General features: G+C 41.0%; 2 protein-coding genes across 2 annotated transcripts; one reads left to right on the plus strand and one right to left on the minus strand.

Moving 5' to 3' along the window:
- Window positions 1-16945: 16945 nt before the first annotated feature.
- LOC124148470 lies at window positions 16946-76572 on the minus strand. Its single transcript, XM_046519568.2, has 44 exons — window positions 76458-76572; window positions 76014-76065; window positions 75717-75817; window positions 59132-59226; window positions 58740-58786; window positions 58528-58582; window positions 58288-58357; window positions 57926-58007; window positions 56918-57204; window positions 56301-56355; window positions 56017-56160; window positions 55157-55362; window positions 54872-55002; window positions 53808-53980; window positions 53180-53325; window positions 52748-53080; window positions 50529-50671; window positions 50221-50291; window positions 49356-49507; window positions 47717-47886; window positions 46561-46735; window positions 44510-45060; window positions 42730-43013; window positions 40026-40226; window positions 38049-38240; window positions 37351-37487; window positions 36592-36763; window positions 34332-34402; window positions 33874-34031; window positions 31395-32579; window positions 31173-31267; window positions 30388-30921; window positions 30094-30271; window positions 29004-29188; window positions 28163-28836; window positions 26173-27596; window positions 22771-26021; window positions 21964-22260; window positions 21483-21599; window positions 21155-21299; window positions 20814-20950; window positions 20445-20533; window positions 18436-19574; window positions 16946-18194 (listed from the first exon to the last, which is right to left on the minus strand). The coding sequence occupies exons 7-44, from the start codon at window positions 58288-58290 to the stop codon at window positions 17906-17908; spliced, it is 13776 nt and encodes a 4591-aa protein (XP_046375524.2). The 5' UTR covers window positions 58291-58357; window positions 58528-58582; window positions 58740-58786; window positions 59132-59226; window positions 75717-75817; window positions 76014-76065; window positions 76458-76572; the 3' UTR covers window positions 16946-17905.
- A 3756-nt stretch (window positions 76573-80328) lies between these two features.
- Window positions 80329-106429, plus strand: LOC124148471. The gene is made up of 21 exons (XM_048403539.1): window positions 80329-80624; window positions 81144-81352; window positions 90002-90349; window positions 90968-91025; window positions 91218-91473; window positions 92183-92313; window positions 93006-93079; window positions 94469-94603; window positions 95022-95198; window positions 95373-95566; window positions 96090-96212; window positions 97254-97421; window positions 97693-97837; window positions 98300-98511; window positions 98695-98758; window positions 101400-102160; window positions 102343-102439; window positions 103939-104123; window positions 104531-104728; window positions 105250-105440; window positions 105740-106429. The coding sequence occupies exons 1-21, from the start codon at window positions 80451-80453 to the stop codon at window positions 106013-106015; spliced, it is 4176 nt and encodes a 1391-aa protein (XP_048259496.1). The 5' UTR covers window positions 80329-80450; the 3' UTR covers window positions 106016-106429.
- The last annotated feature ends 37750 nt before the right edge of the window (window positions 106430-144179 follow it).

The following is a 144179-nucleotide window of genomic DNA, read 5'->3' on the forward strand; positions in this document are numbered from 1 at the left end:
AGGAGGTATCAGGTATGTGAGGTGTACATGGTTGAGGTATCAGGTATGTGAGGTATACAGGGAGGGTATCAGGTATGTGAGGTATACAAGGAGGAGGTATCAGGTATGTGAGGTATAAAGGGAGGAGGTATTAGGTATGTTAGGTGTACAGGGGTGGGGTATCAGATATGTGAGGTATACAGAGAGGGTATCAGGTATGTGAGGTATACAGGGAGGAGGTATCAGGTATGTGAGGTGTACAGGGAGGAGGTATAAGGTATGTGAAGTGTACAGGGAGGAGGTATCAGGTATGTGAGGTATACAGGGAGGAGGTATCAGGTATGTGAGGTATACAGGGAGGAGGTATCCGGTATGTGAGGTATCCAGGGAGGAGGTATCAGGTATGTGAGGTATACAGGGAGGAGGTATCAGGTATGTGAGGTATACAGGGAGGAGGTATCATGTATGTGAGGTATACAGGGAGGAGGTATCAGGTATGTGAGGTATACAGGGAGGAGGTATCAGGTATGTGAGGTATCCAGGGAGGAGGTATCATGTATGTGAGGTATACAGGGAGGAGGTATCAGGTATGTGAGGTATCCAGGGAGGAGGTATCAGGTATGTGAGGTATACAGGGAGGAGGTATCAGGTATGTGAGGTATCCAGGGAGGAGGTATCATGTATGTGAGGTATACAGGGAGGAGGTATCAAGTGTGTGAGCTATCCAGGGCTGAGGTATCAGGTATGTGAGGTGCACAGGGAGGAGGTATCATGTATGTGAGGTATACAGGGAGGAGGTATCAAGTGTGTGAGCTATCCAGGGCTGAGGTATCAGGTATGTGAGGTGCACAGGGAGGAGGTATAAGGTATGTGAGGTATACAGGGAGGAGGTATCAGGTATGTGAGATGCACAGGGAGGGGGTATCAAGTATGTGAGGTGTACTAGGAAGAGGTATCAGGTATTTGAGATGTACTGGCAGGAGGTATCAGGTATGTGAGGTGTACAGGGAGGAGGTATTAGGGATGTGAGGTGTACAGGGTTGGGGTATCAGGTATGTAAGGTATACAAGGAGGAGGTGTGAGATATGTGAGGTATACAGGGAGGAGGTATCAAGTAGGTGAGGTATAGAGGAAGGAGGTATTAGGTATGTGAGGTGTACAGGGAGGAGGTATCAGTTATGTGAGGTATACAGGGAGGAGGTATCAGGTATGTGAGGTGTACAGGGGTGGGGTATCAGGTATGTGAGGTATACAGGGAGGAGGTATCAGGTGTGTGAGGTGTACTGGCAGGAGGTATCAGGTATGTGAGGTGTACAGGATGGAAGTATCAGGTATGTGAAGTGTACAGGGAGGAGGTATCATGTATGTGAGGTATACAGGGAGGAGGTATTAGGTATGTGAGGTGTACAGGGTTGGGATATCAGGTATGTAAGGTATACAAGGAGGAGGTGTGAGATATGTGAGGTATACAGGGAGGAGGTATCAAGTATGTGACGCATACAGGAAGGAGGTATTAGGTATGTGAGGTGTACAGGGATGAGGTATCAGGTATGTGAGGTGTACAGGGGTGGGGTATCAGGTATGTGAGGTATACAGGGAGGAGGTATTAGGTATGTGAGGTATACAGGGAGGAGGTATCAGGTATGTGAGGTATACAGGGAGGAGGTATTAGGTTTGTGAGGTGTACAGGGGTTGGGTATCAGGTATGTGAGGTATACAGGGAGGAGGTATCAGGTATGTGAGGTGTACATGGTTGAGGTATCAGGTATGTGAGGTATACAGGGAGGGTATCACGTATGTGAGTTATACAAGGAGGAGGTATCAGGTATGTGAGGTATAAAGAGAGGAGGTATTAGGTATGTTAGATGTACAGGGGTGTTGTATCAGGTATGTGAGGTATACAGGGAGGGTATCAGGTATGTGAGGTATACCGGGAGGAGGTATCAGGTATGTGAGGTGTACAGGGAGGAGGTTTAAGGTATGTGAAGTGTACAGGGAGGAGGTATTAGGTATGTGAGATATAAAGGGAGGAGGTATCAGGTATGTGAGGTATACAAGGAGGAGGTATCAAGTGTGTGAGCTATCCTGGGCTGAGGTATCAGGTATGTGAGGTGCACAGGGAGGAGGTATGATGTATGTGAGGTATACAGGGAGGAGGTATCGGGTGTTGGATTCTGATCAATTGTTTGGATTAATTTTATATTTAAGCGGTCTTCTTAACTCAGTTAACAGCTAGAACGTGGCATATGAAAGATGCCTTTGATGATGACATTAAAGACACATGCCAATGTATTCCAAGAATCTTACTTATGTGCAAAAGATCAGTTATGTTAAACAGTATAATTGTTTCATTCGTACTCCACAATTAGGGGGTCGGAATGTTGGATTCTGATCAATTGTTTGGATTAATTTTATATTTAAGCGGTCTTCATTTAAGTTGTAAAGGGAAGTAACTTTTATGTTGTTGTTGGTATCGCTATGTGCAAGAGACTGTGCTGTGAGCGGAGGACCGTGGAGGTTATAAAACGGTAATTATGCAATTAAATACAAAACTTCAGTAACTGAGAAGTAAGACATTATTAAAGTGGCCGTTTATTTTCATATTTGCGTCTAAATATTAGTATATTCATAGACGTTTCTGCATTATTTTGCAGTCAATCAAGCCGACAGCGCTACCTTAGTATTTCGTGGCAACGGCACCCTTCAACTAGAACAAGAAACTGTTAGAATATGAAACTAAGAATTAGAATAAATGATGAAGTTGAAGAATGATTTGACGTCCTCAATTCTTGAAACCCACATAAATTGACGTTTTAGCCATGTGGTTATCTACAGTTCGACCTCGCCACACCAGTCATTAGTAGACAACGTGCGTCTCGCTCGAGCAGCCGAAGATACAGTCTGACCAAACTAAGTTGTTGTTTTGTCTTTGGACTTCTCAGATTTAGCACAAACAGATTTAGAATGGCATTTGAGTGCTCATACTATGGAAACTGAGGCAGAAAAACGGAAAATAACAATGACATCGAAAGGATTGATGTATTCACTAGACATTAAGAAGAAATTAATTCGTTCTCTGTGCAAAAAGTTGTTTGTAGTTGGAAACACTGTTGACAGAATCTTGAAATCAGATGAACCGGTTGCATATGAAGAGGTTCGCAAGACTTATGTGAACTGGTTAACCATTTTTGAGGATATTCTGACAGAAAGAGCTAATTATTCTGCACTTGTGCTGTCACGTGTGGATGTTCCACAGGAATATTTCGATGACTTGTCTATGCTTGACTCTGAAATAGATGGTTTTCAGAATTTTAGGGTAAATATTTCTGGATGGATGCAGAATAAAGAATTTGAACGAAGACAGCAATCAAATATGGATGACTATGCATCAGAATTGTCAAAGAGTAGTATCAGATCTCGCAGATCATCATCTTCTATTTCACACGTGTCTTCTGTACGCCTGAAAGAAGAGCAGAAGAAGGCTGAGTTATTAGTCAAAGCTGCTGCATTAAAAAAGAAGCATGAGTTAGAGGTGGAAAAAGTGAGGTTGAAAATGGAGGAAGAAGAGCTGGACATAAAGACGGAGATGGCTATTTCTGATGCAAGATGGAAGGTACTAGATGAGTACGATTTTGAAAATGAACATAGCAGCAGACAAAGTACTGGTTTTGGTAAACAAAACACTCGACAACCGATGGATTTTAGTGACAGGGATCCTTTGGTTAGTGACACTCACAGTGTTGCAGTTCCAAGGTTTACACGTGACAGGGAAAAGGAAAATGAGTCACTTCCTGAAATGAAATATTATACACCAGCAGAAACACCTGTAAATTTTCCAACTCAGCAGATGACACAAGATCCCTTGGGCATGAGCACTACATCTGATAGTGCAATTGCTACAGTAATTCGGCAGTTGAGGAAACCAGTTACAGATCTCATGGTGTTCAGTGGTAATCCGTTGGAGTATCGAAAGTTTATGCGACAATTCAAGACCAAGATACTTGTGAACACTGATGATTTTGATGAACGTCTAAACTATTTGGAACAGTTCACATCTGGAGAAGTTCGCAACATAGTGAGTAGCTATGGTTATTTAGATGCGGAACAAGGATATCCTGCCGCAATCAAAGAGCTTCAGCAGAGATATGGAAACGAAGATGTGATAGTGAATGCTTTTATTCAAAAGGCATTAGAATGGCCCTACATCAGAGCAGACAATTCAAAAGCACTGGATGAGTACGCCGTATTCTTGTCTGAATGTGAAAACGCTGTTAAAAGCAACATTCTTGACAATACAGACAACATCCGGAGATTGATTACGAAGCTACCCTATCATTACCAAGAAGGATTCAGAAATAGGATCCAAAGCATCCGTGCTTCAGGAAAAAGTGTAACATTTTCAGATCTGGTAGAGTTTGTTCGGAAGGAATCATGGAAAGCGAATGACCCAATGTTTGGCAAAGATGCATTGCAGAACAAAGACAAACATGGAAACCCTAGCAGGGCTACTTTGAAAACAAGGAACCAATTTTCACGAACAAAATTGACTTTGGCAACAGAAGTGAATACCCCTCAAACTTCACAGGTTCCAAGATCACCAGCATCACCTCAACCTCAGACAAGTAAGAAACAAACAGGTCAGCCACCGCCTGCAGATAGGAAGTGTTTATGTTGTGAATCAAACCAGCATTTTGTGAGTGAATGTGAAAAATTCACTGCTCTGTCGTAAGACGAAATAGTGAACTTTATCAGAAGTAAAAGACTTTGTTTTCGATGCCTCAGAAAAGGACATCTTAGCAAGGATTGCAGAAGTAATATCACATGTACAAAATGCCAGCGTCGACATAATGCACTGCTTCATCGTGAAGAAGCTCAAGTGATTCAACATGATACGATACAGACAAGTTCTTGCCTGAGTTCTGATATGGGGGTCGGACTAGAAACAGATGGCACGTGCACTATGGTGATTATGCCTGTGAAGGTTCTGATGAAAGGTGGCTTAAGAGCCATAGAGACTTATGCTTTTTTTAGACCCAGGCAGCAGTGCGTCTTTCTGTACTGAATCATTGATGAGACAGTTAGGAGCAAGTGGCAAGCCAATGAAGCTGAACATTGACAGTATGGGAAAACCTAGAACTATCAACACCTATGCTGTATCCGGAATGCAAGTTTGCAATCTCGCCATGGAAAACCATGTTGCACTTCCCAAGATGTTTACTGTTGAGAAGTTGCCAGTGTCAAAGATTCATATTCCAACTTCAGATGACATAAAAGATTGGACTCATCTCAGAGACGTAGAGATACCAATCATAGATGCTGAAATAGGTATCATGATAGGCAACAATATCGCAGATGCCTACACACCTATAGAGGTACGTACTGGACCCGATCATGCTCCACATGCAACTAGAACCCGACTTGGTTGGGCGTTGTGGAATGTGACAAGACCTGCGAGTGCAACCAGATGTTTGGAATCCATAAGATGCACAGTGAACAGAACAGATGTTGCAGTTCATGAATGCGAGGAGTTCAAACAGCTAGATAGGATGGTGCGACACTCATTCAACATAGATTTCCCCGAGAGGAACATCGATGATGAGAAGCAGCACTCTCAGGAAGATAAAGTATTCCTAAAGGGAGTCGATGAATCCATTAAACTCTGTGATGGACATTATGAAATATCTCTTCCTTTTAGGGAACAGAAAGTTAGTTTCCCGAACAACTACTCCTTAGCATTCAAGCGTTTGATGGGATTGAAAAGGCAGATGGAACAGGATAACAAATTTCGTTTGGAATATACCGACTTCATGAATAAAATGTTGGAGAAGGGCTATGCTGAACACATTCCAGATGATGAACCAGAACCAGATGATGGACTTGTGTGGTACATCCCCCACCATGGGGTGTACCACCCAAAGAAGATGAAGTTGCGGGTTGTGTTTAACTGTGCAGCCACTTACAATGGTACTTCACTCAATCAACAGTTACTATCCGGACCTGATCTGACAAATAACCTCATAGGTGTTTTGGTGAGATTTCGACAAGAGAATGTAGCTGCCAAGGGAGACATAGAGAGTATGTTTTACCAAGTTTGGGTAACAAAGGCTCATTGGAACTATCAGCGGTTTCTCTGGTGGCAAGACGGGGACTACGGAAATCCACCATTGAAGTACAGGATGAAAGTCCACATGTTTGGTACTACATCGTCACCTAGTTGTGCAAATGCAGCCCTCTTGAAGACCGCTAATGACAATGAAGAAAAGTATGAACCAGAGATTGCAGAAATTGTAAGGAACAATTTCTATGTGGACGATTGCTTGTTTTCTGAGCAGGATGTAACCAAGACTGTTAGTTGTGTGACCCAGGTAAGTTCTCTGTGTCAGCAGGGTGGATTTAGACTTACTAAATGGGTAAGCAACAGTGCAGAAGTTCTCGACAAAATTCTGCCTGAAGACCGAGCTGAAGGAGTGAAAGATCTCAATCTAGATCAACTAGAAACTGGATCAGAGGAAAGAGCCCTTGGAGTTGTTTGGACAGTGCACACTGACTCCTTAGGCTTCAAAGTTAATGTGAAATATGCCGATTGTACAAGAAGACATGTCTTATCAGTCGTCAGTTCAATCTATGACCCATTAGGCATGGTTTCACCTTTTGTACTCAAGGCAAAGATTCTACTGCAAGACATGTGCCGTCAAGGACTTGGATGGGATGAAGAGGTGTCAGGTACTAAGCTCACTGTGTGGCAGCAGTGGATTGCTGATCTTCCCCTCTTAGAAAAGGTTTCCATACCAAGATGCTACAAACCTTCAGACTTTGGAACGGTAAGGGCATGTCAACTGCACATCTTCTCAGATGCTAGTAACGAAGGGTATGGTCTCACAGCTTACCTCCGGTTGAAGAATGAGATGGGCAAAGTTCATTGCTCACTGGTAATGGCCAAGGCAAGAGTAACGCCCATAAAGAAAGTAACTACACCAAGGCTTGAATTGACAGCAGCTTGTGTAGCAGTTCGGTTAAGTCGCATTCTCCAGAAGGAACTTCAAACTCACTCACTGATATCTATTACTGGACAGACAGCATGTCTGTTATCAGGTATGTCAACAATGAAACATCACGTTTCAAGACTTTTGTGGCTAACAGAATCACTATTATCCGAGATGGTTCGGATCCCCGGCAATGGAAACACATTCCAACTGCACTGAATCCAGCTGATGCTGCTTCAAGAGGCATGAGGATGGCCACATTCTTAAAGATGGATCAGTGGTTCAAGGGACCAACCTTTCTTTGGGAATCCGAAGAGGAATGGCCCTCTGTAATCAAGGCTCGTGACAATTTTCCAGAAGATGACCCTGAAATGAAGCCTGTAGTGGCTGCTACGGTGACAGATGAATCTGTGGACATTATGAACAGACTGCTGAACTACAGTTCATCCTGGCTGAAACTGAAAAAGATTGTAGGTTGGTTCCTCCTTTTCATAGATTATCTGAAAAGGAAATTGAAAGAGAAACAAGAATCAGCAAAACGAACTCAAGAGTGTGCTGAACACTTAGCTAAGAGTAAGAAAACCAAAGTGACAGTACAAGATGAGAAATCTAGAGGTCACCTGACAGTCAAAATCATGGAGAAAGCTGAGGTCACCATATTATGTTACATCCAACAGCAGTATTTCCATGACATCATCAGTGCTCTTAAAAACCCAAGCAAAGAATCAAGACTGAACAAGTCAATTCGTAAATTGGATCCGTTCCTCGAGGATGGACTGCTTCGAGTTGGTGGACGGTTGAGTCAGGCTTCATTACCTTATGAAGTAAAGCACCCCATTATATTGCCCAAAAAGTGCTTTGTGTCTCAACTGATAGTACAAGATTCTCATGAATCCATGGGGCACATGGGCAAAGCTGCTATGATGACGTACCTGCGCCAACGATATTGGATACAAGGAGTGGGACATCTTATTAAAAAGATTACTTCTACATGTGTTATTTGTAGAAGGTGCAGTGCTCAGAGAAAAGAACAGAAAATGGCAGACTTACCTGTAGATAGGCTGACAGCGGGCGAAACACCCTTCTCACGTGTAGGCGTTGACTTCTTTGGTCCCTTTGTGGTGAAAAGGGGTCGTTCAAATGTGAAGCGCTATGGGGTAGTCTTCACTTGTTTGGCTTTGAGAGCAGTGCATCTTGAGCTGGCCGCTTCCCTCGATACAAGCTCTTGTGTCAATGCTTTCAGACGATTCTTTGCAAGAAGAGGACATCCCAAGAAAGTTTGGACTGATAATGGAACGAATCTAGTAGGCTGTGAGAGGGAAATGAGAGAAGACATACACTTATGGAATATCGAACAACTGCATCAGACTTTCCTCCAGAGGAACATTTCGTGGGAGTTCAATCCTCCAACCGCCTCTCATCACGGTGGGGTATGGGAGCGCATGATACGTACCATAAGGAGGATCTTGTACTCTCTTCTGCACAGTCAAGTCATACATTTAGATGACGATGGTCTACAGACTCTCTTCTGCGAGGTCGAGGTTATCGTTAACAGTCGCCCGATTACCACTGTGACAAATGATGTCAAGGACCTGAAACCATTGACACCCAATGATCTACTAATGCTTCGAAGTGGTGGAGCACTACCTCCAGGACTATTTAGAGCAGACGACTGTTACGCCAAAAGACAATGGAGGCGGATACAGTATCTGTCTGATTCATTCTGGAAGCGATGGTCAAAGGAATATCTCACCATGTTACAGGAAAGAGTAAAATGGACTCGTGTCAGAAAGAACATCAGTGTAAATGATATTGTCTTGGTCATGGACAATTTGCCTCGAAATTCATGGAGCCTTGGGCGAGTAGTCGAAGTGTATGCCGACAAAAAAGGATTTGTTCGCATCGTGAGGATCAAAACACCCACATCAACTGTGCTGCGTCCCATAAGCAAACTCTGTGTACTTCTGGAAGTGAACAGTGACTCAGTTAACAGCTAGAACGTGGCATATGAAAGATGCCTTTGATGATGACATTAAAGACACATGCCAATGTATTCCAAGAATCTTACTTATGTGCAAAAGATCAGTTATGTTAAACAGTATAATTGTTTCATTCGTACTCCACAATTAGGGGGTCGGAATGTTGGATTCTGATCAATTGTTTGGATTAATTTTATATTTAAGCGGTCTTCATTTAAGTTGTAAAGGGAAGTAACTTTTATGTTGTTGTTGGTATCGCTATGTGCAAGAGACTGTGCTGTGAGCGGAGGACCGTGGAGGTTATAAAACGGTAATTATGCAATTAAATACAAAACTTCAGTAACTGAGAAGTAAGACATTATTAAAGTGGCCGTTTATTTTCATATTTGCGTCTAAATATTAGTATATTCATAGACGTTTCTGCATTATTTTGCAGTCAATCAAGCCGACAGCGCTACCTTAGTATTTCGTGGCAACGGCACCCTTCAACTAGAACAAGAAACTGTTAGAATATGAAACTAAGAATTAGAATAAATGATGAAGTTGAAGAATGATTTGACGTCCTCAATTCTTGAAACCCACATCGGGTATGTGAGGTATACAGGGAGGAGGTATCAAGTATGTGAGGTATACAGGGAGGAGGTATCAAGTGTGTGAGCTATCCTGGACTGAGGTATCAGGTATGTGAGGTGCACAGGGAGGAGGTATCAGGTATGTGAGGTATACTGGGAGGAGGTATCAGGTATGTGAGGTACACAGGGAGGAGGTATCAGGTATGTGAGGTATACAGGGAGGAGGTATCAGGTATGTGAGGTATACAGGGAGGAGGTATTAGGTTTGTGAGGTATACAGGGAGGAGGTATCAGGTATGTGAGGTATACAGGGAGGAGGTATCAGGTATGTGAGGTGTACAGGGATGGGGTATCAGGTATGTGAGGTATACAGGGAGGAGGTATCGGGTATGTGAGGTGCACAGGGAGGGGGTATCAAGTATGTGAGGTGTACTAGGAAGAGGTATCAGGTATTTGAGATGTACTGGCAGGAGGTATCAGGTATGTGAGGTGTACAGGGAGGAGGTATTAGTGATGTGAGGTGTACAGGGTTGGGTTATCAGGTATGTAAGGTATACAAGGAGGAGGTGTGAGATATGTGAGGTATAGAGGGAGGAGGTATCAAGTAGGTGAGGTATACAGGAAGGAGGTATTAGGTATTGGAGGTGTACAGGGAGGAGGTATTAGGTATGTGAGGTGTACAGGCAGGGGTGGGGTATGAGGTATGTGAGGTGTACAGGGAGGAGGTATCAGGTATGTGAGGTGTACAGGGGTGGGGTATCAGGTATGTGAGGTATACAGGGAGGAGGTATCAGGTATGTGAGGTGTACATGGTTGAGGTATCAGGTATGTGAGGTATACAGGGAGGGTATCAGGTATGTGAGGTATTCAGGGAGGAGGTATCAGGTATGTGAGGTGTATAGGGAGGAGGTATAAGGTATGTGAGGTGTACAGGGGTGGGGTATCAGGTATGTAAGGTATACAAGGAGGAGGTGTGAGATATGTGAGGTATACAGGGAGGAGGTATCAAGTATGTGAGGTATACAAGAAGGAGGTATTAGGTATTGGAAGTGTACAGGGAGGAGGTATTAGGTATGTGAGGTGTACAGGGGTGGGGTATCAGGTATGTGAGGTATACAGGGAGGAGGTATCAGGTATGTGAGGTGTAAAGGGGTGGGGTATCAGGTATGTGAGGTATACAGGGAGGAGGTATCAGGTATGTGAGGTGTACATGGTTGAGGTATCAGGTATGTGAGGTATACAGGGAGGGTATCAGGTATGTGAGGTATACAGGGAGGAGGTATCAGGTATGTGAGGTGTACAGGGAGGAGGTAAAAGGTATTTGAGGTGTACAGGGTTGGGGTATCAGGTATGTGAGGTACACAGGGAGGAGGTATAAGGTATGTAAAGTGTACAGGGGTGGGGTATCAGATATGTGAGGTATCCAGGGAGGAGGTATCACGTATGTGAGGAAATCTGGGAAGAGGTATCAGGTATGTGAGGTGTACAGGGAGGAGGTATCAGCTATGTGAGGTGTACAGGCAAGAGGTTTCAATTATGTGAGGTTTGTAGGGAGCAGGTATCAGGTATGTGAGGTTTATAGGGAGGAGGTATCAGGTATGTGAGGTATAAAGGGAGGAGGTATTAGGTATGTGAGGTGTACAGGGGTGGGGTATCAGGTATGCGAGGTATACAGGGAGGAGGTATCAGGTATGTGAGGTATACAGGGAGGAGGTATCAGGTATGTGAGGTATACAGGGAGGAGGTATCAGGTATGTGAGGTGTACAGGGAGGAGGAATCAGGTATGTGAGGTATAAAGGGAGGAGGTATTAGGTATGTGAGGTGTACAGGGGTGGTGTATCAGGTATGCGAGGTATACAGGGAGGAGGTATCAGGTATGTGAGGTATACAGGGAGGAGGTATCAGGTATGTGAGGTATACAGGGAGGAGGTATCAATTGTGTGAGGTATCCAGGGAGGAGGTATCATGTATGTGAGGTATACAGGGATGGGGTATCAGGTATGTGAGGTGTACAGGGAGGAGGTATCAGGTATGTGAGGTATACAGGGAGGAGGTATCAGGTATGTGAGGTATACAGGGAGGAGGTATCAGGTATGTGAGGTGTAAAGGGGTGGGGTATCAGGTATGTGAGGTATACAGGGATGAGGTATCAGATATCTGAGGTGTAGATGGTTGAGGTATCAGGTATGTGAGGTGCACAGGGAGGAGGTATAAGGTATGTGAGGTATACAGGGAGGAGGTGTCGGGTATGTGAGGTGCACAGGGAGGAGGTATCAAGTATGTGAGGTGTACTAGGAAGAGGTATCAGGTATTTGAGGTGTACTGGGAGGAGGTATCAGGTATGTGAGGTGTACAGGGAGTGTATCAGGTATGAGATGTGTACAGGGAGGAGGTATCAGGTATGTGAGGTGTACAGGGAGGAGGTATCGGGTATGTGAGGAAATCTGGGAAGAGGTATCAGGAATGTGAGACGTACAGGGAGGAGGTATCAGGTATGTGAGGTGTACAGGGTGGAGGTATCAGGTATGTGAGGTGTATAGGGAGGAAGTATCAGGTTTGTGAGGAGAACTGGCAGGAGTTATCAGGTATGTGAGGTGTACAGGGTGGAGGTATCAGGTATGTGAGGTGAACAGGGTGGAGGTATCAGGTATGTGAAGTGTACAGGAAGGAGGTATCAGGTATGTGAGGTATACAGGGAGGAGGTATGAGGTATGTGAGGTGTACTATGAGGAGGTATCAGGTATGTGAGGTGTACAGGGGTGGGGTATCAGGTATGTGAGGTATGCAGGGAGGAGGTATCAGGTATGTGAGGTATAAAGGGAGGAGGTATTAGGTATGTTAGATGTACAGGGGTGGGGTATCAGGTATGTGAGGTATACAGGGAGGAGGTGTCAGGAATGTGAGGTATACAGGGAGGAGGTATCAGGTATGTGAGGTATACAGGGAGGAGGTATCAAGTGTGTGAGGTATCCAGGGAGGAGGTATCAGGTATGTGAGGTGCACAGGGAGGAGGTATAAGGTATGTGAGGTATACAGGGAGGAGGTGTCGGGTATGTGAGGTATACAGGGAGGAGGTATCAGGTATGTGAGGTATCCAGGGCTGAGGTATCAGGTATGTGAGGTGCACAGGGAGGAGGTATAAGGTATGTGAGGTATACAGGGAGGAGGTGTCGGGTATGTGAGGTGCACAGGGAGGAGGTATCAAGTATGTGAGGTGTACTAGGAAGAGGTATCAGGTATTTGAGGTGTACTGGGAGGAGGTATCAGGTATGTGAGGTGTACAGGGAGTGTATCAGGTATGAGATGTGTACAGGGAGGAGGTATCAGGTATGTGAGGTGTACAGGGAGGAGGTATCGGGTATGTGAGGAAATCTGGGAAGAGGTATCAGGAATGTGAGACGTACAGGGAGGAGGTATCAGGTATGTGAGGTGTACAGGGTGGAGGTATCAGGTATGTGAGGTGTATAGGGAGGAAGTATCAGGTTTGTGAGGAGAACTGGCAGGAGTTATCAGGTATGTGAGGTGTACAGGGTGGAGGTATCAGGTATGTGAGGTGAACAGGGAGGAGGTATCAGGTATGTGATGTGCATTGGGAGGAGGTATCAGGTACGTGAGGTGTACAGGGAGGAGGAATCAAGTATGTGAGGTGTACAGGGAGGAGGAATCAAGTATGTGAGGTGTACTGGGAGGTGGTATCAGGTATGTGAGGTGTACAGGGTGGAGGTATCAGGTATGTGAGGTGTATAGGGAGGAAGTATCAGGTTTGTGAGGAGAACTGGCGGGAGTTATCAGGTATGTGAGGTGTACAGGGTGGAGGTATCAGGTATGTGAGGTGAACAGGGTGGAGGTATCAGGTATGTGAAGTGTACAGGAAGGAGGTATCAGGTATGTGAGGTATACAGGGAGGAGGTATGAGGTATGTGAGGTGTACTATGAGGAGGTATCAGTTATGTGAGGTGTACAGGGGTGGGGTATCAGGTATGTGAGGTATACAGGGAGGAGGTATCAGGTATGTGAGGTATAAAGGGAGGAGGTATTAGGTATGTTAGATGTACAGGGGTGGGGTATCAGGTATGTGAGGTATACAGGGAGGAGGTGTCAGGAATGTGAGGTATACAGGGAGGAGGTATCAGGTATGTGAGGTATACAGGGAGGAGGTATCAAGTGTGTGAGTATCCAGGGAGGAGGTATCATGTATGTGAGGTATACAGGGAGGAGGTATCAGGTATGTGAGGTATCCAGGGCTGAGGTATCAGGTATGTGAGGTGCACAGGGAGGAGGTATAAGGTATGTGAGGTATACAGGGAGGAGGTGTCGGGTATGTGAGGTGCACAGGGAGGAGGTATCAAGTATGTGAGGTGTACTAGGAAGAGGTATCAGGTATTTGAGGTGTACTGGGAGGAGGTATCAGGTATGTGAGGTGTACAGGGTGGAGGTATCAGGTATGTGAGGTGTATAGGGAGGAAGTATGAGGTTTGTGAGGAGAACTGGCAGGAGTTATCAGGTATGTGAGGTGTACAGGGTGGAGGTATCAGGTATGTGAGGTGAACAGGGTGGAGGTATCAGGTATGTGAAGTGTACAGGAAGGAGGTATCAGGTATGTGAGGTATACAGGGAGGAGGTATGAGGTATGTGAGGTGTACTATGAGGAGGTATCAGGTATGTGATGTGTGCTAGGAGGAGGTATCAGGTATGTGAGGTGTACTAGGAGGAGGTATCAGGTATGTGAGGAAAACTGGGAGGAGGTATCAAGTATGTGAGGTGTACTAGGAAGAGGTATCAGGTATATGAGGTATGAGGTGAGGTGAAAGGGGGTTTAACGTCGCGTCCAACATTTTTGCGCTTATATAGCGACGTGCATGCACGTGTTTGTGTGTGTGGCTGTTTGTACTAGTCCGGACTGATACCGATTTATTGCGCTAGCACACTGAACTACCATGCCGCAGTTAACATGAATACCCCATTCAGACACAGTATACTGACTCCGAGCCGACGAGTCCTTCTTTTATCCCCTCAATGCCGAGAGCTAGACAGGGTAACAACAAGTACCATTTTTTAACGTCTTTTGGTATGACGCGGCTGGGGATCGAACCCCGGAACTTCCGCTCTCCGGGCGGACGCTCTACCATTAGACCATGGAGGAGGTCTGTATGTGAGGTGTACAGGGAGGAGGTATCAGGTATGTGAGGTGTACAGGGAGGAGGTATCAGGTATGTGAGGTGTACAGGGAGGAGGTATCAGGTATGTCAGGTGTACAGGAAGGAGGAATTAAGTATGTGAGGTGTACAGGGAGGAGGTATCAGGTATGTGAGGTGTACAGGGAGGAGGTATCAGGTATGTCAGGGGTACAGGGAGGAGGTATCAGGTATGTGAGGTGTACAGGAAGGAGGAATCAAGTATGTGAGGTGTACAGGGAGGAGGTATCAGGTATGTGAGGTGCACTGGGAGGAGGTATCAGGTATGTGAGGTGTACAGGGAGGAGGAATCAAGTGTGTGAGGTGTACAGGGAGGAGGAATCAAGTATGTGAGGTGTACTGGGAGGTGGTATCAGGTATGTGAGGTGTACAGGGAGGAGGTATCAGGTATGTGAGTTGTAATGGGAGGTGGTATCAGGTATGTGAGGTGTACAGGGAGGAGGTATCAGGTATGTGAGGTGTACAGGGAGAAGGTATCAGGTATGTGAGGTGTACAGGGAGGAGGAATCAAGTATGTGAGGTGTACTGGGAGGTGGTATCAGGTATGTGAGGTGTACAGGGAGGAGGAATCAAGTATGTGAGGTGTAGTGGCAGGTGGTATCAGGTATGTGAGGTATAGAGGAAATAGGTATCAGGTATTTGAGGTATAGAGGGAGAAGGTATCAGGTATTTGAGGTATGCAGGGAGGAGGTATGAGATATGTGAGGTGTACAGGGATGAGGTATTATGTATGTTAGGTGTACAGGGTGGGGGTATTACGTATGTGGGGAGTACAGGGAGGAGGTATTAGGTATGTGAGGTGTACAGGGAGGGGGTATCAGGTATGTGAGGTGTACTAGGAGGAGGTATCAGGTATGTGAGGTGTACTAGGAGGAGGTATCAGGTATGTGAGGTGTACTAGGAGGAGGTATCAGGTATGTGAGTTGTAGAGGAAAGAGGTATCAAGTATGTGAGTTGTACAGGGTGGAGGTATTAGGCATGTGAGGTGTACTATGAAGGAGGTATCAGGTATGCGAGTTGTAGAGGGTGGAGGTATCAGGTATGTGAGTTGTACAGGGTGGAGGTATCAGCTATGTGAGGTGTACAGGGAGGAGGTATCAGGTATGTGAGGTGTACAAGGAGGAGGTATCAGGTATGTGAGGTATACAGGGAGGAGGTATCAGGTATGTGAGGTGTACAGGGAGGAGGTATCAGGTATGTGAGTTGTACAGGGAGGAGGTATCAGGTATGTGAGTTGTACAGGGTGGAGGTATCGGGTATGTGAGGTGTACAGGGAGGAGGTATCAGGTATGTTAGGTGTACAGGGAGGAGGTATCAGGTATGTGAGTTGTACAGGGTGGAGGTATCGGGTATGTGAGGTGTACATGGAGGAGGTATCAGGTATGTGAGGTGTACAGGGAGGAGGTATCAGGTATGTGAGGTGTACTGGGAGGAGGTATCAGGTATGTGAGGTGTACTGGGAGGAGGTATCAGGTATGTGAGGTGTACAGGGAGGAGGTATCAGGTATGTGAGGTGTACTAGGAGGAGGTATCAAGTATGTGAGGTGTACAGGGAGGAGGTATCAGGTATGTGAGGTGTACAGGGTGGAGGTTTTAGGTATATGAGGTGTACAGGGAGGAGGTATCAGGTATGTGAGGTGTACAGGGAGGAGGTATCAGATATGTGAGGTATACAGGGAGGAGGTATCAGGTATGTTAGGTGCACCTAAGAGGTCACTTTGCTTGTCGTTGGACGGGATCGGGTGGTCAGGATTGCTGACTTTGTTGATGCATGTCATCGTATTCCAATTGTGTGGATCGATGCTAATGATGTCAATTACTGGATTGTCTGGTCCAGACTCGATTACTTACAGACCGCCGTCATACAGCTGAAATATTGCTGAGTTTGGCGTTAACAACAAACAAACAAAACTGAAGCATCGCAAATTGCGGAAACTATAGTAATAACCAATCGTGCAAGATAAAGCTCCTTTTCATTTGCTGATTTCTTCTTTCTGAAGAACACATTTTCTGTATTTGACCTTGAACTATGAAGGTCATTGACCTTTTGTGCCACTATCCACCAACAGTGACACTTAAGATGCAAGGTTTTCAGAAATCCCATGGAACACATTATCAAAAAATACCAACCAAAGATTTGGAAATTATATATGGAAACACTCTTGGACTACAATGGCATGTTGTGGAGAAAACTACGGTTTTGGTTGTTTCTGACAAAAGAAAGTATATGCAATTGTGATATGGAAGCATATGTTTATAGCAGTTCAATACATCATTGGCACAGGGTAATGTTACATGGTCACTTTAACGTCTAGCTGGTTAAATAAAAGTGATGAAGACGTAAAGTCTATTGTAACAGTTGCAATAGTTAAAACTGTTTTGCGATTCTGTTGCAACAGTATTGTGATATTTTGATGAGTAGCTTTACATTTCTGAAACGCACTACGATTCCTTATCTGGCCAACCATTTCTATTGATTGTGTTTAGTGAGCTCTGATAATAACCATTTCTGGAAACAAAATTCTGATTTCGAAGTACTGGTAAGGTACTCACAAGAACTTGCGCTTATCGGTTACACACCACGATGACAACAAATACGGAAAACGATAATAACGTTTATTGCGTTAAACTAAACTAAGATAGATACTCCTGTTTTAGTATGATCACATGGACACGACACTCGGTTCAAAGAAAGTAATGTTTACGTGATATAGATTACTTTCATAATTAATATCAGTAGCATGTTGTCAAACACATGATCAATTAACAAAATGACAATACGTGTCATCAACATTTCTTTTAAGGATGGGAATATCTATTTATATCTTTACACTCATTTCATATAAATTTAATACATACACTCAATGCAATCTGCAAGTTAGAAACTTAATTTGAATGCTAAAGACGTTAATTTGCATATACATGTTTTAATTGCTTCCTGAAATAAATTTCTTGGCTGATGTCATTTGCATTCCACATACATATTTAACATAACTCATAATATGGATAATATTAAATTAACACTCAGATTGTGAATCAGATTATTGTATAATAAAACTGAAGATTTTAGAGTTCACACAAACAGCTAATAGGCTCCACTCAAATGAGTTACAAAAGCAGCACAGCATAAACTAAAAACGACAAAACTGCAAGAATTGCAAAATACATATAAAGTCTTTCTTTGGATGCGGTTACTTCAATCAACAACTTTGGTAAGGGCTGTGTCTGAGCTCCTTATGTTTGAATAATTTGTTTTCCTGTGAGGCATCTTGGCTCGCCCTGGGCCCATGAATAAGTCAGACGTGCTGCTGTCATTCACCTGAAGACTGTCAGGCGTCTCGTCCTCAACTTGTTCCGTGGTAGAGGTCGACCCGGAAGTCGTCTGATCCGTGTCTACTTTACCATCACAGTGTGGATCTTCTGATGTGTGCCTTGGTAAGTATACAGGATTTGTCTCTGTGTCTGGAGGACTGTCTGGCAAATCCCTTTAAACAAAAAATATAGATGTCTTAAACGTTGATCCCACAAAAACACACCAATACATATGCATTAAGATTCGCCAATCAATGTGACGGACACACCATGTAAATCAAGCTGTAAACCATTGATGACTGTCAGATCCACATAATCAGACTCAGAATATAATTAAATATTACCATGTCTGCTGTGATGCTATAATTTGATAAAAAAGGGGCATGATAACACGAATTTAATAATATTACTTACCAAATCTTTGCTTGACTCCGAATCTTTTTGTACTTGCGACTTATGTAAAAGGCAACACCAAGACAGGGCAGACAAATGCACACAAGTATAGCAAGAATCTTCGGAATGTTCAGGACACAGTCGTAGGCCGCCAGTCTGTCTTCACAATCATACAGAAGGGAACAGGTTGCCTTTAGACATTCATTGATTTCCTTCTCACAGAACTCTCCCTCGTAGCCATCCATGCACACACAGTGATATGGTTGAAAGCTGGTTGCTCTGCCTGGATGTTCACAAGATAAGGACGTTTTTCTTGGAGCACAGGTACCATGATAACATGGGCTGATTAGGACAAACACATGGATGGACAGGGCGTGGCTGTAGCTGTTATTCTTATCAACAGCCCGGAGTGAGAATTCGATGCCCCCATGGAACTGCTTCAGCGTCTTCATCTTCAGGTTACGTTTGGTAATAGTTTTGCCCGAGTAGCTCACGGACATGTTTCGGTATGTCTCTTCATCTTCCCCTGACACACTGACGGGTGTAAGTGTAAAGTTGGCTGCCAGTCCACTTACATCCTTTTGAAGGATGTTCAACTCCTCAGGGTCATCAACATCTGCTATCCAAAACGAACCCAGAGAGTGATCCGTAAGGTTACCTTCAACATACACCTTGTGAATACTTTCAACAAACGATGGTATTGGTGACTTGGTGTCCCTCTGGTAGAAAGTGACGGGTGGATCATTAACATTTGAGACATTGAAGTGTATTCTCTTCGTAAATGTACTTGGTACTATTCCCAAATCATGTACGAAAACTTCCGTTGCATTTACAAGAATGCTATCATAGCCATTAAAATCCTTTACTGGTCGGTAGGATAATATTCCCTCTGCGGAAAGGTTGCTTTGGCCATGATCAGGATATTCTACTATTGTAAATGTTAAATTGTCATTTTGTAGATCGTGATACTTGATGGCTTGATTTACAAAGCTGTCTTCAATACATTGTACAACAATGGTGTCAATGATGGGGGGTGTATTGTTCACAAGTTTGGACACAATGGCTCCGGAAAGCATCCTTGGACTCGAGTAAGCAGTCGCTGTCCTCTTCTCACGTGTATTTGATTTTGTCAAGCTTCTCTTGAAGACTAAATTGCAGATCTGAAAACAAGGTTCGCGGTCATGAATTGATTTGGATTAGTGACTTACATCTATGCCTAGGTAATAATATAATAATGATATCAGGGAGACATGGGCAGTAATCACACAGTTACACCAATTATCAATAGCATGTATCCAATACATTGAGGTCCCTTAATAAATTAGGCCGGTCACAGATTCACAGAGGTTGTCACACAAGCAAATGTCAAACAATAAGTGAAATGCTGGGCTCAGATAGATACAAATTGTGCTGCACTTTTTGTATTATGAAATGACCCATACAGACTGAAATTGAAGCAAATTCATGAAAATACAGATTTGCGTTAACAGGGGTTGCTAATTGCAATCTCTATGTTGTCTACACTTGTAAACTACCCCGTTCACGCCCCCGTTTGAGACCCTAAATTGTTAATAATACTGGTGACAATTATCCCAGGAATTTGTCCAGATCTCCGAATGCCACTTCTGACTTGATAGCCGATAGACAAGGGAAAAGCCGATAGACAAGGACAAAGGTCATCACATACAGTTATATCTAATCAGGTCAAGAACCATTAATAGATATCATGTTTATTAACTCGTGTTTCAATAATGAATACTCATAAATATTGTTTACAGTAGTTTTTAATGAACCTCTTAAAATGAGGTTAATGAGTGAATATCCTTAAAATGACCTTGAACTATGACACAACCTTGACACTTGACAGGTTTTAATAAGTTAATTTAGGTAAAGTATATATGTTCGTAAAAGTGACATTTAATCTTTCCTTTAGTTTTGAATCGGTAAATCGTATGTCTTATTCAGAGTAGATCATTAGCAAATATAGTGTAGAATACTTGCACCGGTGTATACCGAAATCAATTAATCACCTGAAATGTATGAAGATCACTCCTCGTGGCGTCATTCCTCAAAGATGAAGTACCACAGATTTCACTGACATGGCGCCAGACTTTGTCACCTGTGTGCAAAAATAAACTCACGATGAATATAATAATGAACAGTGTTTCCCTTCAAAGTGGAGCAGAGGGATAGCCTAGGTGTTAAAGCTTTTGCATTTCATGCTGATGTTGCAGGTTCGATTCCTGACACGGGTACCATGTGTAAAGCCCATTTCTAGTGTCCTTTGCCATGCTATTGATGTGCTATTGCTAAAAGCGGCATAAAACCATACTAATTCACTAGTTGTAATTATGATACAACACAGTCATGCTAACGAGGTGGGATAGTCGTATTTGTACCTGAGTCCCATAGAATGATCGCTGATTCCAGGTGTTCGTCAGTTGGGGATATTGGCAAATCAACGTTGATGGCTTCTTTAAGTTGTACATTGCTGATTGGAGACAGGTAGAACGTGGGACTAACAACATTGTAGAGTCTGCACAGAAGCATAATGAACATGTTTAGAATCTAAATATTGTGATTATTCGGTATTGCTGCACCACGTCATAGTGTGGAACACAAAATAATTATTAGTATTTATTGGAAGTGAGGTTGGTATCCTTAGATTCATGTAAATAGCAGTACAGGGCAACATCGATACTAATATGTACATGCACTTGCTTTAGAGAAAAAGCTTCACCTTCCAATGAGGAACCGGGACAGCTGTGTCGATGTGATGTCAGGGCTGACGATGTAAGGGGAATAATCCACGGCGGCTGGAGCACCGTAGGCCTTATGTTGGTCTGCCTCGCTCAGTACACCAACCGATAAGGCGCCACTGGAAACTACACAACTGCAGCCATTTAGTACGTAGTAGAGTTGAATATGTTTACATAGAAAACAACTCCATTATAATTGTCTGGAAATTTAAGTAAGTTGACACATATTACAACATTAGCAACAACTGCACAGTTCTTCTGTTCGACAATGACATAATAAATGCTGCGTGTTCTGTCTGATCAACTTACCTGCCACTGATAATTTGCAAACAGAACGGTTGTTCTTTGCAGATGACTCGGAGATGGTATCGCCATCAATCACAAGTGTTTTGTTGGTGCCCTGCTTTACGATCATGTCTTTCTTGCCTGGACAACATACAATATCACTAGATTGTATTAAAATAACAAAATAATTACACTTGTAATATGAACGATAATATGTTGTTTGTTTATTGTTTAACACATCAGCAATATTTCAGCATCATTAGGGCGGTCAGTGTATGATCGAACCTGGCCCAGGCAAACCAGTGAAAGATAATATTGGCGACTTCTTACGCAGTCTGTGTTAGGTGAGATGCAATCAACCAAATCACCGAGCCTGGCCACCCAATACATAGAGCCAGTTCTTATAAGGTAATCAGGGACTTATCTTAACCTGGAATCCCCACAGGGGAATAATATGTTGACACATTTACACGACACATAAACAAATACGTAATTAAAAAAGTACGTTTAATGCAGGTCTTCTTTGACGTCAAATCTGTTTTCTTGTGAGCTCTACTGACAGATGTCACTGTCTGGATGACACATTTGCCTGGTTCCAGAAAGAGAGGACTATTCTTGAAGTCCGCACTCTTGAGGCCATCAGAGAAGTTTCTATTGAGAAATTCAGACACTGACGCATTGACTGCACCATGAGAAAGACTAATATCCCCCTTCAGGACCTCGACACGTCGTGTTGAGTTTGAACCCACCCGCATTGTTGGATATATTTCTTCTACAGAATCTTCACTAGCCAGTTGCCAGTCTGAAACATAAATTTAATCTCATAAACATAGTTTTAGGAATGTTGTTCAAACACTTATGAAATGGAGAGAAATGGTACGGCTGAACTATGCAAGATTCACGTTTACCCACGGGCACGGGTAGGGTATTGAAAAATTAAGGATAAAAAACAGTAATAAAGTTTGGGTAAGACACCTCAGACCACCTTTCCAAACAGCACCAATCACATACTGTTCCATCTGTACACAGTTATGGAACTCTTTGCCTTTGAATCTGAGAAACTCTGCTTCTAAGGAAACGTTGAAGTCTCTCCTCAAAACCCACTTCTTCACTTCAACTTTTCAATAGATCTCCTGATTGTTGGCATATGTACATAGACATTACTTTTTAACTTTGTCACAGCGCCAGTGAGCAACTGTCGATGGATATTAGGCGCTTTACAAAATTAATTATTATAATTATAATAATAATGTACCTATGAATACTATACATACATGTAGGTAAAAAGGAAGAAAATCAAGATGGGTCTCACCAAAATAGTCCACATCACTATGTGGATCATCCCACTTGATTCCAACCCGGTCATTGTACTCAGTAAGTGAAACATTCAGTCCAGGCACATGTTCTGCTGAGACAAACAGTGGCACTGGTTCACTAGAGGAAATGTTTGGGGACTTGATGTCAATGATAAATGGACAACATGCAGTGTGGTTCAGACCAGCAGAATTTACCACAGTAACACCAACAAAATACGTTTGATCCTGTTGAAGATTTTCTTTTGTTGAATTCAAAGTGACATTCTTCAGTCTATTATGAAGGGGAAGTTGAAGAATATCATCTAGTCCACATTTAGTTCCAATTCCAACAACAACGGCGATGATGTCACTGAAATCCTCTGATATCTCCCAACTAGCACTGACAGCATGGTCATTTCCAATGAACATAGCAGGTTCATACATGGAGTACTCAGGATCAAAGCAGGTCACATCAGTTACCACTGGAGGTGTTGTGTCGATGATGATGGCGTCAGACTTGATTTCTGTTTCATAACCAGCATGATCAGTTACTTTCACATCCAGATAGTAGGCACTTAGGTCTGAATCATTGTAGTTAATGCGATCAGACATCTGAGATGGCGCCAGTGTCAAGTTGCTGAGCTCGAAGTGCTTGATTGACAATCCCTGTAGTTCTGTACTCTGAGAACAGGAACCTTCAAAGCCACAATTTTCTTTGCAAAGATCCTTGCAGGGAACACAAAATGACATTTGTTTTTCATAAGGCGCAATATTGGCAGTTGTATTCTGAGAATCTGACAGACCAATGAAGATATCCTTCAGCCCACTCTGTGAATCATAAAAAGCTCTTCCATACCTACATGGATTTATTTGCTGGAGCGGTAGTCTCACTGATGAGAGGAGAAGGTTAGTTGTGAATGGGTCAAACGGATCATCAACGTGTGGAATATTTCCATCATTGTTCCAGGTGAACACTGTAGCTGCCATATGTCCTAGAATGTTCAGTCCAGCATGTTGTCCCTTCAACTCACCATTGACGAAAAGATTTATATTCCATGAATCTGCTGATGGTGTTGAATCATTTATTGCTTGAAAGGAAAAGTCGTTCAGCGATACTCTCGGATCAAAGTCTACATGGACACTATGAACTTTGATTCTTGATTGATCTTTGGCCCAGAAAAGAATCAGCGGCTTTGACGTGTTGTCATTTATAGTTAACAGGACTCCAAGGTTCCAACTGTCATCATCACTTGCTGCAGTTTTTTCCCCATCAGGACATGCACTCCCATTGCAGTTATCTATAAATATCTTCACGTAAGCCTTTAGAATATCATCAGGATTTGGAAGATTTCCTTGAACAAGACCAATGACAGATGAAACATGGCGTCCTGCGGTAGCTTGAAGTGAAAATGAATAGTTCCCTTCCGTTAGTACCATCGGGTTCGTTTTCACTGCTCCCTTTTCAAACAGTTGCAAAGAGGGGTCAAGTCTTGCATATATCTTGACCTGGATATTGTCTAAAACATCAACAGCGTGAGATTGGAAGACACCATCTAAGATAAGTATTTCCTGTTTATAGTCATTCTTCAGTACTTCTCTCTCAGTTTGACATGTAGAATCATGAATGTTGGTGTTGATGAGTATTGTGCCTTGTAACAGGTTCGTATCACCCCAAGACCTTGCACTGTACCTCCAGTCTGACCCAAACTTTATGTTTCCAGTCACTGGAGGGTAATAATCAGCTAAAATAGGTTGACTTGTTACAACTTTCTTCAACCCTGCCTTATTAGCTGCGGTAACCTGTATATAGTATGGCCTGGTTGTGTCCAGCATGATATCGTTGAAATGGGCATTGGAAGTTGAGACAGTAACAGAGCGTAAAATATTTGTTTCTTTGGTGAAAACTGACGTTGAATCAGTGCAGAACGATCCTCCTAATAAAGTCACTGTGTAGTCATCAATGAAACTTTCTTCATCTGTAAATCCTGTCATGTTTATATGAATGGAGTGCAGTTGCGTGGCATACAGAATACCAGATGACTGTCGACCATCAATACTCACTTGTCCTGGTTGAGGTGGTGTTGTATCAATTGTAATTGGTTTACTTGATGCAATCCTGCACATTCCTGCCTCATCTTCAGCTTTGACAAGGACATAGTAAACATGTGAATGATTTAAATGTAGACCTTTTATAGTTTTTATCGTGTCTTTGTTGACATGTTCAAATGGCACAAGCGGCTGAAACACAATATTCTGACATTCCAAGCTGGTATTTGACTCTGGATATTCTTCAGTATCAACAGCAACCTCATATTTCCGAATGTTGAAGTCAGATATAAAATCAGACCATGATACTTCTATTTCACTTGTACTGGATTGGTACTCAGCAACTTCTATATCTCCTGACACGATGTCTGTTCCAAATCCAACTCTGATTCCATTTGAAAATGACTCTTCATAACTTCCGGCAGAACTGTATGCCCTCACTGTGATGTAATATGTTACTGTTTTCGCTGTTAGATTTAAATGCTCAAAAACATAACTTCTGTTCAGACCAACATTTTCAAAGTAGTGAACATTGGATCTCCTATCTGCATATCTCCGGTCATTCCCTATAGCCACTTCATAGTATTCTATTTTCTGTGATGGGTCCATATCATCAATTTCTCCAAACGGATCCCAATTTGCTGCAAGGTAATTTGTAGGGAGCTGGTAGTTGATGTCAGCAGCAATGCCATCTCGAACATTCCCAGGAACTGGAGGCTTAATCTTGACCATCACACCATCAGATCTACCTTCCATGGTGCGGTTCAGTGCATCGGTGGTTCTCACAATGACTCTATATGTCTTCATATACCCCAGTGTAAGTTCATCATTGTAGAAGTTATGCCCATTTCCAGGGGTGTGTTCAAATTCTTTGATAAGCTCCCCTGTGATGTCCTCTACTGCCCACTCAGCTGAAAGAACTGGACAAGGATCAGAGTAGACCCAGCTACCCTGAATGGTCGACAGATCATGTTGACTGTCAACGTCATCAGATCCTGCTCCATCCAAAACAACTAAGTAGGGTTTAGGGCTGACAGCCACTGGGTTACTTTCTTTTACCGTGAACAGCCCGGCTTTGTTGAATATACGGACACTGACGAAGACAAGGGCTCCAGTTTCTACGTGTAAATTTGAAAGTACAAACAGTCCATCAGACAAACTGACTTTTGTGAATGGAACAATATCCGTCAGTCCTCTCTTACTCCCAAGTCCTGCTTCATACCTGAAACATACAACAATTCTTCTAGTATAATGATTATAAGGAAGGTAGTTCAAAAGGAAACAACTTTGTATGAATAGATGTTTCAATAAACTTAGGAACACTATTGTTACATTTTTATCAATGTTAAGTAAAATGTGTACTTGTCATTCACCTGTCGATCTGTGATTCGGGGTCACTGAATCCATTCACAAAGGCAGATATGTATGATGTTTGATGCTGACAGCCAACTTCCTGTTTCGATGATAGGTTAGATGATGTGACTATTGTGAGTTCCCCAATGGTTGGAGGTGTCTGATCAAATATGATTTCTTTGAAGAATTTACTGTGCAGATGAGCACCATTGTCAATTTCTAGAGTAACAGACAGAGATGAAACGCCATCTTGCAAAACTCCATTTGTGTCAAAGCTCCAAAGTCTCTCAGTCGCAGATAGTCTTGAAACCACTAATATATGCGAATTGCCTGGTCCTGTTCGTGCAGTGATTGAAACGTTGGTGATGGTACTTTCTGCTTCTTTAAAAAACCGCCAAGAACATGTTACAATTGTTAACCTCATTGATATGAAGGGTGTACAATCATAGTCTATGACAGAAGCTGGGGACTTATCGACTGTGATTGGAGGCGAACTTATGAAAGCCACGTTGCCTGCCATATCAGTGCTATATGTTGTCACGAAATATGTGTTGTTTGCTGAAAGACTTATCTCCAATGGATCAAGACCTGACTTTGAAATATTGGCTTCATGTTTTTCGCCAGAGAGTGGGAGGTTCCCTATTGACCAGGATATCACAGACTTCATATTTGCATCCTCTACAGACCATGTCAATGGTAGACTTGTAGTTTGGTTTTCAAACACAACGGATGACGTCATCATTTTATCTCTGTACTGTTGTTTTATCACTGGAATTTCATGGTCGACCATTACACCATTTGACGAGGATACAATGTATGATTCCTGACATTCCACACCAGTTACAGCCCGGACTGTAACAAAATACTTCACATTGTTGAAGTTTGTATTTGTTATTTCCGCATATCCTGCACCGTCACCGACCATCGTAAGTCCATAGTTCGTGAAATGCATTATATCACTAAGGTATGGTTGTGTTCCGATCGCCCAGTCGTAGCTGGTTATTCCACATGCATCGCTACCAAAGCCATCGAATGACATAGCTAGACTCGAAAGATCCCGTTGGAAATCTGTATCTTCACTGACACTTCGACCATCGTAGACTGTTCCAGGAGAATTCCCCTTCTCTACGTGTATTGGTCTTGACATAGCTTCTGCGGTCAAGCCTGCTCTATTTATAACTCTGATAACTACAAAGTATTTGGCAATGTCATCTGATATAAGATTGAGAGCATCCACTGTTACAGATGACGTGCTTCCATAGCTGGTAAACTGTTCACTTTGGGTGCACTGTATGACATTGTCCTTCACACAAAGCAGGCTTTCAGCTATGCCACTTTCCGGATCACGAGCTGTCCAAGACACATGCATTGGCTGATCCTCCATGTGGATTACATTTCCCAAATCATCAAGCTCCTCCTCTTGTCCAGGTAGACCTATCATTACCTAGAACATGTAAAGCAATTGTTGACATATATAATTATAGATGTATTTGCTTGAATATTTGTAGCATTGTATAAAGTTTTCTTGACAAGAATCGTGGTAGCGTTTGCATATAAACTTCTTTGGTTCGTTGGTTTGTTGTTTAACGCCGCACTCAGCAATATTCCAGCTATATGATGGCGGTCTGTAAATAATCGAGACTGGACCAGACAATCCAGTGATTAATATCATGAGCACGATCCATGTAATTGGGATTGATGACATGCATCAACCAAGTCAGCAAGCCTGACCACCCGATACCGTTAGTCGCCTTTTACGACAAGCATAGTCACCCTTTATGGCAAGGATGGGTTGCTGAAGACCAATTCCTCCCCGGAATCTTCACGAGTCCTTATAAACTAATTTGAATTCAAATACATAAGATTTGAGTACTATTTCAAAAAGTAGAAATACATCATTGTGTCCTCATTGTCATCTTGAAAATAAAATAAAATTATCTTTTGGTTAATTCAAATGTCCTTTTGAACTACTACTGAATCCCTATTATTTTGTAGGATGGTGATACTCACTTTCTTTACAGTTGGTGCTGTAGTGTCAATAAGAACTCCACTTGATTCTACTGATGTTGCAAGAAGAGCATTGTTGAGAGCTGTGACGGATGTTGTATATAAAGCCCCATTTGTAAGAGGAAGGAAATCCAACTGTATGTCTGCCTTTTCAACTTCAATGACTGCAAATGTCTCATCTTTTGGCCAAAACCTTTTTTTCTGACCCCCGATCTTTTCAAATATAGTGTATCTGTATTCCAGGATGCCTGACTCTTCATCTGTAAAATACCACTTGACACCAATGTGTGTAGAATCGCTCTGGTATTTGCCTGTTTGAGAATCTTGTATATAAATCATGTTGGGTGGTGTTTCGTCGACCAGATACCCATCACTGTCTGCCGGTGTTTCAAGTCTTGCTCCATTTATTGCTGTGACTTGAACTCGGACATGGTCCTTGTGTTTTGTGCTCATTGTATGATCAGTATAACTGGTCACGGATCCAACATGGAATTTCTTTTTTAGTTCATCATTTACAAATACCATCATTGTATATTCTGGTACATGGCTTTCTGGGTCAGTGAAGTTGGCCCAGGAACTTGCAATAGTGGCCGTCTCAGAGCTGAACTCCACATCACGCAGAAGATCAGCACCATCAAAGACATAACCAAGCAGTGGAGGTGTTGTATCTACCAGCACTGAAACAAAAAGTGGAAAGGTTTAATTGTCAACACTATCCGAATGAAATCATAATGGTCAGGAACGTGGAAAGACCGAGTCCTCGTTTCACAGATTTCTATATACCATTTTCTTCTTCCTCTTGCCATTCTAATCTGTATCTATATCTATATGTCTATAAATGTACCTCCATTAGAAGTTGCCTGAATTTCCTTCTGATTGATTGCCCCGTTGAAAGCAACAACTGTTGAATAGTATGTTGTGTTGTGGTGCAGAGTTGTGACATTGCAGGCAGCTTTAACATGATGCGTAAAATTTGTAAAAGGAAGAAGGTCGTCAGCTCCAGCTGTTGTTCCAACACCCCAGAGATAACTGAAAGTATTAATGATTGTCACATTAATTCATTCAATAACTAGGATATAACAAAAAGTATATGATGTATGAGAATGAGGTACTGCAGAAATGTGGTGCAGAGATGTCAACCACGTGACACGCACATGACATGCACTTGTTGGGCTATGGGATTTCATTTGCATGCCATTACGATGTTACAGCAAGTGAACTTAGATGCAGCGACTGACGGAAGCCCAACGCAACAACGCCAGGAGAACAGGAGAAACATATTCAGCTGTAGTCAGATTTTAGCATGCAGCACCAAACACCTTTACAAGACTTTGGAATCGTAATCAGACACACGGGAAAAACACGTGACCTTCCCAGTTCCGGTAGACCACGAGAGCACAGGACAGATCCATACAGCTACACCACTAACGTGCAGGAACCACCACGGATACCTCTATAACTATGGCAATACCAGGATATTGCATAGGATATCAGCCCAGACAGTGAGGAACCATTTCTGCGTTGAAAGTAATCGTGTTGGACGAGCAGTTCGAGGTGTCATTTTGACGGATCTGCCTCGTCAGCTGTGACGTCAATGGTGTCAAAGTCAAAGGGTATGGCGACAATTGCGATGGAGACAAGTTTGGTTTAGTGACGAGTTTACAGGCATCGCAAGTTACGTTTTGCAGTAAACTTCGTACAAGAAGTGGACAGATGTGGTGGTGGTGGTGAAAGTGTGATGATGTGGGCAGCAATCTCCTACTCTGGTCCATCCATCTGTTTGACTACCAGTTATATGATGTATGAAATATACATCTAAAATCACTTTTGCATTCTTTTTTGAAGACTATATATTAATGTTACTGGAAACCGATTTCATAAAAACCTATAATATTGATATATAGTGCATTTAAGAAGTAACTGGTGTCACTTACCTGTCAATACCAGATTCTGGATCATAGAAATCTACCCACTGTGAACAAATCATGTCAGTATCATGTTGATATTCAATATCCTGCAGCAGCTTGTTCCCATCAAGTACTCTACCAATGACTGGAGGTGTAAAGTCAATCAGTATTGGGACATCACCATGGCTTGCAGTAGAGAGATCCACTGTAACCAAATACCACAGCAGTGTCAGGTGATAGAAAAGATTCATACACAATTAATAATTGTCCAATATGCAGTTTTAGTTTGCAGTTAACAATGTTAGTGAAGCTTCTCCTTACCTGAATTTACGGCTCTGATTCGCACCCAAGCCTGCACACCTGGTGCTAAGCCAAGATCTTCTATCACAAGGTATGGGTCGGCTCTGTTTAGGAAGGGATGACGACTGTAGGATCTCACAAATACGTCATACTTTGTTTTGCCAAGACCAAAGTCCACCCTAGCAATACCTGATCCATCGTCTGATACATTGAAGTAGACGCCCAAGATATCAAAATCCTCATCAAACAACAGATCCCCTACCTCATGTACAACTGGCTGTGTTGTATCAACTGTTACAGGTGTAGAGTGACACACCGTTGTAACCAAGGCTCCTCCATGAACAACATTGTTGATAGCTTGGAAGGTTATATAGTACTGACCATCAGCCAGATGGAGGTTCTTGCCCAGTCCGGTATATGTCCAGTCTTGCCTGGTTTGCAGCTGAGCATGTGGATCGGTGAAGTTCACAACATCAGATCCGCACACAGATGTCCCAGCAGCCCACGTGTAGCCCCAAATACCACTCTCGTCATCATGGAATCCATCACAGTTTCCTTTATAAAAGTAAACAAGACAACAATGGCAAAAAACACATTGAACATATTAGTCACTGTTATACTAAGAAATATATTTTGCATATCACCACAATGTGTCTTTGATAGGCATTAGAAGTTGGAGGGACACAGAGACACAGGGTATATGTATTTCATGATGCAACTATCTAGTGTCCCAGTACAATTCGATATATTTCCAAATGTGTAATCACGTAGACCATGGAATGGTATACCTTGGAAAAACAGATTACCTGAAATATAGTTGTTAGCGAGCGTATACTTTGAATCTTCAAGAGGTTTGTTGCCCCCAAAAACCGTTCTTCCAGCATTCCCATCAATTATGTTTCTGTAAAAGACATTTATTCCATGTTATTTGTTCTTTGGTATATAATATGTGTGTATACCATTTTGTGAAATCATATTACACATAAAAAATAACACAAAGAAGAAGTACGTTAGTTTGTGAGGTTTACCTGTGGTTGAGCTCCTTGGTAACATCAATGCATCTCTGAGTAACAGCTGCCTTACATCCATCTGCCCGTAACACATCAGAGACAGCTTCTCCCACAGGACCAGGTTCTGGCGGAGTGAAGTCAGCTAGAGTCCCTGTTGATGGCAGGTAGGCAATGTATCCTAGAGTGTTGGTGATCTTTGCATTAACAAAATACTGGGCGCCATGTTCAAGTGATGAGTGGGAGAATTCGAGAAATGCACTGTAACCAACACCAAGCCTTTCGTGGTGAAAATATGATGCAGCAAGATGAAGTTTTGCATTTGCTCCTACTACAGTTTCCTGCAGATCACATGCCTGAGTATGCATTTCATAGTCAAAGGAAATACATTTTGATCCTGTCTGCATACATAGTCTTGCACATTCAATATCATTAACTGCATACGATGTGGAAAATGGAGCAGACGACAACTTTCCAGCCTTAGATGGGGCAAAATATTTTAATGTGGACAAGACGCCTTGTCTCTCATTCGTGTTTTTCAAGTAAAGAATTTTCCAATCCAAAATTTCTTTTCCGAATTCTCCAGGACTGTATCCCACAGCAACCGAATGATTAGGTGTAAGTGGAGAATCTTCAAATACGACAACATTGGCTTGGATCACTGTCCTATGACTTGTAAACTGATAGCCAGCATCCACTCTTCCATCTGGAACTGTATTGTCAAAGGTGTCGAGCATGCACATAGCTGTTGCCTCAATGCCTTGTTGGTTTCTAGCCCTGATAGTCCAATACAAAGGAACTCCATGAGGCAATGAGATTGTGGGTAATGTTAAGGAGGGCCCTCTCATCTCAACCAATGATCTCACATCTCTGCCACCACGAGAATTACCAATACTATAGTGTAGAGTAAGGGGGCTATTTTCATCTTCACTGTCAACTTCCAAGATGAATGCTGTGTCACTGGGATGTCTTCCATCAAGTTGCCGAACTGAGCAACTCCCTGACAAGGACCTCTTCCTGTGGTCACAGTTAGGGAATCGTGGTGGAGTTTTATCGTTCAGATCAACTCGGTGTTCCCAGATGGTACCAGTGTATGTGGGGCTTCTCCAATGCCATATGTCAAAATGCATGTTGATAATGAAAAGTATTTTAACCCATGCTCTTAATCGTAGTTCAAGTGGAGTCAACTCTACATTAAGTTTTTTTCTGAAATATAAGATGAATTCTGTCTTAAGTTACATACTGATATATATCATAATTTTATGATAATATATAAACCCCCTTAAAAGAAAAATAAACTTACTTATCAATGGAAGTTGCAACTCTAAAGTGATGCAATGAAATAATATAATGGGTCAGTGTACAAGAAAAGAATGAGGAGTGCCCAAACACAGCTACCCTTAAAAACACAATACAACAGACACCGATGTCACAATGATCAGCCATTGTGCAATGGTCACACGAGATTTAGCAATGCAGGCTACCCTAAAACCTGCTCAAGGTGATCAAGTCTGAGGGCAAACCTAAATGCATTCCCTGTGATCTCTCGATCATATTCAATTGTCAGCATGAATGAAATCATAGTGCTCAATGTGGATGGGTATTATCATCCATAAAGATGATAATCTCTTCCTCATAACACACCAAGCAGACCACCCAGTCTGATGACAAGACCAGTAAGACACCCGGGTTGTATGCCAACATACACCAGAAGGATTCCCACTCCTTTTGTGAAGTGATATGGTCAGTAAATCATTCCTTCAGACACGTGCCTGCCATTTTTGAAATTTAGAAAGCATCTGGATTAATCCGTGAAATGCAAAGGTTGCTCGTGGTTGACACTGTTAAGATAGTGATTCACTGAAAGCGTCATATCCTTCAGCACCACGACCCTTCTGTGCATAAAATCTATTCCAAAATGTCTGTTTGCTAATGCAGGTCCCTGCCACCCTTAAAAGTTCATTTTAAAGAGGTCGCGGCTTGATGAATCTCTTTCCTGGGTAAATGTGGCCAAGAAATGGCACGCTCTCAGAAGTTTCAACCTTTGAAGAACTGTGTTTGGTCTATCTTTGAGATGACCAGTTTAGCACTCATACTCCATGCAGTTATGTTAAGCGCTGACCAACCTCTGTGGTAACAATGAGGCACCTAACCTTGATGCAGGTGTATGCATGCTGCTTGGCAGAATCATTTTCAAAGTGCTTGGTGCTTTCAAAGGTGTTTTCAAGAAAGTTAGGGTATTTGAGTGCATACATTTAAGTTTCACTTGTTGCATCATTTGAGGGTTGAATCCTGCACTGATAAATAAGTTATGCACCATACATTGTGTATTGCTTAAATATTGTGCATGAATTTACATAGCAGGGGAGTAAAACACTATTCTCAATTTATCAGTTTGTTCTTTCTCCAGTTTTTTTTATACCGCTGATCTTATGCCAAAAACATGATCCAAAGCATATTCGCATTTGTTATTAAACAATGACTACTTATATGTACTCACATGGCAACAGCTGGTACTTTTGCGTAGTTCATCTCCAGTATAAAAGGAAAACTTGTTCTCATCAGCCATCCAGTAAGAGATATTCCAGCAGATGCAATTACGATAGATATGCCAAAAGATACTTTGACTTTTCCCGCAACAAATGGTCCTATTCTTGTCTAATACACAATAGAACAATGATACATATATCATACAAATTCTGTAACATCATAATATTCGTTCACAATACTACCACATGATTGACTACACTTTACCCGATGGGGCAGTGAGGTAGCCTAGTTGCCTGGGTTCATGTGAATCCCATTTCTGGTGTCCCCTACTGTGATACTTCTGGAATTTTGATAAAAATTGGATATAACCCAACTCACTCATACAACCTCACAGTTCCATAACAAAGTCTTCTGCATTGTATATTCAATGTGCACTTAAGTTCAAACATGATGTGGTATTAGACTCACCGACATAGTTGATTTGACTGCCTGTACATCCACAGAAACTTCTTGACCAAGCTCTGCGCCAGCATCTATAGCTGCAATGAAAGATGTGAAACATCATATAAAACATCCCAACAAGCACCATGTTTACTTCAATAAAGGGCAGAATAACTAGCTTAAACAGTAAAACAATTACAAAATGTTGTACTGGATAGAATAGATAGCACAGAATGGCATGGGTAAAGCCAGATATCATATTTAAAGGAATAAGAAATGCCTCTGTAAGGGCTACTAACAAGGAAAAATCTGAAAGAACCAAAATACAAGTAATTACATTTGACAATTGATCAAAGAAGACGGCAACTGTGTAAGTAACTCTCGGTATTACAGTTTTGACCTAAACGAAGTACAAAATCAGGTGTTTGGCAATCATTCTAGTGAGTATATTGGTTCAATTATTAATCTATATTGTAACACATCAGGGTACAGACGCATAGATACAAAATGTTTTTGCATTATATTCAAACACAGAAGCATTTACACTTTTTCTGGACTGTGAATCCCATTCTGGTGTTCCCTGCCATGAATTTGCCAGAATTTCTACCATGACATTGAAGAATGCTTGATTCTGTGTGGTTCAAAAGAGAATTCCTATTTGCTACGGAAGCCCTTTTTTAATATATTAAGCATTTTCACACAAAACAACGTGCGTATGAATACATTTATAGCCTACATATGGATTCATATTAAATGGCCGCTGATCGATCACCGATAGGAACTGTAAAACGTATCGATATTTCCTCTATTACACGCTGAGTTAACGAAATTAACTGACGGCCTAGCCTCTTATAGAAGAAATACTTTAGTTTAATATCGGATGTATTTGGCGACGATATGATGTTCTTGGCCACATCACTGACAGTACCAGTCTGAAACAAACTATGCCTCAATGCTACCGTTATGAGAACGTTGACCTTGACCTAAGCCATGAGCTGCCAAGAAATTGAGAGGACATGTGTTATTACAAATGTTACTATTTTAATATGTGACTAATCTTGACATTTAACATGACCTTGACAGAAGAAAGTGCTTTGGTAATGTTAATTAAAAAAATGCTTGGTATTGTATATAAATAATTAAGGAATACATGTTTCTTGACGCAAGAGTGACCTTGACATTATTTGGAGGGCATCGAGATGCTTCTCAATTTAAGATCAATCCTTGAGATCATATACATAAAATGTTAAACATAGGAACATTACTTGCCAACTTAAGTGGTGTTACTAATATATGATCTCCATACCATACTATAAATACTTCCTGGATAAAACAGTTATGAGTGAATGGCCTTCAAATTAACCTAGATATTTGACAAAATGTTTATGGATGTTGAGTTGGGTATTTAGGGTTTATTCTAACTGATTGGAAAAATCGTTCTATTTTGGTAAACTGTGAGCCAATTTCGCAAAATGACATTGTGTCACCTCATGCACACACACACACACACACACACACACACACACACACACACACACACATAAACACACATACATAGACACGCACACGCACACAGACACACACACACATAAACACACAAACATAGACACGCACACGCACACAGACACACACACACATAAACACACATACATAGACACGCACACGCACACCTAATTCACACAGTATCATCGTGAACTTCAATGTTATCCAGTCGTACGCCGTTATCAGTCTTCCGCGTGACGAGCGAACGCTTTAACCTCTAGGCTACCCGACCGCCATAAAGGGTATTATGAGAGATATGAGGACCTGCTGTGATGTCTCTAACATAGATGTCATTGTTGTTTGTTTGAGAAAATCAGTTCCACGCATGGGCAGAAGAGCTCACATTTGAGCAAAGACACAGTAGTTGTGCCTTACTACAATGCCAACTATCAATCCCGTTGTTGGAGACCAGATCAAACATAAGATCCAAATAGAAAAAGGTTCTCTTTGGAATTTGGTAAGACTATTATTTAGCATAACGTTTATGTTAATAAAGCTTAAACCAAGTATTCCACAGTTACAGATTGGCCCATTTTCGATGCCAAGTGTCTAGATTGTTTGCTTTATATTCGAAACCAGGTGCAGCCCCATTGTTAACTTTTCGTGAAGTCTCCATAACGTGAAAATTTAGATAATGTGAAATTAATGGGCATTACAAGTCAAATTCTTTCAAAACCTGAAATCTGCCTCATATCAAGAAGTTGCTTTACCTGTCATACCGTAATCTTCAAAAGAGGTTACTTACATATAACAAACACAACAGGTCCTGCTGGATATCGGAAAGTCATGAGACCAGGTGGGAAGAAAGGAAAGTAGAGGGGTTTTCCATTTGGATAGTCCTGTTTGTCTTCATAATCATCTTCAGCTTTCATTTCGTCTGTTAAAGCCCCAGCTGGGTCAGCTGCATGCTCTATTATCTGGCAAGAAAATATGATCATTAGAACAATTTTAAGAACAGCTGAAATTGCCAAACACTTGGTATTCCAAAGAAACATAGTTCACACTGCCTGGTGGTGCAGTGGGAAATAAATGGTTTATAAAACGTAACAATAGGAACATTGCTAAAACGAATTGGCAGGTTAAAGTAGTGCGTTATTAATTAAATTGGAATAATAAAATACAAAAGACATTTATCTGTTCTTCATACAGCAAAACAAAAGAGGTCTTCACATTTTTTTTGTTATTACATGACCAATTGTGACACCAATATTACATTGATCCCAATATACTACAATGACATACATCATAAAGGTGTGGTCAAATCATGATCATGTGCCGTCGTTTGAAATTTAATGAAACTGTATCCAATTTATTGATCGCACCATCAACGCTCCTTTTAGTTTACTACACGTAGTTAAACAAAGAAAGAAAAGCTAAAGGTCCCTTTCGTTTAACTTCGTTTTTGAAGTGCTCTTAGTTCTCCTGCGTAAAATAATTCTTGAATATCCAAACATCTTCTACATAACGTCAATTAATATAGTTTTCATGAAAAGCGTTTCCGCACCTTTGATCGTATTCCATCCAACATTTCATTCATCTGTCCTATGAACTCTTTACCAGGTACATTGAGGTTAGTCAGCTGATCCGTGATTGAGGTTAAATCCATGCTTTCCAGCTTTGAAATGCCTCTCTGTACCGTAGCTGTTTACAGATAGACAAGGACGGAATGAAAGGAGTGGTTTCGATTGATTCAGTGAACACATAAATATGCACACTAACACAATATCACATAAGAAATTACTTTTTGGATTTTTGTTAAAGCTACGGTATTTTTTGTCACTGCTTCAAGACATGCAATACAATTCATAAAGGGGCAACAGCATGTTCAGTGAAACCTTTATTTACGGTTATGGAAAAAAATAAAGAAAATAAACCCCTCGATTATTAAATAGAAAACAGAAATATGGGTTGTTCTGTGAGTAAGATAAATGACGTAACCTGTTCTTTCCACCATTGGGGCGGTGGGGTTGCCTTGTGACAAGGTCTCAAGGACTGGGGTGTTCGCTCATCACGCTGAAGACCCGGGTTCGATTCCAAATATGGACACAATGTGTGAAGCCCTTTTCTGCTGTCCCCAACCGCGATATTGCCGAATATTGCTAAAAGCGGCGTAAAACAGTACTCACTCACTCACTTACATCCATAGACAAAATCTGTGACAATACATAAAACATTACCTACAAAGTACTCTGTTCTATTTACCAGAAATATCTCGTGTGTGCCTCCTGTGAAAAGCTAGGTTCCTGATGATCTTGATGTCCCTGTGACACATGGATCTGTAGCATGGTTTAACAGACAGTGAGATGACCAATCCACCTCCCTGTATTTCCACTGAACTCTTGAGACTAAAGGAGATTGGTCCAAGTTTAACCCCAGTCCTTGAGACCTTGTTACCTTAAAAAAAAAGATACTGTACGATTGTATGTGTTGCATCAATATGAAAAGGACAATATTAATCATTATGCCAGCCTTGTTTCTTGAAGACATTCACTTCTAAAATACCAGTATCAATATCTATTACTTATGCTTTAATTTCGTTTAGTGATGCAGAAGAATGGTAATACTAGTTAACAAAACGTATTTTAAGGGCATGGATGTTTTGGATTTTGGCAATATCTTCAGACAATAAGCAATAAAACACTTCCAATAATCATAAGAAATCCCCAATGTGCGATAATAAAGCAGAGTCGATTGTACAATTCGAACTACATCATGAACATGTGTTTATGAATCACTCTCAAATAGTGATTATACTAGTATACCATGTGTTCGCGAACGGTGGACGTATCTTGCCCCTCCGGTGGCCCCCTTTGCAGGACATGCAAAGGCAGGTTAATTGTTCACTGAAAGGCATGTCTGCCATAAAATATTTTGAAAACTTTACTGATGTACCCATCATGAAACATGTTTTGAGCAAAAAAGACTATACCGATTGTTCCTCAAAAGATTTGAAATGCTGGCACCAAAGGCTATTGGACAGTTGAACTTGTCTTGCGGGGAGGTTTTGGTCACTCTGAATCTTTTTGCACATATCGTTATGAAACAGATGAAGCAGTTTCATTTGTCTCTTTCATTTCTAGTTCAGGTTGGTAAATCAGTTGCAGGGAAATAACTATTTCACCATTACTGAAGATCATCGACATTACTGAAGCTTAATACTGAAGCTTACTTATTGAAGCTAATTAAAACTTCTTGGCCACATTCGTACGCACAAAGAAACAGATCAGCAAGCACCATAATTCCACATATTCAAATGAAACGCCTTTACTATCACCATTGCATCCAAGTTAATAGAATACAAGCAATTCCTGAAAAGCTGAATACATTAGAGAGCACATCCTGCAAATGCAATGCTGCACATATCATCCATCACCAGTGATATTTCGACAATTGACAATAATGTCACTTTACAAAAATATTTCAGAAAGGCCCCACACAACATAACCAATGCAAAATCAATTTAGACAATAACTTGCTCTTTTGAAGTGTTTGCAAAACGAGAGTAAGAACCAGTTGAATGTCACTCTGAGTGGATGAAATTCATTTTCATAGCATGTGATATTAATCCATTTAAGCTTTTGTACCATCGTGTACAACAAGAGCGGTGATTTAAATTTCCCAATCCTCAATCTCAAGAGCACCTCTAGCTTCAGACAAGTACTTTTCTCAATTGCTTAGATACTTTGCAGTATGTACAAGATTTTTTTTCAAATTTCTTTGAAAGACACATTTTGCTTACATCATGGTCTATTTGATGAAGGTTTCACCCTCGTAGGCCTTGGCAAGTCATTGCGAAAAAATAATAAAATAACAGTAGACCCTCAGAAGAATCGACAAAATATGACATATTGCTTATCAACATGATGAGAGTAAGCCACATTTTTCTAAGAGTTGTGCCAGTGGTTGGTGCAACCGGTAGAGCAGGCTATGTTTAAATGTTTCGCGAACACATGGTGTCATTTCTGATTTATTCATAATTTTCATCTCAATCTATTTCGCAAGATTTTCAAGACTGTTTATTCGCTGACGTTGAATTAGTTAAATTTATTGTTTGATGCAGATGGTTTAATATTTTGGCTGTGTCGGCCTGTGATACTACAATGAACCTCATGAGTGACTGACATAAATTACGTATTACTTGACCATTGACATTCGTAAATTAAGGATCCATGTCATTACCTCTGGGGGCAATCTTTCCTTCACCATTTAGTTCAACATCAACTTTTGCCTCAAGAGGATGAACCCTGACTTTCAATGAGATCCCACCCTGAATACGGCTGAGCGGTATATCGATATGACAGGCGAATCCAAGACAATCCTCATCAGCAGTACACATCTGATCATGTCCAAAAAGGAAGCCCGTCTTGAAATGAGCACACTCTGAAAACAAAATGCGACCAAATGGATAAAAGGTAAATTACATTGTAATATTAACTTACCACCACTGCCTGATCATCGATCCCAATTGCGTGGATCGATGCTCATGATATCAATCACTGCATTGTCTGGTCCAGACTCGATTATTTACTGACCGACATCATATATACTGAACAACAAAAGTTCCCGTGACATTGAATAAGATTTAATGCAAAGTTATGTTTTTTACTTAATCTGAAACAATTTCGGTTTGCACCACTGTAAGTGTTCACATTGTTTAATTTGCCATATTGACTTTAGAAAATGCGTGATTTCATAAAAAATCATGAACATGCCAAAATGTCAATTTACAAATCAATAGCGTGTGTGTCCACCTCTGGTTGCGATTCAAGCAACACATCTTCGTCTCATGTAATTGATCTGTCCATATCTGCTGGAGCATGTTTCGAAGTTCCTGGAGTGTGGAACACGTGGATGACGTCGAAGGCGCCGATCCATCTCATCCAACATGTGCTCGTTTGGTGAGAGATCAGGGGAGCGAGCCGGACAGGGGTTGACATTCACGTTGTTTTGTTGAAGGGAATCCTGAACAAGTCGAGCAATAAGAGGCCGGGCGTTGTCATATTGAAAGGTAATGCCTGGGCCATGACGACGCAGTAAAACAACAGGGCCGATGATCTCGGTGCGGTAGTGCTGTCCATTGAGATTTCCCTCTACCACTATCAAACGGGTCCTCTGTCTTGCTGTAATCCCACCCCATACCATAACGCTGCCGCCCCTGAACCTCGACGTCGGTACACTCGAATCCGTCGATCGCTGTGGCTGAGGTGAAAACGAGACTCGTCAGTAAATAAAGCTGGTCCGCACTGCATGGCCGTCCAGCGTAGACGCTGTCTGCACCACTGTTGACGTGCTTGACGGTGGTTTCCTGTCAAAATGGGAGGTCTGGGGAGTCTTCTGGCGACAATCCCTGCACATCTGAGGCGGCGACTTTACGGTTTGTGAAGATTTTCGTCGAAGGCCAGGGATGCTTCTTCCAGTCACTGTTGCTGGCTGGAATCGATTTGGTAGGTGTGTTGTTCGAATCTAATTGTCTTGTTGATTATTGGTTACGCGTGGCCTGCCACTCCGAGGATGGTCTCTGACTGCATTCGTCTGTTGCCAACGTTGCCATAAACACCAATTGGTGTTTCTGTGGACGTTAAATTGACTCGATCCGATCAAGCATACCAATGGCTCGCAGACGCTCATTTTCGAACAGGCGTGGCATTTCGTAATGTTGAATAATTGCGTAATTTTGTTGTTTTTCTGAGTGGTTGTTGTCAGCACGATGCTAAACAATGCATATGTAATCCCGATAACGCACATGTTTTTTATACCCATTCTTTGGTAGTAAAATGCATAGGGCATTCATAAAAGTCAACTTTTGCATGGAATGCATGCTTTTCTGTAGCAGTTGCGTTTTTGTGACTTGATTCCATACATGTACTACAATATTGAAAACCAAACTTTACTTGTTTGAAACATACACTAAATTATTGGTGTCACAGGAACTTTTGTTGTTGAGTATAGCTGTAATATTGTTAAGTTCGGCGTTCAACAATCAACCAACCAACCAACCTGATTTTTAGTATGCCAATGTAGACAAGTGTGTAGTTGCTCACGAACGAGATGCCACTTTTGACAATGTCTCATTTATACTAGAGTATCTTAGCATAGTGAGTTTAGTTTAACACGACTTTGAACAATATGTTAGATATAGGAGGACCTGTCAGCTTGATGCTTGATGTGGGAGTGAAGCATGAAGTAATGCATGTCTCAAACGTTTACTACTTCAGTGAAACCCACAAGCACAGGTATAGTACTAACAAACCAACGTGCATAATTAGGGTATCTCTGTTCTGCGAAATTTAGCACCTTGCTCTACCCTTCAGTCACATGCAGCTACATAATACAAACCATAGTTTCTGATATTAAGAGTACGTACAGGTCAGTGAGCGAAGTTTGACCATGTAATTTCATATTATCACATATCAATAATAACAATGCTTTCCTTCATAAAGTAGTTAAACATTCCTTATGCAGCCCATCTTCCCGAGGAAAGAGAGTTAACTGACTATAAAAGTCCAGTTTCCACCCTTTACCGAACTAGGCTGGTATCATGGAGTTACATCAAGGTGCTCACGTGATTTGATGCATTTCGCGATGTAAGATCACAATATAGATCTTGATTATCGATAAAATTGCCCTAACTCGACGCCACCATTTTGTGTGAAGCAAACGCAAGTGATGAGAGAGGTGGAATCTGATTGGTCCATAGGAGAGGATTAAAAGGGACATAACTGGCAATAGCCACTGGTGGCGCTACGATCGTGCCGAGTAATTCCAGCCTAGTTTTGCAAGGGTGGAAACTAAACTTTCATTGCTCTCTCTCAAACATATATATGGTTGCTGAACAGTTTCATGTGAACACAAATTGATGATTTACTGGATATGTGGCTCTTACTTTTAAACATGGAAGTCTTGAGGAGAGATGTGCTTGCTAGTCTCCCTCCTTTGGGTAGGATTCCAAATCTTCCAAGATGTTTACCAAGACCACCAGTTGCAAATGTTTTCAATTTTCCGAATGGCACTTTCTTTAGTAATGACGTTGCATTTCCAAGCAAACGAGACAGTTTTGGAAGACGAGTTTTCAAGTGGACATTTGATCGTAACATCTCAGAAAATGCTCCAAAAGCCTTCTTCTTGACATTGGCGTTTATTGATGAGAGGAAACTATTCATGTGTCCCCTGAAATTCAGCATTGGTTGATTAAAATATTTCAATAAAATAAATATTTTTAAAACACATTATTAAACTTCATAACATGATATATTTAAAGGCAATAAGGTGACATTATGACAAACAAATAAAGAAAATGACTATTAATATCATGCATGGAATTCAGACAGTTGGTAAGACAAGGAGCATGCTCATATGCAAATGAAGTCACACAAGAGTTAGGTCCATACAGTCATTAGCAAGTGTCTCCACATAATCTATTGATGCAGGTCAAACACCTTCGCCTCGGTGAGGCCACTAAACTTTGAAGAAAGGTTTTCCATATCTAAGGAAGGATAAGCGGGTGCCCCTGCAACGTTGCTGGGGGATTTGGAAGATGTCGTAATTCCATTTCATCCCAACAGATAAGAGGTCCAGGGTAACACATTCACGATATTCTGAGGCAGACGTTGCTGTACAATTATAGCAACATGTGGTCTGGCGTTATTATCCTTGTATGTCACTCCAGGGCCTTTCTGTTGCACACACGGTGAAATCTCATCCTGGACTCTCGCAAGCATTCAAATGCCCACCAAACACAATCATTTGAGTCCTCAAAAACGATCGCCTTTAAGTACACATGGCATAACACAATGTTCACCTCAACATCTGCATGTGTCATGCTTTATTATCGTTGAAGAAGGAAAGATGTCTCATTATTGAAGAGCAGTTTGTCCTCTGACAAAAGTTGTCTGCTCCAGTGGAGACATAGACGTTGATGTTCTGCCGTCGCAGAAGCTCCTATATTGCCCATTATAATACTGGCTGAGAGTTGCTATCAGAAATAAGTGTCGAAGTTGAGTGGTTCGAATCCGTATCTCTTGAAGAGGGTTATCATGGATTGGAAGTCACTACAGGGGTCTCTGACGTATTTTTTCTGTTGATATTGTTGCCATAAGTACCACGATACTTCCTGCTGACATTATTCATCGTGACATCTTTTTATGGTTCCATACTAGTCTTAAAATATAAATCTGTGATAATCTAGTTATTTTACTTCCTTTGGCGACAGGTTTTATCAAATTGTATGTACTATTACTGTCTAACTTGATTTAGTCACGATATGGCTGAAATATTGCCGATGTGACGATCAATATTCACTCATTCACTTCCTGCGGTCATAGAAATAAAGTGCGATGTCATTTTCACTGAGGCGTGGCATGCTGTCATCTCATAAGAAAAGTGGTTTTCTAAACTCTTCCAAAGACTGCTTAAAGTGGCAAAGTCATGTTCTTAGCTATCTTAGAACATTTGAAGCAATTTATCCCGAATATTCGTTATTTATTAAACCTATGGAATATGTGCAACATTTGTTTGGTAGCATTTCTTCGACCTTTTTCATAAACCATTTTCAAATCCAAATATTCATAAAAGGGCCTGTGTGTGAAAAAGATCCTTGTCACAAAACTTTTGCCTTTCAATAGGCATTTCATCTCGATCATAAAACAAATAATACGGATAATTACCCTAATCCTGTGAACAGCTGGGTGACATCAGACAGAGATCCAAGCTTACTGCTAATAAAGCTCATAGCCTTCCCCAACGCCGAATCGGGAGGGATAATTTTGTTGAGCAGATTAGCAGCATATCCTTTCAGCCAATCTAATGCTTCTCGTTTCAGCTTCCCAAGGACTTCTGACAAGGCATTAGGCATTGATATTAGATCAGCAACTTGTCCAATGTGTTTAAAAGTGAAATCTTTGCATTCCTGGTGCCAAACAGGTTTCAGTTTCACAGTATCGACAAAGGGTGACGGGTCCATGTAGAAGCACATGTCATTACCGGTACCTTGAGATTTCTTCTTGACAGCAAGATGAATGTGAGGCCAGTCACACCCGTTCTTACCGCCCGATGTTCCTATTTCCTGTGCCTGTTCAAAATGTTTGTCCTCATTCCCGACAGAGGAATTGATGTTGGCTATAATAATCTCATATTGCTTGAAGTCTCCATCGGTTGGTTTGATCGTGACCTCTGAAGCTCCTGTTTGGCGAACTATACCAGCTACAGGGTTTATGACCTGGTGGAGGAATAGTGTATATATAATGCCATTCGATGTGCTTAAAGAAATAGTTCAACAGACACCAATCTTAAAAGGTACTTGTATATCTTTTGACTATTACTACTGTTTTGTGTGTGTGAAAGTATCGTTGGAATGGAATTCACACTATTAAAAACAATGTGTCCTTCGAAATGACTTGATATTTCCCTGCCAATTGTTGTATAAATATATTAGAACAAAAACTTAATGTTGACTTGAAGTGGGAGGACTCCTTTGACGCCAGTTACTGATGTTCGGTGGGGTTTGGTAGTTTCCCACATGATGGTATGGTCTTAGTGATTGATGAAGGTGCGGATTTCTGGTCAAGTTTCTTGACAGGTCCCTCAAAAGACCCCTCAACATCCGCAATTTCTGAAAACATCATCAAGAACCAACCACACCATCACGTGGGAAGCTTCCAAGGCCATGTCCACCTACAACAATTGGCGTCAAAGGGAACTACAAGATGCCTTGACATCAAGAGATACCAGCCAGCCATGAACCATAACCAGAGATCATATCTGCCTATTGCCTTGACTTATTGATTGATTGAATCTGTACCCCCTATCAAGGCTGATCACCCAGCTGACTTCTATTTGTCCAGTGCTAATTATCCCCCTGCCGTGTATTAGTCAAAAACTTATTCCAATTAGTGTTAATTTAACTCTGCGCTAATTAACCCTTGGCTTCCTTTGTTAAATTTCCACCTTTGTCATCTTATTACTTTTGTTGTTTTAACATTGGCACATTTCGAACAAAGTCACTTCCCCAAGGATATACCACATGTGTTGCATGTGTCTCAGTGTGGGGCAGGACCGAATCCCCTGAAACCTGAGCCAAGTTGCCGAAACGCGAAGGACTTTCCGTGACCGACGTTGCTTAACTTCACATGATTTATGATCTATGCACAGGACACCGTGCCATCACGTTGACCGCTGTTTGTAAATGATCAATCTGCAAAGGGTTCGAATAAATAATCGAGTCTGGTCCAAGCAATCCATTGATTGATATCATGCGCATCGGTCAACGCAATTGGCATTGACATGCATCAACAAAGTCAGTGAGACTGACAACCCAATCCCGTTAGTCGCCTCTTCCGACAAGCATAGTCGCCTCTCATGACAAGCATAAGTTAGTGAAGCCCTATTCTACCCCGGATCTTAAATGTTATAGGTTAGTTTTTACATCAGTAGATGCCATGCGCATATATAGCTTTTGTTGTGTTGGATGTATTAAGAATTTTTTTTTTGCAATTTTATATCACGCAGGTATTTGTCTTGCACACAGATCATCCACAGAAGACTTTCATCTTCAACATACCCCTCTTCACATTTGACATACTTATGATTTCTAGGAAGATTAAAATGTCTACCCGTTGCTATCTTAAGATCATGATAATTATAACGAAATTGTGATAATGCAATACAAAATTTAAAGGTGTAACATACATCTTTCAACAAAAATATATAAAATCCATACCTTCCACCCTTTATTCAACACGAGATCGATTCCCGCAGTTCCATACTTGCTCCTAGTGCCAGAGGGATATGTCCCTTCACCGCAGTTAGAATCTGAAGGACGTCTTTGACCAGGGAATGAGGGATGAAACTTTGATCCAAACAGGGACTGTATCGTAGACTTCATTTTCTCTATCCTGAGGATTTTAAAAAGGAAGTTGTAAAAATTAGTGCATATATGATATGTCTTTTTTATCGGGTATACATTCAAACTGTTAGAATTAGAAGCACGGGACAGATAATAAGTATGACATCAGTTTTTTTGTTTTGTTTGTTGTTTAACGCCGCACTCAGCAATATTCCAGCTATATGACGGCGGTCTGTAAATAATCGAGTCTTGACCAGACAATCCAGTGATTGACATCATGAGCATCGATCCACGCAATTGGGACCGATCACATACATCAACCCAGTAAGCGAGCCTGACCACCCGATCCCGTTAGTCGCCTTTTACGACAAGCATAGTCGCCTTTTACGGCAAGCAATATCAAAATGTCAAAAGTAAAAAAGAACGCCGATGCAGGTGCCAAGCAGAAAATAATAATTCTACACGAATTCCAACTCGTAACATGTGGCATTATAAAAGTATATTGTTGTCTGTAATTTTACAGAACATACATAAGCTTAATTATTATTCTGAAGATATTTTAATTTGAATTCAATTGCAGAGCTACATATCCTCCAAAATATCCATCTTTAGGATTTTAGTTTAGAATTTCCCAGTATGTCATGCATGAGGTAAGAGCTGATTAAATTTGGATTGTTTGTTCAGGCTCTGCAACTGTGATCTCAGTTTGCCCATTGCCTATCATTATAACCCAATGTCATGGTTCGTTACTCATGTTTTCAGGCTCTAGTTGACATGGTTGATATTATTTAAAGACCACATAAATATCAGCACCCTGAGTCTTTTGTTTTTGAGCAGGTGATGGTTAATCGTTGTCCACATGTTTCACTTAAAAACCCAAAGAAGCATCCTTTAAACGTTTTAGGCTCATCATTTAACTCGGTTGGAAGGGTAACAGATAGACAGATTATGAACAACTTGCGATACCATCAACTCATATAGACTTCGGCATTTTGTCTATCAATGCAGAAACAGTCCCAACGCTACTTACGTCTCTTGAAACACTTTGAAGTTGTATTGTATTTTGTCAGTTGTGAGCTTTTGATGGTCAAGTCCTTGTTGGAACGCTTGCGGCTCTTTGTCCCTCAGAGATTCCAGTTTTGATATGATTTGGCTGGCCTTTGTCTCAACTTTTCTGAATATTTCATCTGCTGAATCCCCCTGTATATATTCTTTCAATTTAGAGCGATGTTACCTGTGTGTGTCACATAATGTTGTAATCTATCTGTAGTATCTAACAATCTAACAATTCTACTGCAGATTGCAGGCCATTGTGTGAGGCCAAAATGCTCCGTGTCACATGTTGAGCAACAGTTATAACCTCGCAGACCACAATAGGAACTATTGTGACGCATGTATTATCGCATCACAGGACAAAAGAGGAGAGTGAAATGTAAAGCAGTCTGAGGAACCCCAAAGGAGATAAACATATTGCGTTTACAATGCAGAGCTAGGTTGGCTGGTTGGTTGGTTTGTTGTTTAACGCCGCACTCAGCAATATTCCAGCTATATGACGGAGGTCTGTAAAAAATCGAGTCTGGACCACACATTCCAGTGATTGACATCATGAGCATCGATCCACGCAATTGGGATCGATGACATTTATCAACTAAGTCAGCGAGTCTGATCCCCCGATCCCGTTAGTCGCTTCTTAAGACAAGCATAGTCCCCTGTAGCGGCAAGGATGGGTTGCTGAAGATCTTTTCTACACCCGGATCTTCACGGGTCGCAAAGCTAGGTTACCTTCAGACTAAAATTGAATTTGGAGCCGAACGTCAAGCATATGTTTCAAATATTATTTTAGCACAGTTAAACCGACCAGGTAACGTAGCTGTACCATCACGAAAATATACGCACGCTCTTTGGTGTTGACGAAAATATTCAGTTCAGTATTTTCAATGTATGTCGATTAGAATTAGGAAACCGCAACAAGACTTTGAAATAAAGAATGGATGGCGCTGTAGATACATGTACGTGCGCATCAAATTACTTTTCTCGCATGTATCACATGAAAGCCTTCTCTTCACTCAGAGGTGGTGTTTATGATTTAAAACTTCTGATTAACCAGTCATATTATTATATATATTTGTAGAGTGTGTCAGTGACTGCAAATGGTTGAAGCGTTCGTGAAATATCTAAGGCTGCCTCGGCCACCTTATAACAGGCTTAATTGTTTCGGGGTGACACAGTTTTCTAGAAAGCTGGCTGCATGTAACAGCAACAAGAGGACGATTCCAGGCATTCTTATGACCTAATTTTCATCGTGTCTACCTGTCCAATGCACCTGGGATACCTACATTCGTGTATCTGAAAACATCCAATTTCTGCCAGTTTCAAACACAAAAGCAGAGACTATTTCACGATATTCGGCAGTGAACTGCTACCACCCATCTGACCCATTAGATTGCCTATTGTGATTGTAAATCTACAATTGTGTGCTTACGTATAATTTGTGTATTACTCATTGGTCTTACGTGTTCAGGGTTAACCTTGGGGTTTCAATTGGTAAAACACCTCATAACAATATATACATGAGATGCCGTTTGATCATTGAGCTCCGAGTATTATATTACTTACCACTTTTGAATAATTCAGTTAAAGAGACAGATCTTGCTTTGAGCTGTACGTACCACTTTGTCGAGAAGATCATTAACCTGATGAAACGGCGAAGGTGTCCTCTTCTTCCTCCTGTGTCTTTTGAACCCAGATGACAAAACGCTCTTTACTGAAGACATGACGTGGGTAATGTCGCTTCCCGCTGACATCCACGATGAACTTTGCCCTTCAATAATGATGTATCTTCAGTGACTAAACATATGACAAGTAAATTGGCGTCTGCACGCTGCCGTTTAGACACTACCCCACATCTTCCACCTATGTGCAATATCGTTAAAAGTTCAGGATATAATTAATATTTTGAAATGTTCTAACGAGCATGCCATGGACTTTAGAAAGAAAATACTCCTTTTAGAACAACCCTACTTGTAGACACAATAATTCCAGAAATGGTGAAATCATAACATACCGTGAATGTTCTTGCATTGCATTTAAAACATCCTTTGAATAAATTGAAGATATACTTTGGAATATTAGGAACATGCAATGAAATGCGTTTGTTTTTTTGTTTTGTAAATTGATAATAAACTGACATGTACAATCTCATGTGAATGATTTAATAAATAAAAACAACAATAATACTAATTATAATTGTCTTTAATATAGATGGAAAAAACTTCAGTCGGGAAAGTTTCGTCCCCATTTTGCACAGTTAACCCGAATGCATAAACAATTTATCCTATTTTTGGTGGAAACATTGCAAACAGATACAGGTTTCCTTGATTTCGTAGACAAAATTCTTGCAAGATACATACGTTATATCTTATTAATGGTCAAAACTAACCGAGGCTAATTATTGTTTTGACTACCTTTATGCAAACCATACTATATTGATTCATGTTTGAACATTTTAAAGAATAAATGATAAAATGAAGTCACCTTTCAGCAAAGAAGTTGCTTTTCTGATGATAGAATTTCCTGAAAAAATTCTACCCATTCCAAGCTGGAATCTGAAATTAATATTTTGTCAATTAGTAAGTAATTCATTAAACTATAGATTACGTGATGAGGAAAATAAAAGGAAATGAAACTTAAAAACTATGCCTGTGTGTATAAAATTTAAAAACCATTAGGCATGTTAATGGATGTTTACTTTTGTTGACACCAGTGAGGTTGATGAATTGGGATCCTATAAACACATTTCGTTTTCATTATTATAAGTAATCGCTCAGAAAAAATAAGATTACCCAAGTTTGGCCTTTTCCAAGTGTGAGAAGGCTTGCTTTGGATATTTGGATATTTTGCCCATCAGTTTGGTTGCTGAATTGACACTATCCATTATTTCCTTCTCTCCAACCGGCAAGGCCACGATACTTGCGTCAGATATTTTCTGTAATTTCGAAACTATACCTGAAAGGTGTTTGGATTACATGCAAAAACAGGTGCAGCCCCCATCCCATCTTTTCCCGAAGGCCCCGACATTTCCACATAAGAAACATGTATTATGAACCATTTTGACATCGTGAGGTAATAGTTCGCCTCGCTATGCCCAATGCAACAGAAAGTCAAAAGCCGTAATAACAAAGTTGGGTGCACTTCCATTCAATAAAATCACTTCTGGCTAATGAAACCACGTGACCAATGCAGTACGGCCTCTGGCTACCTCAGTACCAAAGTTATATGCACTTCCGGTTTAATAACCCTGGCTTTTAATTTCAGGATTGAACTACCATGTATACAAGTTTTGTCAAATTCCAATTATATATGCTCAAGATATCATGTTTACACAAGAGTTCGGGGATGCTAAGATCCCAGAGAGTGACACTCAACAACAAGCAATCATATGCGATGCGAAACTTCTTCAAAACGCATGTGGTGTTAGAAATATTAAGTTCCCACACTTTTTCCATATTCATACTGAAAACAAAATAAAAGCGACAAAGCCCTTTCAATATCATAAGAAATCTCTACTAATAGCAGAGTCGATTTTACGATTCCGTCTATATCATGAGCATGTGTTTAAGAATCACTATCACAAACACACACAAAGGCAAGTCAATTGTTCACCATTGTGCCAGTCAAAATAAGGAATTGCATTGGACACAATTTTTGTCACTGATGCTTCAAATTTGGAAATGTCCTCCACATGTCTACCATAAACGTTTTGAGAGCTTGATGCCTTGAATGTTGTCATCATGAGGCTATAGTGAAAGAGTATGCACGATTCTACATAAAATATTGTGAAATGTAGACAGTGAAGTCAAGTAATTTCTTGAGTGAAAGAACCTCAAACCTATTTTGACATTTGACAAAAACATGACATGTGACAGGCTCTGTGTCAGTTACTTTGATTGTAAAAAGCATTGAGTAGATTAATCTGAAAAGTCAGGAAATTGAACCATGTTCCATAAGTTAATGTCTTGTTACTTGACCTCATAAAGATGTCACCCGAAAGTTGATGTGAGTGAGACTTCCTCCTCAGGGATCATATATAATAAGTTTCAAGTGTTTGACGCCCTAATATTGAGTTACCTTGCCCTTCCACGTCATCCAATCACATGTAAGAACATCACTTTTTGACCTTCAAACTGATCTTGACATTGACACAACCATGACATATGACAGGTCATGAGTTAATTATTAAAAATAATTCCTAGGTGGCAGGACAATGCTCAGAATTAATCGAAAATTTCGTGAAATTTGACCATGTTTCATCGTTTGAATTCAAGTGACCTCTAGCATTAGAGTTCATGTATAAAAAGATTAAACAGATTCCATTAATAAAAATACAATAGTTATATATATATATATATATATATATATATATATATGATATACGTTTGTATATTTTACAACGTACATTATTGTAAAAGTACATTTTAAAATGGTGTAATTTCCGTAACACCTTAATTGTTAATGTTGGGACTTATTTGATTGACAGAATGATCGTTATTTAGATTGTTAATAAGGCAGCACTCATCAATATTCATTTATAAGACGACGGTCTGTAAATACTCAGTTATAAACCGGACAAAGCGGTGATTGATCTTAGAAGCAACATCACATGCCGCCGTGAGTGAGTGAGTGAGTGTGTGTGTGCGCGTGCGTGCGTGCGTGCGTGCGTGTGTTTCTTGCCACTTTAATGAACATATTCTAGCAAATTAACGACGGCTTTTACATACTTAAGTCTGGATCCGTCCTTACAGTGACTGATCTGACTGTCACAACGACTGAGCAACGATCTGAGCCGTTGGAGTGCGTTACAATTGACACGCTATCGGCCAAGGCTCCGAACATGACCCACACGATCCATTAAGTCGCCTCTTTCGACCATCATATGTTGCTGAGAACCAATTCTAACCTGGAATCCACACAGATTTTAGATATTTAAACAGACAACGCATACTGTTTTAAAAGCCCATGTCAAAAACACATGCATGTTATAGAAATGTAGTATCATTATTACCTTGTAGAAGTTGAGGGCATCAGTATTTATTCCTTCTACCAACGCTTGTGCATGATCCACGGCTTGTTGCAGTCGGGTCACCCATGGCATACTTTGGTACTGCTGAGTGAGAGTATTTAGTTCCAACACCGAAGACAGGGCTTCATCTGTTTTGGCTGGTATATCTTTTACCGCACTTGCAAGTGGATCAAAGTTGCTCTTCGTGGTTTTGCCATCAGGTTCCAAAAACTGAGAGGTCATTCTAGTGGCTTCATCGGTCATCGGCTTCATGATCTCTTTAGCTATGTCATCGTAGGCCCCTGCAAGGTTCTGTGCTAACCCGACGCTCATGTCCTGGAATATAATTTAGTATATGATTCTAGGGGTGTTCATATATTATCCTTGAATTTGCTAGGTTTAACGAAAAGAATAAAGACACATTTTAATACTTACCTTAAATTTGTTTGCATTGTATTCCAATCTGCCCTTGTAACACAGTTCAATTAGGAGGATGTCGATATGCTTGTCAATGATGCCGAAGTGTGCCTCAGCCCATAATTTGTCATGGATATCAATATCAATAAAACCGCTAAGAGGCCCTGAAAGAAGATCACTCTGTCTTGTGAAAAAAAGAAGTTTTATCGTTGAATATCAAAGCAGTGTGCACCTCATGGACGCACAGCAGTTGTTTCTAATGTATATACAAAATACACATAATTCATTTAAGCAAATGACCCATGATATTTCAAGAAAACAAATTAATTGAAAAATAACGTTCTTCATACAGGACACATGATTTGGCTTCAGTCAAACGCAAGTTGTTTCAAACAAGGTAAACAAATATTCAAAGAACGACTGATTAGTTTTTAAGCAAAGAGAAGCGTAATCGATCTGTAAAATACACGTGCGTGTATTGGCAAAGGTGGATCCCACTGATAATTAAAACTCAGACACTGTAAATAGAAAATAGGAATCTTTGGACAACATCAGTCAACTTATATTAGTGTTCCACATCTGATATACTACTAAGTGGCTGGAATCCGGAATCAGCACAATGTTAGTCGTTTTGTATACAACTTACGGAACACTGCAGACATTTCATTCTCAAAAAGGACACCGAAACTGGCTCCAATTGCACTGCTTCCTATCTCTTTTTTCCAGTCCACGCGTGGCAAGCCTATTCTAAACTGGAAGAGAATAGCATCTAACACACTTCTCCTTAGTCTTGCAATGACTGGCCATGCGTATGTGTGACTGAAACATAATCAAACGCATTTCAAGTATAACCCTTGCCACATCACCAAGATGGAAATGTTCTTTGGTTTCAAAAAAGTTCAATAAAGTTGTGAGAAGGAACATGGTTCAGAACTTATGAAGGAATTTTGTAATAGTTATACAGAAGTCAAAGTGTCTCTCATATGCAATCACGTTCATATTCCCCGCCCGTTGAAGATAACACTGTTTAATAACAATTAGCTGGTATTACACAATATCAAATTAATCACATTCATATCAAAGCGCGTGCTTATGTACTTCGGGAACCAGTTTCACAAACAAATATTGAAAACTCTCAACATCCCTGGGATTTTACAATGACATTGCGTGTAGAGATGATATATCATTGAGAGGAGCTTATGCACACTCGTTGGACCTGTCAACCTTGTTACTAGGTTGACGTCACATGACATTGTCTCGCTGGTATATCTTGCAACAATAATTCACAAATTACGTCACACGGTATTGTGACGTGTTTGTAAACCTTGTTGTGTGGGGCAAGATCCACAAAGCGATCGTAGCGCAACGACAGTCGTAAGTCTATGTTACGTATGTATGTTACGCTCACCTGCGATAGCTTTGTCGAGCGGACCCCTGAATACTAAAGGTGTGAAGTTGTATGGTATGAAATTAACAGGTGTTAACATTTAATGTGTTTGAAGTAATGTTCTGTTAAATTGGATTTACTCACGATAGTCAAACTTAACAATACACGGCAAGTAATAAATATAATACTAAACTCGATCCTGTGTAATACCAATTTTATGAATCTCGTGAATAGTTCTGGTATAACACGCGACCTCGTTTAGCATGCTTTATTTCTTCTATGAGAGTCTATTTCGAAGAACGTTTCGGGGACAATCCCAATACCTGAGAATGATGTTTTCTTGTTCACGTGTCAGGTTGTTTGCCCTTGGGTGCCTGATGTACAGATATTTGGCCGCTCTTCTCACACTCTGCTTGTCGTCTCGAAGAACACTCTCAAGCAATGCTCCCGCACTCTGTTAAAAAAGTTCAGAATTATATGTACGTATATGAATGTTACATGTTTAAATTTGTTACATGTATAGTGACTGGTGTCTGTCCTTGCAAAATATTTTTATGAACTTTAAGTTGAACACCATATGCTTTTTGTTGTTCAGTTGTTGTTTTTACCTGGTTACACCGATAGTGTCTGAGTGCCTCAACTGCCGCACGTCTCCAGTCGTGGTGACCCTGCCCCGGGGAAGTATGGGAGATGATCCTGTTAAGTGATTTTGGGTGCCCAGCATTTCCTAGGCTGTGGAGCAGTATTTTCTTGGAAATAATGTAGTGACTATCTTTTCCAATACGGACTGACCTTTTGTGTCTGTAGTGCGGATCTGGGAACATAGAGCATACACTTTAAAATAACTCTGTATATCATTAAGTATGTCTGAGCTGGTGTTTGCTGGGTTTAAACAGTATTTTTGTTACAACACATTATGCTAGCATGTGGATGGAAAGCGGAAAGTAATGCACAACCTAGACACATGACGCCCTTTTGGTGGAACCCATGTCTTCAGGTGGCGTACGTAACCCTAGCAGGTTGGTACATCACGTTTAAAGCAGCACAGGTAGATATCTGTCTGTTAAATGCGTGAGTGAGTATTTTGTACGCCGCTTTTAGCACTATTCAAGCAAAATCACGACGGGGGACACAATAAATGGTCTTCACACATTGTACCCATGTGGGAAATCGAACCCGTGTCTTCAGAATGACGAGGGTATGCTTAACCATTAGGCTACCCGACCGCCCCCTCTCCGCTTAAACGCTTTCCTGTGCTATGATTGATTCAACAAAGAACTTAGTTTTGAAGGTGACAGATGTACTAACCACTAAACACAAAAATAACAGATGTATTTAAAATATCCTGAAGTATGAACATTATGTAACATATCACCTAATATAAACCCTACGATTTCGAGAATTCTTTTAACTTCTACACGTCTGCACGTTAATATTGTAGCACATTAATGAGCGTTAGTCTATTTACGCATTTCATGTTTAGTAATCCATGACTCGATCTTCCCAACCAGTCTGACAGCATCCGAGGAATTCGAGTACAGATGGAGATTCCTGGCAAGAGATCCTATGGCTAAACACGCCCGTGTCTGTACCACTGTCAGATTTATTGATCCTGTCAAATAGTAATAAAAACATTTCAAACAAATAAGACGAAGAAGGACAAAAAATGATACACTGTAAAATATCAGCGACTAGCCTTTTTTTATTATGAGTTATATTCGGCTTGTATTTATCCATGTTCTAATGACATACCATGATGCTGATCTTCAATACCAAAGCAGTAATCCTCTACAGCTTGGACCACTTGCTAAAATCAGAATGAATATTTCTTGATTACTGCACTTAAATAGCGACGTGCATGTAGGTGTGTGTGTGTGTGTGTTAGTGTTAGTGTGTGTGTGTGTGTGTGTGTGTGTGTGTGTGTGTGTGTGTGTGTGTGTGTGTGTGTGTTAGTGTGTGTGTGTGTGTGTGTGAGTGTGTGTGTATGTGCATGCGTGTGTGTGTGTATGTGTGCTTGCGTTTTATAGTGCTAGCTCATTGAGATACCATGCCGCAGACTAACATGAATAGCCAACTCTCCTGACCGCTGCCGAACATTCCTTGTTATAGCCCCTTACTGCCGAGTGCGAGGCTGGTAACAGCAAGTACCATCTTTCAACGTATTTTGGTATGACGCTGCCGCTCTCCGTGGAGACCCTGTATCCTATAGACCACGGACGCAGTCTCATACATAATTAATTCAATTGTTACAAATAAGAAAATATCATGATTCTGTGTTTTAAGAACATTAGTATTATTATTGAACCAACATAACTTTATAAGGTCAATTACAATCCATATCAAAGGTGTCCTGGTAAATATATACCAACCACGATCGGCTTCTGAATTGCAATGCAGTGTATGAACACATGCCGTAGCTCCTCTTCATCAGGGTCTGTCCTGTTGAGAACACGTTTGACGATCACTTCTTGGGATATTTCATCAGCAATTCGTGCGACGATATCTATGAAGACGAGTCTTTCTACCGAACAGTTTGTCTCGACCACTCCACAAGACACGTTGAGAACTGAGTGAACAAACTCCTTGTAGTCATCTGTGTGTAGTGCTTGCAATATCTCCCGGAGCTCCTGCACACACTGTGTCCGGTTAGCGTCACCTTTACAGAATATCAATAGGACATACACATGATACAGTGGGCGTCGGTGATAGAACTTTCAAGTAATAGTGAACTTGAGACATTAGATTGCAGATATTGAACATGTTGGTACAAGAAAAATAACATGGTAATAACAATGATAAGTGAACTAGTAGTAATATTGGATAGAAACAAGGACACATAAATTGTGATGATAATGTGGATTTTTTTTTGTGTTTTGCAAATACCTTCTGGCTGTATTCATTAATGTTCACTTAATAGCTTTGGGATGTTGCTGAAAAATTTGGTTCCTATTATTCCATTAGAAATGAGAGAAATTTTAATTTCGTTTCTTTCAAATGGCTGTGTGGATACAGCTTTAATCCGTCTGAAATATTTTTATTTTAACGAATTTTACAGAACCATAAGATCTATTTTTTGCCATAATGATTTGACGATTTGAGGAAAACTATATATATATATATATATATATATATATATATATATATATATATATATATATATATATATATAGTTTTTCTCATTTTTTTCTGTGACTGGTATTTTCTATTTTCCTTCTATTTTCCTATTTTTGTTCTTTATCTGCACATGGACGACGGATTCTCGCCGCAAATACCTGTAGTATCGTTGATGCGGCGTAAAGCAATATTCAATCATTCATTCTATCAAATGGAATTTACCACTGTATATGAGTAGGATTCCATATACGGATGGTATTTACCTTTCTCGGGATACATATGAACACACTGCAGGTAGTGAGAAATGTTCTGTCGCACTTCGTGGATCCGTTTATGCACCTTTCTCTGCAATGATAAGAGTCATCACAATGCTATCAGCAGTGTTTAACAGCAATATTCCAGCCATATCAAATCAGTCTATAAATAAATGAGTCTAACCTAGATAAACCAGTGGTTGATATTACGAGCAACGCTAACCTTGTCAGGGTACGATGACACACAATCACTTGTCACAAATCACAGGCAGGCATAGGTTATGGGAGACCAAATCTACCCCGGAATACATTATTATTAACATCCAACACAAATATGTGTTTGTTCCAAAGGCTATGAAGTCTCCACTCACCATTTTAATTGCAAGTGTATCCTGAGCCAGACCCTGCACATCATCATCCTTCAGTGGACTGTTGACATAGCTATAATGAAACATATCATAAATGATACACATTGTTGCCAAAGAATGAACATTATCATTTAATATCCTGTACAGAACAAACGGCTGTTCACACAACACCCTAATTCTATTGAATACTCTTTCACGTCTGCCCGTAGTTTTGATACAATGCACAACATTTCAAAAACGAACCTTTTCCCGTCCAATTGAATGGTAGTTGTTGAAGCAGTCCATATTTCAGGAAAATCTGTTCAAATGAAGAATTTTAAACATAACTTGTCTGTGTATATATGTTTTATAATTACTTATATGCTTATTATAATTACTTACCTCTTTAACGATAAACGTACAATATATGTTTCCACATCTCAATTGCATTTAATGATCTCAGCTTTAGCACGTACCCCCGGAGGTCGATATCTCGTGAACCTTCTCTCCCGGTTGTAACGCTCTTAAAAAATAAATACGTAAAAAACATCAGCTGCACTCCAAATTCTCGTGGAATGATTTTACTGATACGTTATATTTAGTACTGAGAAGAGCAACATTTGTGTTCATGCACATTCGTTTTATCGTTGTATACAACTTGTATTTTATCCTTTTCTTATTACCCGAAGACACTTAAAGAAAAAAGCCACTGAGGAAGGCAAGGACCATATCTATGATAAAACTAAATGTATTTTATTATCTGACCTCACCTTTTCAACAATACTATTCCGGAAAATGTACTACGAATACATGCATTGAAGAACGTTAAGATGACATTAATAGAAAGACTAGAGACGTATTTTCTGACCTTGCTTTTTCCTTCACAATATGCTTTTCTTTCAAGAGGATTTTGTCATAGGCGTGACCTCTGTGTAACGTTCCGTCATCCTGGTAGTGTAGAGTCTGCGCAAATGTAATATGTTATTTAGCACATGTGTTTTCAGAACTTGTGCAAATGGAAGTTTTAGAAAAATGGTGCATTCAACTTTAATATGATTGCTGTAATGAAACAATGCCAAAATTAATCAGTTGTTGATGTTTGATCAATGTTTTGATGACTTATTTATTTCTGGAGGAACATCTGTTTACGTATCACTTAGATATTGAGTCTTGGTATTATGGTAGCATATATTAAATTATTATTTTTTAGACTAACCTTGTTAACAAATACTAAGCATAATTATTGCCAGGAAAACGAACCTGCATAAACCCTTTCATGAAAGTAGGTATAAAGGTAAAGACCTTGCACTGACTTGTTGAAACATTGACGCACACGTGTCAGTAAATGACAAGCGAATTGTTTAAGAGTGAGTGAATAAGTTAAAATGTTACATCGCATCGGCAATATTGCAGTCATACAGTAATGATAAAATAATCGACTATCACAGTGTTCTATTAAAACTAGTGAAAACTAATCTGATGATATCCTTTCTGGTACTGTAAATCAATTTGTCTCTGATTTCTTTTGTTTGGTAAAAGTCGGGTCTACCGGCTTTATAGTCGGAATTGTACAATCAAATCCGTTTTCGGCAGAGATTTCTTATGAATATGGAAAGGGCTCTTTCTGTATTTATTTTAATACCAATTGACAAGGAGGAGGATACAGCTGGCAGAAAGGAGATGTATTAAAATCTATTTGAAGCAAAATTACCAATTCTAACGATTTTTTGCATGTATAAAAAGGCTGACCCAAAACGCAGTATGGGTGCAATGTTTCTATTAAATACAGCTAGGGCGGTCTTTAATAATATACGTCACCATGGATAGATATATGAGAAACCTTATTTGTCCAAACACTGTAAACATACTTTGAGACATATTAAAAGGATGAAACTTGGCCAAACTGATCATCGGGGTTGAAATTAAAGTGTCAAATGTTCTTAAAGTGAAAGACAATACTAGTCTCTGAGAAAATGGCATCAAGAGTCTGTATCTCGTGTGTCCGCCATGTGCATTGGTGACTGCCGTGCACCGTTGATACATGGAATGGATGAGGTGGTTGATGAAGGCCATAGGCACTTGAGCCCACACTCTGAGGAACGCCTGAGGCAGTTTAGCTGCAATTATCGGCCTTGATCGGACGTCATTCAGCCGTCTTTGAATCTCGTCCCACAGGTGCTCAATGGGATGTAAATCGGGACTGAGGGCAGGTTTCTGTCGCAGTGTGGGCACGGGCGTTATCAAGCATCCGAATAACGTTCCCCACGGCGGCGGCAGACTGTTCCTTTGCCATCTGCTGTTGAGAAACAGTAACGGCTCTCTTCTGAGAAGAGAACTCTTCTCCACTGCTGGTGGCGCCAATGATGGTGCTGTGTTGTCTACTCAAGACGGTCCCGGCAATGACGTGGTGTGTCCCCATGGTCTGTCGTGACGTTTCCGCAGCAGTAACAAAGCGATCTTGAAGATGCTGTCGCACAATCTGACGATCCTGACGTCGGGTGGTGACCCTTGGTCTTCCACTACGTGGTTGGTCATCTGTAGTGTTGGTGGTCTGGTACCGTTGCCGGAGCCTGTATATGGTCCTTACGTGGACTTGAAATACATTGGCTACATGTTGGGCAGTTTGTCCAGCTTGCATTCGTCCAAGGGCTTAGTGTCGCTGATTTCTTGTCAATCTTGGCATGTGGTAGCAATTCAATAACGAATGAATGTTATCTGATCTGGGTGGATTTTTATAGGGCAAGAAATGGAGGAACGCATGTGCATTTTAAATTGCACGGAACTCACGTGCATCGCGTTACCATGGCCGTTGCCGTGATGCGTTTGGGCGATCGGTTTTATTGACGTCTGCTTTGATTTTTTATCATCAAATTTCATTTTTTCCGGTCAAGGTTATGTTAAGTTTTAGAAACTTTGACCAAACTAAAACTTACCAAGATATTTAAATGACAACTTTTCATGGAATGTTACTTGGGATGACGTTTCTTTTGCGGCTCAGTATATTTGTTTCGCCTCAAAAGAGATCACATGGGAATTACGGCATAAAAAAGCTTGACTGGCAAACGTTTCACATGATGCTGACTGATTTAACCTTGATGAAAACCTTATCCCAGGATATTTATAATAAGTACTGGTTCAAAAATTAGAATTCTTAGAAGTTATTTTTCACATTTCTTTTCAATACAACCATTTGTTTGATCCATATTTACTTCTGAACCCAATTTATCACAGAATACTTCCAAAATATTTAGTTGTATTTGTCAGAATGAAACTGTGTATGAGAACTTTACCACTTCATCAAAAAATAAGAGTAACATTATATCTTTTATACACTGTGTAACAAATATACCGTGATCAAAATTGTCAAAAATGACATTAGCTAATTTATTAATAACGTGCAATGTTTCTATTAAATACAGCTAGGGCGGTCTTAAATGCAATACGTCACCATGGATAGATATATGAGAAACCTTATATGTCCAAACACTGTAAACATGCTTTGAGACATATTAAAAGGTGAAACTTGGCCAAACTGATCATCAGGGTTGAAATTAGAGTGTCAAATGTTCTTAAAGTGAAAGACAATACTAGTCTCTGAGAAAAATGGCATCACGAGTCTGTGTCTCGTGTGTCCGCCATGTGCATTGATGACTGCCGTGCAACGTCGATACATGGAATGTATGAGGTGGTTGATGAAGGCCATAGGCACTTGATCCCACACTCTGAGGAATGCCTGAGGCAGTTTAGCTGCAATTATCGGCCTTGATCGGACGTCATTCAGCTGTCTTTGAATATCGTCCCACAGGTGCTCAATGGGACTTAAATCGGGACTGAAGGCAGGTCACTGCATGGTTCTGATGCCATTTTGCTGGAGGAAGTCTCTTGTTGCTGTCGCAGTGTGGGCACGGGCGTTATCATGCTGAAACTCGTGGTTGCGGCGACGTGCCAAATGAGGTTTAGCGTGTTGTCTTAAGACTTGATCAATGTACCGAGCTGCTGTGACATTATTGCCTCTCCCTGGACCGATGTTCTGGAAGACCACAGGGCCGACCCTCTGTGCAAGACCATTCCACCCCACACCATGATGCTCAGACCACCTCACGAGTCTCTCTCAACAACACAAGCATCCGAATAACGTTCCCTACGGCGCCGCCAGACTCTACCTCTGCCATCTGCTGTTGAGATGCAGTAACGGCTCTCTTCTGAGAAGATAACTCTTCTCCACTGCTGGTGGCGCCAATGATGGTGCTGGGTTGCCTACTGAAGACGGTCCCGGCGATGACGTGGTGTCAGAGTGGGTCCTCGGTGTGGCCTGTGACAGTGGAGGTGTCTGCACGTCTATCGGCGAAGCACGGTATCCGCACTAATGTGTCGTTTGTGTGTCCCCATGGTCTGTCGTGCAGTTTCTGCAGCAGTAACAAAGCGATCTTGAAGATGCTGTCGCACAATCTGACGATCCTGACGTCGGGTGGTGACCCTTGGTCTTCCACTACGTGGTTGGTCATCTGTAGTGTTGGTGGTCTGGTACCGTTGCCGGAGCCTGTATATGGTCCTTACGTGGACTTGAAATGCATTGGCTACATGTTGGGCAGTTTGTCCAGCTTGCAATCGTCCAAGGGCTTGGTGTCGCTGATTGCTTGTCAATCTTGGCATGTGGTAGCAATTCAATAACGAATGAATGTTATCTGATCTGGGTGGATTTTTATAGAGCAAGAAATGGAGGAACGCATGTGCATTTTAAATTGAACGGAACTCACGTGCATCGCGTTACCATGGCCGTTGCCGTGATGCGTTTGGGCGATCGGTTTTATTGACGTCTGCTTTGATTTTTTATCATCAAATTTCATTTTTTTCCGGACAAGGTAATGTTAAGTTTTAGCAACTTTGACAAAACTTACCCAAATATTTAAATGACAACTTTTCATGCAATGATACTTGGGGTGACGTTTCTTTTGCGGCTCAGTATATTTGTTTCGCCTCAAAAGAGATCACACGGGAATTACGGCATTAAAAGCTTGACTGGCAAACGTTTCACATGATGCTGACTGATTAAACCTTGATGAAAACCTTATCCCAGGATATTTATAATAAGTACTGGTTCAATAATTAGAATTCTTAGAAGACATCTTTCACATTTCTTTTCATTACAACCATTTGTTTTATCCATATTTACTTCTGAACCCAATTTATCACAGAATACTTCCAAAATATTTAGTTGTATTTGTCAGAATGAAACTGTGTATGAGAACTTTACCACTTCATCAAAAAATAAGAATAACATTATATCTTTTATACACTGTGTAACAAATATACCGTGATCAAAATTGTCAAAAATGACATTAGCTAAATTATTTATAACGTGCAATGTTTCTATTAAATACAGCTAGGGCGGTCTTAAATGCTATACGTCACCATGGATAGATATATGAGAAACCTTATATGTCCAAACACTGTAAACATGCTTTGAGACATATTAAAAGGTGAAACTTGGCCAAACTGATCATCAGGGTTGAAATTAAAGTGTCAAATGTTCTTAAAGTGAAAGACAATACTTGTCTCTGAGAAAAATGGCATCACGAGTCTGTATCTCGTGTGTCCGCCATGTGCATTGATGACTGCCGTGCAACGTCGATACATGGAATGTATGAGGTGGTTGATGAAGGCCATAGGCACTTGATCCCACACTCTGAGGAATGCCTGAGGCAGTTTAGCTGCAATTATCGGCCTTGATCGGACGTCATTCAGCCGTCTTTGAATCTCGTCCCACAGGTGCTCCGTGGGATTTAAATCGGGACTGAGGGCAGGCCACTGCATGGTTCTGATGCCATTCTACTGGAGGAAGTCTCTTGTTGCTGTCGCAGTGTGGGCACGGGCGTTATCATGCTGAGACTCGTGGTTGCGGCGACGTGCCAAATGAGGTTTGGAGTGTGGTCTCAAGACTTGATCAATGTACCGAGCTGCTGTGACATTATTGCCTCTCCCTGGACCGATGTTCTGGAAGACCACAGGGCCGACCCTCTGTGCAAGACCAATTCCACCCCACACCATGATGCTCAGACCACCTCACGAGTTTCTCTCAACAACACAAGCATCCGAATAACGTTCCCCACGGCGCCGCCAGACTCTACCTCTGCCATCTGCTGTTGAGATGCAGTAACGGCTCTCTTCTGAGAAGATAACTCTTCTCCACTGCTGGTGGCGCCAATGATGGTGCTGAGTTGTCTACTGAAGACGGTCTCGGCGATGACGTGGTGTCAGAATGGGTCCTCGGTGTGGCCTGTGACAGTAGAGATGTCTGCTCGTCTATCGGCGACGCACGGTGTCCGCACTAATGTGTCGTTGGTGTGTCCCCATGGTCTGTCGTGACGATTCCGCAGCAGTAACAAAGCGATCTTGAAGATGCTGTCGCACAATCTGACGATCCTGACGTCGGGTGGTGACCCTTGGTCTTCCACTACGTGGTTGGTCATCTGTAGTGTTGGTGGTCTGGTACCGTTGCCGGAGCCTGTATATGGTCCTTACGTGGACTTGAAATGCATTGGCTACATGTTGGGCAGTTTGTCCAGCTTGCAATCGTCCAAGGGCTTGGTGTCGCTGATTGCTTGTCAATCTTGGCATGTGGTAGCAATTCAATAACGAATGAATGTTATCTGATCTGGGTGGATTTTTATAGAGCAAGAAATGGAGGAACGCATGTGCATTTTAAATTGAACGGAACTCACGTGCATCGCGTTACCATGGCCGTTGCCGTGATGCGTTTGGGCGATCGGTTTTATTGACGTCTGCTTTGATTTTTTATCATCAAATTTCATTTTTTTCCGGACAAGGTAATGTTAAGTTTTAGCAACTTTGACAAAACTTACCCAAATATTTAAATGACAACTTTTCATGCAATGATACTTGGGGTGACGTTTCTTTTGCGGCTCAGTATATTTGTTTCGCCTCAAAAGAGATCACACGGGAATTACGGCATTAAAAGCTTGACTGGCAAACGTTTCACATGATGCTGACTGATTTAACCTTGATGAAAACCTTATCCCAGGATATTTATAATAAGTACTGGTTCAATAATTAGAATTCTTAGAAGACATCTTTCACATTTCTTTTCATTACAACCATTTGTTTTATCCATATTTACTTCTGAACCCAATTTATCACAGAATACTTCCAAAATATTTAGTTGTATTTGTCAGAATGAAACTGTGTATGAGAACTTTACCACTTCATCAAAAAATAAGAATAACATTATATCTTTTATACACTGTGTAACAAATATACCGTGATCAAAATTGTCAAAAATGACATTAGCTAAATTATTTATAACGTGCAATGTTTCTATTAAATACAGCTAGGGCGGTCTTAAATGCTATACGTCACCATGGATAGATATATGAGAAACCTTATATGTCCAAACACTGTAAACATGCTTTGAGACATATTAAAAGGTGAAACTTGGCCAAACTGATCATCAGGGTTGAAATTAAAGTGTCAAATGTTCTTAAAGTGAAAGATAATACTTGTCTCTGAGAAAAATGGCATCACGAGTCTGTATCTCGTGTGTCCGCCATGTGCATTGATGACTGCCGTGCAACGTCGATACATGGAATGTATGAGGTGGTTGATGAAGGCCATAGGCACTTGATCCCACACTCTGAGGAATGCCTGAGGCAGTTTAGCTGCAATTATCGGCCTTGATCGGACGTCATTCAGCCGTCTTTGAATCTCGTCCCACAGGTGCTCCGTGGGATTTAAATCGGGACTGAGGGCAGGCCACTGCATGGTTCTGATGCCATTCTACTGGAGGAAGTCTCTTGTTGCTGTCGCAGTGTGGGCACGGGCGTTATCATGCTGAGACTCGTGGTTGCGGCGACGTGCCAAATGAGGTTTGGAGTGTGGTCTCAAGACTTGATCAATGTACCGAGCTGCTGTGACATTATTGCCTCTCCCTGGACCGATGTTCTGGAAGACCACAGGGCCGACCCTCTGTGCAAGACCAATTCCACCCCACACCATGATGCTCAGACCACCTCACGAGTTTCTCTCAACAACACAAGCATCCGAATAACGTTCCCCACGGCGCCGCCAGACTCTACCTCTGCCATCTGCTGTTGAGATGCAGTAACGGCTCTCTTCTGAGAAGATAACTCTTCTCCACTGCTGGTGGCGCCAATGATGGTGCTGAGTTGCCTACTGAAGACGGTCTCGGCGATGACGTGGTGTCAGAATGGGTCCTCGGTGTGGCCTGTGACAGTAGAGATGTCTGCTCGTCTATCGGCGACGCACGGTGTCCGCACTAATGTGTCGTTGGTGTGTCCCCATGGTCTGTCGTGACGATTCCGCAGCAGTAACAAAGCGATCTTGAAGATGCTGTCGCACAATCTGACGATCCTGACGTCGGGTGGTGACCCTTGGTCTTCCACTACGTGGTTGGTCATCTGTAGTGTTGGTGGTCTGGTATCGAAACCGGAGCCTGTATATTGCCCTTACGTGGGCTTGAAATGCATTGGCTACATGTTGGGCAGTTTGTCCAGCTTGCAATCGTCCAAGGGCTTGGTGTCGCTGATTGCTTGTCAATCTTGGCATGTGGTAGCAATTCAATAACGAATGAATGTTATCTGATCTGGGTGGATTTTTATAGAGCAAGAAATGGAGGAACGCATGTGCATTTTAAATTGAACGGAACTCACGTGCATCGCGTTACCATGGCCGTTGCCGTGATGCGTTTGGGCGATCGGTTTTATTGACGTCTGCTTTGATTTTTTATCATCAAATTTCATTTTTTTCCGGACAAGGTAATGTTAAGTTTTAGCAACTTTGACAAAACTTACCCAAATATTTAAATGACAACTTTTCATGCAATGATACTTGGGGTGACGTTTCTTTTGCGGCTCAGTATATTTGTTTCGCCTCAAAAGAGATCACACGGGAATTACGGCATTAAAAGCTTGACTGGCAAACGTTTCACATGATGCTGACTGATTTAACCTTGATGAAAACCTTATCCCAGGATATTTATAATAAGTACTGGTTCAATAATTAGAATTCTTAGAAGACATCTTTCACATTTCTTTTCATTACAACCATTTGTTTTATCCATATTTACTTCTGAACCCAATTTATCACAGAATACTTCCAAAATATTTAGTTGTATTTGTCAGAATGAAACTGTGTATGAGAACTTTACCACTTCATCAAAAAATAAGAATAACATTATATCTTTTATACACTGTGTAACAAATATACCGTGATCAAAATTGTCAAAAATGACATTAGCTAAATTATTTATAACGTGCAATGTTTCTATTAAATACAGCTAGGGCGGTCTTAAATGCTATACGTCACCATGGATAGATATATGAGAAACCTTATATGTCCAAACACTGTAAACATGCTTTGAGACATATTAAAAGGTGAAACTTGGCCAAACTGATCATCAGGGTTGAAATTAAAGTGTCAAATGTTCTTAAAGTGAAAGACAATACTTGTCTCTGAGAAAAATGGCATCACGAGTCTGTATCTCGTGTGTCCGCCATGTGCATTGATGACTGCCGTGCAACGTCGATACATGGAATGTATGAGGTGGTTGATGAAGGCCATAGGCACTTGATCCCACACTCTGAGAAATGCCTGAGGCAGTTTAGCTGCAATTATCGGCCTTGATCGGACGTCATTCAGCCGTCTTTGAATCTCGTCCCACAGGTGCTCCGTGGGATTTAAATCGGGACTGAGGGCAGGCCACTGCATGGTTCTGATGCCATTCTACTGGAGGAAGTCTCTTGTTGCTGTCGCAGTGTGGGCACGGGCGTTATCATGCTGAGACTCGTGGTTGCGGCGACGTGCCAAATGAGGTTTGGAGTGTGGTCTCAAGACTTGATCAATGTACCGAGCTGCTGTGACATTATTGCCTCTCCCTGGACCGATGTTCTGGAAGACCACAGGGCCGACCCTCTGTGCAAGACCAATTCCACCCCACACCATGATGCTCAGACCACCTCACGAGTTTCTCTCAACAACACAAGCATCCGAATAACGTTCCCCACGGCGCCGCCAGACTCTACCTCTGCCATCTGCTGTTGAGATGCAGTAACGGCTCTCTTCTGAGAAGAAAACTCTTCTCCACTGCTGGTGGCGCCAATGATGGTGCTGGGTTGCCTACTGAAGACGGTCTCGGCGATGACGTGGTGTCAGAATGGGTCCTCGGTGTGGCCTGTGACAGTGGAGGTGTCTGCTCGTCTATCGGCGACGCACGGTGTCCGCACTAATGTGTCGTTGGTGTGTCCCCATGGTCTGTCGTGACGTTCCCGCAGCAGTAACAAAGCGATCTTGAAGATGCTGTCGCACAATCTGACGATCTTGACAACGGGTGGTGACCCTTGGTCTTCCACTACGTGGTTGGTCATCTGTAGTGTTGGTGGTCTGGTATCGTAGCCGGAGCCTGTATATGGTCCTTACGTGGACTTGAAATGCATTGGCTACATATGCATGTTGGGCATTTTGTCCAGCTTGCAATCGTCCAAGGGCTTGGTGTCGCTGATTGCTTGTCAATCTTGGCATGTGGTAGCAATTCAATAACGAATGAATGTTATCTGATCTGGGTGGATTTTTATAGAGCAAGAAATGGAGGAACGCATGTGCATTTCAAAGTGCACGGAACTCACGTGCATCGGGTTACCGTGGTCGTTGCCGTGATGCATTTGGGCGATCGGTTTTATTGACGTCTGCTTTGATTTTTTATCATCAAATTTCATTTTTTCCGGACAAGGTAATGTTAAGTTTTAGAAACTTTGACAAAACTTACCCAAATATTTAAATGACAACTTTTCATGGAATGTTACTTGGGATGACGTTTCTTTTGCGGCTCAGTATATTTGTTTCGCCTCAAAAGAGATCACATGGGAATTACGGCATAAAAAAGCTTGACTGGCAAACGTTTCACATGATGCTGACTGATTTAACCTTGATGAGACCTTATCCCAGGATATTTATAATGAGTACTGGTTCAATAATTAGAATTCTTAGAAGTTATTTTTCACATTTCTTTTCAATACAACCATTTGTTTTATCCATGTTTACTTCTAAACCCAATTTATCACAGAATTCTTCCAAAATATTTAGTTGTATTTGTCAGAATGAAACTGTGTATGAGAACTTTACCACTTCATCAAAAAATAAGAATAACATTATATCTTTTATACACTGTGTAACAAATATACCGTGATCAAAATTGTCAAAAATGACATTAGCTAATTTATTAGTAACGTGCAATGTTTCTATTAAATACAGCTAGGGCGGTCTTAAATGCAATACGTCACCATGGATAGATATATGAGAAACCTTATATTACCAAACACTGTAAACATGCTTTGAGACTTATTAAAAGTTGAAACTTGGCCAAACTGATCATCAGGGTTGAAATAAGAGTGTCAAATGTTCTTAAAGGGAAAGACAATACTAGTCTCTGAGAAAAATGGCATCACAAGTCTGTATCTCGTGTGCCCGTCAATTGCATTGATGAGTGCCGTGCAACGTCGATACATGGAATGGATGAGGTGGTTGATGAAGGCCATAGGCACTTGATCCCACACTCTGAGGAATGCCTGAGGCAGTTTAGCTGCAATTATCGGCCTTGATCGGACGTCATTCAGCCGTCTTTGAATCTCGTCCCACAGGTGCTCCGTGGGATTTAAATCGGGACTGAGGGCAGGCCACTGCATGGTTCTGATGCCATTCTGCTGGAGGAAGTCTCTTGTTGCTCTCGCAGTGTGGGCACGGGCGTTATCATGCTGAAACTCTTGATTGCGGCGACGTGCCAAATGAGGTTTGGAGTGTGGTCTCAAGACTTGATCAATGTACCGAGCTGCTGTGACATTATTGCCTCTCCCTGGACCGATGTTCTGGAAGACCACAGGGCCGACCCTCTGTGCAAGACCAATTCCACCCCACACCATGATGCTCAGACCACCTCACGAGTCTCTCTCAACAACACAAGCTTCCGATTAACGTTCCCCACGGCGCCGCCATCTGCTGTTGAGATGCAGTAACGGCTCTCTTCTGAGAAGATAACTCTTCTCCACTGCTGGTGGCGCCAATGATGGTGCTGAGTTGCCTACTGAAGACGGTCTCGGCGATGACGTGGTGTCAGAATGGGTCCTCGGTGTGGCCTGTGACAGTGGAGGTGTCTGCTCGTCTATCGGCGACGCACGGTATCCGCACTAATGTGTCGTTGGTGTGTCCCCATGGTCTGTCGTGCAGTTTCTGCAGCAGTAACAAAGCGATCCTGAAGATGCTGTCGCACATTCTGACGATCCTGACGTCGGGTGGTGACCCTTGGTCTTCCACTACGTGGTTGGTCATCTGTAGTGTTGGTGGTCTGGTACCGTTGCCGGAGCCTGTATATGGTCCTTACGTGGACTTGAAATGCATTGGCTACATGTTGGGCAGTTTGTCCAGCTTGCAATCGTCCAAGGGCTTGGTGTCGCTGATTGCTTGTCAATCTTGGCATGTGGTAGCAATTCAATAACGAATGAATGTTATCTGATCTGGGTGGATTTTTATAGAGCAAGAAATGGAGGAACGCATGTGCATTTCAAAGTGCACGGAACTCACGTGCATCGGGTTACCGTGGTCGTTGCCGTGATGCATTTGGGCGATCGGTTTTATTGACGTCTGCTTTGATTTTTTATCATCAAATTTCATTTTTTCCGGACAAGGTAATGTTAAGTTTTAGAAACTTTGACAAAACTTACCCAAATATTTAAATGACAACTTTTCATGCAATGATACTTGGGGTGACGTTTCTTTTGCGGCTCAGTATATTTGTTTCGCCTCAAAAGAGATCACACGGGAATTACGGGATTAAAAGCTTGACTGGCAAACGTTTCACATGATGCTGACTGATTTAACCTTGATGAAAACCTTATCCCAGGATATTTATAATAAGTACTGGTTCAATAATTAGAATTCTTAGAAGTTATTTTTCACATTTCTTTTCAATACAACCATTTGTTTTATCCATATTTACTTCTGAACCCAATTTATCACAGAATACTTCCAAAATATTTAGTTGTATTTGTCAGAATGAAACTGTTTATAAGAACTTTACCACTTCATCAAAAAATAAGAATAACATTATATCTTTTATACACTGTGTAACAAATATACCGTGATCAACACTGTCAAAAATGACATTAGGTAATTTATTTATAACGTGCCATGTTTCTATTAAATACAGCTAGGGCGGTCTTAAATGCAATACGTCACCATGGATAGATATATGAGAAACCTTATATGTCCAAACACTGTAAACATGCTTTGAGACTTATTAAAAGGTGAAACTTGGCCAAACTGATCATCAGGGTTGAAATTAGAGTGTCAAATGTTCTTAAAGTGAAAGACAATACTAGTCTCTGAGAAAAATGGCATCACGAGTCTGTGTCTCGTGTGTCCGCCATGTGCATTGACGAGTGCCGTGCAACGTCGATACATGGAATGTATGAGGTGGTTGATGAAGGCCATAGGCACTTGATCCCACACTCTGAGGAATGCCTGAGGCAGTTTAGCTGCAATTATCGGCCTTGATCGGACGTCATTCAGCTGTCTTTGAATATCGTCCCACAGGTGCTCAATGGTACTTAAATCGGGACTGAGGGCAGGTCACTGCATGGTTCTAATGCCATTTTGCTGGAGGAAGTCTCTTGTTGCTGTCGCAGTGTGGGCATGGGCGTTATCATGCTGAATCTCGTGGTTGCGGCGACGTGCCAAATGAGGTTTGGCGTGTTGTCTCAAGACTTGATCAATGTACCGAGCTGCTGTGACATTATTGCCTCTCCCTGGACCGATGTTCTGGAAGACCACAGGGCCGACCCTCCTTGCAAGACCAATTCCACCCCACACCATGATGCTCAGACCACCTCACGTGTCTCTCTCAACAACACAAGCATCCGAATAACGTTCCCCACGGCGGCGCCAGACTCTACCTCTGCCATCTGCTGTTGAGATGCAGTAACGGCTCTCTTCTGAGAAGATAACTCTTCTCCACTGCTGGTGGCGCCAATGATGGTGCTGGGTTGCCTACTGAAGACGGTCTCGGCGATGACGTGGTGTCAGAATGGGTCCTCGGTGTGGCCTGTGACAGTGGAGGTGTCTGCTCGTCTATCGGCGACGCACGGTATCCGCACTAATGTGTCGTTGGTGTGTCCCCATGGTCTGTCGTGCAGTTTCTGCAGCAGTAACAAAGCGATCTTGAAGATGCTGTCGCACATTCTGACGATCCTGACATCGGGTGGTGACCCTTGGTCTTCCACTACGTGGTTGGTCATCTGTAGTGTTGGTGGTCTGGTACCGTGGCCGGAGCCTGTATATGGTCCTTACGTGGACTTGAAATGCATTGTCTACATGTTGGGCAGTTTGTCCAGCTTGCAATCGTCCAAGGGCTTGGTGTCGCTGATTGCTCGTCAATCTTGGCATGTGGTAGCAATTCAATAACGAATGAATGTTATCTGATCTGGGTGGATTTTTATAGGGAAGCAATGGAGGAACGCATGTGCATTTTAAATTGCACGGAACTCACGTGCATCGCGTTACCATGGCCGTTGCTGTGATGCGTTTGGGCGATCGGTTTTATTGACGTCTGCTTTGATTTTTTATCGTCAAATTTCATTTTTTTCCGGACAAGGTAATGTTAAGTTTTAGAAACTTTGACAAAACTAAAACTTACCCACATATTTAAATGACAACTTTTCATGGAATGTTACTTGGGATAACGTTTCTTTTGCGGCTCAGTATATTTGTTTCGCCTCAAAAGAGATCACATGGGAATTACGGCATAAAAAAGCTTGACTGGCAAACCTTTTACATGATGCTGACTGATTTAACCTTGATGAAAACCTTAAACCTTAAGCGGTCCAAACACTGTAAACATACTTTGAGACATATTAAAAGGTGAGACTTGGCCAAACTGATCATCAGGGTTGAAATTAATGTCAATTGTTCTTAAAGTGAAAGACAATACTAGTCTCTGAGAAAAATGGTATCACGAGTCTGTGTCTCGTGTGTCCGCCATGTGCATTGATGACTGCCGTACAACGTCGATACATGGAATGTATGAGGTGGTTGATGAAGGCCATAGGCACTTGATCCCACACTCTGAAGAATGCCTGAGGCAGTTTATCTGCAATTTTCGGCCTTGATCGGACGTCATTCAGCTGTCTTTGAATCACGTCCAACAGGTGCTCAATGGGACTTTTGCTAAAGTAAGTCTCTTGTTGCTGTCGCAGTGTGGGCATGGGCGTTATCATGCTGGAACTCGTGGTTGCGATCAGAAAGCGATCTTGAAGATGCTGTCGCATAATCTGACGATCCTGACGTCGGATGGTGACCCTTGGTCTTCCAATTCAATAATTAGAATTCTTAGAAGTAACTTTTCACATTTCATTTCAATACAACCATTTTTTTTATCGATATTTACTTTTGAACCCAATTTATCACAGAATACTTCCAAAATATTGATTTGTATTTGTTTGAATGAAAAAATATACCATGATCAAAATTGTCACACATGACATCAGCTAATTCATTATTAAAGAGTCAACAGTACACGTACACCACATGATAAATGGAACAACTCTGTGTTACAGTTTCCAACCTTTATACGCCCCTTAACAGCATAAAATAAAATATTTTATCCTGGCAATCCGTACCATGTAGCAAATACAATCGTTTGTTTCTGTCCAAAATCATATTTTTTTTCTAACATTAATGAACGTACAGTCAAATCTCACTTTTGGTTCACATAGATATATTGTGCAAGAAGATCATGTTGGAAAAGTCGACGAAAAGCAGTTTGATACTCTACATCTAAAAGTGTGATGCATCTGTAAGTATTTGGCTCATTTTTACTATAAGGCTTGAAAAGAGAGATGCCAATATTCCAAGCATCTGCCATTATCTTGTGTTTTAGTGAACTATATATTTAAATAAAGAAGCGCAAATTTATCAAAGACTTAAACAAATCAGAAAGTATGCCATTTTCCAATGTTTTATTTCCTGATTCAATAAAATAATAGCTTTAGTAATTTCACATTCAATTATTACGCCAGACAGAAGATGTTCGGTAAATGATAAATGTGTACAATGAATACATGAGTGTTTTCAAACAAAACCGTAAAAATTCAATTCAAAATCAGAACAGTTAGCCCTCACAGCAGGGTTAAGTAAATCACTGTAACACTTCAACCAAACATCATCAGTAGAAAAAATATATCTAGACATTTTTGATCTGAGAACATTTTCACCTGATCCCTAAACATTTAACAGTCACTACAACATGATAATTGTTATGTTTCTTTTGCGATCTTTATTTCGTAGATTTCTTTCGTTTTGTGTACGGCATCACTTGATACGCCTTATATACAACTCACACTTCGAATATGTGAAAAGACTTAAACAGAGTAATTTCAAAATTGAGATAAACTATTAGTTTTTATACCAAATAACTTTACCGATAATATTATGCTACCATGTTTCTAAGTACCATATTAATCTGTTATTGACCATTCTTTCTATGGCCTTACAAACACAGCTAGTAAGCGATCTTGGAGGGTGAAGGGACATATTCCATTGTCCAGATATGATCAAATATAGTTAACAGTGTTTTTAAACAGGAATCAAGAAAATGGAAAAGCAACCGATAATGAATATTTAAACACCTGCAGCAGTATCACGAGCCGCCCTGAGGTGGTATGCACCTTGTTTTAAAAGTCATCAAAAGACCTGAATAGGATCAACAATATCACTCGTTTTATTATTTGCGCATAGAGTTTGAAAAAGGACCAGATTGCCTACCTACAATTCTTCTTGAAGGTGGAGTATCCGATGGATTTATTCTTGAAAGGATAATTGGAAAATGATCACTCCCACAATGGTCATTGTGGACTGACCATTAAAATTAGTTAGTAGATTAGAATTGGTTAGCGACAAATCTAGAGAAGAGTTAGTAGGTACCAGGCTGCAGATAAGTGTTGGAGTCATCGTTAACTATGCATACGTTGTTAACCAAGATATCACCCTCCAGTATTTGTCTTTAGTGTTAGTGTTTGAAACACTCCAAAGTGGACTGTAGCCTTTGAAATCCTCCATGATTAAACATGGTTCAAGGAGTTGATTCAGAGAGCTTGAAGACCAGCTGAAGAGCTGAAGAAGCCGGAATAAAAAGAGAACAGAGAGTAAATGCAATGTACAGAGCAAGTTGCACTGCAACGGACAGGAGAGTAGAAGAGTAGAAGAGGGCTGTAAATTTAGACCCTGCCCCAATATGATTGAAGATCGAATTGTTTACAAAAAACCCTCGAGCTCATTGTATTCAATGTCATGCAGTTTGTCTTGAGAAGCATGCGACATCATGTTACCAGTGCATTATCTAGAGTTAAAACTATAAAATTCCAGAGTGGTCTTACTTTGTGGTGTGTTCTCTCTGCCCTGTTATGACTGAAGTGGGAACGAGTCAGAGTTCTTCCTGACGGCGTCGTATCCACTTTGTACTTGTGCGTCAGATCGCCTGGAGAAGTATACAAAACGTAAGACATTTAGCAAACACAAGGAGTGGTTCTTTTAGTTAAGCCATGTGTGATGTATGTGTGCTGATTGTAGTATTATGCATGTTGTAAGATCATATGGACTTTCTCTCTATGATGGCTGTGATTAACTCGTGATGTTGGACTACATTTTAATGTTTGCTACGAGGGATAACTTACCAAGGTGATCTCGGTCTGTGGTCTCATAGGAGTCCGTGCGTTCTCCAGTTTCCTTTACAACAATAATACATAATTTACACAATGTATTTAAGATATCCGTTACAATACATCAATGTGGGTTTGAATTAACTATAAGCTCAGCAACTGGATATACTTATATCGAAACAAGGTCATGGCATTGCTGTAGAGAGGAAACGTTGATGATTTACATAATTATGCTTACTCACAAGAGTAGGCAGTGTATAAATATTCTAAATCTAAACAATTTGCTGATGTACAATGTATTTGCTAATCTTATGCATTCTTATTTAATATTATATAATTATGCATCGCCATTCATATATTTTTTGGCTTTTACACCCAGTGCAATATGTTTTTTTGCAGATACTCGAGAATGATAAATCTCAGGCCTTGACGTTATATATTTAGTATCGCAACGTATACCCTGACAGTAACAGAGAAGAGACTGGTGACCGCCTTCTTGATGACCACCAGCTCGTCCTCATCCTCAGGGTGGACATGGACCAGGTCAATAGATCCATTTGTGCTGGTCCGAAACAAGAATCTGCAGAGAGATTAATACAACATTATAAGGACATCTCTAGAATTAGAGGTAGTCTCAAACAACTGACATCCAGTGGCAACGTGTGAAAAATACCCCTATATCCCCTATTTTGACTTTGCCTTATGTTCCCGTGTTTTTTTCAGGTGAATAATTGCTTTTGCAAGTGTTTATGATGCGTGCCACCGGTGGGGCAGGATGCGCTCACCTTTTCGCGAACACACTATTTGATAGCTTACAAGCAGTAGGGTATTTGCACCTGCGCGGTTGAAGCTTGACATATCGTTGTTTGCATTCCGCAGGGTCAGTGCATGTGCTGTCTCTCGATTTTCTGGTCCATTGAATAATTGATTGTCTGGTTTCTTTACGCCCCCTCAGCGACAGAGACGTCTTCGACAGAGGCCCCCTCAGTGACAAAGGAGAATTAGGCAGATGCACAGGCATGCTTGAAACTTGATCAAAGCAACGTTACGTTGCAAACGTCTTTGGTGTGAGCCAAAGTGTCCTCAGCAGGGAATGGAATCGACATGTTGTCGACAGCTTTCCATCACAGAGTGTGTACAAAGGTCATCACTTCGTGACTGCCACCACTCTCAGAAATGACCCGTCGAATGCCAGTGGCGTTAATGTTTCTACGCAGACAGTGCGTATTGTCTCTGTGGCTGGTCTCCTGTCACGGAGGGCAGGCATGACCCTGTCGCTGAATGTCTAGGGAATGTCAGATTGTCTATTGACAGCAACAATGTTTGCATATACAAAATATGCAGGCATAAAAGCAATGAACAAAATAAATAAGCAATTAAATGCTGACAATGAACTCATCCCAGAAAAGCAGACATTAACATAAGTTCACTTGAAATTTGTAGTCAGCTAAGATAAAATAGGTAAGTTAAATAAGCACTAACATAAGTCAATATGAACCTGGTCTCAGTTGATCATTCGTTTAAAAGGAATAACTTTCCAAAACGATATGTTCGATTCTCTGAAATACTGCCGATGGAACCTGATAGTTCCCATTCACCCACGCGCTAAATTGGGTGCTTAGAGTAATTAATTTCGACCAAGGTTAGTTCATATACAGTCAGACCGCCTCCGTGGCCTAGTGGTAGAGCGTCCGCCCGGAGAGCCTGAAGGTCCGGGGTTCGATCCCCGGCTGCGTCATACCAAAAGACGTTAAAAGATGGTACTTGTTGCTGTCTGGCGCTCGGTATTAAGGGGCTAAAACAAGGTCTGGTCGGTGAGTCAGTATACTGTGTCTGAGTGGGGTATTCATGTTAAACTGCGGCATGGTATCTCAGTGAGCTAACATTATAAATCGGCATCAGTCCGGACTAGTACAAGCAGCCACACAAACACATACACGTACATGCACGTAGCTATATAAGTGCAAAATTCTTGGACGCGACGTTAAACCCAATTTCACCTCACCTCACCTCATATACAGTCAAAATTTCAAAGACAAACGATCAGTGAAATAACCTGACAATACGATGTCACATGATTGAAACCAACCACCAGATAAGCACAAATCAATAACAGTATTTGGTGTCATAATTTGTGCAAGGAAACTCACAGTGTTTTCAGATTCCAACCTTTCGGATTACTGAAGTCTGCAAAATAAGGAAAATATTACTTATAAATGCTGAATACACATTTTCAATGACACACTATCAGCCTGGTGACACACTGTGACTACCAATGTGACTGACTCGACCTCAAGGACAAGCAGCGTCTCGGTATCTATTCTGACCCGGATTCATTACGGGATTGTATTTGATGTCTTAAGGTAATAATTATTAGCGAAGGAAAAACAAAACACTCACATCTGCCATCTGCAAACTGGACAATACTGATCACACGCAAGGAATGCAGTCTCTCCCCATCCTCTGTCGTGTTTAGGGCTCTGATCTCGAACTAAACATATGAAAAAACGTGTTCTTATCAACTCTGTCACATTGTCGGTGGTACTCGTGCAAGATCCGGTGTAGAATAGGTCTTCAGCAATCCATGCTTGCCGTGAATGGCGACTATGCCTGTCGAAAAATGCGACTAACGGGATCCGGTGGTCAGGCTCGCTGACTTGGTTGATGCATGTCATCGATCTCAATTACGTGGATCGATGCTCATGATATCAATCACTGGATTATCTGGTCCGGTCCACCGTCATATAGCTGGAATATTGCTGAGTGCGGCGTTAAACAACAAATATGACTGACTGAGTGTCATGCCATTTGAAATAATTTGTTCTTAACCCATTTAGCACCCTTAAATAACACAGTAAAATGTCAGAGGCATGCAGATTCCTACAATAACAGCACTGCAAGGTTTCAAACAGAATTTTACTGAATAACCATGATACATCCAGTAAACCATAAAGACCCGCCCCTGCACACTGTCATTAAAATATATGTAGCTTCATCTCCAGTCAACAGAGGATCGGGACACTGGAAAGAAGCGTCAATAAAATATGTGACACATGAAAAGTGTGGATGCGTTTCTACGGGTGGCTTCAGAGGAGAAGATTGCGGAAAGTATGCATCTTCAACAACGACAAATTCACTGAAAACCTTCAATCCAATATGGCTGCCGAAACAGTTGATCTTGTCAAAGGACAAAAAATGCCGAAAGCATGACGGAAGCTGCAGAAGCATGCAAAAGCTGATAGTTATTTGGACGAGCGGAAGGCGGCATAAAATATGTTTGACAATTTATTATTTTTTATTTATCGGCCCTTAGTCCCTGGGCCTTCTACCCCTGGGATTTTTATGGTATCTAAATAAAAAGGATGTTTTAAAGAGGCTGTCTACTGCATGTTGAATAACAGTTGGTTTAATTTCATGCTTGTGGTTTTGTCACAGAGGTCCATCCATGGTACGATCCAGAATATGTAGAGGGTTTCATGGAAAAGGATATATATTAAATTATTTGGAATAGGCCCGTGTACAACCTCTGACATATCCAGACCAACAAACCTGATCTTGTCCCTTTTGATAGAAAAACATGGCTTTGCTTACGCATGCCACATTTGCATCCCAAGTATCCCTTATTGTTCTCGGTGCCTAAGGATTAGTACTTCAAAATCTGTTGACTGACACTGGGAGAGTACCCGGGTTTGCTGCCAGGAATACAGCCCTTCTGACCATCTGGGAAATCTATTCTCCGACAAAGAAGTAGTCCCTGGGAGCCATTCGGGACTGCGTGTAGAGTGGGAAAGGGCACAGCGCTGATGAGCCTAACCAGCCTAACTGTGCCAGGATCACCCAAACCCTCTCTGTTGTTTTGTTTTTTAATCTGTTCATTGTAATAATATACAGCAGGGCTCTTAGCCTTTCTGACTTATATCCATTATAAGTCAGAGAGGTGTATACCAACATGGACATTTCGAATAATAAGTTAAGAATGTCTAGAGCGAAACACCTAAAACAAATAAAAGTTCACATTACAGTACAGTAATGTCAACTTACCTTGAGAACAGTGGTGATATTTTTATGGCCGAACAGTTCAGACACAGAGGAGTAGGTATACTGATGATCGAAGCCGTCTTGAAAGAAATACCCTTGACTGTATGAGCACAGCAACAGGAGGGCTGCTCCCACCCAGCCAACGCTCTTCATGATATCGTTGTTCGCGCAGCTCTGTGAAAACCTTAGCTTATAACTCAGTGTATATACTGACAGGTTATTTTTATTACCCAATGCTCTTACAGTAGTTAAGCGGGCGTGACTGGCAGGGTGAGTGACACGCAGATAACAAATTAAGTTTGGCTGGGTTGTATTTCACTCCTGCAAGGAATGAATTGGTGGTCGAACGGATATATTCTTATCGAGCGTATAAATCGCGCCATGCTTTTGAGCTGAACAAACCGCACGCTTGTCATGTTGAATCTGGTTCTCTTTTTCGTTCTGGTGGGACTTCACAGTCTCTCTGCTGACAATTCCTTCCACCACAACGTGGACTTCACAACTGACGACAACGGGGAACGTTTTAAACTACATAGTTCTGGTGTCCTCAGTGATGTTATAGATCTTGATGCCGTTGACGGACTAAAGGTGAGTGGGTGAGATAGGCTGCAAGTAGGTTTGTGTGTACATGTATATTTACGGCGACTGAGGTTCGATGTTATTTTAGGTATTTTCTGATTTTGCACATGCAGGTACGGATGGCCCTGACATAACTAAGGCGACGTAGTTAGAGTTTTGTCCCTTGGTCTTGCCAGGATCCGATTGTACATATAGATAAAACACCATTTAAAGCATTATTTTAAAACAAAAATGCACTCGTATGTACAATCACATTAAAAGCAGATCTTAGTTCTCGCTACCGCTGAACAAACGACCTTTCATCCAACTAAACAGAGCGTCGCTAACAAGATCAGGAAAGTGAGGTATCACGGTGTTCATACAATCTCGAAAAGGTTAACATGAAGTGTTCCAAATGACAGTTACGAGCTGTACGACTGATTTCGTCAAAATCATCGCCTATCTCTCGCTTCAATGGAGAATCGAGAGCATTGTCAAAATATTTTTGAAAGCATTTCCTGTGATCACAAGTGTACATTTATTTTCCAGAGACTCGTGTGTGTGGATGACAGGATCCTTCTGGTAACCACTCAAAACGATGTTGGCAGGGACTGGAGAGTTGGTCAGCTTATTCTTGGGAGCACAGCATGGAGATGCAACGCTTCACAGGGATCTGGCGGGGATGGGATATATGCTAAGATCTCCAGCATCTACTTCCCAACTGAAAATCGTATTTCAATACATATTGTCCAAGCTGGGTGAGTGTGCACTTATTGTAATTGATCAGTATTGTCAATGGCGAAGGAGGTGAGGTGAAATGGGGTTTAACGTCGCGTCCTCATATAGCGACGTGCATGTACGTGTGTGTGTTTGTGTGGCTGCTTGTACTAGTCCGGACTGATGCCGATTTATAGTGCTAGCCCACTGAGATAACATGCCGTAGTTTAACATGAATACCCCACTCAGACACAGTATACTGACTCCGAACCGACCAGTCCTTGTTTAAGCCCCTTAATGCCGAGCGCCAGACAGGGTAACAACAAGTACCATCTTTTAACGTCTTTTGGTATGACGCGGCCGGGGATCGAACCCCGGACCTTCCCCTCTCCGGGCGGACGCTCTACCACTAGACCACGGAGGCGGTCCCATGGCGAAGGATGTTCAGAAACTTTTATGACTTGTAAGTTCAGTGTCTATGAATCCATAAAGATGTTCTCTGTCATAGGGGGCCACGGGTAGCCCAGTCGTCTAAGGCGCCGCGATTCGCTCTGCAGAGTTGCGTCCCTGGGCGCGCTAGAAACCTACGATTGTGGGTTCGAATCCCGGTTCACCCCGATTATGTTTCTAGGTTTGTCAGGACCATACCCGTGTTCGTGGGTTTCGTGGAAAACGTGTATCTCGCGGTTTCGTGGTAAACGTCTGAGACCTGCATCACTTCGGGCTTTCCTCCTCTATTAAGCTGACACGCCGTGATATAACTTGTATACTGTTAAAAGCGGCGTTGAACCCAACTCTCTCACTCACTCTGTCATAGAGAGACAGATATGTGATTATGATTCAGTGATTTAAGTATTTTTATATCTGTTTCCGAATTATGGAAAAATGTTATGGACTTGCTCGCGATCTCGATCTTTGGAAACCAGCTAAATGGCTAAAAGACAGATCACCAGCAGGCGAAATTTGGCAAAAATCACGAGATCTGGTATTCTCGTGTTATAGTTCAAAGGCGTTTTTCCTAAAAAATGCGACATTTAGACAAGACATAAAACCTCGCAATCTTTCAATATCGACGTCTTCTTCCTACATGGTACCCAGCAGGATTTGAATGATCCCTTCAGCTGCTGACGATTGTTGACAAATTTAGCCAGATATTGAACAAACACATATTCTTCGATTAAAAACGTGGCACTAATTAATACAATTACTTTGAATGGCGTGGTTTTACACTCCCCACAGTGGTGGTAGCAAAAGTCAGTGATACATATTCACCAAGCGGCGACAGAGGTGAAGCTTCCGAGGTAGGCAAAGGCTGGGAATCCAGGGTGATCTTAACATGAAAGCTGTTTCCGAAGCGATGAAAAAGAGATCAAATGTGTGAGAGATACGTTTACTCGCTCCTGTCCAAATATGTACAGCCTAGCAAGCTACTGGAAGTTTCTATACCGTGTCCTTACCAGTCAAGCAGCACCAGAACATCACAGGACTTTCCGTATGTTTCTATGACATACTATCACCGTCCGCGGTATACCGAAACGGAAGTTTACACACCCAAACACCTAGTATCTAAATATAGTAACTTCGTGACGACTATCACTGTCCAAACTCAATGCAGTGAGCGTCTACCGAATCTCAGCCAACACAGTTACAATCATTGTAAAACAAGAAAATACACTGCCATACAATAGTCAAGTGAACCGTTTCCTGAATGTAAACAAACACAACAGTTTGTATTTAATCAATCATCGCACATGGTCCTTCAACTTACTACTTCAGGTTACGCAATACTTTACGCTATCAGTTGCAGTTCGGAACAATGTATATTTCCCCTTGTTTGAACATGATTCGAAATTAATTTGAGTAACCGGGATCATATTCCAACAATCCTTACACATATTCTGTTTGCTTGCACCGTTTCGACTCATGGCAGCCTTCAATAGGTGAAAGAGCTCGCAGATTCGAGTGGTGACGGTTATATCCAAATATTAATGAAAACGCGAGATCACGATAGTCGCGATCTCGCGACTATTTTTTCCAATGGACTGTACATATATATATATATTTTAATTAAGACGAGAATGCGCAAAATCACTTAAGTGAATGCTCATGGAGCTCAGTATTATCACCCGGATGCGTAGATCAGTGCGCACTCATTTTTAATTATCACCGACCTGTGGAGTATACGAACCAATCTGCTTTTAAGCCGCAAAAGGTCAACATTTACATTACAGTCTCATCCTTTAGCGTACCTATTCACTGACAGCATATTTCGAACAAAACAACTTGCCAGGGAGCCTCTGTAAGAGGTGACTAACGGGATCAGGTGGTCAGGCTCACTGACTTTGTTGATGCATGGCATCGTATCCCAATTGCGTAGATTGATGCTCATGGCGTCAATCAATGGATTGTCTGAAGTTACCGGATGGTTCTGGTCCTGTCGTAGGCTTCGCTCCTTCTCATCCAAAACGTGTTCTGGAAGTCTGGAGAAACATGCGGCCATAACAGTACAGCAAGGCTATACACCTGTATCGTATGCCATTATGTTGCTCTAACGTTACTTTACGTCCCTGTATTTGTCCAAAGGGTAGAACATGATCTCGAATGATGTCGTTCTGGTGGCGTACGTCATTCAAATTGCAATCAACAATGATGAGCTGTGTTTTCCTATGAGTTGGCATGCCACCCAATACCCATACACTTCCACCAGAAACTGACGAAGCACAAAAGTATCACAAGCGTCGCTAAAACGTTCTCCTGGACACCTGCAGACGCTTGCACGACCAGCAAAGCTGTCCAGATGACACCTGGATTCATCTGTGAACAGTACACCGTCGAAGTATTGTTTTCTGAACCTCGGATGTTGTCTACACCAAGCTTGGCGTGCCTGACGTTGACGTGAAAGCAAAATTGGTCGTATCAATTGACGTGGCGCCTGATTTTGTGCTACATCAGCCGATAGCGTACGGTTCTGCCAATGTGGCAGTTTGGTATCGATTCCGTAGATTCCGTAGATGTTTGTCTTATTGTTGTAACGTTACACGTGAACGATCGGAACTGGTAATTCATCAGCGTTGCCCTGTTTTAGATAATGTCTCCAAAGAGATGACACTGTGTTTTGATGAACATTAAAATGTCTGGCAATGTTTTGCGCCTAACCTGTTTCCAACAGACACCCCTGCGCGTAGTCGCTTTTTTTAGAAAGTATAAACGGTTGCACTAAATTGTTTTTATGAGCCCTTGTTACCTAAACAACTATTGCGTGCTGTTCATATTGAAAAAGAACGCGGGTATCATTATTTGACATGTCCCGATCAAGCGTTTTTCTGCCAGTTGTGTATACAAAAAGTCATAAATGTACTCTTAAAAAAAGAAACGCAATACGGATATATTTAGCCATAAAAGCAACATTAGCGTACCAAGAGGTGCAAAATGAAGAGGTTTAATGTGTTATAGTGTCAGTGACACATTTCCCGGATCAAAACGATCACACCAAGGACGTACAAACCATTGGTCGGGAAACACGTACGATTCGGACAAAAACAAAAAGGCCATGGAGCTGCACGCACTGCAAGTGCAACAGCACTATGAACGGCATTAATGTGCAGGGTTAATGATTGCCTGACATCTGGGTCAATCGAACAGTGACAGTTCAACAGCATGCCAAGATTAACAGAAGTGCAAAGAAACAACGTCATAGGCCGCTTACAGGCAAGGGAATCCCGATCAACTGTAGTCAGGGTTTTCAATGTAGCGCCCAGCAACATCTCAAGGCTATGGGATCGGTTCAACAGCATGGGTCAACAAGGTCGGGACGACCAAGGGTAACCACCCTAAATCGCTAGATCCGACCGCGCCAACTACGTGAAATGACGATCAAAGCCACCTCAACAGCATCCCAAATACCCGGATTGCGTAGAATCTGCGACCAGACCGTACGAAACCGTTTAAGAGCAGCAAGTCTACGAGCAAGACGTCATATTGAGTCGACATTGACAACAACAACTGCTTTGGTGTCGTCAACACAGGGTATGGCCTCAACTGCAACGGAGAGATGTCAGGTTGAGCGACGAATAATGATTTCTTCTCCGACGAGGGGATGGAAGAGCACGGGTCTACATACGTCGTCCCCTACCACACGTCCTCCCAACTGCAGCCAACGACAACGGTGTATTGCAGCATACAGCACGGATGTCAAACCTGATTTTCATCCGACGACCAATCATAACACTTATATCTCATATCCCCTACTTTTTGTAGAGTATTTATAAATATATATAAAGGGCTAAAGAAAGTAATTCGAGTTTGTTTTTTAAAGAAATAACTGAGATTATGTCTTTTCTAACCATCACACACTCCTGCAAAGTTCAGCGGTGAAGTAGTGGTGAACGATGAGCGAACGTATTGGTTTGTCTTTTATTTCGTGGAGATAATAGAAACTCCTTCAGGCCTCAGCAGAAGTTCAGTGACAGATAACACTTCTATGGGAGGAAATGACTCTACAGATAAAATGATAACATAATCATGACCACAAGCTGGTGCTCAGGTCGGAGATAGTAAGACGGATGACAGCAATTGAGGCGGTTACCAGTGATAACGGTTGACAGAAGCCACTCAATTCTGTAGAGCCATAGGATACTTGAAGTGGAGGGAAGGAAGTGTTGTGATTAAACCGCTTTCGTAAAATGTAGAAAAATACAACCGATGACAAAGATGCTTTGCCTTGGGAACTATATTTGCAAACAGGGGCTATTTAACAAAAGTAATGGATAATATTTTATATTCAGACCAGAGAATAACCAGTCTCGATTATCTGCCGAAGCAGATTCCATTGGGCGTAAAAGATAAAAAAGACGGTGAAAATATTGACATGAATGGATCACTGAAGATGACACCAGGTGTTCGCGAAAAGGGTAAGCATGTCAGGCCCTACCGGTAGCACCAGCTACTCACACAGTTTGCGAAAAGGAAATATACTCCAAGTAGGGAGATTTGTTTAGTGATTTCCAGCAAATGTGTTCAGGGCAAATGTGAAAGTATGTAACGATAATTTCCGACAATTAACTGCCCTGCTTACTTTTTCGAACGCCGAAAAAAAAGTAGCACGCAAATAAAGTTTTGAGACGATCTAAAAACGCCGACTTGAAATAATGGACTTAATCAAGGAATACAATGAGGGCGGATAATAGGGGAGTGTGTTCGGGTGATCTCCAAACCATCTTGCTGTTTGCAAAACGTTTCTGTCATTTTGATGGATAGTATCTAGCCTTAACATCATTTAATATTTGCGACATCTTCTGGAAGGTGTCCTTGAAAAGAGATTGAATTTTATCATTGTTTACAGAGAGAAAATTCAGATGACACTAAAGCAGGATATAATGTTGAACATAATCTCTGTTTATCACATTTGGTGTCAAAGCACAGTGACGGGGAATTTTACACATACACATCCTAACAAGCGGAACGCCTATGAAAGCGACACTCACAAGTTAATTTAAGTTTTTAGTTTCAATAGGATCAGTAAATGCGCTGTCGTGTGACAGAATTTCTTGCCCATCACTTGATCATGATTGTCTCTGTTGTCCCCATCCCGCTGTCGCCTGGCGGGGGTACTGCTGTGGCGTCAGACAACAAACATACACTTTCCTTTGTATGCAAATAGTGGCAGGTGCTACTTGTATGGCAGCATATGCTTATCCGTTTCGCGAACACCCTGTGTCATCACTGATTTTCAGTGATTCGTTCATATAAAATTTCTGGAGTACATGGAGCCACTTACTATTTGCCGTCCTTGTATAAATGTAAGGCCCCAAATCTTAATTCTGTGAGAACTTGTTTGGATTCTAACACGTGAGTTGGTGAGTGAGTGAGTGAGTGGGTGGGTGAGTAGGATTTTGTAGGATTACTATCATCATGAAAACCTAAAAACAATGTAAGGGATTCGAACCAACCATCATGAGCAAGACCCATTTAGCAGACTACTGGATTCTTTAATTCAAAGAAATTAATATATAAATGTTTAGTGAGATAAATGTTTAGTATGAACTTTCTGCAACAATTGGGAAACCCTGTAACTGTCTGAAGTAGGAAATATGATTTTGAAGCTATGAAAATATTGTTATCGACTGTCACAAGTAGCTGCTAAGTTGAATGTGTTTCAAGTGTAAGATAACAATTATAAATATAATAAAACCCGCAGGCAACGCAAACCTGAAGCTCTTCAACATGTGAGAAGAATCAGTCTAAAGTAGCGGATCAATATGAATAACCGTAACGTTTCTTGTCACCAGCAATAAGTGTGTCATGGTAGAGTATCACCATAGGACATTCCGTGTTCATCAATCATCCTTTTGGCATATTATATAACCTTGCAACTCACTGTTGCTATGTTTTGTATATGGCATTTCATTTCTTTTATTCACACAAATTTTAAACATAGTGTCGCGTTCTGCCAGATGACTGGAGCTGTAAACGGGCAGTGCATTAGGGAATATTCTAGTGTGAACACGCGAGTAAAATGGATGGTTGAGGCCACAATAAACTATGTTTTTTCTGTGTGAAAGGTTTCAAAATGTGAGGAGGAAGGCATTTTACATCATAAATTTGATGTTTCTTGAAGTACGTAATGCATTCACAAGTATGCGAGTCACATGCAGCATGAATGTTTGGCAGGACTACGTATGTGGTGGATTGCATCAAGTAAAGAAAGTAGTGAATATATATGGCGACATTTCTTTTCTGTACTAGGGAACACGAAGCTGCAATGAATTAATAAACTAATTTATTTATGCTGGCTTTGGATATATTGTATCTTAAAAAGTCTGAACTCATGTGAAGTCATCACAATATAATATACACAGTCTCTTACTGACTAGGCCAACTTGTTGATAATAATAATATTGAATAGTAATTCCACAAGCAGGTGAATAACACTTGTCAGTTTCTTTCATGCTGTTGTCTAGTGTCTGTGCGAACTTTAAGTAAGGGTCATTGTTGATTCTGAACTTCCAGAGCTAGAGTATTTTTAATCTATTTAGTTACCCGATATATACTAGCCACATTAAGAAACTGTGCACGGAGAAAATATAGATATAAGGGCACACCGTCCATATATGAAATATAGGTTTGAACACAGCAATTATTGGAGACATTCAAACGCCATGCACGTGCCATGCGATATGACGTCATTGACGGGGGCCTATGGACGTGCAATGTGTTACTGCACGTGCATCATGTGCAGCTGTACACAGCATGTGCAACTCAAAATTCGCTGTCACTTTGGAAAGCATGATCTGTGGTCATTCAAAAATTCAAAACTTCTCAGGCGCAGACACAAGCATATCACAAGCAAATCATGCCAAGATTGACAGCTGCACAGCGTCATGAAGCCATTGGAATGATCCGAGCGGGAATGAGGCAACAACAGGTGGCAACACATTTCCAATGCCATCGTAACACGATATCGGCATTGGTGAGGCGTTATCAGAACACAAATGACATTACCGACCATCCACGTTCAGGACGTCCCCGAGTATCGACAACAAGACAGGACAGATGGATTCGAGTGACACATCTCCGACACAGGTTCCAAACGGCAGTAACGACGTCCCAGACAATTCTTGGACTGCGCCGTATCTATCCCAACACTTTCAGGAATCGTTTACGTCAGTACGGGATTCGTCAACGACGTCCTGCCATACGTCCCATCCTGACACACCGTCATCGAGTCAACCGTCTAAGATGGTGTCGAAATCATGTTCGCCAACCTCAAATATGGTGGAGAAATGTTGTCTTTACAGATGAATCGAGGTTCAACATTTCCCACAGTGACGGGCGCGAACGTGTCTACCGGCGTTTGGGAGAACGTTATGCACGCAACTGGATTGTGGAGAGGAATCGTTTTGGAGGTGGCTCTGTGATGATTTGGGGTGGGATAACAGCACGGCACCGAAACACCTTTGGTGGTTGTTCAGGGCAATCTCACCGGTGTTGGCTACAGAGATCAGGTTCTGAGGCCTGTGGTCATTCCTTTCCTGCAACGTCATGGCCCGGGATTGACATTTCAACAGGACAACGCTCGTCCTCACACGGCTAGGGTCGCAATGGATTTCCTTCACCATAACAATGTCATGTTACTGCCATGGCCTGCAGTTTCTCCAGATCTCTCCCCAACAGAGCATGTGTGGGATGAAATGGAACGCCGTCTGCGTCGTCTTCCACATCCTCCAGATAACGTCCGTGACTTGGCACAGGATTTGAGGAGGATATGGCAGGCCATTCCCCAGGCCTTCCATGCCCATTTGGTGGACTCCATGCGTCGCCGATGCACTGCTGTTATTCACGCACAGGGTGTTCATACCCTTTATTGACTTTGTGACTTTGTCGTATGAACCCCTACTCCATTTTGATCTTCTGACGTCATCGTAACAGATGTTGTTCAGGTCCCGTTGACATTTTCTTATGGTCCGATCATTCAGCTGCTACAGCGTCTGCATCATTTTGTTCTTGCTGTGTTGTATTTCAATCTAGAATATATTTTCTCCGTGCACAGTTTCTTTATGTGGCTAGTATATTTCCTTTGTAACATTTTCGTGTCTTAAAGAGTGTATGTCATTAACAGTACACGTAATGTGAAAATGTCGCGAAAATATAACATAGTATGCTGACCAAATGGATGTTCTTTCATTTCAAAGGCCATATGACATGATAGAAGAAGCCAACATTCACTTCCGCTACAGCCCTGGACGACCTGATCTACCGCTTGAGACTAAACTACGTCATCGCCGTTACTTGTCGAACATCCTCACCAAAATACTCGGCAATCTCAACTGGCACGCAAATTTCTCAACCAGAATTCCATTCAATGAACATAATAATCAAACCAAAGCTGCTGACAAATACTTTGCAGTCCACAAAACCTTTGGATCGAGACAGGTAGATGTGTCCTTTTCCCCGTCGCAAGAGGACCTTCTTATGCTGAAGGATGACTTTACCCTGAGGTGCATAGATTGTCACGGAGGAACAGATATGTCATATGTGTTGTAAGTATATTGTAATAGTGCATTTCCGTGTGTTCATACCACAACAGCTAGCGTTATGTTTCGTATTTTTGTTTCCAGCGCCGCATTCAACAATATTTTAGGTACAAAATGGCGGCTTGTAAATAATCGAGAAGGCATCTGACAATCCAGTGACTGATATTGTGAACAAAGATCACTTGTGGTATGGTTTGATGGCACGCAATCAACCATGTTACCGAGCCTGACCACACGATCCTTGTGGTCGCCTCTGACGACCAAGATAGGTTGTTGGAGACCAATTCTGACCCGGAATCCCCACGTAAAGACAAATACATATATGCAAATCGACTGTTGTCTCCCTGACTATAATATTTGAATTAGTGGTTTCAGTATTTCAATAACGTCAGGCAGTCTTAAAGTAATTTGGAAGGAACATCCAAAGCTAAGCATGTTGTAGACGTTTTAATATGGGTGAAACCCGTGAACACAGGCGATCATAGTTGTTGGGAATTAGGTCTTCACACCCATGACCAATGATTTTGTGACTCAACGCGCGATTACTTTGCTTTGGCTGCGTGTTGTGGTGTATGGACTACCTTGAATTTGTGAGACCAAAGACTTCCTATTTAATAATTACAGTGAACTACTCATAAAGAAGGTCAACAACAAGCCGAAACTGCTGAAATACATATCACAGGTGAGAAGCATCAAAGTAATTTCATTATGAACACATGAAAATGCCAGCTATTTTCACCAAACCCTTCTATATAACTATCAATTAATTACTTAATGATAACTGCTGATTTATTGTGACTGAAATAAACTTAACGAGTTGATTCCCAACAGATGTTCGACACACATTCACATATGTTTAATTCTTGTCTTACAGCTTGAAGGTGTATCCCAACTACGGGCTGACATTGAAGTGGAATTTAGCCAGGAAATGGGTGTGAACTACACAACACCCCTTTGGGAGACTGGGCCGATACAGCTCATACGCATACCTGTGGCAGTGGTCAGGCGACTACCTCCTGTGGAACTATCTCTTGCTTACAATACACAAGCCCTGGCTAGCGTCTTTGGTTACTCCAGAGACTCTGCTAGAGGCAGGACAGGGTTCAGAGCAAGTGGCAGATATACAATATGTGTGTATATTTACAGTTTTTTTCGATTATATGTAGATGGACGTCTTCACCAAAACATGGAACAATTTGATAGTATAAGAATGTCAGTGTGATGAAAGGGTAATACATGTACATATGTGTCCTTTCTGGTGATATGTGGAGTCATTAATGTAATGCTAACAAGCTTCCTGTTTCTTGAATTTCGTATGGTCTTATATGTGTTACATGACATGTTGTAAACGACACTGACGATTCATAACACGTGTCTGTCATAAGTGGATGTCGTGTCACTATATCGATGACTTTGGGTAGTTTCTACATTCTACTTCAGTTCAGAAATGATACCCAATGTGTCTTTGGATGAATAACCCAAATGACATTGTTAGATTGCTCGTTTATTCCTCAAAAGGGTGTATAGACGTTGTTGTGAAAAACGCGATATTTTACTGATGTTCGTGATATTACTTTGCAATGAATTTATCAAAGCAAAACGTAAATATACATCTAATCACTATGCACATGGCGAGAGATTTATTTTCCTTCTATTATATTATTTGTGCCTTTATCTTATAAATGGCATATATTAGTCATATAGGTGCTTACAATGAACTTCAACGTCTCTGCGTTTATGGTAAAAGTATTATCAGTGTTATTAGGCATGACGTTTCAGATTAGACTTGATGTATAAACTTTCGGTTTATTTATTATAGTATATGTTACCCCTTTCCAGCTCAACAGTTTGAAGCATCATCATCACTACACGGAGACATCACATCTCACGCCTGGACCTCAGATGGACAGGACATGGTGGAAATGAATGTTCCAGATACACTCAACGTTACAGTAGATATTTTCCAGAAGGTATTAGTTGAAAGCATTAGTTGAGTTGTTTTAGCTTATCATACCTCAGATGGTCAGAGTGACTATATATGTGTGTGTGTGTGAGTGTGTGTAAATATTTGTGTGTGTGTGTGTGTTAGCTTGTACATCTGCAAATATAAGGTTAACATGTTGTAATATCACTTAACAATTCAGGATCGCAATCGCATGTCCATTGATGTCTTAACAGAGCATGACAATCACAGAAACATGTTCAAATTTGTCGTTTTATTAATGTCCGCATTGTTGACTCAAGTTTCAAGATTCGAATCAGAGGGCTGATAGAATTGTTTGACTGCATGATTCCACATAATCATAATATTTCCGGTGTTTGATTGCTTGGTCTGGAAGGTCATTGTCAAAAATACCTTCAATAACGTGTAGTTTCGCACCCTAAATGTCAAGATCAACCTTCATTAATCTAGTGATATCAAATAACAGATATTATCTTTGACGGCTCAGTGTTTCAAGGTGGCACGGCCGGCGCCACAATTCACTATGCTGAGGTTTGCCGTTAGCCCTGTTTAGGTTTATATATTCAATATACAAAAAGTGAAGAATTTTAATAACAAATGTATCCTAGCCAAATGTCTAAGAATATATACATATTTTGAAGAACAGTAACAATGACCGCAAATAGTCTTTTGTCTAAACAGCATGCTGTAACTTTTCAGATTTTCTTCAACGCATCTGTTTCCTGGAAAGTAAAGGACATAACGATCAACCTGTACCCACCAATGGAAATAATGTAGATACACATTGCTTGTTTACATGTGTCTGTTTGTTCATTGTATATAACTTGACATAACACATAATGTAATTTCATTGGTTTAACATGTAAATGAGACAAATAGTGATGAAATAATCAAGCAATTTGGTTTGGCAGATTGTAAACATGAGCGTGGACTAAACTGACGTCTAAAAGAAAGTACGCCAAAACGTTTTTTTGTTTAATTACATGTACTCACATAGAAATGAAATCGTGGTAAAATATGTGAAACAAATACAACCAAGTGTATTCGATGAAATATAGCTTAAATATAAATATAATGAAAAACGTGCATTTTGCGAAATCTTTGTCGACGACGACAGACAGTTCAGACACCTAGGAGTGGGAGACCTCGCGTGACCGCGCCCACTGAAGACCATTACATCCGTGGACTTCATCTCCGACACCGCTTTATCCCCGCGACAGCAACATCGTGTCAGTCGACACACAGAGTCGCGGCAATTGAGGGAACATGGCATCCGAACACATCGACCCAGCTGTGGAATGACGTGACGCCACAACACCGATATAACCGGTTGATATGTCCATGGAGGGTTCGGCGTTGGCAGGTTCGAGACTGGGGTCGAGTCCTTTTCTCCGATGAGAGCAGGTTTTGCCTGTTTTGAGATGACTGTAGACAGACGTCAAGGTGAACACAGAGCGCCGAAACGTGTCCAGGAAGTTCAGCCATTAAGAGGCGGTGGTGTCATGGCCTGTGGAGACGAGGCAACAGAGGTATCTGGATGAAGTTTTGCGACCCGTTGTGATGCCTCTTATCCAACAACAGCCACGCGTTAATAGTATTCCAGCATGATAACCCTAGACCCCATACTACAAGGCTGACACGGGACTTCCTCAACAGCATGAACACGCAAGTCAGAAGGCGACCGCTGCCACCAATCAACCGTTTGAACCTTGAGCGATGTTTCATCGAGACATAGCAACGCCTATCCCGTTCATAAGGCGTTTGATGCCATCGGTGCGGTGATGCGGTGCGGTTGTGGCCCGCATTGATGCACGAGGTATTACTCAACATTAAAACGGTGATTTATGACTTTACAGTGACTTACAAGTCTTTTGTTACACACTGTGAATGATCTTATTTTGACCCCCTATATCTTTGTGTCATTGTTACTGCTTTTATGGAGTGAAATTTTGTTCATATGATGCTTATTCGCCACTCTCATTCAATACATATGTTCTACGTTCAACATGACTTCGCGATGCTTCAAACGTCTCTGAAAGCCTTGGTGCACTTTCTTTAGGACATCAGTTTAGATACCAGGTTACCAATAATTGTAAAATGTGACAAAGTCGCCTGATGATATAAATACATACAGCTCAAATATAGACTTTGTATTGACACAGAGTAAAACCAAGTATGAAAATGGAATCTGTCATTAATGGACTAGAAGTATGCACAGAAGCGACACTTGCAGTAGATGGATTATTTTCTGTTGAAAAGTCAGTTCTCTCTGTTGAAGCATTTGGATTAAACATATGGTAAGTACGAGACAACGCTGATATACGAAAGTTATATGAAAACGTTAAATCTGCGTAGTTTTAGAGAAATAAGAAAGGTTGTTGGATTAACACTGGGGATCACCCCATGGCATAAAAACCGTTTGTTTTAAAAACACCCATGGAGAACAAGGGCAGGAAATTCAAAACCCGACAAATATGATAAGGGCGGTTACAATATGTGACCTAATTGATTGTGTCATCATATATCATTTATGCTCGACCACTGATTTGTCGTGCCCTGTCGATTATGAACAGGCCGTCGTCATGAAGCTATAGAAGTTTACTGACTGGAGCACGCAACGACAGTTGCCGTTTGTCATAACTCTTGACATTATATTTTGTTATATCATCAACTTGCATTACTAATAAGTCAAAGTAACAATATTTGTTATTTCAGGGATGTTATGTTAAATCCGCAAATATCGAAAAGAGAGACTCTCACAGAGTCCAGTTTGTCCATTACCTGTCTGGCCCATTGTGATGGCCCCGCAGAGCTCGGCCCTCCTCTCACACAGGACCAGGTTTGTGGCGCAATGAGCGACAGGGTGTCGAGGACCAGCAGTCAGTTCAATGGGTAAGTTGACATGTTTGAATTATTTTATTATTCAATGTATTCGAGAGCAACTTGGAGAGGACCAGGTTCCAAGGTTTTTGGGTGTGAACTTTACACCTTTTCTTGATGAAATCTGGATCATGACATATCCAACTTTGAAGAACCCTCTTTTGTGAGTTTCTGTTTCTTTTGTAGGTTCGAGGTTCTGGAAGGAACGGACATTGTGTTTGCCGCTGAGGAAAGTGAACTTTGTGAATTGACCCCATTGTCATGTTCACTATGCAACAGCACCGATTCAACAACCATTTGCGCCAGTCGATATGTGACAGCTCGTCTCGCACGTGCAATCACTAAACTAAGTCAAATGGTCAAAATAGAGTGGTCAAATGGTATGTACGTGTCTTTCCCCATAACAATTTATTGAGGCACATTTCTTGCCAGGGTTTAAGGGGTAATTTCATGAAATGAAAGTAATGTGCAAACACATTAAATATGTGTGATATATGATACATTTGCAAAATGTTTGGTAATATTGATTATATCAGAACTGTTTTCCTAATTCGCCTTTGATTTTTGTTTGTTTGTTGTCTAACGTCGCGCTCAGCAATATTCCAGCTATTTGACAACGGTCTGTAAATATTGGAGTCTGGACCAGACATTCCAGTGCTTGACATCATGAGCATCGCCCCACGATGACATACTTCAACCAAGTCGGCGAGTCTGACCACCCGATCCCGTTAGTCTATTATTCGCCTTTGAAATACACTGGAAATCCGACTGTTTCAGTAGAAAACGTAAGATTGAAAATTTGTAATGACTTGAGAAAAACTATACGCCAATGACTATGTTGGGTTAGAACAAGGGTCACTATGATGCCATGCCTGTGATAAAACTAGAATTTATGTCCCATAGCTACGCTCATAGTACTAGCTGCCTGGGATGAACCAAGCCCAGCCTTTCCTGATGGACACCATGGAAACAGTTCACTACACTATGAAGGCAGAGCTGCTGTAGTGACGGTGACAGGAATGCCAGGTATACGTTCATACAAACACATTATTACGGACAATACTATGTTGTCATTTCAGCAAAAAACCTCACCATTATATTTTTGTGTGTGTTCTCTCAGGTCAAGTATTTCAACGGAAAAAACAATAACAATGTCATGATATGCAAATGTAATCAATAAATATTAAATAGAAATTAGTTATTATCCAACGACTATGAAAGGCTCTTATCACGTTTGCAACTTATACGTTTACAACTTTGGTGGAACCAACAAACACGGATTAGGCGACTACCATAGATACATAATTATGGCTCGTCTTTATTCAAAATACGGCCATTTATTAAATTGGAGTGACCTACACTTAGTGAGATAAGGTGCCGTCGTCTTATGATAGTGATGTCCATTTGAGCTATACGATGCAATAACCAACTGCATTATAACTGTTATTTCACTGCACATCTTCCAGTCTACATCGATGACGTCAATGCTTTCAGAATAAGATAATGAAGATCAGAAAGAAATTGCATAATAAATAAAATCATCATTTGTCTTGTACAGTAACTTATCCCATCGGGAGACCTGAATAGTCTCAGACAATTAAAACCTTTTTGGCTATAACAATGGTGATTAAGTTTAACTTAATACATAGTCAAGAAACGTGATCACAAATATTTCCAAACCTAGCATTGCAGATATAGATATAACTGTTTTTGTATTCAAAAATAGTGGTGATTTTAACACTCACAAATACATTATGCATCGAATGTTTAATCATATTTGCATTGTACAAATCTGTATTCAAAGGATGAACATGTCAACAGTAATGTTAAACACATCTCATATATAAGTTAGAATTTCAAATTCAAATCATACGTGCAACGATGTCTTTGGCATGTGTTTCATAACAGACATTGTATGAAAATGATACCGTATATATGTTTTGCTTTAACATTATGTTTGTATATATTTTTGTTTACGCATAGTAATACAATGTCATTTGTTTAATGTACCTGACTGAACACGAAACAAATCTAAAGTCTGATTAACATTGCTGTATCCTCTTTTAGCCGCCAATACGACCATTGATAGACTTGGCTCTCTGTGTGTCTGTTCCGGATTTGACTATGTCAGCATTAACAGAGACCTCGCTGTTGCCCATGTTGCGATGAAGAGGGATGGTGTGACAAACACTAACACTGAAAAAGCAATGTTTGAAGATCTTATTGCTGACGATGGTAAAGATTGATTTGTGTCACTGATTTTCTGTGATCCATTTATATTATTCCCATCACACCTTTACCTTTATGCCCTATACAAGCTGTTTCGTTTGCTTTTGAACACTGATTTTGATCCAGTATATTCAATTGTATTCCATTACATATATCTCCTATACGGTATAAACAGTGTTGTTACAAAGTAGTGGTATCTCATGTAAAATATAATGAGGAGTTCGTTCGAGGTGAAACGCAAATTGGCAATTGACTTTGTTTTTTGTGTGTTTCGCAGTTAATGACAGTCGATTTCAAAACTGTGTGAGAGAGGCCCCCACCTTGAATGTAGGCGATACCGTTCCTTCTGGAGAAGGTGTAGATGAAGTGTGTGGTCCACCTCAAGGTGTTCTGAGCAGGGTGAACTATGAAGACATGGAAAGGTATGAAAATACGACATGCCACACTGCAAAGCTGCTGACTACAGCAGTCTGTTCCATGCTATTCCATGCTTAAATGTTTACCGTATTCGACGTAATAAGCGCCTAGGGCGCTCTCAAAATTAGAAATAGGGGGCACTTATTAGAATGTTATTTTGAGTTGAAAGATAAATTTCGTTGTTTATGTTGACAGCCTAAAATATTTATGTACGACAGATATATTTTTTCCAGAATTAAAGGCCCATAATTAAGGGTGCATATAACACACAAGTGCGTATTATACGCGAATAAATAAGTCTTGTGTACATTGATCAATCGGAAGGGGTGATAATTGGGATTGTTCACTAGCCAATATCTTAGCAAATGTCGCCGTGGGCGCTTATTAGAGCGGGACGCTTATTACGTCGAATACGGTACTCGGGTAAATTGTTTATTCTTTACTTTAATTAAGATACTCTGTTCCAGGCTGTATCACTACGACAGGAGTGATGTTGTGTTCAGGCCTGAGGGGAACTCCACCAATGTGTGTGGATTCTCTACACGAAGATGTAGAACACCTTGTCTTCCCTCCAGAAACCAAACAGAGCCTTGGTCATATTGCAGTAATCGGCTTATGACACCCAGGATGGCACTAAAGCTAAAACAACTCGCTAAACTTGCGCAGACAGAAGCCATAGGTACGGTTATATAACAAATGTTGGTTTTACATATTTTACTTTGTTAGCCTGACTCACACAAAACTAAACGTCATAGAAGAACACTTAATGTCATATTGATAACAGAAAATGGAGGTGTATAAGATAAATGAACTAATACTATGGAAATAGCTGCTGCATTTTTTGTTTTTAATTGTTTTGCAGGCGTGAACGTTGAAAGAGCATTTACTGAACAACCAGACGTGCCACTGCATTACAGGGAAGGAAGGTACATGACCTGTGTTTCTGCAACCGCTGAACTCTATAATCATTAAAGGGGCACTGATCTAACGCAATTCCCCGGGACTGGTTGTTGCCTTTGTTATTGTTTTTTCCCAGTGAGTACCCGGATGTATAGCAGAAATCTGGACTAGTTCGCGACCCCTGCTGCGCCATTCGTAAGCGCATTAGTCACTTTTATGGGTAGTAATAAGGGCGTATGGTCACATTGATCAACAAATTGAAATACAGTTTTCGAGATAATAAGGAAATGTAGGTATCTTTGTGAGTAGTATCGGTAATGGTGATGAAGTTTTGATAAGTCACTTGCTTGGTAATTTTGCGATTTTCGTTTACACTATTTTCACTTGCATCACAAAGTAAATATTTCACCTGAGCATTGCTCTTTTTTAAAGTGTGTATATTTTTTTTACTGTCAAATGTGTAACAAATTTATTAAACGTCTAAATATTCAGTTATTTTACAAAGTGACTGAAAAACATTTCCATCTGTATTATTATGATAACGAATTCCAAACATTTTGATTTTTAAAGTCATCACCAAAAGACTGAAAATGTTACGTTGAAAAGTACATTTCTATGTTGTTTGGCTTCTAATCCTACATAATAATCTGTTGTGATGTCTGTAGGCCCTTTTGATCGTCTTAATCAATCTGGACAGATTTTTTAGTCAAAATGACTGAAATATTTACACATTTTATAAATTGCCTGAGAGAATCACATTTTACAAATTGACGGTAATATATACACGCTTACAAAGGAAAAGGACCTGTGAAAACAACGTCTATCGCGCATTGAAGAATTTCCCAACCAAGACGTAGAGAAACAAGAACGAATCGGTTCTAATGAAGGAAAACAAAATGCAAATATCATAATTACAACCTACCAAATTTATGTGTATAAATTTTAGGCAGCTTCCTTGTTCGAGGAATGTATCCGTAAATATCCACACAAAGGAACAATAACCCACTCGTCTGCAGCTGTACAAAGAAACTTATTCGATGTCACGTGTCTCTGTAACAATCAAATATTTTAAAATATATATATCGTTTTGGGATATAATAACCCGTGTTCGTTTCTCAACTGATCACTTAGATTGTTTCAGGTGTTTCACATAGGTGTCAAGTCTCAATGGTCAGCTGAGAAAGCCCACGTGACAACTATTTTCATAACGTCCACGGTTCCTAAAAAAATCCATTGAGTGATAGATAACAATGATCAATCAATCAACGTATTATCAGTTAACCCTTTGACCAAAGTATGTTGTTTTTACATCGGCACTTCACGCCATGATATGAGTGTATTCCCTTTGTTTTAGTAAACTTAGACATGTAAACACTCACTCTTGACATATCCACTGTGCAAGATAACAGTGATTAATCAATCAACGTATTTTCTGTTAATACTTTGATGACTAGGAACGATCCGTTGATTTACAAAAAAAGTAAATCAACTGATCATTCATCTCTTGCTGGGCTGCCACGTGCATATTACATAACACACATTTCACCTCACTTCAAACCTGGATTTAGATTGAATAATTACCCAAGACACAATAAATGCCAAATGGAAACCTTTGTCAAGTAATCTAAGTGGTGCTACCACTAATTGTACCTGTAATAAATTCATTAACTGAGCATCAAGTAAATGACGACAAATACACAAGTGTAGGGTTATACGAGAAAACGTGGATGACAACAAGGGAGTAGTAATCGTATTATCGACGTAGGCCGAAATCCGAAAATGCTTTCACTGCATGGATACTTTTTTTAGTATTAAACTATAACCATCTGGGGTATTTCTAAATGACGACATCCGATGAGCTCCGCCGTTCTTTTTGTCTGTTTGTTAAGGCTGAAGAAATTAATTAACATGCGCCCTTAGTTAACCAATCAGTGTTTATGTAAAAACGCGTAAAACAAATATTGCCTCCAGCCTCCAAGTTTATTTAGCTGTCTTTGCAGACGGTAGCCCAGTCTCTGGTCACGCTCAGTTGCGTTGCGTATCATCCGGGTACTCACTGGGGAAAAAACAATAACAAAAGGCAACAACCAGTCCTGGGGATTGCGTTAGATCAGTGCCCCTTTAACATATAATTTGCAGGACCTAAGATTCACGTCTAAGATCCAATGTGTTAATTAGGAACCGTCATCATTCAACACCGCACCCTTGATAAAATCACTCTTTTCATTTCGTCATCTTATTCAACAGATAAGTCGACAATAGAGATAGTTAGCCATTTTATTTGAAAACTATACTAGGCTTGTATGATTGGTAGTTCACTGGGTTTGTTAATTAAGAAAACATTGGTTTCTCTCTACTTGCTAAATAGGAACATGCAAATCACACATTAGTTCAGATATCAATCATTTGAGATAACTATTTTCCGATTTAACCAGGCTGTAAAAAAAGTGTGGAAAAAAAGTGTTGAAAGGCATGTTGTAAGGATGTTCCAGGTTTTGCGAGGAGACTGACCATCAGCATATAGTACCAATGCTAGTTAGAGCAAACTTACCCAAACAATTAATAAGTGCTACGTTAATCAATTTCAATAATGTTTTCCACAAATGTTATATGAATGATTTTGTCATGAATATTGTCATAAACCAATGATATTTAATATATTTTCAGAGGAATGCAGCTCACAAGTTCGCCAATTTCAAGTTTAGATAGATTGGCAGTTTTGGCTGCATGCTCTGGTTTTGATTTCATGAATTTTTCAAGCCCCCAATTTATCGAGGTGTTTGTCAAGAGTCAGGAAGATTTCATTGGGATACGGGTAGAGTTTTCTCATGAGGACATTGCTAGGCTTGCTGTTGCCCCTCCTCCACATCAGCAAATAGAATACCTCTACCCAGAATCACTAGAAAATGAAGCTATAATTCCAAACCTGTTCACCGGTTTTGACAAAGAAACCCATCTATCTGAATTTTACACAATCGAAGATATGAGTTGTCCAAATAGACCTTATTTGCGGGTAGATTCGTCGCTGCTTATGTGTCTAGATCTTATTTCCGAGGAATATGACGATAAAGTAGAAATAATTAAGGGTTCCGGATACCGGACACAGTCCGTAAATATGATAAATTTTGATATTAGGCATGTGGAGGAAATGTATAGATTCCAAACAGGACAGGCCGTTGAGTTGAGGCCCCCCGGGTATCGGCATGATTCTGAACTAGTTCATTTGGCTAAAATGTTGTTCAGATCCTGTACGCCCTTTCTAAGACAGCAGATGAGGGGTTTAGGAGTAGGGTGTCACAAGGATCGACTGTATGTGGATATCAGACCACTTCAAGTTGGCAATGAAATGAACTACATCACACTTTGGAACGCTCGGAACACGACCTACTTCAGGCAGGTACTGGAATTACAAGAGGAGTTGCTTGACGGTGAGATACAGATATCACTACCCTATGCGTAACAGCACATATACATGAGTCGAAACGATGATTCTGTCATAACTCCACGTTACAATGTCATATCAAGTAAAGATCCGAACGTGAACCTGTGTTTTCGAACATAATGATAACATGTTTGCATAATTAACATTTTCAAACCATTGTTTTCTCAGGTGGTCCTGTTATTCATCCTTTTGACAAAGGGATCTGTGACATGCATCCTCTAGGAGGTGCGAAACAGTACCTTACCTTCCAGTTTCATCAAAAGGGGTATGTAATAAGGCTGCAGTGTGGTGATTCGTTTAGTGTGGCACTGAGTGAAGCTCTTTGACAGCAGCATATTAGAAATGTTGTTTTAGTGTTACAAAATCGCCTCTGGTTTCATCCTTCCAACAACAACCGGGAATAAAGCTGTTCTTTTTTTATTGCAAATGTACTCAACAACAAAAGTTTCTGTAAAGTAAAGTTTGGTTTTCAATACTGCAGTACATGTATGGAATCAAGTCACAAAATCGCAACTGCTACAGAAAAGCATGCATTCCAGACAAAAGTTGTCTTTTATGCAAGCCCCATGTATTTCACTTCCCAAGAATGGGTATAAAAAACATGTGCGTTATCGGGATTACATATGCATTGTTTAGCATCGTGCTGACAACAACCACTCAGATAAACAACAAAATTACGCAATTATTCAACATTACGAAATGCCACGCGTGTCCGAAAATGAGCGTTTGCGAGCCATTGGTATGCTTGAAGCAGGATCGAGTCAAAGTGATGTTCCAAGACAATTTAACGTCCACAGAAACACCATTTGGTGTTTATGGCAACGTTGGCAACAGACGAATGCAGTCAGAGACCATCCTCGGAGTGGCAGACCACGCGTAACCAATAATGGACAAGACAACTGGATTCGAACAACACACCTATGAAATCGATTCCAGCCAGCAACAGTGACTGCAATAAGCATCCCTGGCCTTCGACGAATATCTTCACAAACTGTTCGTCGTCACCTCAGATGTGCAGGGATTGTCGCCAGAAGACCCGCCAGACGTCCCATTTTGACAGGAAACCACCGCCAAGCAAGTCTATAGTGGTGCAGACACTGTCTACGCTGGACGGCCATGCAGTGGGGACAAGTTCTATTCACTGACGAGTCTCGTTTTCACCTCAGCCACAGCGATGGACGGATTCGAGTGTACCGACATCGAGGTGAACGTTACGTCAATCATTGTGTCATCACGCATTTTCTGAAGTCAGTATGGCAAATTAAAGCATTTGAACACTTACCGGAGTCTTTTATCTGTTGCACACCGAAATTGTTTCAGATTTGGTAAAAAGCATAACTTTGCATTAAATCTTATTCAATGTCACAGGAACGTTTGTTATTCAGTATATATATGTTAGTTGGGTCTTTGTGCACTATCTTAGTCATATCACAGCGTGTCAGCTCACAGTGAAGGAAATCCCAAACTAATGAAGGTCTTATACGTTTACAACGTTGATATAACCCTCGAGCACAGGTAAGAAGCTCACTGGTGGAAATATCAAAATCTTGGAAAATCTAGGACTCGAACTCACGAACGAAAGATTGTGACACATCTGAGACTGTGGCGCCTTAAACGACTTTGATTAATGAGTAGATATATTGAGATGAGATGCAATATTAATTCACTTGACAACATCTCTGGTATTTGCTTCAAACTGTATATTAAACAACCATATCTATATACCGCTGTGGAGTGGTAAACGCCCTTTGTATTTTACTTTAGATTATGTTCCACGACCGAGCAGCCAGTTTTCTGCAGTGAAACGTTACCATTCCGCAAGGAGGAAGTTAGAAAGTTGCAGGAGCGAATGACCTCAGCTGCTGGGTTCGGCCGTCTTCCTAGAGCAGACATCAATCCGGACATACAGAAATGTCTGGTTAATTTATGTGGGGGATGTCCGGCGACAGGTAGTACATTTTGTGCCAGATACCATGGTTTAATTACATATGAATGGTTACATATACACCATAGTTCAGTTACAAGGTTTGAGAGAATGTTCTCAGATTTTAATATGGTGGCTGGTGTCTACTGATAATTGATTTCACTGTTACCAGAATTCACTGCAGAACGCTATTGTGAACTGATGTCTAAGACATGTCCACGTGTTTTCGTTGTTAGCTGATATATATTACACCTTAGTATCGAATGTGTTTCTTGTCATCCTGCAATTCATCTACTGGTTCAATTTTTGTGGTGGCTTGACATTTTAATGTTTCAACTAACTGTATATTATATGTAGGCTGGCAGTACGAAATGGGTAGTTGGTCCTGATAAAAGAAGCTGTTTGTGTATTTGCCTCATGTTTCCATTGAAGGTCACATGTGGGATGAGAAAGTGAAGGCTTGTTCAGTGGTTGTGGACAAGTTCATAAACCGAGCTACCCGAGCATTCCCTGATTTGACAGACCGGGCAACGTTCTTTGACACCGAGAACGCAGAGTCAAGCGTCCATTCCCTCGCCTGCCATGATGGCAACATCTGTGTTGAAAACATTCAGCTGTACTCTTTGTTAAGTAAGATATGTTTTTACCCAAAGGCGGGTATATCTTTCATAATTAAAGCGACCAAACCCTGTCCATGGTAATAATATTCTCGATTGTACGATTCCGACTATTTCATGACAATGTGATTCTGAATCACTATCAAGTAGTGATGATACAAGGTGGTCGGGATCAGATCAGTGTATCCTGCCTCAACGGTGGCACCGGTCACAAATACATGTAAAGTTCATTGTTATCCTGAAAAAAAACACGGAAACATGTCTTCCACATGTGTATTGTGAAACGTTTTGAAAACCTCAATAAGGAATTGAAGTTGTAGTTATCGCTCTTGTGATACAGTCTTGTGGATAACAAATAATATCATCATACATGATCGTACATTGTTTAGTGGTTTCATTTGAAAACCTAGTCGAGATTTATGAAAACCAGATTTGATTTACATGGGATAGTGTAAACAAATTTTTTCTACAGCAACAAAATTGCAGCACAGACTTATATGCCTCTAGCTAACTTGTGATAACGCCTCGTTACAGTGCCGTTGATGACGTCACGTTATCGACCAGAGCCTTCAGGTAGCATTGAGATGTTGATGTTCAGTTCCGAAAAGAATCCGATGCCACTGATGGAACTTGTGGAGCAGGAGATGGCCTACAGGGCCGCAGGCAGGGTTCAGATCTTCATAGATCACCAGGAAGATGTGAAGAGCTTGAAAGGAATTCTGAAGGTAATCACTGCTATGCAGTATTATGAATAATATATATGATTTATCAAATGTAGTTGCATATAGATTATTATGAGATGATTTTTTTATTGTTTAATATTACGCAATCTCGGATCTTTGTGCATAGGTTGCCATGCTGTATTATGCGCCATAAGGCAGTGATCGGAGTAGTGTCCCGTAGTTGTGTTCAAGGATATGGCAGTCAGTGGCTTCGAACAATACTCTCTATGACCTTGAATATTGATGTTTCATACATACGACACAATCAATGTGACGATTGCTTACGGGTATTTCTTCCAAAGGTTCTCATGGTCTATAACAAGAACGTAACTGAAGTCGAGTTCCATGTCTATGATGACCTCGACGTTGATTTGATAAGAGCTGACGTGCAGCGCAACCTGGACGTGTGGGCAGGACACACCTGTTCCGATCACAGCAGATTCGCCATATCCCCCTTCACATTTCACCAACTGAGCCGTTCTAGGAGGAAGAGAAGTCTTGCAAGAAGTCAACACAGAAATGAGGCTCGACAGAAAATATTTGACTGGGAGATGGAGTGGATGATGAAACTTCTGTAGTTAATGAAAGCTTCTGCGTTTTAATGATAATTGTGTACGGTGTATGTTTAATGAAAGGGCACAATTACGTTTTACCTGTGTGTGTGCATTATATCACTAAAATGTTTCCTATGCTTTGGAATTGCTCGGATTGACCTTTACTATTACTGTTTGGATTGGAAACAAGATCGTGTACAAAGAAGAGTGAAGTGCAGAGAATTCAATGAAAATTTGATTTTTAAGTTAATTTTGAGAGGTATAGCCAACCAAGTTTCATTTTTATTCAATCATAGGTCAAACATAGTCGACCTGTTATCAATCCTAACTTCAGTTAGATTTTATCACATCATATCGGTTTATCACAATGTACTTGCTTCAAAGAGAATATTTGCTACTGTAGAATGAGTTTGAAAAATAAATGCGTTTCCAGCTAAATACTAGTAATTTGTGCTCTTGCTGCTTTTGCAAGAAAAGAGAGAAGTGACATGGGGTGACATTGGTTGAAACAAATAAATCAGTTGATACTGGATTCGGGATTCAAAATGAACAACAAAAATATATTGCTGAATATTTAAAGGGGCTTAAAACCCCACTAGTACACTTATTCCATCTATAGGATGCTTTTGAAGTCAACAACTTGATTCAAGTTCACGATTGTAAACTTGTACCCCTCTCATACAATAGATCACATAGGGGCAATGGGGTAGCCTTGAAGTTGAAACGTTTGCTCACCACAAGGAAGGCCCGGGGTTCAAATGCCCATATGATTACAATGTGCGAAGCCCATTTCTGGTGTTACTTCGACGTGATATGACTGGAACATTGCTAAGGGGTTATAAAACTCAATTCAACATGTTTAAATCACTATTTTCGAGAGAATTTATAAATGTCCATACATCATTTACATTTAAACAGTACATTCATAGATGTTTTACCTGACTGTTTAGTATCCAATTGGCCTGATACATTGAATAAGCAATGAACTAAATTTTATAAGCATTTATATACACAAGATAAATGCACGTAATAACAGGGTTAAGGATATAGCAGTTAACGAGTTACATACAGTTACGGAGTGCGTACAAGAGACAAGATGAATGAATGGAAGCTGTTTTGTTGTGCAATCTGCAACATTCTAGCTATATCATAGTCGCTTATTAAAACCACACTGCGTAACCGAAACCCTTTTATTGTTCGCCCCAATGGCATATTGAATCTATAAATCAAAATGACACATTGTTAATACCTGTTCGATTGACTGGCTTAATTAGGAAATAAACGTACTGTGTTCGCAATGTAGAGCTTGGTTACCTGTATATTTAACATTACACACGGTGAATAGCTTTTGAATCAAAGATGGGGAGCTTGATTTGAAACCTCTGATTGACCAATCAAAATCGAGTATTTTCAATGGGGCTGATACATTTGTTAAAGGTTTCACTCATTTCGTAATTGTGCACATCCCATGGACTAAAAATGCCTTTATCATACCTTGTCCTTTGCTTATCCCAACTCCGTTCAATATTTTAAATCTTCTTCCAATAGGCATGTAGAAGTGAATATGAGATCTTCGTCTCATTGTGGAGTTTATAATTCCGTTAGCATTGATAGGAATGTGAGTAAAGTAAGCAGAAAATATCAAACACCGGCATTATAGATCTTGGGTTTTCATTCGTGTACAACAGCAACACGGATGAGATCTTTCATGTTCGCAAGGTTGGAATAATGCAATAGTATCCTGATCGGTATATCACATTAGATTATTGCGCGCCGGTACATATCAACAAATCAACCAGTTCATCGAGCCTGACAAACTGATCCAATTCAGTCACCTCTCGCAGGGTACATTGTACAGACAAGACTTTCTCTATGTCGGGATGCTCTCCGTAAACCTGTGTTAGAAAGGACATTTGCCCCTGAGACATCACACCGGATTCGAAAAGGTTTCGGTAGGCCCGACAACCACAGTCACTGCCTTGCAATGAGTCTACATTAGCGTGTGAAATACGCGCCTGTGTTCCAATGCCTAGACGCTGCACAGTTGCACTCGTAGCGTCGCATCGCCGGAATAGAGGCCAAGTTTTAGCAACCCTTAAGGGAACATATAATCACTACCATTCACTTCATGCAATCCCATATGTTCTCCATGAGTATATTAAATACACCTGTCTCTGTGGCTCGGTAATGCTATGGGAGCCGTTCTCTGACATTTGAATTTGCATAACAACATACTCTTCACACATGAAACAAAAGATTGAATTTTGTCCACCATATCCACATCAATGCAGTTTGTTTGTTGTTTAACGCCGTACTCAACAATATTCCAGCTGTATGACAGTGGTCTGTAAATAATCGAGTCTAGACCATACACTCCAGTGATTGGCATCATGAGCATCGTTATGCGTAACTGGGATATGATGGCATGCATAAACCACGTCAGCGAGCCTGACCACCCGATAACGCACAACACAGACCGTCAATCTTGATAATAACAAATCATAGTAAGACCAGCATTGTCCTGCCGCAAATTGCGCAACAATACCCATGCATGGACACATTTACATCTGCATGCACATGTACTTGTTGCCAGTGTTAGAGTAAAACATTTCACAATCATAACGTATGTCACTGTCAGCTTTTGAACATGCAAAAGGAAAAGGACCTATGGTAGATAATTACAAATACATTAACATGAATTTAGTGCTTACTTTACGACGCAAAACCCATGTTGTTCCGTGAATAATCAATTGTAAAATATGTAAAAATATAAGAGACTACATTGTCAGCTTTGGGTGCAATTCTATACATGAACCCGTTAGATGCCATGTCTGTAACCCCACCTTTTGTTACTGGAGTGAGTACTTTAAGTCGGCCATATGAATCGAATAGATAACAAATTTCATTATCTGGTGACTTTTCTTTGTTTTGTATTCAATAAAAGCTAACGATTATCTGTAGTAGCTGGTGCCTGTCATCCACTTTGAGATATATGAGTTTGTTTTGAAACACGAGGCAATGGGGATCAACGTACCCCTTTGGATTTTAAGACAGTTTGACAGATATATTGTAAATGAAACATTATCGATGTGTTTACCACTTCACACTAAGATTACAGCGTTATGTGGACTGTTTGCATTTTGAGGGACAGTTCCAGCAGTCTGTTTAGTCGATATTATTGATTCACTTGAATATCAGCGTCTTGACCGAAGTGTGTAAATATGTTACTTGTAATCTTGTACGAGTGTCTACTCTTAACGTGACTACAAAAACACGCAGGTATGTAGCTGGATAGAAGCTGAAATGTGAGGCAGAGTGTGCTTCATAACGACGACCTCCTGTGAGACCCGGGACGTTTCCCTAAACTTTGTTTTTTTGTATTTTGACATATGTAATCGTTTAGGAGTCTACTAAATGGAGTAGAGTGTGTGTAAATAATCTCCCACGTAGGTGTGAGAAGGCTTTTATTTCAAGCAATACCACAACTGTTTGGTTATGAAAGTATTTTGTGTGAGGATTTTAATCTTAGTGTAGATTATTTAAGCAACTTGATGATTTGAGTTCGATCTTTGTGATTTGAAAATTAATCTTGGAGGATACGGATATTTAATGCCATTTCATCTAACTGTACAGTTGTTTAGCAGATAATAATAATAATAATAATAATAATTATAATAATAATATACATTAATAAATCATTTTGAATTATAGAATGCTCTTTTCAAAGCTGCAAGAGACATTTGACACGTTATGGTATGTTACACAGATATGCTTTTAATTGTTCATGCATATATCATAAACATCTCCAAGAAATGTTATTCAAGTTTGGAGCGCCTCCGTGGTCTAATGCCTACGCCCGGAGGTCGGATGGTCCGGGGTTCCATTCCTGGCCGCGTCATACCAAAATACCTTACAAATATGGTACTTGTTGTTACCCTGCCTGGCGCTCAGGGTTAAGTGGCTAAACAAGGACTGTGTCTGAGTTGGATATTCATGTTAAACTGTGCCACACACACACACACACACACGCACACGCACACACACACACACGTACACACACACACACACACACACACACGTGCACGTCGCTATATAAGTGCAATAATCTTGGTCGCGACGTTAAACTCCATTTTACCTCACCTATATTCTTGTTAATGTAGTTTCAATGACATGCCTTATTAGGGCAATATCATATAACCATGGGGGCCCAGTTAGGCGTGCCAGAAACCTACCAAATTGGTAAACATCAAAGACTTCATCAGTTCGGGCTTTCCTCTCACACCCAGTTGACATGTCATGATATAACTGAAATAGTGTTCACACATATTTGTGTTCCCTATGGTCGAGGGATGTGTGGGATGCCTTTATGAAACAATGGATAGGACCGAGGAAGGTTGGTGGTTCGATAATCTGGCAGCGTCACACCTAAAGACATTCACAGAGCTTGGCATTGCCTGGAGCTCGGCATTGAAGGGATAAAACCAGACCTGGTCTGCTTAAGTAAGTATTATGTTTTTTAGGGGGGTATCCATGTTAAACATTGTCATAGCACCTCAGTGGACTACCACCTTAAACCGTCATTAGTCCGGACGAGTACAAGCAGCCGCACATACATGCACACCGCAATATAAGTGAGATTTTGAACACGACATGAAGCCACACTTTACTTCACCTCGTGATATCAGTCACATGTTGTTCTAGTCCAGACTTGATGATTCACAAGGGAAAGCTGGGATATTGCTCCTATACGACAATTATCTAAGAACACATTCATTAGAACTAACTCAACAACCTTACTGATGTCACTATATACTCGTAGGTGCAAAACATAATAATCATGCTGACATGATTAACATACGAATGAAGGATCCATATGTCTATGAAACGTAGAGTGTCTGTGTCATTTTTCCCTGTTATTGTTAATTGCCATCAATAATTTTTCAAAAGGATAGGAACAATGATAACACTATAATAATGATTTTACTCATGAATATTGCCAGAAGCCAAAGTAGATTTCAAAATGACACAATCTACATTTAAAAGAAATCCTTCTCAGATGAATAAGAAAGTGATAAATCTGAATGAATGATGCCACGGCACTGTGACTATGACTAACTGGTTTACACCGACGCCAAATATATGAATGACTTTGGTTGGACTACTTTAAAGTCACTACACATTTATAATTGACTTTGGATATTCTTCTTCTTTGGACATTATCAAAATGGCCCAGGGGATTCTCGGGACATAAGAAGATCAAAGGTCAAGAGATATAAAAAGAAAACCTCAGGCATGGTTGCCTCTATAGACATGGAACTCTAACAACTACATCATGTTTAACACCCTACCTCATCAACGGTCAACTGCATTCATGTAATAGATCGAGCCAACCTGAATCAAGACGCTGAATCATACTTCCTCTTGAATATGGTACAAAGATTACTGACATTAGAGGACATCCAACTATAGGCTTAAAGGGAATTCTTTGGGGCACATGCTACACAGGTCTAGGTCACAAGACAGAAAACTCACAGTAAGCAGTTTGTGGTTTTGCTTTCTCAAAAACTATCAATGCATTTTATATTTGACTTTATCTTTACCTCTTCAGGAACAAATGGATAACCGCTCTTTATGTTTTTTTTAAACTTACGATGACAATCTCTTTCGATGATAATGCTTCGAATATTAAATACTGAATTGTAACGCTCTTATACAAATGTGGTTCAACTGACCTAACCCGAATAAGCCAATGACATCGATTTTGTTATAAGTTTAAATTTGTTTTAACAGAGTAATATATTTCGATGGCCCTCGTATCGACTTGCGTGTACAAATTTTGATCCCAGGATATAATATGATCACACGTAGACACTATGCGCCTTATATCTCACTTTACTCAGGTGCACTGTTATTTACGGCCCTTATCTTATTTAAACATGCTCGGTTCAGCTAGGTAGCAAAATAATCTATTGATCTGTTATAAGAGGTGACCGAATTCAGCAATCTGTTTGTCATGATTTGTGTCCCCGTGTCGTCAGAGAGGGGGAGTCTATTGGTTGCCGGTTAAAGTTCTCCTTTGTCGAACATACCACTTTGAATCTAACTTTGTCTAGACGACTGGTAAAATTGACCCGGTACACCTCTACCAGTCGGCCAGCCATGCAATGTCTTGTGCATATATTGTATTGCACAACAGTTTGGTTAAAAAAAGCCTTTGAAATTGGTCTTGGCCAGATAGGACGTTTCATTCTAAATATCAATCTTCAAGTATCAATATATCAGTCCTATACCCAGTAGGTAGAAAGAAATGTGACATAATCCATAGCCCTAACACTTACCTTCAAACCTCTGAACAAAGTTTTTCATTACGCTCACTGTATCGTCCTTTTTCTTCACCTATCCACTAATCCAATCTTAAGACTTTGCATGATCAGCTCCCTAAGCCCTGCATAATTATTGGCGATTTATACGAGCCTAATCCTCTATGGGGGAACACTGATCAAAATATCTCAAATAATAATTTATGCATCTTTAATGATGGGTCTAACACTTGAATTTCGTGAATGTTCCTGATCCTGTACTGCTATTTTCAGATCAGTTAAATCACATCTACGTAAACTATGGTTTGATAAAGATTGTAAACAAACCAGAAAAAGTAGGGGGAAAGCTGGTAAATATCCTGCCGTGCACAACCTAAATAATGTCAAAATTACTATCGCCAAGGCGAGATGTACTTTCAAATAAAAAAATCAATCCTGGAGAAACTGCGTTTCTTAAATAAATTCACGCTCGTAAAAGGTCCAAGGTGATGAACAGATTCAAAGAATAAGGGCAAATCAGAAGTTCACAATCTCCAAGATGATAATACACCATTAACAACTAAATCTGATATTGCCTATAAATTGCATGACATTCCAACACACCATTCCTCATCTTTAAACAATAACCCTCAGTTTCAGGGCTTCCAGGAAGTACAGGAAAAGAAAAAAAGTAAATCTTGATACAGGCGAGGATAACTATAAAACGTTTTCACTTCACTTCAGGCTCAATGACCAGCAAATAAATAATAGTGACTGGAAGTGGATAGATAACTCGCCTGCAACTCACAATTTAACTTAATTGTTTACACCACCATAAACCAAAGGAACAATTTCATCACTTGATCTATGTGGCATTTGTTTGAAAAAGCTTAATGGTAGACGTGTGGAGGACATTTCCAAATTTGTCATTCATTCATTTTACTCTCTCACTATTTGGTGGTGATTCATAATCACATGCTCATGATAAAGTCAGAATCATGCAATCGACTCTGCATTTAGCAGAGAGTTCTTATGAATATGAAAATGGTCTTTTCGCATTTAATTATTTAGAGATTTCCGTAAGCATATTTCTTTCTATATATATTTATTTGAAGTTGTTTTCCTTTGCAGGCACCCCCATAGCTTAGTAGCAGGTCTTGTGTATATGATCTCTTCAGCAATATGCAGTTCAATACTTCATTTAGACTATCGCCATTTATCGCCTTCAAATGCTTCATTGTTTCATTTAGATACTGTGTAGAAATTTAGCTCATGTATTGTGAAACAATTTACGAGTCATCTTTGTCATTTGAAGCAATCTTGCAAGCCAGGATACAGTTAAATCGAGTCGCCAGGTTCTTTTGAACAGTTAAGTAACAGTGAACAACGGGATGTTTAGTTCATAGGCCTAACGACCAACCCGAAGGGAGGTCCAAAGTCTTACATCATGTTCTCGAAATGTGATTGATAACACTGCCTATTTTGCTATTCGCCGTATGAGCTCTACGATAAGCCCCTTACACAACGATAACATTGCCCAAGACAGACACGTGTATGGCAGTACTGAGGAAGCACGTATACATTGACACATGAGCGTAAGGTAAAAACCGTTAACTGTGACATGTCACACACTGTATGAGTAACAATTCAGACATTATTTTGAAAATGCCGACATTGTTGTTCGTATTCGTACTTGCAACACTTGGGGCCAACTCTGCCTGTGGAACATGTGTGGCAGACTGTGACTGGAGTGTGGGAGAGTGGGGAGAATGCAGTACATCATGTGGTGGAGGGCATCAAACCAGAAACAGGACCCTGTGTTGTCATGACAACGCGTCTACAGAAACATGCCTGGAGCGATGCCACAACAGGTCCATTGCCGATGCCCCAGACACCTACAGAGTGTGCAACAACCTTTGCTTCAATGGCGGGAAGTTTGACGACAACACTGGTCTGTGTAGGTGCAGCCAGGGATGGATAGGTACATGCTGCCAAGTGGGTAAGATAATACTTTAAATTGTTTGAGGAATGTGAAAAACTTATCATCATTTGTTGCTGGAAAAAATCCCTTTATATACTCTTCAAAAAAGAAACTACACATGCACACAAATTTGATGACACCGGACCCGATCGTTTATGTGTGGTAGAATTATATATCTTAATAATCATTAAATAATCATAAAATTTCATGAAATTTTCGAGGGAGCATTGCCCGAAACGCAATATTATGACGTAGCGACAGAGCAATTCACCCCAACGCAGCTACACCGCCATAAACGTGCAGCATGCAATTTTCTGAACTGTCGTGACAAATCCTCTGTCAGTAAGGTTTAAAAGACCAGGACAATGACTGCTGACACACACATCCGAAAATCAGAAAACGAGCCACGGCCATCAGAAGCACAACGCAACAACGCCGACTGCAAGCGGGTGAAGCAAAACAACATGTGGCGCAGGTGATGGGTGTGACCAGATTGCCCATCTCTTACCTTTTGGAGACGTTACATGACCACCGGCAACGTTCGTGACAGGCCAAGGTCAGGACGACCTCGCGTTACAACGCCTGGCCAAGATCGCCACATCCAGGTACGACACCTGCGTGACCGTCTCATCACGGCGTCGTCAACAGCTTCACAAGTACCAGGACTGCGTCGAATATCGGATCGGGACTGTTCGAAATCGTCTGAGAGTAGCCGGTATTCTAGCCAGGAGACCCGTGCGGCGTAACATCCTGACGCCGCATCACCTCCGTGAACGTCTGCATGGCCTCAAGCAAGATGGAGACGTGTTCTGTTCAAAGACAAGTCCCGTTTTCTGCTGAGACGTGCTGATGGACGTGCCACTAACGAACGTTACGCAGAAAATTGGTGCTCTGAATGGTCTACGCTACCGAGGCGAGATCTTGCAGTGCAACGTTGTACCCTTCATCATTCGTCACCACTCGCCCCTTTCCGTAACCTGCAAGAAGACTCGTCCCCCTATCGATAAATGTTATGTGCGAAAATACGACAAACCAATCAGAATACGCGTATGATTTCAAGTTCTTCGTCAAAGAATCCCTCAGAAATAATTTCTGTTTTTACATATGTCTTGCATCTAAAAATATACCCCAGACACAGTTAAATGTGTTCAATCATACTGTATAATTTCGCATGTCCTGATGTGCTTTAAATTGCATCTGATATATAAATAATATATGGGGAAATATATGTGAACCATTGCGCAACGAATTGACAATTGTTTTAGGTATGCCCGTTTGCGCTAAGACGGAACCCGGTTGCAAAAATGGCCACGAGAGGGGCACGAGTCGCTATTCGGCTTGTCCCGGAAAAACACGAGTTGGTCAAGAATGACCCTTCATCAACGTCAATGGCGGCTTCGTTCAGCAGGACAGCGCCAGACCCAACGTTGCACGTGTTTGCACAGAGTTTCTGCGTCTGAACAACGGGCCTACGCTACCCCGGCCTGCTCTCGCCAGACTTGTCTCTAATTGGATAGTCGTGTCCGTCAACGTCAACCACCGCCACAGACACACGAAATGTTTGTGGCGCTAGTGCAGGATTGGCAGAACATTCCCCGGGCTGTTATTCGGACTTTGATCGCGTCTCAGGTGAGGCGATAGCAGCTTGAGGAGGCCATACTCGTTACTGGCTTTCCGCCTACCCCGGACGTCTTTGCACCTGTTTTTGTTAAGGGCATATTGGACAGCAATAATTTACCCATACATTCATCATTTTATAATATTTATGAAAACTAAACTCGAAATATAAACCCAGTTGCAATCCTGATGTATAGTTTCTTTTTTTGAAGAGTATAGATAAAGTAAATAAAATATAAATGTCTGTAGTTTCGAGCAACTTCCACTCACAAGGTTTTCAGCATAACAGAAGTTCAAGAAACATTTGAATATGTTTTTTTCAAATTTTAATTGTCACAATACCATTTATCGGGGCAGTTAGATGAACATATCAGTCAATAAGAGCACCCCGGAGTGTATTTGTACATCAATGTGAGCTCTCGTACGCAATAATGTAGCTTACAAGAGTGTACTGATAAAAGTGGTCATCAACTCTAGGTTTTGTATCACACATACATGCCAGATTTTATTTCTTCGAAGCATTGGAACTAGATATATGATTTAACATTTTTCTCCCCTCATGGTTTTGGGACATGAACTAAATCAGTAGTTATTTTAAATTGCAAAACTGCTCGTAATTGAAAAAGGCGCCAGAGAGACACATTTATGAGTTTATTATCCAGTGTATTGTATGTTTGTATATTATATACAGTGCAAAAAAGTAGGGGTATTTTGTTTGAGGTGAAACGAAAGGGAAATACACAAATGTCTGGCAATGAAAGTGAGTGATTTATGTGACAAGAGCATTGCTGAAGAAATTAAGCTCACAAACACAACAGTGTGAGAGTCATGAAGCACGTGCAAGGGGTGGTATGCCAGATTGACCATTGTCACTCAGATTCGGTTGCGAGTCAGACGCATATTGTCTTCTTGGAAGCAAACATGCAAAGATGCTTTTTTAAACACATTTAAGCATAAAGGAAGCAACATCATGCGATTTTCTGTGCTCACAACTCGAGCTCAGGACAGATTAGTCAGAACAATGGCATTAAGAAATCGGTTGTAAACTGCCATTCAGATAAGGGACCGGCTGCAACAGTACATGACCAGACAGTGCGAAATCGTCTGCACAGATGGCTCAACCCTTTGATGTAAGCATTTGTCTGATGAAGCTCTTGAAACCACAAAGGACTCAAATCAGCCGGTTTGAGGTTAATGTGGTTAAGAAGGTGATGAAGCATCCTGGTCAAGGTCCTACAAAGCTGTTGGTCGTCAGCACGGTTACCACAATTCTATTCTGAGCAGATTGGCATAGATAGGTCGACAAACAAACGTCGGCAAACTAATAAGACAACAGGCCGTCCACATTCTGGAGGGTCACGTGCAACGTCTGCACGCGAATATAGCGAACCGCTCTGCTTATTTACGTGACAACCCTTTGCCACAAGCATCTGTCTGATGGAGCACTTGATACCACAAAGAACTTTGGACATTGATACATCGACTCAAATCAGCGGGGTTTAGGTTGAGGCAGGTGACTACGCATCCTGTACTTCTCTGTGTCGTCGCTGGAAACGTTTAGCATGGAATACGATCCACTTGTTCTAGCTACGTGTCCCAGACGGGGATTTTCGGGTATGGCCACAACGAAACATGGAACACGGATGATCAGTCGTAAATATGGGGTTCCCTGTCCCATGACTGCAAGCTGATGATCGCTGTGCGGGTGAATCTGACAGTAGACGAATACGGGCGTCAAATCGTGGATCCAATCGTTACAAGAACTATCTGCATGGTCGATGAAGTGAGACCACATCATTATGGACAGGTTCCGCCAGTCGAACGCCATCACGACCATCATGTGAGTCCAGATAACAACCCATTAGAACATCTGGCACATCCTTGTGCGTAAGATACAGAAGATGGACCCACTCGTAACCAATCTACAGGATCTTGCACAAGCAATGGACAGAGGATGTCAAAACCTACTCCTCGAACGAATCTGACGTCTCACTGGAGGCATGAGGAATCGGGTACCTCACGACTATACCTACTATTGACAACCAGGAAGTCATATTGGGGTCATTACCATCATTCGCAGCATCCACCACTGTCATGTGTACCCTGCACCCTCCCTACTTAAGTCATGTACCTGTTCTATCAATACAACATATGCAATTAAGGCATGTACCGATTCTACCATTACAACTTATACAATTTAATTATTGTAGTACTTATTTATCAACAAAGAACTACTCTCATAAAATTAAACATGTGCTATGTGTAAAAAAACAGGTTCGAAAGTGTTTCATCTTTTCGTTATAGTCATAAAATAATACCTGACAGTTGCTCAAATGACAAGCATTAGGCGTGATTTGGTCTTGAAACCTTTTCCATAAGGTTGCCAATGATCTAAAAAAAAACCAGTAAGTGTGGTTTCAAGGTTATGTCATTTGCATAGGCACGGCATTGATATGGTAGAGTGAGTGAGTGAGTGAGTGAGTTATGCTTTAAGTCACATCGGCAATATTGCAGCCATACCGTGACTATCAAGAATAAAGATTATAATTACTGTGAAACGTATAAAAACCTGCCAACGACGGGCAGTAAAATAACTAGACATATCACAGAGAAATATTTAAAACTAGTATTGAATCATAAAATGGATACTACGATACATAACAATACATTGTAAAATCAGGCTATTGATCTCCAACAACTGAAGGTAGATCACCATACTGGGGTCCATGGGGACTTACAGTACTTTAGCTACCTGCATTGACCCCAGCCGGATTTACATCAGCCCTTCAGCTGTTGGCGATTATTGGGAAATTTAGCCAAATTAAAAAGAACACATATGCTACGATTAAAACTATAGTAAGAATAACATACTTTGAATATTTTGGACTTATGATACCCTCTCAGGGGGACAATAATTTTACACTACTTTAACCCCCTTCGAGGATACAGCCACAAACATTCACAGATATCAAGTCATTCTACTAATGTTAAAATATCATTTATTTTTATACAAAACAAATTAACAAAATTTACTGAACAACTCTATTTCCTTTAAAAACCCAATAATTAAATGAGAACTAATAGTGTTAAAAAGATCCTTCATAGATGTAACCTTGAAATAGTTATCCCTTGTGATGGAAAAATCAACACAGTCAAGCAGGACATGCTTGACTGTGATTCTCTCATCACAAGGGATACAAAATGGAGGATCCTCGCCTTTCAATAAATATTCATTTGTATACCTGCAATGGCTAATACGACATCGTCGTATTATGACCTCCTCAAATCTGGACTGACAACCCAAGTAGGTGTAGCCGATAGTTGGTTTTATTTCATGTAATTTATTGATACCTACTTGGGTGTCCCACTTCTTCTGCATCAGCTCTCGGATATATGATCCAATTACTGGCTTATAGTCTGTGTATGGAATAAGAAGTGGTGTCACAGATTTGTTGAGTGCTGCTTTCGCAGCAGCATCAGCTATTGTGTTCCCAGTAATTCCAACATGGCTGGGTAACCAACAGAAAACGATGTCGTATTGGCCAGTTGCAAGTTCATTATACAATTCAAGTATTTCAATTAAAAGTGGATGTTTTTTGGACTGATTTGTAATTGCCTGAAGACAGGAAAGAGAATCGGAAAATATAATAAATTGTTTATGTTTTGATTGTTTACTGATGTATTCTAGTGCTGTTAAGATGGCATTTGATTCGGCTGTAAAAATGGAACAGTTATCAGGAATTCTAGATGATATAGTCCTGGATCCAACGATGGTGGCACTAGCAACTGCGGCACCATCCTTGGATCCATCTGTAAATATAGATTTGTACGTATCATATTTGTTCTGTAGTTGATTATATTCCTGTTGATAAATAAGTTGATTGGTTTCAGATTTCATTAGTTTAGTTAATGTCAGATCCACCACTGGCTTCACTAACTGCCATGGTGGAGAAGACAAAAGCTGAGTGGGGGCTATACTATCAAGATTTATGTTAGCAGCAGAAATATCAGAACGTAGTCTTATTCCAAGAGGAGGGAGAACAGATGATTTATTATTGTAGAGATTTCCATAAAGAGGATTAAAAATGCAGTCATATGCTGGATTCGAGTTATTAGAACGTAATTTAGAAATATACTGTAAAGATAATTTAATGCGGCGGTGTTTAAGGGACGTCTCGTCAGCTTCTACATACAAACTATCAATTGGCGAGGTTCTAAAGGCGCCAAGGCAAAGTCTCAGGCCTTGATGATGTATAGTATCTAATAATTTGAGATTACTTTTACAAGCCCCACCATAAATGATGGAGACGTAATCAAGTTTAGAATGGATAAGTGCTCTGTATAGTTGGAGGAGGGTTTTCTGATCCCCTCCCCACTTTGAGTTGGAAACAACTTTCAATAGGTCCAAAGCCTTCAGACATTTAGTCTTTAAGTACTTTATGTGGGGTAAAAAGGTTAAATGATGATCAAAAATTATACCTAAAAATTTGGCTTCTTTGACAACTTTAATAGGCGTGTCATCTAAAATTAATTTCGGGTCTGGGTGAGGTTTGTATTTTCTGCAAAAATGAATACAGTTTGTTTTAGATTTGGAGAATTTAAAGCCATTTTCTAAACACCATTTATGAATATTATTTAAACACAGCTGTAATTGCCTTTCAATAGTATGCATGTTTTTGCCACGACAGGAAATATTAAAATCATCCACAAAAAGCGAACCATGAATAGAATCATTTAAACTTTTGATAAACTGTTAATCTTAATACTAAACAATGTGACAGACAAGATACTGCTTTGTGGGACTCCCTGATCTTGATTGTAATGATCAGACAGGGTAGAACCCACGCGGACCTGAAATTGTCTGTCAGTTAAAAACCTGGATATAAATTGAGGCAAACGGCCTCGCAATCCAAAGTCATGTAAATCTTTTAAAATGCCATGCTTCCATGTAGTGTCATATGCTTTTTCCAGATCAAAAAAGATAGACACTGCATGCTGATTGTTAACAATGGCATTCTTAACGAATGACTCCAATCTAACTAAATGGTCAATGGTACTGCGATTTTTACGGAATCCACATTGAATATTTGTAATTAAATTATTGGATTCTAAGTACCATGTTAATCTATTATTGACGATGCGTTCCATGGTTTTGCAAACGCAACTAGTCAATGAAATTGGTCTATAATTTGATGGATCGGTATGATCCCGTCAAGGTTTCGGTATAGGAACAACAATGGCATCACGCCACGAAGAAGGAAATTTTCCAGATGTCCATATATCATCAAATATGAAAAGTAAAGTTTCCAAACATGATTCTGGTAAATGTTTCAGGAGTTGATAATGTATGTTATCAGCCCCTGAAGCAGTATCATGAGCTTGCCCAAGGGCAGTATGGAGCTCATGAATGGAAAAGACTTCATTATAATCTTCCCCGTTATCTGAATAAAAATTAATAGGTTTCTTTTCCTGCTGCTTTTTATATTTTTGAAATTTAGGTACATAGTTAGACGAGGAAGAATGCTCAGCTAGAGTTTCACCCAGTGTGTTTGCAATATCTCATTTATCAGTTAACAACTGATCGCCATTTTGAAGATGATGTATGCTGGATTTATTACCCTTACCTTTAATTTTCTGAATCATGTTCCACACCTTGGACATCGGCGTACGTGAATTAATTTTGGACACATAATTTTGCCAAGATTGGCGTTTGTTTTGTTTAAAAGTACGCCTGGTTTTAGCATTTACAATTTTAAATTGATTTAGATTATGGACCATAGGATGGCGTCGGAAGTACTTTTCAGCCTTCTTCCTTGCCTTCCTAGCTTGTTTGCAGTCGTTGGTAAACCATGGTTTTCGAATGTGAGGATTTGCGGAGGACTTCGGGATAGATTCTTCAGCTATTTTAATCAGTTCATCAGAGAAAAGTTGTATAGGGTCAGGAACATTGAGAAACTTTTCAGGTTTTAGTGTGTTAGTACAAAGTATTTCATATGAAGCCCAGTTGGCCTTAGTAAAATTCCATCTCGATGACGGAGGTACATCAGATGGTGTCACAGATTTTAAGATGGTAGGAAAATGATCACTTCCACAAAGGTCATCGTGGACTGACCATTCAAATTCACTTAGTAAATCAGAATCAACAACTGACAAGTCCAGACAAGAATACTTTCCAGTTGCAGGATGGAGATACGTTTCAGAACCATCATTGAAAATACATAAGTCGTTATTAACGAAATAATCCTCCAATAATTTACCTTTTGAATTGCTGTCATTACTACCCCAAAGTGGGTTATGGCCATTCAAATCTCCCATGATAACACAGGGCTTAGGGAGTTGGTCATACAGTGCCTGAAGATCAGACTGTCGGAGAGAGTATGATGGTGGTACATACAAAGAACACAAAGTAAAAACAATATTCAATGTCACACAGACTGCAACAGCCTGAAGAGGGGTATTGAGAGGAACAGGGCTGTGAATGACGCCCTGCCTCACCATAACAGAAGATCCTCCAGTTGCTTTATCCCCTGGGGGTGAAAAGCAATGGTAGGAACTGTACTGTCTTAAATCAAAAATATCTGTGGTCTTGAGGAAGGTTTCTTGGAGACAAAATGCTGATGGCCTGAAATCTTGAATTAAAAGCTGAAGATCATTAAAATTATTCCGCAGTCCTCTGCAATTCCATTGTATTAAATTGGTTGAGCAACTCATGGAGGCACAATTGGAGATCGTGAGCGGGGGGAAGGTCCTCTAGGCTGTAAGGGTAGAGAAGGAGTGACCTCCATATCTAGAGGTTCAAAGGTGTTATGAACCTCTACAGGAGCAGTCAATGACAAAGGGTCCTCAACAGGTTTAAGGGCCTTTGCTTCTTTTCGTCGTTGTTTTTTTTCTTTGTTCGACAGATGTCTATTTGTTTTGAGATCAGGTACAGATTGAATGGCAGGTTCTAGCAAAGGTACAGGTTCTGGCAAAGGTGCAGGGTCTGGTAGTGGTTCAGTTTGCGAAGCTGAAGAAGGTGAAGGACAGACGTCAGGATCTATTTGAAACAAAATCTTTTGATCAGTAGAGACCCAGGTAATAGCTGTTTGACAGCTATTATCAACCTTGATAGGCGAAGAGGAGATTACTGCAGAATAGGTCCGTGAAGAAGTGGAAGTGGTTGATTCACTTGTAACCAACTTCTTCGCGTCTGTAAATGAGATATCATTTGTGTATTTCAGTTTCAGAATTTTAGTTTGTGTCACAAAAGAGGGACATGATTTAGAAGTAGACATGTGATCACCGCTGCAGTTTGCACATTTGACAGTATCTGTGCAGTCAGTGTTATCATGGGTCTTACTGCAGCGGGAGCAAACTTGGGTATTGCGACAGGATTTGGCTCCATGTCCAAACTGTTGACATTTGAAACAATGGAGTGGATTCGGAATATAGACATCCACTCCGATGTGGAAATAACCGGCTTTAATGGAGGAAGGAAGCTTAGTGAGGTTAAACGTGTAAAGGTACGTAGTTGTTTTTATGATGGTGTCACCATCTTTCCTTGTGAAGCGTTTCACAGAAGATACACCTTGAGACTTCAATTCTGCAACAATCTCGTCTTCAGACATATCTGAGAGGCACTTTGCACGGTCACGTACAATGCCTCTACTCGAATTCAGTGTTTTGCGCACAGAGACCGCAATCTCTGTATTTGCAAAATGATCAGCTTTGAGTAGATTCAGAGATTGCTGTCTCCTTGCACACTCCACAAGCAGTGAACCGAGCGGAGACGAGTAACATTCTTCACGGTACCACAAATGCCTTCAATTGATTTTGAAACAACAAAGGGGTTGAGTTTGAGAGGCTCACCATCAATCCCTTCAACTACCAGAAATCGTGGCCAAGAATCAATATTATGTACAGAATCCTCATCAGAAGATGGGGCAGGATCTGTATCAATATGCCGTCTTTTAGTTGTTTGTCTAGAACCAGTGATCTGTGGGGAAGCCATAATGAAAGAGGGATTTTCGACATACCTGCTCCCCACCCACCATGGAGTGTCTACAAGGACAGTGCTGCAGTGGAAGCCGACTACAAACACCAGGGTTACAGGCATGCTATACTCGAGCAATACAGACACGGGTAGCTAAGAGAGTCAAACAGAAATAAAGTCAGGCTGGTTCCGCCCTTGGCAATTTTCTGAAGACAAATAGAACCCGGAGGTCAATAATGCCAGATTGGCCCATGAGCCACCGCCTTCAGGCATGGGACTCTAGGCAGAGTAATAACACATACAAAATTTGATCTGTTCCATAATTATCTTGTGGAATATAAGTATATATTGTTCAAAATGAAAGTGGACCAGCCGATTGATAGAACCGGGCCCATTCTACCACCCGTCTAGGTGAAGTTAGGGTCAAAGTGGTGTGTTGGGCAAAAGGAGCACTGTTCCTGGCACCAGTGCCCTCAACCACCAGACTCCCTTCCTCCACCGACACAGGGGCGCAACCCACGGCAAACAGGATGCCCAATTCGGTCGCCTTGTACGACCAGCAATGGGGTGCTGTGGACAAATTCTACCCCGAGTCCACACGGGGGAAGAGCTATTAGCGCTACCCAGCACTCACCACGAGGAGGTTGCTCTTCACGAGTGCCTTGATATTGTAGAAAACGGATAGTGTAACGGGGTAGAATCAATTCAACATTAAGCATCACCTACAGATAATTAAGTGACCGTACAAAAGTGGTTGACCAAGGTAGCTGCTAACCACAAACATTTGAGAACAAATTGGGCATGTAGTCGCTTCGGGCGTCACATTCCTTCTCGACTTTACAGATCACCAAAGTTCTCAATTCTAAGCCACAATAAATCTCTGCTAAAAGAACCGTCGATTGTAAGATTCCGTCCGGCAGCTTTATATGTTTTCGCCCCATATGTTTTTTAGAGTAACTGTCTGGCAGTTAGGAGGGCATAAGATAAAACTGATGGTCTGAACCACGAAGTGTTCATGAAGACCAGAAATGATATAGTTAGATCTTCAAACTTATAATACTACATAATCTTTCTTCTCTTTTTAATCACGATGCGAAGCCTTTGTGTATGGCGTAAATAAGAAACAAACAAATTTTCACTAGGTTGTGCAATCACCAGCGACCATAAGCTACTTTTATAACACGCACTCTGAAATCAAGCACAGCTGCTTTGCCACTTGCGTAGCCAATGTGCACCACAGCTAGTACCCGTCACATTACGTCGCAGGTTTGTTCGACATCATACCCATTTGGATAAATAATTCATCAACGTAATCTTTGAATAAGAAAAGGTTGTGTACATTCCTATTTTCCTTTATAAACCCTATAATATAACACTAATCATTGTTTAATTATATAACAGAACATATGAAATAATCATTAACCCCAGCACCTTATAATTAAATTACACAATTGGTAGTTTCTCCACGGGTACACTATCCGATTGACAATGAGCAACTGAAATGTATACTACATACCTAACAGCATATTTTTTTAAATAATAACAGTGTATTGGGATATCCGATCTCCAACAAATATGTTTTCATCTTCTAGAAATGGATAGTTACTAATGACGATATCGTTTTGTAGATCGACAGTATGATTGTTTTGTTGACCAGTATAAGTATCCATATCTCCACAGACTACACAGATAGAATCATAAAACGTCGACTGAATATCTAATAAAAACTCTTCTAGATGATCAACACTACAATTTGAGTTCACATGTAATACGGCGAGCCAGCTGGCGGTATGTATGTACATAGCAGGTTTATATTTTTATCAATAGTAAGTAACACTTTTGATATGTTCAGGCACAGGTGATGAACGTCTGATTAAATGAACTTACACAATTTACTGACGGATTGATGGACACATGTACAAACACGACCTGACTGACTCCCGTTTAGCTTATAGCTTTATCGCTGGACTATAATAATTATCAAAACCAGTTATTGTCAAAGCTACAGTAGACAAAAGTTTCCACAAGACATACACTCTTCAAAAAAGGAAACGCACAGGTAGATTTTTTGTAAATTTATTGTACCTAATAAAGTCGATATATTTAGTTTAATATCATAGATACAAATATGAAATGTTGGAGCTTTGATAGTCACATGTTGACGTTGTACAATGGCATTGAAAAAATCTTCATTGTCATGTCACTTAAGGCCACAAGGTTGCGTTGAACTCAGTATCTCTTGTGACCGCCCCGGGCAGCAATCACGGCTCTGCATCTCCTTGGCACTGACTGGATAAGTCATCCTTGGGGTGTTTGGTTGGGTTGAGATCTGGAGATCATGACAGCCAGGGCAAGAAAATGATGTTGCATTTCAAGTCGTTGATGTTGGCATTATGAAGGTAGTCTATCGTGACACGAGCTGTGTGCGGTGGAGCGTTGTCCTGTTGAAACAGCTCCCTCTGGCGCTCAATGCTTGGAAGAAGGTGAGGTTGAAGAATGTGAATCATGTAGCGATTTGCTGTCAAATTTCCCTCAACCACAAGCAAGTCAGATGTCATGGTATAGGATATGCAACACCTCCCCCCCACGAACCATGACACTACCGCCAACGAATTTGTCGAATTTACGTACACAATGTGGGGGAAAACGCTCATTTCGACGAGGATAAACACGTGATCTTCCATCTCGCCGGTGAAGAAAACATCGTGATTCATCGCTAAACCACTAATCTCCAGTTGGCACCAACGCAAGCGTCGCTGTCGATGGATCTGTTGCAAAACAGGGACGATAACTAGTCTTCTGGGTGGGATTCCAGCCTCGCGAAGATGATTCCTGACAGTCTGGTCCGATATCCTCCCTAAAACAGGGGTTCGTCTCCGTAGCTTTGGCATTGCGATGACGTAGGTGGAACAGTCGAATGCAGCGATCCTTAGCAGGTGTGGTAACTCTTGATCGGTCGGTTCTCGAACGGTCTGCAGTGGAATTGAACTGTGTGTATCAGTCCCAAAGGCGTCAAATGGTGCTTTGGTGGACGGGCAGCAGACGACTGCGATTCTCCTCTTTCGATACGTCTTATCGCGAAGTTCCGATCGACAGCGCTGAGTCTCGACATTTTCGTGCTTGAAAAATGTTGAGAATTGAATGACAAATTATTGGCTTATGCTTGCCTTTTTATTGCCACTTCCACGAGTTACGAAAGCCATAACTTGCACGTGCATTTTGTTTTACTGTTTTCCTCCATGACACGTTTGAACAAGTATGAAAGACATGCCGTTTAAGACATTGCAAATCCACAATGGCTGTTTTGACGCACCGTTTGTTGAATATCAGGCCACCAACATTTTCCAATGAATATATATCCAATTTATATACTGGATTTCTTCTGTAGTCAATGAACTACATACTACCTGTACGTTTCTTCTTTCGAAGAGTGTACGATCTTATATTGTTTTTATGTATTATGTAAAATCAGTCCGGACGGGACTCAACCCCAAAAAGTACGAGAATCTGCACAAGAAAGTGTTATCCCGAATAAAACATTTGTTACATTTGACAACTTTCTAAATGTCATTGTGTGTTCTTATGCAAATATACTGCTCCCAAATTTTAAAAGCACAGCCAAATTCAAATGTTATAGATTATATATACTCTTAAACGAGTGTGCAAATCACATCTTGGGGAATGGTAGTCAACTCTGCCTGCAACGCAAAAGCCACCTGCTGGAACGTCTGTGGTTGTGGTTGACGTCGGCGTAGCCGTCTATCCAACTATCCTACAGGTGTTCTATTGTGTTCAAATCAGGGGTTCTGGAGGGTCAGGAGAGAACATCAACGTTGTTGTTGTTGTTTGAACATGCTCTTGTGATCCGTGCTGTATGCGGTCGAGCGTTGTCCTGCTGGAATACGCCGTTGCCGTTGGCTGCGATTGGGAGGACGTGTGGTAGAAGAATTTCGTTAATGTATCGTTGAGCCGCAAGATTACCTGGATAATAAACGGCTTCGTACGGTCTGGTATGGTCTGCTGGGAGATTCTTTGCAGTCGGGGTATTGGGATGCGGTTGAGATTGAGGTGTTCGACCTTTCACGTAGGTGGTGCAGTCGGATGTATCGATCTTAAATACCGTTGATAGTGCTGCTGAACGAGTGGCTCTATGGCTCTATTTTTAATGCACTGGGTGCGTTTTCCGTTCCGTATTTCCTAACTAATGGTCTGCATGTCCTTGTTGTGATCATTTTGATCCGTGAAATTTGTCACTGACACTATAACACATTCAATCTCTTTATTTTTCACCTCTTGGTCCGCCGATTGTGCTCTTATGGCCCCAAATATCCGTTTTGCATTTCTTTTCCTTTGGTTACAAAGATGTACCAAAGTAATTTTTGTCAACGTTTCTAAAATGTAACATTAACTTGGCCGGAAAAATGAAATTTGATGATAAAAACTACAAAGCAGATGACAATAAAACCGATCGCCCAAACGCATCACGGCAACGGCCATGATAACCCGATGCACATGCGTTCCCCGATTTCTTTCCCTATAAAATCCACCAAGATCGGATAACATGCCAAGCCCTTGGATGATTGCAAGCTGGACAAACGGCCCGGCAAGTAGCCAACGCATTTCAAGTCCACGAAAGGACCATATACAGGCTCCAGCAACAGTACCATGACACCACTTCATCACCGGGACCGTCTTCAGTGGGCAGCACAGCACCAGCATTGGCGCCACCAGCAGTTGAGAAGAGTCCTCTTCTGTATATGTTACTGTATCTCAACAGCAGATGACAGAGAGAGAGAGAGAGAGAGAGAGAGAGAGAGAGAGAGAGAGAGAGAGAGAGAGAGAGAGAGAGAGAGAGAGAGAGAGAGAGAGAGAGAGAGAGAGTCTGTCGACGCCGTGGAGAACATTATTCGGATGCTTGTGTTGTTGAGAGAGACTCGTGGGGTTGTCCGAGCATCATGGTGTGGGGTGGAATTGGTCTTGCACAGCGGGTCGGCCCTGTGGTCTTCCAGAAAATCGGTCCAGGGACAGGCAATAATGTCACAGCAGCTCGGTACATTGATCAATTCTTGAGACCAAACGCCATCCCTAATTTCGTACGTTGCCGCAACCACGAGTGTCAGCATGATTACGCCCTTGCCCCCATTGAGAGAGCAGCAAGAGGAAGTCTCCAGCAGAATGGCATCAGAACCATGCAGTGGCCTGCCCTCAGTTAAAAAATTGGGCACCTTTGGGACGAGATTCAAAGACGGCTGAATGACGTCCGACCAAGACCAACAACTGAGGCTGAACTGTGTCAGGGGTTTCACAGAGTGTGGGCTCAAGTGTCTGTGGTCTTCATCAACCGCCTCATCCATTCGACGTATCGACGTTGCACAGCAGTCATCAATGCACATGGCGGACACAAGAGATACTGACATGTGATGGAATTTCCTCAGAGACTAGTATTGTGTTTCATTTTAAGAACATTTGACACTTTAATTTCAACCTTGATGATCAGTTTTGGTAAGTTTCATCTTTTTAATATGTCTCAAAGTATGTTTACAGTGTTTGGACAAATAAGGTTTCTCATATATCTATCCATGGTGACGTTTCTTTTGCGGTACGGTATATATAGAAGAAACAAAACTTCATATCATGTAAATCTGCATTGTGGTATGGTGGGAGAGGGTAGAAGCAAACACAAAGGTTGTCAACCATACACTGCCATGAGTCGATCCAAATGTAGGTCCGTGTATCATTCCGTAAATTTTGATCTAACCGTTTCAGTCAGGTTATGGGATTTTGAGGACAGATCTGTGATTCATCGATTCACTGACAAGAGTTTAAAGTCAGTCAGAATTTGGCGTATTTTATTGAATAATACATGTAGTTTATGTATTGCTTCTTAGACAATTTAAAGTGTGGTTAGGCCTGTAGCTATGTTCACGACGGCGAACACAATGAGAGATACTTTAAGATGGTGTACATGCGATTTAGAACCTTTGCCTTTTATTTTTTAACCATGTTCCACACCTTGGACATGGGTGTGCGTTAAAATTAATTGTGGAGACATAGTTCCTTGCAGATTGACGCTTATTTTGCTTATTAGCACATCGAGTGTTGGCACTAGTAACTTTAACATTATTTAAGTTGCGTACTGTAGGATGTTGGCAGAAATATTTTCCCCACTTTCTTCCCACACCTTCTTGCTTGTTTGTATTAAATCACGGGTTTAAAATTTTAGGATTTGCAGTGAGCTTAGGAATTGTTTGGTCAGCAATATTATACTCTTCAAAAAAAGAAACTTGACATTGATGTAAAACCGCTTTTTGCCAAATATCTAAAATAATTACATTTAATGATAATCAAATAAGTCAAACAGAAAGATGATGTGTCTATAATTCGCGAAAACACATGCAAAGCACATAAACGTAGCGTTTGGGGATCAATTTCACAGCTTCATCCAAAAGCAAACGCCTGTAAAAAACGTGCAGCACAGGATCCTGCATTTAGGCATGCAGGCCCCCCTGCTGAATGGGTATAAAAATCCACATCAACGGCTGTTTATACAGTCCTTATAACGACAGCAGAGGCGGTGACAGAATGCCAAGACTGTATGCGTCTCAACGGAACAACGCCATTGGGAGATTACAAGCTGGAGCGAGAAGTGGCCAGGCCAGTATCCAGACAGACAATCCCCGCACTGTGGACCCGATACAACACCAACAGAGTTGACGACAGACCAAGGTCAGGAAGACCAAGGGCGACAACCCAAGCACAAGATCGATACATCCGGCTGCGACACCTCCGAGACCGCACTACCACAGCCACGTCTACAACCACACAGTTCCTTGGGGTACGCAGAATATCAGATCAAACGGTACGCAACAGACTGAGGGAGGCTGGACTTTTTGCACGAAGACCTGTTCGATGTCATGTATTGTCCCCACGTCATCTGGCGGACCGTCTGCTTTGGTGCCAACAGAGGGTTAAATGGGCACGTGCAAGGTAGAGAAATGTACTGTTTACTGACGAGTCCCGTTTCCTACTCACACGTGCTGATGGGCGCGCACGTGTCTACAGACGTCGGGTGAACGTTACGCCCCCAACTGTGTGCAGCAGGTTGTCCCATTTGGCGGCGGGAGTGTCATGGTATGGGCCGGAATTCATCACGGTGGTAGGACGCCTCCCGTCCATGTGGCAGGTGCATTGACAGGTGTGCGTAACAGAGACTTGATCCTACAGCTTTACGTTCTTCCTCACGTCAACGTTCATGGCGGACAGTTCCAGCAGGACAACGCTCGACCGCATATTGCACGTGTTTGTCAGGACTTCTTACAGCACAACAACATCCAGACATTACGTTGGCCAGCCCGGTTACCAGATTTGTCCCCGATTGAGCATCTGTGGGACGAGTTGGATCGATGCGTTGGCAGAAGGAATCCACCGCCCCAAACACTTCAGGCGCTTCTTGATGCACTTCAGCATGAATGGCAGCACATCCACCAGTGTGTTATTGAAAACTTGATTGTATCTATGGGTCGTCGGTGTCAAGCGGTGATTGATGCACGTGGTGGGTACAACCGATACTGACATTTTCTGTACCCCTGTGACATTAACTGTATCGTGTACGTGTGTCTGTCTAGGTGACATGATTAATGTTTTTAACATTGTGTACATTGATCTTCAAACAGAAAATGAATATGACAGTTGGTCAAACGATTGCTGACGGTTTTATGATCTTGTATTAATAAGAGTCACTTTAAATTGGTCCTCAGACCTCTGAAATTCCACTGAATGATATCATTGGTGTTACTTATTAAAGGTGGAGTAGCAGGGGATAGACCCCTGACTTTCGTTTAAGGAGAATGACGACTGGTATAACAACAAGTTTTCATGTGAGGGGAGATTTCCATATCCATAGACCCGTGAAGATCTGGGGTAGAATGGGTCTTGAGCAACCCATGCTTGCCGTAATAGGTGACTATACTTGTCGTAAAGGGCGACTAACGGGATCGGGTGGTCAGGCTCGCTGACTTGGTTGATGCTTGTCATCGGTCCCAGTTGCGTGGATCGATGATCATGATATCAATCACTGGATTGTCTGGTACAGACTCGATTATATACAGACCGCCGTCATATAGCTGGAATATTGCTGAGTGCGGCGTAATACAACAAACCAAACCAAACCAAATCCATATCCATATCCTCGAGCGATCCATACTTGTTGAAGGCTCGCACGGGAATTTTGAGTGCATCTTACACTCGTTCAGTTTGAATCTTCTTTTTGGAAATATCAACATTAGTAGATGCTATAGTTATTTGTGTTTCTTTTGATATTGATGTGGATGTTGGGATTCGGGGTGGAGTTAGAGGTATAACTATGTTTGTTTAATGTTGGTTAGTTACAATTTCAGAAACTTGTTTTGGCGTGTCTCCTACTGCCCTGTGAACTGAAGCATAAGAATGCCCTGTTGTATTTGTAGATGCGACTAAATAAGGTTTGCTTCCTGGCATCGACGTATCTGATCTTTGGCTCGCAATAGACTGAAACTTATATTCACTGCAGTCAGTGGACGATGACATATGAACACATTGACAGTTGGACCACATCAGAGGTTTCGAACATGTATTGCCATCATGATCAATTTCACCACATTTGCAGCAAGTAGCCTTACCTCTTCAGGAGGTGAGGTGAACTGGGTTTTAACGTCACGTCCAAGATTATTGCATGTGCATGCTAGTCTGGACAAGTGCTGATCTTATAGTGCTAGTCCACTGAGAAACCAAGTCGCAGCTTAATATGAATACCCCACTCAGACACAGTACACTGACTCTGAGCCAACTAGTCCCTGTGTTAGCCACTTATTGCCGAGCGCTAGGCAGGGTAACAACAAGTACCATCTTTTCATGTCTTTTGGTATGACGCGGCAGCCGATGGAATCCAGGACCTTCCACTCTCTGGACGGAAGCTCTTCCATTAGACCACGGATGAGGTAAACTCTGCAGGAAGTCTGCTCATGTCCAAATGTCTGACATTTTAAACAGCGTGTGCATAGAGAAACAACCAACTTTCATTGAACGTGGTAATCCTGTTGTATCAAAAGTCAAAAGATAAGTGTTGGATGGAAACACAGAGCCATCTTTACGACATGCCCTTGCTGAAAATAAGTGTATTGTGAGCAGAACAGCTAAGTGTTTTCCTGGGACTGAAAAACTCCAGAGCGTAATTTCTTAACATCTTTCAACTAAACAGCTTAACCCTTGGGTCCTTTTTCCAAACTAAAGCATGAAGAAATTGTGAATGGTTTATGAGTTATGCTCGGAAACGAAACGTAACGGACTGGCCACCTTTGTACGTTTGGGCGGGGAATAATATCAACATGCCATTAAAATAAATGTGTAAATAAAATTACGTACTTTCGCATATAGCAAATGCATGTACATATTATCACAAGAACATCATTGTGACATCCATTCATGAAAACCAAACAATTAAAACACCAAACATGAAAACAAAAAAACAACACTTGTGTGTGGCAAAATATGGGCGCAGTTTATTCAGTATTGGTTACGTTATCCTTGGGGGGAGGGGGGGGGGGGGGATACCTATCACCAATAATATCCTATCGCCATTATGAAACACCCAAGCAGCTCAAAACCCAGGGTAGATAACCCACGAGGGTAACCATCGATGCATCGATGAGCAACTCCCCTCCCTGCCCCTGTCGACAAGAAGCAACCTAGCAAATAATATATCAATTTGGGGATTTGTTTTTTGGTTGATGTGACAATTGTAACTTGCAAACCTTAAATGGATGAGGCTTGCTGCAAAGTGTACAAATATGAACATACTTGCATAATCGACGTGTCTACTGTGTGCGATTTGAGTCCGGTTTGACATTTGCTGTCCGGTGTGTGCAACATTGCAGAAGATCTTGGTTTGTAAGCTGAATGCCGCTTACGAATGTACGAGTGTTGGGTAATGAATAACAACCATAATTTCTGGTTAATTTTACACCAAGGCGTCAGTGGGTAATGCGACAGACACAGTCTAAATTGCTGATCATAGTGTTTCCAGCCATCCCCCTTTAGCCTGTGATATGCTGTGGAATGATATCCATGTACTTCAACAACTGCTGCGCTCTAGCATGAAATTTCTCAATATAAATGCTGGATAAAAACCACGAAGGCTGATGTCCACTATTCGACATTGTTAATCTTGGACTGCTGGCGGTTCACTATCTCCAGATTGCCTCGGTTATTTAGGCCCATTACACCAACTAAACCGCTGTCAGAATATGATGACCCCTTAGCTGGTTTGAGCATTATGGCTAAATCCACACACTCATGATTCCAAATCTTTTCTGCTGTGTGACAATATCCCCACATCCCCAGCTGGTGGAATACACATATGGCTGATATCAGAGACAGTGTGCTGTGTGGATGTCGCCATTAACGGGGGAGCGTAAGACACATGTGCTGCATTGGACGTGTCATTTGACGAGCCCGGCATGGAAGAGCAACTGGTACCTACCATGCTTTCGCAAGATAGGAACGTTCTAAGGGTTGTTAGATGGGCCTAACTGAGGGTGAGACATACCTAGGGCGGCAGCCTGTTCAGTTGTCTGTGGTCCCCGGTCACTGTCGCCTGTTTTCGTCCGGCCCTCCTTGTCCTCACAGACCCCCAACTCTTCCTTTTATTGGTCATGCTGCTCATGTTACGCGGCGATATGGACTGAGAATTTTACCCAAGTGTAGCTCGCTTTAAAAGTTAGACAGGAAAGTACAACTCGTGCCGATGACCTGAATAACCTTTTAGAGTTTTCTCCCTTTTAGTTGTTTTCAATTGCCAGTAATTATTAATTTTATCTCAAACGCTTTCAATAAAATATCTTATTTTTGCACCAGAGGTGTTCAGTTCATATACTGTATTCATTTTTAGGGTGGGGGTGCTCAGAGGCTTTAGATACACTGAAAATGATGACCCTCCCTGAATCTTAAGATAATTTTGGATAATCAACCAAATGTCCTTGTACATAATAATTGATTTTTTTTTCAATTGGTCTTGGTCATCCTATATGTCAAATTTATATGAATCAATCTAAGTCCTATGCTTAGCGCCCTATGCCCAGAAGGCAGTTGCTCATAGGCCAATCTGGTGATGGTGACCTCCGAATTCCTACGTCTCCAATTGATTGTCATGGGCTGAACGATGCTTTTTGCTGGTGGATAGCTGCAACTGTTCGTGTCAACTAACTGGAGCATAACATACCTTTATCCTCAGTCTTTGCAGCTTGGAGATCCAGTGGTGGGTGGGGAATAGGGGTGCTGAATCATGTCTTCATAATGCCGTCGTTTAAAAAGATGACACATTCTGACAATTCCTCTTTGGACGACAATACACCCATTCGATCTGACTGCTGACCACGTTTCCTAATTATTGATATAAATGTTACTACCAAAGCTTGTGACAAAGAACACAGCAAACTAAATCCATTTGCAATCGGCCAGGGCATTGCTGGTATCTGCAGAGAGGTTAAAAATGTCACAACGCCGCATTAAACTATCACTGAAACTATTGCATATAATTGTGTTTATCTAAAGAATGTTGTGCATGTAGTATATGTTATGTAATATGCACGTGGCAGCGCAGCAAGAAAAAAAATTGACGAAAAGATTAACCTATAATTCGTTGACTGATTAATCACTATTATCGTGCCCAGTGGGTTTGTCAAAAGTAAGTGTTCATATTAGAAGGTTTAATATACAGACAGAATACACGGATATCCAGGCGTGAAATGCCTATGTAAAAACAACATACCCTGTTCAACGGATTTGGACACAATGAACATAGCTGTCATGTTTGCTATCTCAGTTGATCAATGAGACTTTTTTGTCAACAGGTTGTTTGATTAGACCTTAATGAGACATTGACATTACATTAACTATGCATCCACTTAATCACATTAATGAATAACACACTTGCCAATAGATTTCTTGAGCATACTTAATATCATTATAGAAGTTGTTACTCTGCCAGTACCTAGATATTTAATTATATTGATAAATGCAATGTTACACATTGAATGTTGCTTGATTAAACCTATTCAGTGACACACTGACATTATAGTAACTATCTTCTATTACCACAATATTCAATTACATCGATAAAAGACACACTTAATGCCATTTGGATGCTTGATGAAGCTTATTTAATGACACACTGACATTAAAGTAGCTATCTTCTACTATTACCACAATATTCAATTAAACCGATAAATGACACATTTAATGCCATTTAGATGCTTGATGAAATTTATTTAATGACACCCTGACACCAAAGTAGTTATTCCTCTACGAGTACCTAAATATTAAATGACAAAAATAAATATCACACGTAATGCCAATAGGTAGATTTGTTTTACTTCTCTGATGACACACCAATATTACGGATTCTTCTCTTCTATTATTGCTTCAACATTGAAATACACCAACAAACAACTCACTGAATGCCAAAAGGTTGTTAGGAAATCTTCATAATAAATCATACTTGTGACGCAAATATTAGCCCACTGTGAACTGTTTGTTACTTATATCAGTTGCTTGACTGTGCTTCTCCTCATGCTGTTTGCGTATCCCAGCACCAACGGCAACCACTGCCTTGGAGGTAGAACCTACGCAATAAGCAAACAAGCATTTGATATAATTGATTTACTGAGCGCTTTTAACCTATTTGAATACGACGGGATAAAGATAAAACGGCGTTGCCTGTGTTTCACTCTTGATTTTGGAGTACATGTACGTGGTTGCAAGAGATTGTACTCCCTGTTATATTATATTTATAGGTCTAGGAGAAAGTGCTCAACAAATACAAATATTCATTGAAATAAATCATGATACAAATTGAGTGTATCTGTCGATCAAGGTTGCCCCTTTACTTAGGAACGGTGTTTCACAGTGAGAGATTCAACATTGATATTTTGAAGTACCTCGACAGTTAAGGAGACAGCACAGATAATTTATTCTGCACATTTAGTCTGCACCAATGTACCTCATCGGATGACAAGCCACTGTTGATATTGATCCATGCACATCATATTTGTCTCAATGACATTTGTTTTGCAAACACTTCTTAAAACCTTATTCTAGGTAAAAGATGCCAAGAGTGCATTGATTTCAGAGGGCAAACTAAAAAATATTTCACTAGGGACGTAAAATTGATGTAAAATACAAGCGAGTTTTTCATAGCGTCTATGTAGCAAATGAGATAAAGGGCAATGTAATGTGGTCGACTGGGGGTTATTGTGGGTAAATATATATTTTTAAGAACGTAGTGGGTGGGTTAGTTTAAGGGGGAATTGAACGACTGACGTAGTACCTATCTTTGTAGTCCTTGTGTAGAAGCTTATGCCCACGCAGGCGTAGTGGCTGGGAAGACGTGACGATGCCACGCTTCTTGCATTCTCGGCTAGGCGGAAGCCATGATTGGGAGAGCCGAGATGTACGGAGCGTGTTCATTGGTTGTGTCCGTTTTCCTGGACACATGGTCCGCGTGTTGGCTTTTTAAGTGTACCCTGGGTCAGTCGTCACTCACCAGTATCTGGTAAGATACAGTCGGCTCCCGCGTCCTGAATCAGGATCATTTATTATTATCTATTATAGGGCTTTCGTGAGATATTAGATTAAGAGGTATGGGTGGGGAAAAAGGTTAAGTAGGTATTGAATAGGTTTGTTTTATAGACGTTTTACTTTTTGGAGTTAAGTTAGAGGGGTGGTTAAGAGAACAAGTTTAAGTAATAAGGTTTACATAGGTAGGGAAGGGGGGAAATTACATAAGTTATAGATAAGAGAAGGATTCTGCCCTTGTTTTTTTGTTGTTGTTAAATTAACTTTAAATCCAACTTCATTCTTTGTGTTTTGTTTATAATTAGAATTGGTAACCCGGTCAGGAATCCCCTAGAATGTAGAGACAAAAGAATACTGCACAGGGAGAAGAGAACACAACGCAAAGCACCGTATAACATCTGACCTCTTGTCAAATATCTTTATAGTTCTACTGTCACTGGGCGCCTTTTACAGGCTTTAGAGGGCGCCTATTACAGATTTGGTGCCACAAGAGACCTGGGTCGGTTATATTTTTCAATTTCTAGTTATAGTCTGTTTCTGAAAACTAAATTAAAATTCAAGTGAAAATATGACTGAAGGTTTAGGTTTAAATTGGTCAGTTTTTTTCTGAGACTGATGATGATAATTTTTGTGGTAGTGCCGGTGTTAATCCACAGGAAACTCATATCGATTTGACAAGTGAGTTACCACCACCTCGGCAAAATATGTATCCTACATCTACACCGTACACACCTCTATATTTTGTAGGAGATGCTGCCGTTTTAATTAGTGGACAGGCAGGCAGGGATACATATTTTGGGTCAGGCTACAATGCACCTGCACATCGGAACGCTGATTATCGGTTGTTGGGTCACTCATTACCAGAAGGCATCATGACAGGTGGCTGTTCTGTTCATTTCAGTACACCAGAAATACCACAGGATAGGTCAAGGATTGATTTTCCGAGTCCCAGAGGTTTTGATAGTGCAAGGCCATTAAATACAGCAGGCACTGTTTTGTCAGAATTTGAGAAGACTAGGGTTGCTCATCGGGAAGTTAGACCTGACAACTTTGACGGGACGTCATGTGATTGGCAAGATTATATTGTTCATTTTGAACAAGTTGCTTCGTAGAATGGGTGGGCCGAGTATCAAAAAGGTTCAACAACTTAGTATGTGTTTGAGAGGCGCAGCACAAAAACTTTTGAGTAATCTTATGTAGGACCACTCAATAGTTATCAGTGGTTTAAAAGTCCATTGAGTCAGCGTTTCAACCCAGTAGAACGTAATGTAGCCTGTAGAAGTGAATTCCGAAATCGTCGACAAGGTCATGACCAAACCGTTTCGGAGTGTGGGTATCAGCTCCGCCGATTAGCAAATTAGCTTACCCTACCAGCACTTAATCATAACTAGAGGTACATTTAATTGATCAGTTCTTAACTGGCCTGCATAGATTTGACATGAGGAAACATGTCGCATTTGCACATCCCCAAACACTTGAAAATGCTATTTCATATGCCATGAAGTATGAAGCTGTCGATGGTAGCAGGAGAGAGAAACCTAAAACTTCAGACAGAGTAGCAGGAATCAATCAAACTGTTCAACCAGTTGGTAGTACTGGGGTGACACTTGAGGCAGTCGCCAAGTTGAAAGATGATCGCTTGGAAAGTTTCAAACGTATCTTACGTAGTGTTAGGCCCAATACCTGCCATGTCTGCAATCAACCAGGTCATTTTCGTGATAGGTGTCCTTACTTATCAAAACTGGGTTTACCGGATCAGTCTGTTATTAATAAACCTGAATCGGGAAACTAGATGAGGCTGAGATAAAGGCTGGGATTTCAGCCAATGTTGGATAGATGGGTAGGCCATGTGAAGATGTAGTTCCAGTAAAGTTATCTTCACCTGATGTGAAAGACAAACCATATTTTTACTGTTGATGTTGGAGTGCAAGTAGATTTACCTAAGTTGGTAGAGAATAGTGTAGATCCCTTGGAGAAGCAATCTTCACTCCATGGTGTTGGGTTGGGGGAGAGGTTATCTTTGTCAACACAGACTGGTATGTCTAGTCCATGGGAGAAAATTGTTTTGCGTTCTTTGAAGTCTCAGAAATTAAATGTTTGTACATAGATGTTCTGATGAAAGGGGTTACCTCAAGACTGTTGGATACTGGGTCTCTAGTCTCGATTATCTCACAAGATGATGTCCTTAAACTTGGTTTACAGGATGATAAGCTGAAGGAAGTTCATAAAGATTTCTTTAAGGCCAACCCATAGTTGTCCATGGTTCTGCTTGTTTTGAGTTTTGCGTTGGAAACGTGCAGTTTCAACAAGAGTTTGTGGTTGCAGATTTGGGTACCATGGGTAGTATTCTTGGCATGGATTTCCTGGAGGATTATGATGGTGAGGTATATGTGAGACGAAAGACACTGTCTACATCTAGAGGTAGGCTCAAGTTGTGCAAATTATACACAAGCAATTGTGCACGGGTCAGAATTATTGATAAGGTTACTGTTCCTGAGAGTTCTGAGAAATTAATCAAATGTACTGTTGACGGTTCATTTGGTGCTGATTCGGGTTTGGTTGAGCCAAACAATTATTAGAGAAACAAGGGAATTTTTTGTGGCTAGGAGTCAAGTCCAACCTGACAAGGATGTAGTAGTCATTTCAGTGCTGAATATGAATATCAAGAGGGTAACCATAGATAGTTCATCCGTAATGTGTACAGTTGGCATGGTAGAGCAGGTGGTTGCATGTGAGGATGTTGTTACTGCTAATGCTGAAGGCCAGGGCTTACCTAGTCACTTGCAGTCACTGGTTGATTGCTGTTCCACTGATCTTACAGAAAGCCAAAAACAGTCTGTTTCTGATTTAGTGGGAGAATTTCAAGATGTTTTCGTCAGTGAAGAAGATTGTTTGTTATGGTAGACAGATGAGATTACGCATACCATCAATACTGGTGGAGCAACCCCTATCAAATTACCTGCTAGGAGGGTTCCTTTAACTAAGAAACAGCTAGTAGAGGAGGAAATTGACTAGATGTTGCAAAAGAACATTATAGAGCCTAGTAGTAGCCCTTGGTCTGCTCCTGTTTGTCTAGTAACCAAAAAAGATGGATCCTGCAGGTTCTGTATTGATTTTAGAAAATTGAATGACGTTACTTTACAAGATTCCATACTCTGCCCGGAATAGATGAAACACTTGAAACGTTAGGTGGTTGTCATTGGTTTAGTACCCTTGACTTAGCTAGTGGATATTGGCAAGTCAAAATGGATCCTAAAGATAAGCATAAAACCGCTTTCGCTACTCATGTCGGACTCCATCAGTTCAATGTCATGCCGTTTGGACTCACTAACGCTCCAGCTACTTTCGAGAGATTGATGGACAGGGTAATGGGAAAATTAAAGTGGAAAAAGTGTCTGTGTTACCTGGACGATGTCATCGTTTTTGGGTCAGATTTTCAATCCGCTTTAAACAATCTTAGGTCAGTTTTCATTCAGTTTAGACAAGCTAATTTGAAACTCAAACCTAAAAAGTGTATGCTCTTTCAACCTGAAGTTGCTTTTCTAGGACACATAGTCTCAGCCAATGGTCTTAGATGTAGTCCAGAAAAGGTAGAAGCTGTCAAAAGTTTGCCTAGACCGGAAACCATGTCAGATATTCACAGTTTCTTAGGTCTTGTAGGTTACTACAGGCAGTTTGTACCTAACTTCTTGGGTATCGCTTCTCCTATGGTGCAGCTCACTCGAAAGGGTATACCATTTCAATGGACTTAGGATTGTGAGAAGGCATTTGATCAGTTGAAGCAATGTCTTGTAACTTCTCCAGTACTTGCTTTTCCTCAAGACGAAGGACTTTATGTGCTTGATACAGATGCTAGCGGGTTCGGTATAGGTGCAGTATTGTCTCAGGTGCAGGAAGGGGAGGAAAAAGTTCTTTCGTATGCCAGTCATACTCTGGGACAGTCACAACGCAACTATTGCACAACCAAACGTGAGCTTCTGGCAGTGGTAACATTCCTTAAGGACTTTAGACACTTTCTCTATGGCAGAAAGTTTGTTTTGCGCACGGATCATGCTCCTTTGATTTGGCTGCAAAACTTCAAGGATCCAGAAGGAATATTAGCAAGGAAGCTTAGTGTTGTAGAAACCTATGATTTTGATATCAGTATAGGCCTGCTAGAAAGCATCAGAATGCGGATGCGTTGTCACGTAGGTCACAGCGAAGGTGTACCTTTGAGAAGTGTCTTGATTGTCATTCTTCAGATTTGGCTTGTAGTCAGCATGATAGTCAGTTGGTTGGTTGCATCAATAGAGCCTATTGATGAGAAGTAGAGGAGAGGAATGTTATTCCTACTTATTTGGAGGAAGATGGGAATTCTACAGATGACGGCTCTGATAGTTCTGGAGTAGGTGGTAGACTATTCAGTGACTCTGCAGCTAGTAGTGGCGTGGCTAACTGGTTACCAGTGTGGACTGGGGATGAGTTGCTCGATTGGCAATTAGCTGACATAGGAATAGGTCCGATATTGAAGTTGTTGTCAGTTGATGGTGGTCAACCTGAGAAATCAGAAATCATAGATTGGAGTTCAGATGCAAAGATGCTATGGGGACAATGGCAAGATCTCAGGCTGGAGAATAGACTGTTGTACCGCCAGGTAGAATCTGATATTTTTGGCTCTCGTTTACAGTTGGTAGGACCAACAGCTGTACGTACATTTATTTTTAAACATTTGCATACTTCACATACAGCTGGGCACTTCGGTCAAGATAAAACAAGATAAACAAGGTCCAGGACGAGGCAGGTCTCCATTACAACAGTTTACTGTACGGGCTCCTATGGAATGTCTGGCCATAGATATTGTTGGTCCTTTACCTATAAGTAGAAATGGCAATGAGTACATTATGGTAGTTGGTGATTATTACACCAAATGGAAGGAAGCGTTTGCATTGAGAAATCACACATCGTTATCTGTCGCTGACAAATTAGTGTGTGAGGTGATCTGTAGATTTGGATGTCCTGAGCAGATTCACACCGATCAGGGGAGAGAGTTTGAGTCCCATTTATTCAAAGAAGTGTGCCATTTGTTAGGGATTGATAAAACTAGAACTACCCCTTATAGACCTCAATCAGACGGCTTAGTTGAACGCTTCAATAGGACCTTAAAGCAGATGCTCAGCATTTATTCCGATCTACTGATAGTCAGATATTTCATTGTCGTAGTCAGTCATAGTCAGACACTCAAGTGAAAACTTTATTCCTTGATTGATGGGGCTTTTGTTACATATCTATATTGAGAGGTTCAGGTAAATTTGTCAAAAATGAATGCAAATGCCATCTGAAATATACTGAGAAGTCAATATTTGAAGTAATGAACTTCCTCATTGATAACAACTATGTGAAATTTGGCACTACGACACTGAGGCAAGAAGTCGGCATCACCCATGGGAACCAATTGTGCTATCCTTCTTGCTTATTTGTTTCTGTATATAATTCTGCTCTGATCAGCAAAGTGAAAAATGGCAAGTTCGCCAAGAAGTTAACTGAAGCTTCAGGTATATCGATGATCTGATATAGTTCAATTACCATCAACTAGACAATTCCCTCCACTGATTTACCCATCGGAACCAGAAATAAGAGACCAGTGATACCGCCTCATCTGTTTCATATTTAGATCGATGCAAAAGATTAGACAGTAAGACAACAGTCCAATAGTCAACTTTCCCTTTGTGTCGAACAATATTCCCGCAACTCCATCCTTTGATGTTTACATTTCACAACCTGAGGTACAGTCGAGCGTGTTCTTTCTACCAAGATTTCAAAGAGCGTCATACGACTTTTGGTCAGATGTAGTTTCATTCAAGGCATTCAAGTGTTTTCGTGGAGATGTGGAGGACATTTCAAGTCAGTGACAAAACGCCCGATGCAATGTCTGATTTTGACTTGTACCATATGTCCCCGTGTTTGTTTGGTCAACATTCCTTTTGTAAGTGTTTGTGACGTGTGCCACCGGTGGGGCAGGATACGCTCCCCTTTTCGCGAACACCTGGTATCATCACTATTTGATAGTGATTCATGAACAGATGATCATGGAAGAGGTGGAATCGTACAATCGATGTCTTATGAATATTGAAAGGGTCTTGTATTTTTATATTTAGAAACCTAACATATTGGTCATCAGATGAAGTGGGTGACTTTTAAAACTTAAATATATAAAAAAAAATTATTGCCAAATTTCACTATTCAATAAGAACTTTCTTGCTGAACTGAAACAATTGTAGGAAAATAGTTACACATTTCTTGAAAGTAGTATGACTGATTAAATAAACATGCTTTTATGTGAAAATTGCATCTAAGAAACCAGAAGTCCCTGAACACGTGGACATATATGTTTTTATTGTAAAAACAAGATTTGGTTATTATCTTCCATAGCAATACTATTCCACTGAGTCAGTTAAGAGAAGCTATCAACGAAAAACGTTCAGGAAAGCTCTGTTTAGGTGTACCACTCCTTAAGGACAATGCGCCTGTGCACACTTCACAAGTGGCAATGGCAGTATGTGATACATACATTAACAAGAAAATATTTTTCTTCTTTGGGATATGGGAAAAGGCTTTAAAGTGTCAGTTTTTTCCAGATTGACGGCATATACAGCAAATACTAAGGGTGTTCCCAAAATAAATATGCGAGGGTGTTGATATGGACCATACCCTTGGAACATGAAGCATTCATCA

Source organism: Haliotis rufescens, unplaced genomic scaffold (assembly GCF_023055435.1).
Source record: "Haliotis rufescens isolate VD_foot unplaced genomic scaffold, xgHalRufe1.0.p SCAF_3, whole genome shotgun sequence".
Taxonomy (NCBI): Eukaryota; Metazoa; Mollusca; class Gastropoda; order Lepetellida; family Haliotidae; genus Haliotis; species Haliotis rufescens.

What these genes read in the sequence shown, in the direction of transcription:
- LOC124148470 (XM_046519568.2), bottom strand. An exon ending in CCAGAATCTGGTATTGACAG is followed by an intron (nt 29,189 to 30,093) that starts GTAAGTGACACC and finishes TAATACTTTCAG; the next exon opens with TTATCTCTGGGGTGTTGGAA. An exon ending in CAGCACCAACTGTAAAGAAA is followed by an intron (nt 27,597 to 28,162) that starts GTGAGTATCACC and finishes TACATGTTCTAG; the next exon opens with GTAATGATAGGTCTACCTGG.
- LOC124148471 (XM_048403539.1), top strand. Translation starts at nt 80,451, where the DNA reads ATGTTGAATCTGGTTCTCTTTTTCGTTCTGGTGGGACTTCACAGTCTC. An exon ending in GCATTTGGATTAAACATATG is followed by an intron (nt 94,604 to 95,021) that starts GTAAGTACGAGA and finishes TTGTTATTTCAG; the next exon opens with GGATGTTATGTTAAATCCGC. An exon ending in GACGGTGACAGGAATGCCAG is followed by an intron (nt 96,213 to 97,253) that starts GTATACGTTCAT and finishes ATCCTCTTTTAG; the next exon opens with CCGCCAATACGACCATTGAT.